This window comes from Halichoerus grypus, chromosome 3 (genome assembly GCF_964656455.1).
Source record: "Halichoerus grypus chromosome 3, mHalGry1.hap1.1, whole genome shotgun sequence".
NCBI lineage: Eukaryota > Metazoa > Chordata > Mammalia > Carnivora > Phocidae > Halichoerus > Halichoerus grypus.
Window position 1 is genome coordinate 156,964,279 of NC_135714.1, and position 144,179 is coordinate 157,108,457.

General features: G+C 39.1%; 1 protein-coding gene and 1 pseudogene across 4 annotated transcripts; one reads left to right on the plus strand and one right to left on the minus strand.

The window, feature by feature from the left end:
* Window positions 1–3,247: 3,247 nt before the first annotated feature.
* Window positions 3,248–87,896, minus strand: PPP2R2A (protein phosphatase 2 regulatory subunit Balpha). 4 transcript variants are annotated; one of them, XM_078069493.1, is made up of 11 exons: window positions 87,572–87,896; window positions 85,631–85,705; window positions 52,032–52,168; window positions 35,957–36,051; window positions 20,015–20,180; window positions 13,637–13,749; window positions 12,773–12,950; window positions 11,322–11,486; window positions 10,208–10,377; window positions 7,332–7,423; window positions 3,248–4,246 (listed from the first exon to the last, which is right to left on the minus strand). In XM_078069493.1, exons 3-11 carry the CDS (start codon window positions 52,045–52,047, stop codon window positions 3,967–3,969), a joined length of 1,275 nt encoding a protein of 424 aa, XP_077925619.1. In that variant the 5' UTR covers window positions 52,048–52,168; window positions 85,631–85,705; window positions 87,572–87,896; the 3' UTR covers window positions 3,248–3,966. The 4 variants fall into 4 exon arrangements, with proteins under 4 accessions (XP_077925619.1, XP_035962078.1, XP_077925617.1 ...); XM_036106185.2 differs by having other exon boundaries at window positions 35,957–36,054; XM_078069491.1 differs by lacking the exon at window positions 52,032–52,168.
* Window positions 63,804–65,006, plus strand: LOC118544407 (calcyclin-binding protein pseudogene; annotated as a pseudogene).
* Window positions 87,897–144,179: the final 56,283 nt, after the last annotated feature.

Below are 144,179 nucleotides of genomic sequence, written 5' to 3' on the forward strand. Positions count from 1 at the left end.
TTCGACATAAACCAACATGTAATTCCCGGTTTCCTTGTAAAAGAAAGCGAGCATGGCACGTAAGGATTCGGTTTTGCAAAGGGTGGGCAGACTGTGTAGGCTATGATTGACAGCTCAAAACTCTTTTTCTAATTTCCTTTTGGTTGCTTCCCCAGTTAAGATACGACCATGACAGACATCGTTAACCGACATGAGGGATCCCCCATCACTGGGCCCTCAATTGAGCACTCCTAGTATTCATGTTGAATACTGGTTTTATCTGGACACAAATACGCTTTGGACTTTCCCTTTATTTGGCTCCCAACTTAGTTTTTAATAATTAAGGTCTTACAGTTCAGGCGTAGAATTCTCCTGTTGATGTATTCTTAAAAATACCTGTTCAGGGCTTAACCATTGCCCCCTAGTGGGAAAGCCCTCAAATAACTTGTTGCTGTTCACACACTAGAGTGTAACTGTAGCTAGAATATTAAAAGAAACAAGTACTGTCTTTGCCCTGTATGCCAGTTTCTTTCTTTGCCAGGTTTCTCCTTTTGGAGGAATCTTGTAGTGCCTTCAGTATGATAGGTTCTGTGCTAAAGAGGAACTTTTCATATGTATTAACTTTAATCCCATAAGGTGGGCATTTCTTTGTTTTTATGTTTATTTAAGGTGGCCATTTCTTAATGCTTACACAGAGGTAAGTCACAGTGCTAATACCATTATGCAATAAAATGTCAAGGAGACAAAAAATTTATCATTATGCTTAAAAAAGTATCTTCAGCAGTTGAGAACATCCCAAGACCTTGCAAATTCACTAATCATTTGATACTACTACTAAAGAGTTAAAATGTTTTGGCCTCATATGCATTTTTATGAAATAAAGCAGGGTCAGGTTCTAAGGTTTTGGGGGAGAGATGTGTAAAAAACCTTTTTAGCCATGGTTAACATGCACACAAACACACACACACAACACAGCTTACCAACCAACTGAATAAAGAAGATACCCCATACAGTAGTGCTCTCAAATACTAAATAAATTGACTTGGTTCTCGATTACCTAGCATTCACCTTTTTTCTCTTTTCTTGGCTTGGTTTTGTTCTTCCAGAAGTGTACAGTACTACCTCCACTTGAATGTATATGTGATTAAAAAAAAAAATGCTGAAAGTGTTCCCTAAGAAGGTAATGATTTATATTCCACTAAAAATACTTGTCAGTACTGTTTAGGTTTCACATATAAATTTTCCAAGACTAAAAACCTATTACTTGAAATAAATCATGTTACACACCGGAAGAACCTGTTTTCATATTTCTCATTTTCTTTAGGAATATCTGTAACCAGAATCCTTCTCACACTGAAGGTTTAAAAAGATCCTCACTTAAAAATAAAATAAAAAAGACCCTCACAATTTGAAAGGAAAAAAACCCCTGCATGAATGTAGTATTTATTCCGAAAGACTAAGAGCTTCACAGAAGAAAGCTTAATATCCAGTAGTTAGTTGTTATATAAACTTGTGTTTACATAGTTAGAGATTTATAAAATAACTATTGCCCAGCCACTAAATAAAGATCAAAGGAGATTAATAGAGAGTATTTTCCTACTGTAATTAAAGAAAAAAAAAAAGGTTAAGACAGAAGGGACAGGGTATGAATGTAGGTGTCAAGAGAATAGAATACAAGCAATTTGACAAGACTAAGTTTATTCTAAGCAAAATTTTTATTAATAAAAAGATTAACCATGACCATATGAGATGAGTGGCTGGGCTTAGAATTTGCTACATCAAATAAATTAAAAATTGATACTTGAGAATATCATTACAATTTATAATAGCATTCCTTTATAGAGGCATTTTTAATTTTAGCAATGTTTCTCTTTAACATAAAAAACTAACCCTTAGTGTCATGGGTGAGAATCATTACAGCTACGGCTGAATCAAGAGAGAATTTCCAAGAGCTGTTTGGCGGTATTATCTCAAGACCTACACCCAAACTTTAGGGAAACAATCTTCCAAAAAGATCTGGAACACTGCCTGATCAGAGACAAGTATCAGTGTTTGATACTGTAGCAGGAGAATATCCCACTCCAAGTCAAGTGTGAAGAATAAATAACACAAATTAAGAATGCACCCAACACCCCCAAAATAAGTTAGTAAAAGTGCCATTAAGAATTATCAGACATATCATGTGTTTAAATACAAATTCAAATTTGTTAAGTCCAAAAGATACAGTAATTTTATTACATAAAATTTCTCCTGTGTGCTAAAAATGTTAACTTACAAGAACATAGTATTTGTATACGTGTAGAGGGAATTACGGTTCAATTGTCTAATCATTTTTCATTGATGAGAATAGAACAGTAGGTAGTGGACATAGAAGAAGCACTCAGAGTCCTCGAAACTTCAAGGTTGTCTATTACTGCTCAGCCAAAACACACTAACCATTCTCTAATAATATATATGCCTACTCGATTTATATTTTTAAAAATAAAGTCCATTTGTTTCTCCATTAAAGCTTCTGCAAGACTGACAAAGGTACACTCTACCTATTAAAAATAGGAGTACTCTTCATCTTTGGATAGGGAAATGTAATCATATACAGATTACTAAAATTTTCATTTGAGGCAGCTATTGGGAGTCCATGAAGCACTTTTTGAACACTGTACCTTTAAAGTTTGTCTTTAATATTAATACTTTGGAAAACCAAAAATAGAGGAAAAACATCTATGGCAAAGTACATTTCATTCAGATTTGAAAGCAGTAAAATACAAAAAAAAAATAGTGCAGTGTCAATTTTATCTCTGTAAATCACTTGATACTTTTATGTTTTATAATTGAATGACAAAAAAAAGTTTTAACCTGTTAAAAAAGTTTAAGTCTTTGACTTTAGTAAGGCAAAAATGAAATTAAGCACTGTAAAAAGACTTTAAAAATGAAGTTCTACAAATTTGGTTCCCATTTACAACAATTTCATTAACAGATGAGTTAAGTGTAGATACAATGTATCCAATACTCTTATAACCACAGTAAAAAAAAAAAGAAAATCTCTAGCAATTTATAGATTGTGAAATCCTTAGTAATACCAGTATATAATTCAAAACACGTTCATACAGAACCAAGACCTCTCCTTCTCCATGTAAAAGAACACTTGTTAAAGATAATTAACAAAAATACCAATTAAACAATGGAAACTCATTTCATTTCACTGCGCCCAAAAGTATGACACAAAATATTAGCTTGAAGAGGTAGATTAAAAAGAAAAAAGAAAACCAGATTCTCCATTCTTTGTCACTTTTATTCAGTAGTAGTATTTTTTTCCTTATTTTCGGTGCCAGACACGGCAAGGAGTGATTACAGCCAACTGTTGTTAAAACATTTGTTCGCAACATATACCCCCTTTACCACTGACCCCAAACTGACTCATTTCGTGTGCTTTCGTTCGTTCTTTTTTTTTAATATACCACCACCAAGACTGGGTGGAGGGGGCAAGGGTAAAAGAGATGAAGGGGAAGAGTCCAGGAGGCCAGAAGAGGAATGCTACAAGCCACAGTAAGAATGAGCTGTATTTAATTTAAAAAAGGGGGAGGGGTGTACCCCACAAATGATACAGTAATGAGGATACACAATTAAATCCCATAAGCATGACTGAAGGCTTTCACTGTGTTTGACGTCATCACAATGGAAGGCATAAAAAGTGGAGTAAATCAATGTTGATACAGTCCAATCTAGTCCATTAGGCAAGATGGTGCAAGAAGTCATTTAAATTAAAAGTGCCCTACCCTTACCTACATGGCTAGCAGACATGGAGAACACCACAGTGATGAATCCACAGAGATTTCTCCATGTAGCTATAAAAAATGTGTTGTCGAATGGCACATTGTCAAACACTGGAAAGGGGCGCCACAATGGACCTCTCTCTTTTTTAGGTACGAATGCTAGATTCAACTATCTCAACTAAGCAGGAAGTGGGCTCTTCTGCTGGGAATGCCAACCCTAATTCACTTTGTCTTGAAATATATACAGATTGTTTGTAGTAGCTACAGCAATGATATTTTCCTTGGGGTGCCAGGCTGTATGAAGAATTTTCTTGTTGAAGTCTAGGCTGTCAACACTGATTTCATCTTTCTTTCGCTTGCCACTTGCACAGACTTTGCGTGGCTTCAGAACCGTGCGAGGTTTGTTGTTTTCCCGTGACGCTTCTAGGGTTATGTCTCGCTTTGTGTTTCTGTCAAACATTCTGAAGAAATTATTGTAAGATCCAGTCATGACAACACTGCAAAAGTAAACAGAGGACGCAGTCAAATAAGTGAGCAAAAGTTAATTTCCAGCAAAACGATTCAGTGCTGAAACCTAGCCTATGCTATTACCGCATAGGAAATAGCTACTTCAAGCTGACACCAACCCAGGGACCAATTATTCAAATAAACTAGTACTAGTCTGGTACTAGTTAGTGGTAGTTAACTTGGATTTCTAGTAACTAGGAGATTTCTAGTCTCCTTTTCATGACTACCAAAACTATCACCAAAGTTGAAAGTATTCTCAAGAATAGCTTCTTAGTAGTAGTACTAAAATAACCTCTGCTGAATATATTTTTGCAACTACAGGCTTTGTGATTAACTAAATCTGTAGGTAGCTTCTTGAAATACCAACCAACCGTGGGATCACAGGTTCTAAAACCCTTCAAAATTCATGGTAAATAGCTGTTCATAAGAAACCAATGCTTTACTTTGTGATTTAAATTATAAACTATAGAATTTGTTCCTAGGATGTTGTCTGGTTGGGATAATGCTATCTCATGAATGCTTATAAGAAATCTCCTTCTGGGACGCCTGGGTGGCTCAGTAGGTTAAGCGCCTGCCTTCAGCTCAGGTCATGATCCCAGGCTCCTGGGATCAAGCCCCACATCGGGCTCTCTGCTCAGCGGGGAGCCCGCTTCTCCCTCTGCCTGCAGCTTCCCCTGCTTGTGTGTGCTCTCTCTCTCTCTCCCCCTCCGACAAATGAATAAAAAAAATTAAAAAAAAAAAAATCTCCTTCTGAGAATATTAAGAGAGTAGGATATAAATTTTTTCTTAACAGGAAATCATTTTACCTATAACATTAAATACATTTTAAGCACTTTTTGGGGGGAAAAATATTTTTAATAGTATCCGTCTAAAGGGTTGCCAAATTTTAACCCTACCCAGGGTAGCTCTGTCAGTTCAACTTTCCATCCGTCACTGCTCAACATTTGCTAAGTTTTAAGTACCCAATAAGCAAAACCTCACAAGTTTGAAACTGTTAATTTAGAAAGGGTCTGGTGCTATTCTTACTTACCATGTTCTTCCCACATGGTTTAAATAATTATTGTAAATAAGATTATAGAATATCAAGGAACTGTTTAAAGTAATACTTGAAAACGACTGAGTATTTACAAGTATCAAAGATATAGGTCATATATGAAATACAAATGATTACCATCTATTCAGTAATGTCAATTCCTCCAAAGGACACTTGACAACATTTTAATCAAACTCAAACTGGTGCATGTGCCTGAGGGTAATAAAACTGTATTTCTTTTAAAATGATTTTATGTAGTTTGGATTGGCATCCCCGTATTATTTGAATTTGTGAGGTTTCAATAATTAGGACACCTAGGTCTACGGCTATTTGTAAGTTTTAAAAGGTTTTCGTAGGTCAGCATTTCTGTGTTGTACCTGCCCAAAATGTATAACCTGAATCAAATTATGAGGAAACATTAGATAACACTCAAAGTAAGAAACCTCCTATGAAATCATTGGCCTGTTTTTCAAAAATGCCAGTCGCGGAAGACAAGGAAAGCATGAACTACCGTTCCAGATTAAAGGAGGACAAGATAGGACAACTAAATGTTACATATACTTTGGGACTGGATATTCGACTGGATTTTCTTCTTTGCTAGGAAGGACATGGCTGAGAGGGCTGGTGAAATTTTAATGGGCTCCAACGGGAACTGTTCTGCTTTAGATGACTGCGCTGTCATAATACAGGAGAGACTCTTATCTTTTAAGAAATACTCATTAAAAAGTTTAAGGGCAATGGGGCACCATGTTTGGAGTTTACTCCCAACTGGTTAACAAATAAAGCATGTGTGTCTATTTGTGTCTTTATAGAGACAGATATAAAGGAAAAGACTGACACAGCAAACAGTAACAGGAGAACCTGAGTATGGGCTAAATAAGACTGTGTCACTCTTAACAAATTTTCCCCCAGTTTGAAATTATTTCAAAACAAGTTTTCAAACGGTAAGGGAAATCAAGAATTTCTTTTTGATAATGGAACATAACTTAGAACTGCCAACAATGTTTCAGCAACGTGAGGAAGAGCTGGTGTAGCAGTGCATCAGATCCTAGTGTGTCAGTATCTTCTTTCTCTGTCTGCAAATTTCTCCTTTCTCTTCTTCCCTTTCCTTCTTCCTTCTTGATGCCTTAGTGTTAAGTAGTGGCATTCAAAAGTAAAGCTTGCTTGTTCTGAGGCTAGGCTTACTGTGACCAGCCTATTACTGGGTATCATGTTAGATTCAGATAAAAGTTAATATTAAAAATCACACCAAAGATAAATGATCCAAGTTCTAGCATCCTCTATAACACAGAACACCGTGATACTTGAATGTTATTAAGCTTCACTGATTGAACTACTGTTAAATAAAAAGTACCTCTTAATGACCTTGAAGGCAAGTTTAAGTAATTCCAACACTGTTTTCTTCTATTTTCTGTTCTATTGGAACACAATAAATGGTAAATAAATATTGATAAGAAAAACTGGAAGATTAAGACTTATTTCTCCTTGGAAATAATGGTACACATTTTCACCATACAATAAAAACAAATCATATACCGTGGCAAAATTGTGGATTATAAAACCCTAATTACTCATGGTAATATGGTTAAATTACATACGGTAATTACCACTTCTATGAGATATTAATGTGATATCTGGAAAAACTGGTGTTTAACATTCCAAATGAAATATCCACTGCCTAAATATTTCTCAAGTTTCCTAGATGAACCACCAAACTGAAATTTCACCATTTTAATTGTTGGCATGTCAAAAATGTCATTGATCTGGTTCAAAAAAGGGAAATATTTAAAGATATTTAAATCATAATTTAAGATATCTAGATTTTTTGGTGTATTTTCATAGTTACTAGTGAAACACAATGTTTAATTTTTATCTGCTATTACTACTACAAGATTATTGAATTTATTTCAAGTGAACGGGGGCAGGGAATGAAGTGAGGATTTGTAATTTATGTCAATCATACTAGGAGAAGTGAAATAGCACATTTCTTTCCTCTAATAAAAGGCACATTTGAATGAGAAGTTCAAATTAAAATCAATTACCTGTCAGATCCATTCCAACAACATTCAAATTTGTCAAATATGCAGTCATTTTCATACAGTGAACAAAGTTTACTTCTGAGGTATTCATGAACCTGGGTTTTAAATATAAATACATTATTATATATTATTATAGATATACTTATTTTCACCTGAGGATCTGCTAAGTGATATTACGAAAATATTTAAACAATTCATTTTTTTAAAAAGGAATATACAGACACAATACTCTGTAATCTTATTAAAACTCAACTCTCTTAGCAACAAATAATAAAGGCATTTTATCCTTTTCACAAACAAATGAGGTCCCTTCTATGAACACGCATTTTCCTACTGTAGGACAGAGAAAATACCCTTTGGGGCATGACACATGAACTCTTTATAAGCTGGACTAAAATATTTAGACTAAAATACATTTGAAAATGGTACAGATAGAGAATAATTAAAGACTATTATAGCAGTAGTTGAATATGTTAACACTTGGTTTTTTCAGTCCATTAATTGCTGATAAAAAAAATACTCAATATTATGTTTTACTTCCTTTTTAAATACCATTCTCTGGGCATAAATAATGGAAGCCTACATTATCATTAAAGTGCCTATGCTATGCACAGCATGGCTGTGCCCTGATTTGGTATTATAACTGACCCTTGAGCAGCTCGAGGATTAGGGGTGCTAATCCCCCTGCAGTCAAAAATGCGCATATAGGGGCCCCTGGGTGGCAGAGTCAGTTAAACCATCCCACTCTTGGTTTTGGCTAAGTTTGTGATTTCAGGGTCACGAGATCGAGCCCCATGTCAAGCTCCATGCTCAGGGTGGAGTCTGCTTCAGATTCTCTCCCCCTTTCCCTCTGCCCCTCCAGCTCGTGTTCTTGCCCTCTCTCAAATAAATGTATCTCAAAAAAATAATCCACATATAACTTTTGACTCCCCAAAACTTAACTACTAATAGTCTACTGTTGTCTGGGGAAGCCTTACTGATAACATAAAGTTAACATGTATTTTGTGTATGTAATATGTATTATATACTGTAGTCTGTAATAAAGTAGGCTAGAGGAAAGAAAATGTTATTCAGAAAATCACAAGGAAAATACATTTGCAGTACTCTATTCTTTTTATAGAACAAAATATCCATGTATAAAGTGGACCCACGCAGTTCAAACTATGCTCTTCAAAGATCAACTGTATATAATCAACGTATGCATCACTGAAAAAATTGTATCACTTGATATTCCTCACAGAATATCAAAATCTAATGAAAATGTACCTGTTTTTTGAAGTAGAATTCACTAGTATTTCACAAAGGGATAAGCCAAAAAATAAATAAATCTGGTATTTAAAAGGTATTCTAAGAAATAATGCATTTCAATATTAACACTGTTAAATTACAAAGCAGGAAAGGTCCAATACCAAATCAGGGGGGTTGTCTTGATCTACTAACCGTTGTTACTTAAAGAGAGCCTTAAAAAAGAATTAATGATAGAAAAGAGTAGGTACCTTCTAAATGCTTAGAATTCTCTATTCTTTATGAAACAACCTGAAGTCTTTTTAAGTGTCCACTTTAACTTTTAAGTATAATGGAATGATTCAGGCCATATCTATGTAACATTAAGTACAAATCTGTTAACACTGAGGAACTGTAACTCAGGTAGGGTCAGGACAGGAGGCAAAAAATTATTAAGATCAAAATACCCTTTAGTCACACATAGCTCAGCAAGATGCTTATATTAAACTCAACAGCTGAATCTGTATATATTGAGTATAAAATGTGACTCTACTCCGAATCACTAATCTAATTCAGCATAAGCAGAAAAACTGCAAGTTAAGTTAATGATAACAATTTGGCAAAGTTTTAGAATGCACATACAAGGGATTCTCACCAAACAATTTTAAGAGTATGAAGTTGAGATTCAAATCAATTATTCTCAATGGCAACCAGGGATGGTGGTGGTGTTGAGAAACACCAGGAGACAGATCACAATCTTGGAAGTTACACAAATGTAATTTGAAAACAAAGCAGTATGTATCTCTTTGCTTTTGTTTCAACATAGCATTTATTTTAAATTTTCAAATACCATTAAGGAAGAGTCTTAAGTAGTTTATGTTTGTCAAAGAGGATTAAAAGGTTTGAGAAACATCATTCTAATTTTATGGAAAACACACAACATAAGGAAGGTACCATTTATAAATTCTGTATTCTTAAAACCAGTGTTTAAGTGTTTTCTACACTGTAGTCTAGGGCTTACCCCAGGTTTCTGCTTGCCCCCCACCATGTCCCCAGCTGTGCATGTCTTTATTCTCTTCTCCAGAAGAAAGGGATAGGGGATCAATGGTAGTGGCTGGCTGACAAAAAGAGGACCCAGAACTAACATTCTACAATAGACAGCCAAACACCTAAAGCCGTCCGCTGGGCTTTCAAGCCCTTCTCCTTTAGCCTAAGACAACAGTTATCAGCCAAAAGGCAAAATGCCAGTCTATGGGCATGCCAAAGTTAAGCTCTAGTTCAACTACTCCTGCGCATACTCCAACCAGGACATCTCCACTAGGACTGGCCATTCTTCCCAATCCTCTTCCCCACCTAGACCTTATTACAGTACTCTTCCCTCCTCACTTTAAATGTAGACAGTGGTGCGGAAAAAAGTTGTCAATAATGAACCAAACTGGTAGTAAAATCACACTTTAACTGAATAGACAACACAACCTATAAAAGTATATATAAAATTAACATATGGAAAAGCAACATACTCATGGATCTCTGAAGGAAAAAGCCTAAGGGTCAACCATGCTGTATTGGGATTAACACATAGTACAAAATCCTTCTCTATAAAGACTTAGAAGTAAATAGGGTATATGCTAATTGAAAGAAAAAACTGCAAATACCTGGTATGTTTCCACAGGCCTGTTTTCCATATTTAAGTCCCAAATTTTGACTGACAAATAGTCTCTAGTCATCATATATCGACCACTATGGCTGAATTTTACATCAGAAATAGAGGAGATGATTTCAGAAAAAAAAGACCTGTTACTGGGATCTTCAGGTTCTTCAAACACTAAAAACAAGCAAAAAAAAAAAAAAAAAAAAAGGGCAATTTGTGTAATATTCTGGCTTGGACAAAGCACTTGCTGAGACAACCATTCACAAACTTCCTAAGAGTAAGCTACAGATGACAGGCTAGTGCAGAACCGAAAAAACATCTCTCTGACTATAAGAACATAACCTCCCCTTAAAGTTTCTTAAGGGGAATGACTTAACATTGACATTGAAGATACAAAAATATATACTCCCAGGGTCCTAGAGCTGATTTAGCAGAACCAGGAACAGCCAGGACTTCGGACTTCAAAGTGCACCAGGTCTGTAGGTTCTGCAGATACGTCCATGACTTTGCCCGTACTGTCACCGCAAGGGAACACACCATCCAAATTTATATCAGATTTTATTTTTTTTTTAGTGGCCAGATAAAACTGTTTTGGTAACAGGCATGTACCAATTTTCATGAGTTTTAAAAACACTCAACAACATGAAGACAATAATGCAACCCCTCAATTTTTTAACCCAGTGCTTTTAAACTTTTTTTAAACCAAGGAAATCTCTTCTCAGAAAAGTATTCCTAGAAAGCTCAAAACAGAAAGCAACAAGAGAGAGCAGGAGGAAAGGAGAAAAGGGAGGGAAGGAGGGTAGGAAAAAAACCAACACTCTACTTGAAAAAAGAGCTGGAGAGCCCAGCCCCAAGTTCCCCCAAAATAACATTCCATTTAAAAATATATCCACTGGGACATCGACAGACATGCTCCCAAGATAGCCTTTTATGTTCTTCCAGTAGAATAACCTACAATGCCTCATGTGGAGTCAGACAGCTTACCAAAGGGTACAGGAGGCCCTGGGCACACAGGTTTTCAGACTTGTAAACCTATGCAAATGTAGTCACCACATCTGATGCTAGTTTTCAAAAAAACAGAAAATGTTATCATTTGAAAAAAAAGACCGTACACTTACGTTTAGAATGCCTATCACAGAGGGCAGAGGCCCGCATGTCACATAACCGAATAGTTCCTTTACTGCTGCTGTACACAAACGTGTTGCAGCTGTTTGGATGGAATTCTGCTGCCGTAATCACCTCTGTTAGCTCTTCCATATTGGCAGGTTTGATATCCACAATATCTGGATAGCATTTTATTAAGGAATTTCCACTTAGAAAAAAGGGCAAATATAATTTTCTATTTCTCAAATATAGAATTCATTCATAAACTTAAGCACAAGTATTAATTCCGAATTGCATTCTACTCCTTATAGGAGTATAAATCCCAGCGGGATCAAAACTGCTAAAGATTGGGAAAAAATCTTAGAAGAAACCATGTTAGACTGTAGATGGGCCTCTTTTTCTGAGTATGATACAAATCCCAGAATATTATTAGTGTATATTCTAAACAAAACAAAGGTAAAAAACTTCAAGGCGGCAAAAAGGGGAACCTATTTGCACCACAAAGAAGTTGATTCACTTAATATAAAAAAAGGTGCTTTAAAAACAAACAAAAAACCCAGTAAGAATATATATAAATCCAATGAAAAAACTAGAAAAGAACAAAAAGAAATATAAATGGTTGGTAAATATTAGGACTTTTCACTAACTAGACTGGTAATGGTGGAGGGAAACAGGCTCTTTTATATGCTATGGGTAGAATATGAATTACAGTAGTGTTAGTTTTCAAATGATGTCTATTTAAAAATACATACAACATTAACACTAGCAGCAATAACTGCAAACATGTATCAAAACCTTTTAAAAAGATACCTGAAACAAATATATTTATAAACAATCTAGGATGTTTATATATACACACACACACATATACACTGTATGTATATAGTATATTGTGTTCGTCAGGTATGTCTGTATCACACACTGGTACATGTACAGAAAAATCTCAGAAGGATGATACAGACAATGAAAGTGGCATCTGGAGAATATTTCTACTGACTTCATACCACCATGCATCATGACTTGTATCAATTTCTTTTGCCAACCTTACTAAGAATATTTTTATAATTACATTTTTAATAAATAATACTCCACAAATTTGTTTTATAAAAAACTCAACCATTAAAAAAAATCTGTTCACAGGTGCATACTGTACCTACACTCATGGTATAGATTGTACTTAATATACATAGTATTACAGCAAAGTATTTAGTACTAAGTACTAAACTTACTATAATAGTACTTAAAATTCCAAGAATCCTATTTTTAAACCAATACATTATGCTCTTTATCAAAGAACTTCACCCACTGTTTAATCACTTAAACACAAAGAAAAAGTGGTATAAAGTAAGAAGCTACTTTCAAAGAGAAGAAATAAAAATACACGAAGGAGAGATGGAAAATAAATCTAGTATGGGCACAACATGCCTTCTTTACCAAACACCAAAAAAAGAAACCAAATGGATACTAAAACTCCTGTCTGTAATCTCCAGATGCCAAAGATTAATCCGTAAATCGTCTGCAGATAAATATGTTTCATAATCACTATTAATAGAAATTGAGTTGATGTGATATGTATGAGCATTGGCAAATATTCTTCGTGGACTGGCCTCAACCATCAGGTCCATGGGCCTAAAGACTGGCACCTGTCAATAAGACACATGAAAAACGGTCATTACAAAATGCTCACTATTTACAATGGCACTTAAGGTTTCAGTTCTTTATCCTAGTTTTTGAGGGAACACTATAATATTACACAGATTTAGCTTTATAAAGCAACTGATGTTGATCCTTAAAGTGTTGAAATGAGAAGAAAAATGAATTATTTGGTTAATTTACCTTCTTTTATAGATAGCAATACTATGAGAATTTGTTTTGCTTTCTAGTTCCAATCTTTTGCTGGAGACTCGCAAAGCTCAATGTTTCTGGTTTGAACTGGCTAAGAAGGAAATTAGCCCAGAGCATCTAATTCTTGGTATTTCTTAGCTGCAACTAGGATATCTGGTCCACTTCTACCTACTTCTTTATCTCCAAAGAAAATTAATCTTGATATGTATAAGAGCTGACATTCAAACCATGAGGGCAAAACAGAGTGTGGCATTGTATAAAACAGTCTTGCATTGGGTCCTGGGTCAGCCCCTGGCACAGAGAGACCTCTATGTGGGACATGGTTATTTAAAACGGGAGTTTTTAATGTCCTATCTGGTTATAAAATTGTTCTGGGGGGGGCAGATTATAGTTAATCCTATTCAAGTTCTGCTCAGGGTCTAGACTATCTAATATGAATACAGAACACTATCAGAATTACGATCATTTTTTCTTAAGTACTTACTCGTAGTGTAGTGACTGTAGTAGGATCTCTATACCTTCCATCTTCCTCTTTCAAGTTATACCCTTCTGGTCTTTTGTCCCTTTCACTGATTTTCCATAATTTTATTGTTTTATCTGGAGAGAAAAATGAAAAAAGTCCTCAAAAAAAGAATAATACTAATAGAAGTTTAAGGCATATTCAAACAAGCTATTTCGTATTTCACCTAAAAGGGTCCCAAGAATAAACTCTCTTATGTGACTTAATAAAAAACAAATTTCCCATTACCTGGAGAATAAAAACACATATACATAGAAATCACAAATTTATACATTAATGGCACTCAAAGTACCATTTTTTAAAAAGATTTTAATTTATTTGACAGAGAGCACGCGCGCGCAAGCAGGCAGAGCGGCAGGCAGAGGGAGAGGCAGAGAAACTGACATGGGGCTTGATCCCAGGACCCTGGGCAGAAGGGTCTTAAAGGCAGACGCTTAACAGACTGAGCCACCTAGGCGCCCCTCAAAATTAAAATCACGTCACAGCCAGGTCCTTGTCCTTTAAAAATAATTAAAATAATTAAAGCTGGAGAGGGGAAAAGGTGTGTGTGTGTAAGCACCCACATGTTTGTAAACACAAACACATACATATATATACTTAGTATTTTTAAAAAGAGAACAAACAAATACAGCTTATTATTTAGAATAAAAATGATAAAGGATTATCTATCTCCCTTGGTCCCACACTTCCTAGCAGATCCTACCAAAGACTCCACAAATTCCTTCATAGACTGGATGCCTCTGTTTAAATCTATCTTTCCCTGTTGTATTAGGGATTCAAGTCAAGTTGGTCAGGGTCTGAAAAAAAAAAATGACCAATTAAAAGCTATGTCCCCAAGTTCTTTAAGACAAAATTCCTAGGTTATCAAGAATATATTAAATAGTATTTTTTAAATGTTTTTAATAGTATTTTTTAAAGAAACACTTATTTTGGAGTACATTTAGACTTACAGTAAAGTTACAAAGATAGTCCAAAGTGTTTCCATTATACCCTTCATCCAATTCTTCTAATGTCAACATCTTATGCAACCATGGTGTATTTGTTAAAACTAAGACATTAACATTATACATTACTACTAACTCACTCCAGACTTTACTGAGAATCCACCAGGTTTTCTACTAACATCCCTTTTTGTTCCAGGATCCAAACAACACTGTATTTAGTTGTCAAGTTTCCCTAGTCCCTCTGACTTTACCAATTTCTCAGACTTTTCTTAGTTTTCATCATCCTGACAGTTCCGAGCAGCAGCAGTGAGGTATTGCAGAATGTCCCGACTGGGTATGTCTGCTGTTTTCTCATGATCAGACTGGGATCACTGGGTTTTAGAAGAATACCAGAGGTGAAGTGAAGGTATACATGGTACCAACATGACTTTCCCACTGGGGATGAAAGCTCTGTTCACTTGGTTAAGGCAGTATGTGCCAGGTTTCTCCACTGCAGTTATTAATTTCCCCCTTGCCATACTCTAGTCTTTGGAAATGAATCTCTAAAGTCCAGTCCACACTTAAAGGAAAAATTAAGTTACAGTCCCTATAAAGGAGAAGCATCCATCCATATATTTGAAATTCTCTAAGAAGCATCTCCACTCCCTGCTTATGTTTATTTAAATCATTACAGACTCATGCATGTTTATTTAATACTTTTGTTATAATCTTCAAATTGCATTCATATAAAAGTATCACATTCTTAATGGTCCTTTCATAAGCCAATGGGTATGATTTTAAAAAACAGTGCACAGAGGCACTTTCTAAAATGTTGTCACCCTTTCTAGGGACTCCTCTAGGCCTGCCACCTCTCTCTGCCTGGTGGTGAAGGGGGTGCTAGCCAACCCTGTGGATACCCTTTGCAAGGATGAAGTGTAAGCAGAAAAAAACTGCTAACTTTACTAACTTGTAATCTATTACTTTATCTAAACCCTAGTTAATCTTGTTTAGAGTTATCTTACAGTTAAATTATATGTGTTTTCTATGTGCTATGTCGAGGTAAAGATTTATATATTTTAGGATATTCTACTTGTCCCCAAATGTAATGAGTCAAGCCTAAACTCTTAATTTTGGGAGTAATTATCATCTAAAAATAAGGATGAAAAGTTTCCCCTAGCCCAATCCCCGCAACTGTCTTTATGGCCTGTCCAAATTCATCATCCTTACCAAAGATCCAGATAAAGAAATCACAATGTACTTATCAAACTTTTCAAATAAGATGTAATCAGTTTATGGTTCCTAATAGTGTTTTAAGAAGAAAATTATTATTTTTTTATATCATGAAAAACTGGGTAAATAGATTTTTAAAACATATTACACTTTAAAACACATTTTCTAAGTGATAAAATTTGTCACTTAAAGAGGTTAAAAAAATTTGGGCGCCTGGGTGGCTCAGTTGGTTAAGCGTCTGCCTTTGGCTCAGGTCATGATCCCAGGGTCCTGGGACTGAGTCCCACATCAGGCTCCTTGCTCAGCGGGGAGCCTGGCTTCTCCCTCTGCCCCTGCCCCCTGCCTGTGTGCTCTCAAATAAATAAAATCTTTAAAAAAAAAAAAAAAAAAAAGAGGTTTAAAAAAATTTAGTAACATAAACACAGGATAGAAAAGTACTATACAATTTCTGTGCAATGCTTGGGAACAGGGCAGGTCAGAAATAAAATATTTTAATAAGTATAACAAATTTTTTAAAAAAATCAAAATTCTTAAGCTCTGTAGTAGTGACTTTTTTAACTGTAGATTTTGGCCTACTGGAGGTATGTGACAATAACCAAACTCCACAGAACTGCATGCAGAATTATGGAAATATACATATTTTTCTATAAGGGGATTATTGGATTCCTCAAAGAAATGTGTCATTTCTAAAAGGTTAAGAACCACTGCTCTATGGTGTTTCCCTATACTGTCAATACTAACAAGTAAAGTGCGCCTGGATGGCTCAGTCGGTTAAGGGTCTGCCTGTGAATCAGGTCATGATGCCAGGGTCCTGGGATCAGGCCCTGAGTCAGGCTCCCTGCTCAGCAGGGAGTCTGCTTCTCCCTCTCCTTCAGCCCCTCCCCCCTGCTCATGCACACTCGCTCTCACTCTCTCTCTCTCAAATAAATAAAACCTTAAAAAAAAAAAAAAAATACTAACAAGTAAAGAGGGTTCCAGAAGTCCAAAAGTCCGTGTTCCTTTCACCATAAAAAGAGGACTGGGACAGGGAAGACCTTGCTAACAAGTTTCCTTTGTGGGAATGCAGCTTTATTATTAAAGATTCTTTTTTTTTTTTTTTTTAAAGATTTTATTTGACAGGGAGAGACACAGCGAAAGAAGGAACACAGGCAGGGGGAGTGGGAGAGGGAGAAGCAGGCTTCCTGCTGAGCAGAGAGCCCGATGCGGGGCTCGATCCCAGGACCCTGGGATCATGACCTGAGCTGAAGGCAGACGCTTAACGACTGAGCCACCCAGGCGCCCTATTATTAAAGATTCTTATAAACAAGCTGTTAAAACACAAGGCATTTACTAGTGAACTTTGTATTACTCATCTATTCAAGACCCACAGTCAACAGGTTAGAGGTGGACATTTGTGCAATGTGGAAGAGTTGAGAACTCAAAGAAAGCAAAAGGAGATGAACGAGAAAGAACAGTAACCAGAAGAAACATTAAATGAACTAAAGTTGTAAGATGGGCACTATGAAGTTATTTAAGTAAAACCAATTTGGGAAACACTGGACAGTTTATGATGACCATGGAAAGCCAATGCAAAGACAAAAGTAAGATTACTTTTGGTCAATCAAAGGTGGTATGTTTAGTCCTATTCTCCATCAATCTCCTACAGGATTTGAGTGAAAAGGCCTGTTACATGTAGGGGAGGAGGTATTATTGTGCTCAATCTCACAGAGACAACTATACCAAATAATACAAAATTATTACTTAGTTTTAAAAGATGTTGACATTCTCCCATGATTATTTTCTCTCTTTTTAAACAATAAAGCTTTCCAGATACGGCTTAAGTTTTAGTCCTTCCATCCTTTTCCCGTTCCACCACATCCAGACATAGCACTCTGTAAAATCCCCACACGTGTTTTATCCTTCCAAAGTGGGCTCTACTTTTTAGCACAAAAAAAGTACCACAGCCCCAAATAATTGTATTTTATTTAGTATTCATTAATGGTAACAGCAACAAAAGACAGAAGCCCTTTAAAATAATTTGTATTATTAATCAAGGACTTAAAATTTACATGGTAAACCTATTTGGGTGACACTGTTGTTTCCGTCTACAGAAAAATACTACATAGAGTCACATACCCGAGACCCAACCACTGGAATTCCCAGTGGTCTCTCCCTCCACTGAGCCTTTGTAGAGTTTACTGTCTAGAAAGGCTCATCTGGTTAAACACTGCCTTGCTTATTTCAAACCACAGAGAGCACGTGTGTAAACCTGCATGGAAGACACATGTGGGTATTAATGGAGAAGTGAAAGGTAATTAAGATTTAATCCATGAATGAATTGAAATGGGATTTGTTTCCGAACAACACGGAGAAGGAGAGGAAGCGGAAGTACCTGAAAAAACAACTGGCTATGAACTGAGAACTGCTGAAGTTGGGTGATAGGTACGTAGGGCTCCCTTATCCTAGTTCTGCCTTTATTTTAAACATTTCCCTTTATAAAAAGAAAAGTAACTTATCCCATACAAAGTGAACTGCCAAAATTATTAAGAACAAATATCCCAATACATGAATTATGTATGTCCCACCAACACACTTACTTGGGGCATTTATTTCCAAAAGTAGAAACCATATAAATGATAGAATTATATTATGATTTGATGTGAAAGAGCAGTATGTGAAGTGCTATTTGAAATAGCTCAGTTTACCATATAAATTAAAACTGAACCAAGATTAGAACCCAACATCTGACATGAATAAACACAGTTCCTCCATCTATAATGCTCTAAGTCATAAGCTTTAAATCATTTATTTTTCTTTTAATAAGGAGAAGAGAGGTGAATGCAGTTGATGTGAGAAGAGGGGGGGTAGAGGGTTTTGGTGGGCTGGCTGGGGAGAGCTTTGACAATCAGAAAAACGGGCACCTAAGAGGAAGCAAACATGTCTGGTGTCAGCTAGTGACACTCTTTTATGGAATGCACTTCTAAGAATTTGACAGAGTGGGTGATGAGGCCTAAATGGGATGAAAGGGGCACTTGACATTTTCCACCATGTCACCCCAGAAGTCTCCTGAGTTTACAATCAGCAAACGGTAAAGAATGGTAAGGTCTAGGTTCTAAAGTCTGATTTCATTAATAGTGCCTTATGCCAGTCTCAAGAAAGTTCTAATTCAAATATTTTACAGACTATGGCTAACCAGAACCTGGAAGTCCCCCTCAATCACTCTAGTGGTTCTCTTCAGACCCAAGCCCGAGGATAAACCAAGTCAAAACAATCCATGTGAAAAAAATTTAGAAGAACAAAAAAGAGGGTGCGTGTGTGGCTCAGGTCATGATCCCAGGGTCCTGGAACTGAGTCCCGCATCAGGCTCCCTGCTCCACAGGGAGCCTGCTTCTTCCTCTCCCTGTCTCTCATGAATAAATGAATAAAATCTTTAAAAAAAAAAAAAAAAAAAAGAAAGAAAGAAAGAAAAGAAATGTCCTTAAACTTGTCATAAAGCACTTTAAATTCTGGTAGTCATTACACAATTCTCTTATTTGGTAACTTCTCCTGAGCAGACAAAACAGTGTAAGAAGAAATCTCCCACCCATGAGGCTTGTTGGGAAGAAGGCAGAATGTTGACTCCAGTTTGTGTCCTTAGTGAACAAAGGATCAAGTAGAAAGAGTGCTCCCCGAGAAAGTATCCTGGAATGGAGACCATCCTTCGATGGAGTATTTTGTATTTACAGTTTGAGATACTCTTTGGAGAGTTTAGGCACACTTTAACGTTTATGAGAACTTACTACGCATACTAGAAATTATCACATTTACTACCCATAACAATATTATTACATAGATATTACCATCTCCAGTTTGCCAATGAGGAAAATTTGACTCAAGTGTTATAAACTGCTCAAGGCTACTAAGCCAAGAAGCGGGACAAGCGGTACCTGACCTAAATCCAATGGTAAGGTCCTTTTTTGGTTCACTACGACTGTGTATGTACCAAAAGAAAACTGACACCTGAGGACCTTTTTCATGGAATTTAAAAACTAAAAGAGAATAAAAAAGGGAACACATAAAAAAATTTACACATTCTCTATGGGGAAGACATATTTCCAAGTGTCTATTTGTAGAAATCTCTGAACACCTATTCCTCTTTGTAAAGGGGTAAGTATCCTACAGGATATATATAGATAGTGGGCATATAAAAGGAAAAAAATTTCACACTTACCATTGGTAGACAATAAAAACTGAGCAGCATTTTTCTGTGGTAACCACCTAATTTTGTTGATCTTTTCTTCTATTTCTAAACTTTTCAAGTAGTCAAACTCTGGTTCATGGCTCTGAAAGGTGCTGTAAACATTATATTCTCCTCTGCTATGAGACTGGATTTTGTTCTAAAATGGAAACAAAAATATTTGGACCATTGTTGAGAAATATTTCAAAAAACATGCAATCAATTCCAACAGACCTTGCAAAATTCTGGTTAATTACTTGCATCTTAAATACAATTATATTGTTTTTTATATTTAAGGCCTTCAAGGAATAAATAAAACAGCTCCCCCCAAAGAAGGGAAAATCTAAATAAAGCCCAATAACAATTAAGCCCAATTCAACAGGAAAAGTGACATTAAAATATGGATCAATTTGATTACTAATTTACCATTATATAATGGTAGAGGACTACTGGTAAAAAAAAAAAAAAATCTAAGCATCCTTAATGAGGGAGCTCACCCAAAAAGGCAAGATTAAATAAAATTAAAAATAAAAAGGGAAGATTAAATAAGACAAGCTTGTCAGAAAGAAACAGCTGGCCGCGGCTCACTTTCTTTCTCTGCCCACTTTAGGGTCAATCTTCAATCAGTTATTTAATATGATGTACTGGGGCGCTTGGGTGGCTTAGTCGTTAAGCGTCTGCCTTTGGCTCAGGTCATGATCCCAGAGTTCTGGGATCGAGCCCCGCATAGGGCTCCCTACTCAGCGGGAAGCCTGCTTCTTCCTCTCCCACTCCCCCTGCCTGTGTTCCCTCTCTTGCTGTCTGTCAAATAAATAAATAAAATATTTAAAAAATAATAATATATGTATTGTCCTCCTCCTTTCTCATGCCTGTCTCTAGGTCATTTCACTGCTGAAAAACTCTGATTTAAGAGCTCTCACCGACGTTATGGCATCATCTGACCACAACTTCCCACCCCAAGACCACTGTTACAGAGCTCTGTTACTCATTAAAGTCCACATTCAGCATTACCCAGCAAACATCATCCCACAAACCCATCAACAATTGCCTCTGCTCCTTAAGTTAGCCTTCTTATGAGCCTAGCACAAACTGATGATTTATTTCAGTATCAGTGTGAGTGAATATAGTTTAAACTACTGGATAGAAACTACTTGCGAACTTCTTCAGTTAACACTGATACCTTCAAAAAAGTGTGAATTACAACCATGAAAGAATTTCATCTTTTAAACCTATTATCACATAATTAAAAACCTTTCCATCAAAAACATTAAAAGTCTAGTTCAAAGAAGAACCTACAGGAAAATAGTTTATAAAGGAAAGATATTACTGATAGTCAACTATTTTATTTTTTAAATTTTTTAGATTATTGTTAGATAGTCAACTATTTTAAAGTAAAAGTGAATTTATCAAATGAAATGTTTAAGATTACCTGATTATAAGAATGACTCATTAGTAACTGTTCTCCATATGGAAAGAAAACCTTATTGAATCATCATCTTAAAAGCATGTTTTGGGTTGTTTTTTTTCCAGTAGCTTGACTATCTGGATTGTCACTCATGGTTCAGTTACATTTGAACCCTCTGATAGCAATATCAATTATTATTGAGTGAGTCTGCCAATATTAAGAATGCAGGGCATACCACAAAAGATAATCCACACTGGGGATTAGTATCCTGGTCTCATTACCATACTTTCACACCAAATCAAATAACCCTACCTTTAAATAAGTATATGCTAATATTTCTTTAAAAAGAAATTACATAAACCTTCTATGGAAAATTACTGTTTTAAAAGGTTTGTCATGTAGATGTTGGTGAGGATGCAGAGAAAGGGGAACCCTCCTACACTGCTGGTGGAAATGCAAGCTGGTGCAGCCACTCTGGAAAACAGTATGAGGTTCCTTAAAAAGTTGAAAATAGAGCTACCCTACGACCCAGCAATTGCACTACTGGGTATTTACCCCAAAGATACAAATGTAGTGATCCAAAAAGGCACTTGCACCCCAATGTTTATAGCAGCAATGTCCACAACAGCTAAACTATGGAAGATGTCCATCGACAGATGAATGGATAAAGATGTGGTGTGTGCACGCACACACGCACACGCACACACACACACAATATTATGCAGCCATCAAAAATTGAAGTCTTGCCATTTGCAACGACATGGATGGAACTAGAGGGTATTCTGCTAAGCGACATAAGTTGATCAGAGAAAGACAGTTATCTTATGATCTCACTGATACGTGGAATTTGAGAAACAAGGCAGAGGATCATAGCAGGAGAGGAAAAAATGAAACAAGACAAAACCGGAGAGGGAGACAAACCATAAGAGACTCTTAATCATAGGAAACAAAGTGAGGTTGCTGGAGTGGTGGGGGGTGGGAGGGATGGGGTGGCTGGTTGATGGACACTGGGGAGGGTATGTGCTGTGGTGAGCGCTGTGAATTGTGTAAGACTGATGAATCACAGACCTGTAGCCCTGAAATAAATAATACATTATGTGTTAATAAATACTTTCTTAACCCATCTATTTATATAATAAATATATATACATTTAAATAAAATATTTATATATTTAAAAATAAATAAAATAAATTTAGAAGTGCTTTATCCTCAACACATGTAATAGTGCCTGACATATAACAGGCATTCAATAAAAATTTTCTAAATGACCAAAAAGAATAAAGGGTGGTGCTGGTATGGTAAAGGAGGTTGGAATTAACCTGGTAATTAAGAGTATGGTGCAGAAATCAGAAGAAATGGGTTAGAGGTACACATAGTAAGACAAAATGATCTTGAAAACAAACTCTTAGTTAAAAAAAGTAGGAAACAGAATGAGATGTGAGATATAGTATTTTTCCTGTACACTGAAAATACAGTACACAAAATGAAATTACACATTTCAACAAACAAAATTCAAAAATATATAAAGGATACTATATCATGACACAGTAATGAAGCAAAGTAATGAAGACAGTGTGATAATGACATAGTATTGACAAATAAACCAATGGAATAGAATAAAAGGCCCAGAAATAGCCCTGAATTACAACAAAGTAGCACTGCTGAGCCAGGATGGTCTTATCATTAAATGGTTTTGGTCAATTTGCTATTGTATGTAAGAAAATGAACTTTGACCCCTACTACCTCAAACCACTCATATAAATCGATTCCAGGTGAATCAGAAATATAAATGTGAATGTTCAATAATCAGGTTCTAGGACAACACTGCCCTAGACAGCTTTCTGTAATGGTGGTAATAGTCTGTATCTGTGCTGTCCAATATGATAGCCACCAACCACATGTCGTTACTGAGCACCTGAAATGTGGCTACTGTGACTAAGGAAATGACCTTGAAATTTTATTTAATTTTAATTAATCAAAATTTAAATAGTCGCATGGAGCAAGTGACTACCAATACTGGACAAGCACACGTCTAAAAGATCTGGCACATATGTCTTCCTGGACCTTGGCGTAGAGAAGTATTTCTGATACAAGGCAGAAAAAGCAGTAAGCTCAAGGAAATCATTGATAAACTGTATTGTTATTCAATACAATACAGTTATTCTATTAATAACCTCTATTTGTCAAAATCCACCATTGAGGGAAGGGAAAAGGTAAGACACAGAGTGAAAAATTCTTCCAACAAATATACCTGACATCATATTTAAAAAGTGTAAAGAAAATCACAAATCAGGAAGAAAAATGACAGACAAACCAGCAGGAAACATACGCACTTCACAAAAGATAATATCCAAATGGCCAGTAAACACATAAAAAGATGCTAAATCTCAGTGTTAAAAAAGTACAAATTAAAATTACAATACACTCAAAACCTCCAGAATATTTGAAATTATAAAAAGACTGACAACAACAAAGCATTGGCAAAGATATGGAACAGCCAGAATTTTCATATATTGTTCATGAGAATAAAATTGGCAGAACCACTTTTTACTCTTCTGTCTACCCCATGACATAATAATTTTATGCGTGACTATGTGTACCAAAAAATACAATCAAGAATATTCATAGCTGCATTAATAGCCACAAACTGAAACAACCAAAATGTATACATCTACAACATAATGGACAAATTGCGGTATAGTAATACAAAAGAACATTATATAGCAATGTATGTGAGCAAATTATTTCTATACAAATGTAATACTCAGCAAAAAGGGCAGATACAACACTTACTGTCTGATTCTATTTATAAAAAGTTCTAAAACTATAGATCAAATTAAGTGTTAGAACACAGGCTTATCAATAGGCTTATAAGGGGAGGAAGGAGAAATCAGTGACTTGGAAATGAGAAGGGTTATGTTGGAAGGGTAGGAAGTTCTATTTCTTTTTTTTATTTAAAGATTTATGTATTTCTTTTAGAGAGAGAGCATGCACGTGTGAGTGGGTGGAGGGGCAGAGGGAGAGAGAATCTCCAGCAGACTCCCCACGGAGCGCAGAGCCCCACTCGGGTCTCAATCTCATGACCCATGAGATCATGACCTGAGCCAAAATGACAAGGCGGACACTTAACCGACTGAACCACCCAGGCGGCCCATCTATTTCTTGACCTAAATATCTTCTGTGTGATAATCTACTAATGCTTTGTGTGCTTTTTCGAGTCTATTTCAATAAAGTGTAAAAAAAAAAATATAGCACACAAAAGGTGCAGCCACTTTGAAAACAGTATTGGGGGGGGGGTCCTTGAAATAAAACTACCCTGTGATCCAGCAATTCTAATTCTGGGTATATATTTCAAAGAATTGAAAACAGGATCTCAAAGAGATTATTCACAATAGCCATGTGGTGGAAGCAAACTAAATGTCCACTGACGGATAAATGAATAAAGAAAATATGACATACAAACACACATGAATATTACTCAGCCTTAAAAAGGAACTCCTATCATATGCTACAACTTGGAGGAACCATGAGGAAATAATGCTAAGTCAAACAATCTAGTCAGAAAAAGACAAATGCTTCATGATTCCACTTATATGAGGTATTTAAGTAGCCAACTTCATTGAAACAGCAAATGAGAATGGTGGTTGCCAGGGCCTGGGAGGAGGAAGGGGGCAGGAAGTTGTTCAGTGGTTATAGAGTTTCAGTTACTCAGGGTTGGGGGAGGTGGTTTCTAGTGAACTGTATGGTGGCGATACTGTATCATAAACTTGGAAACTGTTGAGAAGTTCCATGTTATATGTTATTTTGCTATAGTTAAATAACAATACAGCACATAAAAACAAAATACATATTACAAGAATACACTGAAATGATTATTCATGTAGGGAGAGGTGAACAGGAGCAGGTGATGTACAATGTACGTGCGCCTGCATACCAGTGTGCACAGGTTCGTTTCCTTGAAGAGGGGACCTTGCTATGTTATGTCATGTACTCAAGTAGGCCTCTGAGGTTTAAGCAAACCAAAACAAAATAGAAAACAATAATAAAATCCAATGGTGTTAGAACCAACTAACCATTTGACAAGAGGACTGGAACTTCACTTCTTATACAAAAGTAAATTCCAGAAAAAACAATTAAATGCTTAAAAATAAGTAAAAGCAGCAAAATAACAGTACAATGGTGAATTTCTATGTATTCTGACAGTGAAAAAGAACTTTTCAGTATAAAGAACAAGAGCAAAGAGCAGAGAAAGGCTGACATCTAAGAAGTAAAATATTTAAATGTTAAAGAAAGTATACCAGTAAGAAAATTGTATCTTAAGATAGCACATTACGGTCTTTCATATACGTCCTTAAAAATCACTAGGAAAATGCATCTATTTGACCTGCAGCAGTTCCTGCATGCTGCTAAGGTTTTTATTACAGATGCAAGAAAAAAAGTGTCCTTGTCCTTTCTAATTGTGGCAGCCATGACTGAACGGGGGAATACGGGGTGGGGGGGGGGAAATCACTAGGAAAAATATTAACACCTTTCCTTGAAATATGGCAAAGGTCAAAAGTTGGCAATTTATATAAAAAATGGTGAGTAAATATGTATAACTGCTCATTATCATTAGTAATCAAAATCAAGGAATAACGTTTTGTCCTTAAACTGATGAGTAAAAAAAAATGTTTTAATGTTCCTCAAAATATGGACAAAGTCATATACTACTGGCAGAAGTATAAATGTATACAGCTTTTCTGCAGGATAATCTGTCAATACTTACTGAAAGCCTTAAAAAATATAAATACTCAACAATTCCACTTCAAAGTATAACCTAATGAAAAACAATGTATGCAAAGATGTATCAATAACTTAACGCATAAACAACCTCAATGTCCATCAAGTGAAATATGAAATACTATAGAGCCAATTACATTCAATGGCAGATCAATGTCTCTCAACCATATTAATTTATGCAAAATGCTTCCTGCTACCCATCCTCTGCAGTTCCCACAAGCTACATGTTTATTGAACTTTTGTCACTTAAGTTAGAAAAACAGACTGGATGTGTTCTTCCAACTATAAAGGCACTCCTTTCCATTTAATGGTTACAACAGTCTCATCACTTCCCTGAGAATGACATTAACCTGAGTAAACATCAACAGATATAAAAACTCAAAGTTATAGAATGACATGTTCAACACGATTCTTTCCCATTCTGCAAAACAGTAACAAAAACACCCAGAACACGCACAGACAAATTGGTCCTTACTCATGAGATGGGATGATTTGGATTTTTATCTTTTTCTTTGTGAAAATGATACAGTTTTCATATTTTCCATGATAAACATATTAAGAATAATGAAGAATTAAAAACAATCTTGGAGGGGCGCCTGTGTGGCTCATTGTTAAGCGTCTGCCTTCAGCTCAGGTCATGATCCCAGGGTCCTGGGATCGAGCCCCGCATTGGGGCTCTTCCACTCCCTGTTCCACTCCCCCTGCTTGTGTTCCCTCTCTCGCTGTGTCTCTCTCTGTCAAATAAATAAATAAAATCTTAAAAAAAAAAAAAAAACTTGGGAAAAAAGTCACCTGCTATTCCATTAACAGCTAATTCTAAATATAAATAACTGTACTGTGCTTTTACTAGCTTCCTTCTTTTTAAATGAAACTCTGAAAATGTAGGATTTCCTTTGTTCCTCGAACAATACATAAGTTTTAGAAAAAATTAAATGTATTTTAATCATCTCATATAAATGAGAATGGATATTTTTTAAACTTCCAAACAGAACACTACTAAAACTTAGTTACTGTTTAGTAATGCTCCTTTAATCTTATATTTTTAACAGGCAATCATTTGTTTTCTATTTCAAAGTAGTTTAAAGAGTTTGAGAGTCTTGTGAAAAGGACCATTCAGGGAAAGTGAGAGAAATGGTACAAAATCAATTCATATCTGATAACAAACCACTATCAATGTAAACAAGTGGAACTCTCTAAAATAAAGCAAAACAACACAATCAATGATGTAAAAAGAAAACAAAAAAGAAATTTCAAACATTTTCTGAACTGATCACAATGACAGTGGTAGAATACTTCAAGATTTTGCAGGAACTTACTAAATTACATTCAATAAGTTGTGTGTGCCCCTTCATTTAGTGCCTACTATATACTATACTAAGAAACATGCACTTTAGACAACTTATTAGACTGTTAGGGAGTTGGTTTCTCTAGGATATAAGATTCAGCAGATGGACCCCACTTGGCGTTAGATTTAAAAAAAAAAAAAAAAAGGAAGAAAGAAAAAATTCTACTAATTTTGTCTGTTTTTACCTCACAGGTTCATTAAATGCAATAATCCTCAGACCTCGATTTCTTCATGTGTTAAACAGAATTTGAGAATCAAATGAGTGGGTAATGCTGAAGTATCAGTTTTTCTTCCAGATAGGGACCAAGTCCGAGCAATCCACATTATGCCTTTTAGAGACAACATGATACAGCTAAACATACAATGGCCTGGAATTCAAGGAGCCTAAAGTCAAGTTTCTCAAACTGGGAAACCTGCAACACACTTCATTTTGACCAAGTTATTTACTCTGAAAAGAGCATAAAGAGATACATGAGAAAGAAACAACTTCAATAAATTTCAAAACCTGTCTATACAAGTCAATTACAATATGGGAAAAATGAGGGGTGCCTGGGTGGTTCAGTCAGTTAGGCGTCTGCCTTCAGCTCAGGTTATGATCCCAGGGTCCTGGGATCGAGTCCTGCATTGGGCTCCCTGCTCAGCAGAGAGCCTGCTTCTCCCTCTTCCTCTGCTGCTCCCCCCGCTTGTGCTCACTCTCTGTCAAATAAATAAAATCTAAAAAAAAAAAATGTTGTTTAATAAAGATGCATTTAAAACAATCATTGTGAAAAGATCTTCAATAAGGACGTTGGAATAACCTTCCTGTCAATCTGGGAGTGGGCAGGGGAAGTAGAGGAGGGGAAGATCTCTAAATCATATGAATTAGGGTAATAAACTTCAACCAGATAATGAATTGAAATGGGAACAAATGAAATATGAGTAAATGTCTAAGTAATTTAGAGGCAGGAAACCAACAACAAAAACAAACAAAAAAGTAAACAAAACTTAAACGCAGCCAATCTATAAAACTGCAAAACACGGCCTCATGAAAAAGCTTATATTCTCCTCACAACACATGGCCTATACGAATCAGTTTAACAAATACACCATCAGAAAAACAGGGCATAGAGCAAACAATTTTAAGAATTGCAAGTATTAAGAGGTTAGGTAAAACTAAAACCCAGTAAAAAATACCTTTTTAACTACCAATTTGTTGATTTTATTTCTTATCTCTATCGAGAAATTTTTGGTTGAACTATAAATTGGTAAAATTTACTAGAAGAGATTTGGTCAATATAAGACTAAAAATGTTCACAACCTTAGCTCCAGCTACTTAACTTCTATAAGGTTCTAAAGAAGTAAAAAGTACTCCAAAGATTCCACTACAAGAATGTTTTTATAGTGTCATTTATGACAGAAAATGAACAGAAAGCAAGAACTAAACACTCTAGGTGGTATCTAACAATAGACTACATTAAATTTCAGTACATGTCTGTAATGGAGTTTCATATAATCATTAAAGATGATTTAGAATCTTTGACAACGTGAAAGGTCTTTACATACGTTACGTGAGGAAAAAAAAAACATACCACCCTACATGTATTATAACCTCATTTTAGAAAGACAAAACTTTAGTAACACACCAAAAATGTTGTTTATGTTTGGTGGTTATAGGTACTTTCTTTGCCCCTTGACCATATTTCCTAAACTATCTACGATGAGTATGAGGACATTTTTTTTTTAAAGATTTTATTTATTTGAGAGAGCGAGAGCGAGCAAGAGAACAAGAGCAGTGGGGAGAGGGAGAAGCAGGCTCTCCGCTGAGCAGGGAGCCTGACTCGGGGCTTGATCCCAGAATCCCAGGATCATAACCCAAGCCAAAGGCAAACGTCCAACCGACTGAGCCACCCAGGCATCCCCACGACTTTTTAATTAGAGGGAAAAAATTACTTGTAAGAAAAATGCAATGAAGAATACGTATTGTATGAGGTTGAGGAGAAGATGGCAGAGGGAAGAAAAAGTAAATTCTAAAATTACTGGGTATTATTAGTTTCATAGATTTCGATCTGTTTTTTGTTGTTGGGATTTGGGGAAGACAATGTAAGAAATATGGTTAATTCAAATTTCTGGGCAACAGATAAAGTGAAAAAGTAATTTTACTTTAATATGTCAAAACATCCTTTCAAGATCTAATCTAGTGTAGTAAAATAACACTTAAAGGAATTCTACTTTGTCTAACAGTTGTTTAGTGACATTCATATATGCTCAGCAATCAGCAAAGGTACTTTAAATGATAATCCACTTTTGAAAAATATAATATTCTAAATGAGACAGAATCTCAAGTTAGTAGGTAGTTGATAAATGTGTGACAGCTGTTTGGATAGAAATGTGGACAACAGACAGCTGAACAAGAGAGGTGGCTGGATGAATTCATGAACAAACAGAAATGAGGTATTTAAACTCTCAATCCAAACTCTAATTTTTCCCTCCTTAAGCCTACCACAGAGAAGACATCATTCATTAATGGCTACTATTAAAAAGTCAAGATCCACTACTTTCCTCATTACTATAAAGTGATGAAAATGATTTTCCTGTGTGGTTTATACCACTTAGGCTCATTACTTAAGAGAAGTCAGATTTTCTTCATTTGTTAAAAACAATATTCAATGTTGTGGGTATTCTTCCCATTTATACAGAATTAGCTTTTACACACCTTTGCTAGATGTGTGATCTTAGAAAAGTTGATTATCTTCTCTAATCTCAATTTATAAATTGGTAATAAACTGAGCTACAGATAGGAAGTGTGCATACATCTTTACTATTTTGCTGTGAAGATTAAGTTAAGATTTAGCGACCTTGGCAGAGGGCCTGGCACAAAAACTACTGTTGCTATACTCAAGTCAGAATGGGAAAAGCCATGGGCAGGGAAATAGGACATGCTGATTCTAGAATAAGGGTTCACCTTACTAACTGTATGACTTTGGGTGAGTAAACCTATCGTCTGGGCCCCTAATCTCTTTACTGGTAAAAGGAGACTACATTACCAGAGATTGTTAAGTTGGGGCCCACATAATACCTATCCATGGATAGAACCCAGCAATTTTGTGAACTTAGATGTGGTGGAAGTATACATATTTTTCCCACTAATGTCCAGCTGAAATTCAACATTTCTTTCAATTATGGATAGAGGCGATAAACCATATTAGCAGCACCTGTGACTTTGTCACTTATAGAAATGACATGTTTTAAAATCATACCCCAGCTGCTGTCCACAAAAAAACACGTATTACTCAGTGTTTTAACTCTTAAAAACATTTTTCAATATAGTTTCCTTCTAATTCTATGTATTTTATACATTTAAAACATTCTGAGAAGTCCACAGAACTGATTAGGCTGCTGAAGAAATCCATGACACCAAAGGTTGAGAACCCTTGAAAAGCCCTATAAATTTCTGCACTTAATTTCTACGAATGCATCATAAACATACAAAGATTTCAATACAGGCAAAATAAATTCACAGTTAACTTTGGCAGAAGGTAGTAGTAGAAAGGACAGAGAAGGCTTCTAAAGTGCCTGTAATATCCCATTTCTTGATCCAAGGAAGAGTTACACAAGTGTGTTTGTTTTGTCAAAATTCATAGAACCATACACTTCTGATTCTGTGCATTTTTCTATGTATCATATGATCTTGGGAAAACTTTTAAATGTATTTTTAGATAATATAAACTTGAAGCTGTATTTTGGAGCTTTTATCATTATCCTGGTAGTGGAATGCAGGCAATTTCAATTTTGCATTTTCTATCAGGTGAAGTCCCCAAAGGACTTTAAAAAAAAAAAAAAAAAAAAAAAAAAAGGAAAAGTGGAATCTCAGGCCTCCAGACATTCTGATTTAGTGGTTCTGAGACACAGTCTAGGAATCTGCATTTGAATATATGTTCCCAGGTGATTCCAACATTTTGCACTCTGAAAAACACAAACTTAGAATCAAAGAGTAAATGAAAAATGAAGATAGTGAAAGCCTGGTAGCTTAGAAGAGAAATCTCATTTTATAGATACATTGATTTGGAAGTTACCACAGTGGTATTTTCTTGAACTCGTGTATTCTTTCTATAATATTCCTGACAGATGGGCATCCAGCTCTTACGCATTTATTTCCACATACAAAAGAAACTAATCGTTTCTTCTCATGCGAATCTCTAAATATCAAGACTCTACATCATCTCTTCTCCTGGCTATTACAGCCTCAGTCCCTTTGACCATTCCTCACTGACACTGCTAAATTTGCTGTTCTGATTGGTGCTCAGTAAATACCATGTTAAGTGAATGCTGCCACATCACCCTAGAACAGTGAGTGGGTTCTATTCCTTCACTTAAACATCAAAGTAAACTCCTTTGTATAGATACTGAATTCTGTAAAACAACATCTTGTTGATTTTGAGCCCCATTCTAGTCTTTCCAAATAATTTAAAAAGAAAATCCAATCATATTAAACCCATACCCATCTTTTGTGATAAGCACGCATTTCTAAGGTTTCTTCTATATCCTGTTAAGGAGTTTTAGGAATACCACATAAGAACAAAAAGAGAGAGGGGACGCCTGAGTGGCTCAGTCGTTAAGCATCTGCCTCCGGCTCAGGTCATGATCCCACGGTCCTGGGATCGAGCCCCACATCGAGCCCCACATCGGGCTCCCTGCTCAGTGGGAAGCCTGCTTCTCCCTCTCCCACTCCCCCTGCCTGTGTTCCCTCTCTTGCTGTCTCTCTCTCTCTGTCAAATAAATAAAATCTTTGGGAAAAAAAAAAAAAGAACAGAGAGAGAGAAAGAGGGGAGAAAATTACTAGCACTCCTAGAAAACAAAAAACAAAGGCTGTATAATAATCTAGGAAGAACTGAAAAAAAAAAAAAATCTCCCTTTTCACCTTTCTCCTTTAACTGTCCCTTTAAAAAACCACCCCCCAAACACTTAAACTTACCATGTACATCAGAAAGCCTCAAAGAAAACTGAAGTCTGAGCAGTCCAAAGTCAATAGGAACCAAGCTATTTCAACAACTGCTAACCACCTAATTTGAGCACCCATAAAAACAAAGCTCCCCTAAAAAATAGAGAACACCAACCACACCTAACAGTGGCTTGGAATCTCCCAAGAAAAACTTTATTTTCATTATCAAAAAAATACATCCCACCATCTACTTTGTTGTGAAAAGCTATTACATATAAGCTGTGACCTACTTTAGGACATGCTATAAACACTGGATTGGATATCAAAACACGATAGGTGGGATGCCTCATGGAAATCATCTTACCCTTGTGCCTCAATTTTCCTACATGACCTTATTCTATCAGGAGATTCTATCAAACAAAAAACTGTAAGAACATGTTAATTATGTTACAGGATCACCAGGCTGAAATATATTTGAACTGAATGAAGACCCTACCCTCTAAATGAATACCCAGTTTCCTTGGGGAAAAGAGGGACAGGCAGCAAGAGGTACCCAACAGGATGACAGGCAGGGGTCCTGACACATTTGAGGTTTAACAGAAGTGAGACAGAAAGGGGAGTTAAAGGTGTCAGTTTGATTTGCCAATTAAGTGAAGTTCTCACCCAGCGACAGGTGAAAAGATAAAGCCACAATAATGCAAATGCCACTGTTTTGCAAACAGAGCTAGCGCATCATCAGAGACTAAGAAATGCTCCACAGAGGCACCAGTGTGCCCTGAAATATATGAATAGCTGTGATTGTTAGAAGCTGGACTGAAATTTAGAAATAAAGTTCTAATTCCAGAGCTCTGATATTAAACTAAGCAATGTAACCTTCTGATACAACTTTTCCTGTGATTGTCTAAAAACTAGGAAAGGACCACCTTTAAGTTATCTTCCACTCTTCAAACTATAACCCTGTTTTACAGATACAATAGGTGTGAATTCATAAAAATCTAATCTAAATATATTAGGTACTAATATAAAGATGCCTCTCGATGTAAGCAACACATACATTATCAGTGACGTAAACTGTCCTAAAGACAGCTCTATACTAGAAGCTCCAGTATAAGATATGGCTTAAAAATGCGGAAAATAAATTAGGTAACAGGCACCAAATTAATATTAACAAGATCAAGTTTCAGAGGAGGAAATCAATCATTACATCATTATTTAATCTATCACTTAAAAATACTGATACACTAAGTAATTCTCAGAGGACACACTACCAATCTGAAGTTCCAGATAATGAATTGGTCTTTAACTCTTTTTTTAATTTTATTTTTATGTTATGTTAATCACCATACATTACATCATTAATTTTTGATGTAGTGTTCCATGATTCATTGTTTGCGTATAACACCCAGTGCTCCATTCAGTACGTGCCCTCTTTAATACCCATCACCAGGCTAACCCATCCCCCCACTCCCCTCCCCTCTAGAACCCTCAGTTTGTTTCTCAGAGTCCATAGTCTCAGTTTGTTTCTCAGAGTCCATAGTCTCTCATGGTTCGTCTTCGCCCTCCGATTTCTCCCCCTTCATCTGGGAAAAAATGGTCTTGAATTCTCAAATGCAGTTAAGAATGATAGATACCAATGGCCCTCCTCAAAAAGTCATTTTGCTAACTCCTCCTTGTAAGGGCATATATTTTAAATATAAGTACTTTAGAATCTTTGATAGCATTTCACAAAAGAAATATCTGCTTCAAATTTTTGGCCTTGTTTCCCAATACAAGTAAAATGTTCAAGCAGTTTCGGTAACTCTGTGTTAGACCTTTTATTTACATACTATTTATATACATATTTACATACTATTTATATACACCAATTTAAGGTATTACTGACAGCCTTCAACTATTACTGAGTACATTTATCGACACCCTACTACATTTACTGAAAACTCCAAACACCTTTCTTTAAAACAAAAGCAAAGTGTAGACAAGTTATTAACTTCCAGGAAAAAAAACACTCAAGGGCAGAAAATGCTTATGGGAATGCCAGCTCAAATTCTGAGTGACAAAATTAACATTCATATTTTGGTTATCTAACATGAAAGGCATTGAAGAATACTGAAAAGATGACATGTCGGAAGTTTTGGGTTCTAGTTGTTAGTTCTGCCACTAATCAAGTGATCTCTTAATATCTTGACTTTCTCATTTGTAAAGAAAGGGAAACTGTAATGATCTGTAAGGTTCCATTTCAACTCTTAAGTATTTCAAGATCCCTATGGTCAAGATTTTAGTTGCTTAAAAACAGGAACAGAAAACTGATTTTGCCCCCCACTTCCCACAAGAACAGTCTCTGACAAGAAAAGCTTGAGTCTTTCATATTGTCGTCCAACCAAAAAAAATAATAAATAAAAGGAGACATATTTAGTGTTTGTGCATCTTCTAATCAGACACTATTAATCATTTTTTTTTAAAATTAAATTACCTACCTCACTGGGGTGTTGTGAGGATTAATTCATTAGTGTTTGTAAAGCACTTTGAGATCCTCAGGTCAAAGGCGCTATAGAAGTGCAAAGTAGTAGTATTATTACTAGAGTCTTTGCTTATTTAAGGAACTTCACAATCCTTTAAAACCTAACTCTCTGTTATGATTTAGACATCTATTTGTAAACCCTTGCAATTTATGCACATTACTTTAACTCTTTTTGGATATATAGACAGGGACAGATGTTTCAAAACAAATGATTTTTTAAAAAGGTTTCAACTCTGATCTACAAATGGAGGGAAAGAGCAAGGGAAAATCTAGTGTGACAAATTTTGTTTAGTATAAAATTTTAGTGAGAAATCTTGTCAATTAGATTTAGAAGTGTGCCTAAGCTATACCCAAAACAAAACTCACTTTAATCTCAAGAGTCTGCAATGAGAAATTCCCTTCTTCAAAGAGAAAAGGAAACAATTGTCAAATCAACTCATTTTAAAAGGGGTACTGAGCTTGTAAATTATATTACATGGGTACACATGCAATTGTCATTTAAAACCGTTTTATTTAAACCACAGTAACAGTATTAGTATGAACTGATGTCAAAATAAGTGAGCAGCTTTTTCTTTAAACTAGCCTCCCACCCCCAATTACACAAAGCAAACTAGGCACTGAGAAGAGAACAAAAGCAATTTTGCTTTATGGAGTTTTTTAAGAGAAAAAAAGGGGGGGGGGGCAAGGCTTCAAAACCAGTTAAAATCTTGGATTAATTCCACCACTTCCCACTCCTCTCTCTAACCAAATCTTCTAACAATTAAAGCGCTGTGTTTTTAAATCAAAACCACACACACACACAAAGCTAAGAGAGGCAGAGCTATCTATCCACTGGATATTCTGCTTGAATAAACAGGTACTTCCTAAAAAAAAAAAAAAAAAAAAGCCAACATCCTCTGATGAAATACTTCAAGTGCAACAGAAGTTCTAGCCCCAAGAGCAACCTGAAATTTAAACTTTAAACACTTACCTCCTGCTCCTGTTGAAAGATGACGACTCTACCACCTTTATCTCCTGTTGCTAGTAATTCTCCAGAATGATTAAATTCTACTGTAGAAATTATATCTGCTGTATAATTGAAACAAAAACAAAGAAAAGATGATGTCAGTTCTTCTTTCCCAACTTACTAGTTTCAGAACTTAGCATGTTTTTCCTAACACGTTGGAAGCCTACAGATCAACCTGTCATCAGAAATAAGTAAATCTAAGATTCTTTCATGAATGTTTTGGTTCTCCAAAAAAACATTCTCTGCACAATAAATCAGTATGAGACTATTTTAATAACACAAGTAATAAATACTTAAATACTAGTGGTTTACTGGTATTTCACTAAAATGATGAATTTGTAATCCAACAATTTATGAAACATTTTGATAGCATCATTAAACATTAATAATTATGTTGCTAATTTTCTTTCTCATATACTTTTGATAAACTTCTTTATGCAAACCCAAAGGCAGCCTAGAAAATTAAAGCAGATATAACTGAAAAGGGGGGAAATTTTATTGATTTAATTTTATTGTTATGTTAATCACCATACATTACATCATTAGTTTTTGATGTAGTGTTCCATGATTCATTGTTTGTGCATAACACCCAGTGCTCCGTGCAGAACGTGCCCTCTTTAATACCCATCACCAGGCTAACCCATCCTCCCACCGTCCTACCCTCTAGAACCCTCAGTTTGTTTTTCAGAGTCCATTGTCTCTCACGGTTCGTCTCCCCCTCCGATTCCCCCCCTTCATTCTTCTGGGGGGAAATTTTAAATGTAAAAATGATTTCAGATGGAATTTTAACAGTAAAATTATTAATTCAAATTATGGCCTCTTAAACAAATGTCTGCAAACAGAACACACACACAGCAGAAATGCTTTGTGCTATGCACCTTCCATATGCACAGCTCTTCTCATGGCTCCCAAACACCACAAAGGCTACTAGAATTGGTCATGTTACACCCAAAGTCAGTGCTAATTTCACAATAAGATCAAGTAAGTTATAGGGGTTTTCACTTGCTTTTTGACACCAGAGCCATTTTTCTAAAGAAAAAAAATCTAAGTTACAGAATTAGGCATTAAGATAAACAACTACACTATAAAAATTACCACTGTTAACTAACAAGTTCTTCACTATAAAGTAGTATGCCAAATTAGGAAAGACTCTGTCATATGCACTTGAAATAAGTAAACTTTTCCTACAAGAGAAGGGTCATTTTCTGGTCTATATTAGCTCACTGTAAGAATTTAAGCATGTTGACTTGATATAATAAACAACACTATATACCTTAAATCTTTAAATTACTGACCAACATATCATTTTATAGTTTTTAGTGATTTTTTTCAAGACCAGTTTGATTTTGGAAAGCTTTCTTCGCTTTTTCCATTGTCTAGGTCCAAGACACTTTACTTTTTTGGAACACTCTGAGAATCTACTCAAAGTTACACATGCTGTGCCAGAAAACTGCATATGTTTTAAGTGTGTACAAAAATTTGCATATACCTTCAGATGGTATGGACAGCACCCCACTTCCAGGTTAAAAACCCAGAAGCCCCCCATGGTCAGTGGTATCAGGAGGAAAGAGTAAGTTTAGTGTCTGCATATGTAACATAAAGGTGTAAAACTGAATATATAAACATAATATTTAAAAGCCATTCTATTTTTTATTAAGTTTTTTATTTTACTTCCAGTATAGTTAACATACAGTGTTATATTAGTTTCAGGTGTACAATATAATGATTCAACAATTCTATATATTCAGTGCTCATCATGGTTAAGTGTACTCTTAATCCCCTTCACCTGTTTGACCCATCCCCCACCAACTTCCCCTAACATGCTTTTTAAATTTTATTTTATTATGTTATGTTAGTCACCATACATTACATCATTAGTTTTTGATGTAGTGTTTCATGACTCATTGTTTGCGTATAACACCCAGTGCTCCATTCAGTACGTGCCTCCCTTAATACCCATCACCGGTTTAACCCATCCCCCCACACCCTTCCCTCTAAAACCCTGTTTGTTTCTCAGAGTCCATAGTCTCTCATGGTTCGTCTCCCCCTCCGATTCCCCCCCTTCATTTTCCCCTTCCTACTTTTTTTTTTTTTTTTTAACATATAATGTATTATTTGTTTCAGAGGTACAGGTCTGTGATTCAACAGTCTTACACAATTCACAGAGCTCACCATAGCACATACCCTCCCCAGTGTCCATCACCCAATCACCCCATCCCTCCCACCCCCCACCACTCCAGCAACCCTCAGTTTGTTTCCTGAGATTAAGAATTCCTCGTATCGATGGACTCTGAAAAACAAACTGAGGGTTCTAGAGGGGAGGGGATTGGGAGGATGGGTTAGCCTGGTGATGGGTATTGAGGAGGGCACGTTCTGCATGGAGCACTGGGTGTTATGCACAAACAATGAATCATGGAACACTATATCTAAAACTAATGATGTAATGTACGGGGATTAACATAACAATAAAAAAATTAAAAAAAAAAAAAAAAGAATTCCTCGTATCAGTGAGATCATATGATGCTTGTCTTTCTCTGACTGACTTATTTTGCTTAGCATAATACCCTCTAGTTCCATCCACGTCGTTGCAAATGGCAAGATTTCCGGTTTTTTTTTTTGATGGCTGCATAATATTCCATTGTATATATATACACCACATCTTCTTTATCCATCCATCTATTTATGGACATCTTGGCTCTTTCCATAGTTTGGCTATTGTGGACACTGCTGCTATAAACACTGGGATGCATGTGCCCCTTCTGATCACTACATTTGTATCTTTGGGGTAAATACCCAGTAGTGCAATTTGACATGATTTATTTTAAACAAGTACCCTCAGTAAAAATTTTTTTCTTTTTCAACAAGAAAGTTTTTTACTTGAAGCATACTTCAGAATACATGCTTCTAAAAATATATATATAAAACATTCCATCCAAGAAAAACAGAATACACATTTTCTTCAAGTACACACAGAAGAATCCCCCAATTAAATCACATAAAAAGACATCTAACAAATATTACAAATTTAAGAAGACTGAAATCATACCAAGTATATTTTCCAATCACAATGGTACAAAACTAAAGATCAACAATAAAACAATGTTGGAAAAGCTACACTGTAAATATTATTTAATATGTAAGTATTAAACAACACACTACTGCAGAAGCAATGGGCCAAATAAGAAATCAAACATAAAAGCCATTCTACTGGGTGCTCTGTACTGTACTTACTTCTGTACTGAATATGTTAAAGGGTTAAAAACATACACAGCCCCTGCACTTAAAGTACATTAGAGTACAGTTTGAGACAAAAAGTAAGTAGAAACTAACAATATCAGACAGAATATATGGACTCACTGATTTGAAGGTTAGGTTCTAAAATTGGGAAATAAGGTAAAAATCATACATAATAAAATTATCTTTAAATTCAAGCCCCTCAGACAAACATAAATTCTTTCTGCTATCAGTCCAACTCAGCCAATTTCCCCTACTGCAAGGCTAGTTTATGGTTTCTTTCGCTAATGCATCAAATGAACTACTTAATTTGAATATAAAGTCATGCTACACCAAAAATATCCATGACCTCTAGGACTCTCAACTTGGTAAAATGCTCACACCTAACAGCAGATTCATTTTCCTGTTCATCCAATGAATAATAGGCAGGGTTGGCTCAGTATTTAAATTATTTCATCTTTTTCCCAGGTACAAACTGTTGCATTCACTTAAAGAAATGACAACTTGTTAAGTAGATAAGCTGTCATGGCTATAACTTAATAAGGGATAAGTCAATGATGATGGTATCACTAGGACTGACTAGCTTCCCTGCTGAGTAGTGAAAAGCAGGAGGGACAGGTATACTCCAAGATGGGCTCGATTTCCAACGGGGGAGAAGTCTTGATCTTCCTTAGGTGATCTGGACAGGAAAAAAATCTAGAGATGATTAAGTCAGAAAGGAGGTCATTATAGTAAAAGGGCTGAAGAGAGATGTGGGATGGGGATTGTGGTGATGGGGAGTGTACATCTATATAATTCTTAGAAGACAGAACAAGGATCAAGTAATAAAGCAGCCTTTATTACACTACCCTCCCCCCCACCCAGGTACTAAAGACAGTACTGATTGACGAAGCAATTTATAATGCAGTCACTGAACATGTGATGGGGAGGGGAAGCAAAGAGACGTGTGTGGGTCTGCGTCTGTGCGCATGTAAGAGAGAGAAGGTGAAGAGGGAAGAGGAGGGAGAGAAGAGAAAAAGACCAGTATTTTAGAGCAAGCTGCAACAAGAATAATAAGACATCTGTTCTTACATATGTTAACTAACTAGAATTTAAATAAAAATTTGAAAAAGAAAAAAAAAAAGACATCTGTTCTCACAATGGTCACTCATCCCAGGAATGGTTATTTTACAACAACTAGAATTCCAGAGTAAAGTTTATAAATGCTTAATACTGAACCACCTTTGCAGCAAGGGTACAAAATTTTAACAGGTACACTGGAGATAGGCTGAGGAATCCTAGAAACAACTAAGCAACTGGCCTAAGTATCTAGAGAGGCTGAATGTTAGGGAAGGGCAAGAACCAAAGATACCATACACTACGAAATCAACCCACTTTAAATCCTTTTGGAAGGAAGAGAAATAATGGGCGAAAGGTATACAACCTTCTCAATTTACAGATATTAAGATACTGCTGTTTGTTATTACTCATCTTGCCAAAAGCCAACGAACAAAGAGAAAACTTTAGAAATAGCCAACAAAACCACTGCTTAGCTGAATAGTGTAAAGCAACTGTATTTGGTGGAGGGGTGGGTGGATAGAATTGTGGCCTCCTTGCTGTGATTTTTATACTTCATGTATTTAATATAGCCATATTTCAGATAAGTAAATTATTTTCCTGGTTTACATGATGAAATTTAAATAGGCACTGTGTCAATGGCGTTCCTTTGTCCCCTCCCCCAAAACGAAAAGAGCTACCATGATTTCTGGATGCTCAACCATCTGTACAAGCGTAAGAACCATCAAATATACACAAGCACCTATTAAATCTCCAAGTCTGTGGATGATGCTTTTTAAGTTTTTTTGACTCGTGAAATGCCAAGATCTCACAGGGTCTCACTGAGAATATGACATATGAAAGGGAGAATAAAAGGAAGAAGAAAATCAAATGCTGCTTACAGAATCACAAAACATCCAGGAATCACTTATGAAGAACACTATGAAACCGAGCTTTGAACTGCACGTGCCACGGCATACTGGCACGCCAGGAATGGGTTATAAGTTTGACTGGATACTGCAAAGCACCCAAATCTGTTACCCTCCCATCATGAACAACCTATTTACCTCAGTGTGCCGTACTGAACGTAACTGCTTTCTAGGGGTACCATGATGGGCAAAAGGTGAGGAAGAAGCATGGCATGCTCCCATACCACACTATACCCCAGCAAGGTTGACCAAATACGGGGATCAGTTTTTGGAAAACTGTACTAAATCCACTTCTAGAAAACATATATCCTCCTAATGTTCCATACCATTTTTATTTTTATTTTTTTTAAATGTTTTATTTATTTATTCATGAGAGTCAGAGAGACAGAGAGAGAGACAGAGGCAGAGGCAGAGGGAGAAGCAGGCTCCCTGCCTAGGAGGGAGCCCGATGCGGGACTCAATCCCAGGACCCTGGGATCATGACCTGAGCCGAAGGCAGACGCTTAGCCATCTGAGCCACCCAGGCGCCCAATGTTCCATACCATTTTTTAAAAAATAGAGGTGATGACTGCAAAAAGTCCACAACAGTGCTGTTCAACAGAACTGCGTTAGAATGGAAGTGTCCTGTATCTGCACTAATACAGTCACCACAAGCCACACTTGGTTCCCACACTGAACAGGCTAAGTCTAAAACATTACAGGGTGGACACTGACTTCTACTGCAAAGCCAAGAATGCTGCACCGAAGATAATTTTGAACCTTTGAACAATGAGCTATGGGTAAAACAACTATCTTACAACACATGGACTGCTGCCCCAAGGAGCAGCAGGATGAAAATATAAATGTGTTTCATGAAAATTTAGATTCCTGGATACTAGTTTTAAAACAAACTATTAATGAAAACTTGAGAACACTTTACTTCTGAGATTAAAGTAACTATAACATACTTTTAAAAAGCAAAGACATTAACCTCACTGTTATGAGTCATACTACTAAACTCAAGGGATGGCCCATCAACTGGGCCATATTCTCCCAAACCAATAGCAACAAACAACAAAAATTAAAGAACAAAAACTTCCTCTTTTAAAGAAAAAAATAAGATATTTTCTATGGCCAATAAAAATGTTATTTCACAATGAAAAAACTGCCTGTTAATCCTATAAAAAGAACATTCTAATTTAGTTAATAAAAAGGACTCCCTTTCAACTGCCCTCCTGTGCACTAAGTCAACACACAGCAATTTTAGGCAGAGACTGAATTCCAAGCAACATAAAGACAGCACTTAAAGGCACAATCAAATTTTTAGTAAGAGAACTTAATATGCACTATGTTTTTGACCTTTACTGTTAAATCTTATATACTCTTAATAAAAACCAAGGATTTATAATGTAATATATAAAATGAAACTCACTTCTTCCAACGTTTTCCTTTCCTTCTAAACCATCAGTAGCCGGGTTTCATTCTAAGAAGGCTTGAAATAACTGCTTTCTTTTGGAGGCAGAGTGGTAGTTAGTTGGTGGTAACCATGACAACAGCAGTATTATTGGTCTGTTTTTATTTCACCAGACATAACATTTCCTTCTTGTTACCTATCTTCCCTATTTCTTAAGTGGTATAATAAACAGGGTACAGAAATATAACATTCTCAGCATAAAAATCAGACAAGGGAAAATTTATGGTATATATACATAGTAGTAATGAACAATAACTGCCACATATTAGGTGAGCAAACAATTATTAGCTCTGACATGTGGATGAAGGTGAGGATGAGGGTTAGGATTGGTCTTTTGCTTCTGGCCATGAGAGAAAACAAGACAGTCTGGATGCATCCTCTTGCTGGGAAGGACTAGAAAACGGGAACAAAATACTTTTCAAAATACTGTTGAACCCTTTAGCAAGAAAAAGAAATGGAATCGTGTATTTAACCCGCTTTACTTTTGGGCAGTACAGTCAGACAGGAAGAATTCAAATACAGACCAGCACTCTCACTTAGCTGTGGAGAGAGAAACTGGGGGTTAGAGAAAGCAGAATCAGCTGGAATTTGTGGCAGAGTATCAAAAGAAAGTTGGAGGGATTTACAGAGAGGACACTTAGGATCCTTAAATGAATACCGATCTGAGCATTCCATAAGGCCTAGGAAAGAACCACCAAAAAGCTTATGAGGGCTCAGAATTGTTAAGGACCCCTACCAGCTGAGGGGCGCCTGGGTGGCTCAGTTGTTAAGCGTCTGCCTTCGGCTCAGGTCATGATCCCAGGGGTCCTGGGATGGAGCCCTGCATTGGGCTCCCTGCTCTGCAGGAAGCCTGCTTCTCCCTCTCCGACTCCCTCTGCTTGTGTTCCCTCTCTCACTGTGTCTCTGTCAAATAAATAAATAAAATCTTAAAAAAAAAAAAGATCCCTACCAGCTGGAATAGAGAAACCTCATAATTAATGAGGCACCAGATAAAGTCTTCAGAAGAGTATCACCTTAGTAGTGGGACTAAATCAGAACTAAAGACTGAATTTGTCCTAACAAAGCTAAAAGTAAACTTTAAGAGAATCAAATTTACTTCAAGTAACGATGTGCTAGAATAAAATCCAACACTCAACAATGTAAATTCACAATGTTTGGCATCCAATCCAAAATCACCTGAATGTAAAGAAGTAGGTTATGTGACTCATAACGAGAAGAAAAATAAACCAATGGAACCAGAAATGACAAAAATGATGGAATTAATAAGGTCCCAGCAGACAAGAACCTTGAAACAGCTGTTGTAAATATGCCCCAGAACACAGAATTATGAACATGTTGAGAATACAAGAGAAAAAACAAAGAAGGAACACCTAGAAATGAAAAATATACTGGATGACATTAACAGATGAGATACTGCAGTAGAAAAGATCAAGAACTTGAAGGGCTAGCAATAGGGGAGGAAATAAAAAAAAAATGCAGGAGCAAAGCAGGAAAAAAGAACAAAGACCTGACTTGTAGGATACTAACAGGTATCTACCATATGGGTCACTGCAGTCCCAGAAAAAAAGGTGGGATATATATATATATATATATTTTAAAAAGACCAGTATGTAAACTTTCAAGCATGACGACACTGTATGTAGAATAACCACAAGAGATCAGTTATAAATGCAGACTTATACAGGTATATAATAGTGGTAACTCAAAAACCATCAATAGCCTGCACTGGTGATGTGACTTTGCAAAATCATGAAGAATCCTTTGTAAAATTCTAGTATTTCAGGGGTGCCTGGGTGGCACAGTCAGTTGAGTGTACAACTCTTGGTTTTGGCTCAGGTCATGATCTCAGGGACCTGGGACTGAGCCCTGCGTAAGGCTCCGTGCTTGGCACGGAGGCTGCTTGGGACTCTCTCTGCCCTTCCTCCCTGCTCACTCTTTCTAGAATAAATCTTTTTAAAAAATTCTAAAATTTCAAAGCAGAATCTTCCCCTGATTTACACAGTAAACCTCAGTATGTACATTAAACCCATGCAAAAAAATACTTGATAAATAAAAGAGTTATAGTTCAGGCTCAGAATAAGTAAGTTTTTTTCAGCATCATGAAGATTTGGCAGAATATTCTAAGTCATGCAGAGCAGGATGATTTTTTCTTGTTCAAGACTGTCCTGCAAACTATCAAATAGCTAACACACCTGGCCAATGCCTAGTAAATGCCAATAATGCCTCCAATCATCAGTTAAATTAAGTAAAAAAGAATTCAATAGGACAAGAGTTTATAATGTGTGTATTTGATAAAAAGTGTGGTAGAGATGTTAACAGTCATGAATCTTTAGACCCAGAGATTTTTACTATATATAATTCAGGGTTATTAGAAATAGAGGAATTGACAAAAATTTTAACTACAGTGTAAGACTGACATATGCTTCTCCATGCCTGACAGATTTAAAAAAGGGGACAGGGAAGAAGGGAGGGGGGAGGAGAAAGTATACACACTGGAAAGATACAATTGATACACACCTGCAGAGAACTTTATACCAATATAAAAAATTAGTATCTTCCAAAGAGTTATGCAATTTTTAAAAAACTCATCCATTGAGCCACAGACAGTCCCTTAAAGAATTCTAATTACAAATTTAAAGACCACATTCTCTAACCACAATAAAATTAGCTAAACATTAAGAACCACTGGTTCTAACTAACCACTTGGTAATCTTACAATTCTAAGGCAAAAGATAAAAACCAGTACTGCAATAAAAATATTTAAAAACATTTACAGGAAACTAAGTATATAAATATTTAAGACAGAATTGTTTTTGTAAAAAAACAATACAGTGATCACTTTAACCAACTTAAAAAAAACTGAAAGAATAAGAAAACGTGAAATCCCACCACTAAGAGATAACCACAGGTGACAGCTAAACAGTCTTTTAGCAAACTTGCACAAATTATAAAATATGTATATGATGTATTTATATACACTATGATTTCTGTAAAATCTGTAATGGAATTATAATAACTTTACTCTTTGTTTTAATCTCACAAACTGCTTTGTAAAAAAAGACAATCATCACTCTTAACCCCACTTCTGAAGAGAACCACTATTATTCTATCAGTGTATATCCCTCCAAAGTTTGTCCATGTATACCTTACATTCTCAGTGCAAAAAAATAAAATCTATTTGTATTAAGAAAGAATGTCTACATGGAGGCGCCTGGGTGGCTCAGTTGGTTAAGCAGCTGCCTTCAGCTCGGGTCATGATCCCGGGGTCCTGGGATCGAGCCCCGCGTCGAGCTCCCCGCTCGGCGGGAAGTCTGCTTCTCTCTCCCTCTGACTGCCACTCTGCCTACTTGTGCTATCTCTCTGTCAAATAAATAAAAACCTTTAAAAAAAAAAAAAAAAAAAAAAGAAAGAATGTCTACATTATATCACTGAGTTTAAAAAAATTACAAAGCATATTTGATCCTACTTGTGCGGCATAAATAAAACAATCAGAGCATTATGGAATCAGTTTCCAGAGCTCAGACAGGGAGTCCAGGTTAACACATCTATAGCCATTACTGTAACAGTAACCTGAAAACTCTGACAAAGATGAATCTCTACAAGGCAAAATAAGTAATGAGATACCACTACACACCATCTGAATGACTCAAATTTAAAAGAGAAAAAAGATGACAATGCCTAGTGCTAATTATGAGCAACAGGAACTCTCACATATAGCTGATGGGAATGGCACATCCACTTTGGGGGAAAAAAGTTTTGGCAGTTTCTTATAAAGTTAAAACACCACGTGACCTAAAAATCGTAATACTAGATACCCAAGTGAAACAAAAACCAATGGTCACATAAAATCTGGATGCAAATGTTCATAGCAGCTTTATTTGTAATCACCAAAAACCGGACACAACCCAAAATTGGGGAATAAACAGAATACAATATAGCCATACAATGAAATACCACTCAGCAATAAAAAGGAACTACTGATAAAAGCAGTAACGTGGATTAAACTCAAAATGCACTGTGCTAAGCTAAAGAAACCAGATCAAAGGTTACATACTATATAATTCCATTTATCTGACATTCTGGAAAAGGCACGACTAGAAGGACAGAAAACAGATCAGTGTTTGCTTAGAAGTTGGGTGGAGGTTGACTTACAAAGGGACGTGAAAACTTTTTGGAATGATGGAACTTCTTTTCATCTTGGGAGTGATTAAACGTCTGTATGGTTTTTTTTTAAGATTTTTATTTATTTGAGAGAGAGAGCGCGTGCACAAGGTGGAGGAGCAGAGGGAGAGGGAGTCTTAGACTCCGCACTGAGCCTGAGCCCGACATGGGGCTCAATCTTACCACCCTGAGATTACAACCTGTGCTGAAACCAAGAGTCAGATTCTCAAATGACTGTGCCACCCAGGCACCCCATCTGTATGTTTTTTTAAAAATCAAACTTTGAAGAACTGTATGCTAAAAAGGGTGAATTTCACTGTTTGCAAATTATATCATAAGAAAACAATATGAACCTTTGTCCTAAATATACCATCTTCCTTTCTAGTACCATAGCACTGGCCAAATTCTCTAGAAAGGCTGATGTTTTACATACAGCTTCCACATTTATACTTATGCCCACTCTTATGCTTCCTTCTTTAGCTTGGGTGTGTTGTCTGCCTTGCTTGAAATATCACCTTTCCTATCCCCATTCCCTTAGCCCTTCTGTATGTGGCCCACCAGGAAAAAAAAATTTGTATTAGGTTTTGGAGGGGTAGAAATACACCAGAGGGATAACATATATAGACGTAATAAAAGAAAAATGTGATTTTTACACAATAACTAAAGACAAGTGGACTAGGAAAAAATACTTGTATTTCCAAAAACAGCTAATACAACATGGTAAGACAATTCACAGAAGAGCAATACTGGTAAAATATAAGAAAATATCCACTCAAAATTAAATTAATTTTTAATTAAGACACCATTTCTTATCTATTAAACTAGAGGAAAAAATATAAATTGTTCTACCTACATTGTAGAGAGAAGTATATCTGGTTATTTTGGAAAACTATTTGATAATTTCAATCAACAGCCACAAAGCACTGATTCTCTTGGAATCAAGAGACTGGAATCAACGTTCCAGAAGTCATCCTATCAAAATAATCCAAAAATTTAAAAAAATGTATAAAGATGCTCACTAATGTCTTCCAGTTATCTAAAGTGTTAGAGAATATAAGGGAAACATCCGATGTTCTTATTCTGCCAATATCCTTTCATATTTTGCTCTAATTTTTCTTGAAATCCTCCTCCCTTTCCACTCTTTTCCCTTGGCCCTTCATTAACCATTAGGCAAGAAGAAGAAGGCACCTGGAGATGTAGTCTCAGCTGTACTATTAAGATATAATTCGACCTTGAGTAAGTCAATTATGAATTTCAAAATTTGCAAAGAAACAATGGACAGAGCATATATAACATGTATTCAGATACTTAACACATCTAGGGGACGAAGAAAACAGAATAATGGCAGGAGAAAAATAATGTGCTTCTTTCAGGCAACTTGGAATGTGGAAAATTAAAGACCTGAAAGGACGATACATCTGCAAATGCTGCGTAACTCCACCCATGACCATGGATCTCTGTTAGTCCACTAGTCCAGACCGCACTCTGACAAAAATGGATCTCAGATTTCTTTCTTTGTAACCTGGAATTCATCAGCCAACAGTGATTTAACACAAGTTACTTTCTGTAAGTTATATGCCAATCAATGGTGAAATCAGAACGGAACTGAGGCAATGAAGCATGATTCTGCTCTGCTCAACTCCCGCCACTGCTACAGCAGTAAACCATGGTACTAGAGATTCTATGTCACTGATCACTACTCACTCTCCTTTTATGAGATGGGGTCTTTCTCACTTTTAAAGTCACACACATAGAAGTCACAGGCTACTTAACCACAAGTGATAATGCATGTAACACATAACAGAGAAGTTCCCCATTTTTCAAGACACCTGAGAATGATTTTTCAAACATCACTGAACAAAAGCTACACAGCACAAAAGTTAACTAAGCTGAACCTCTGTTTTCCATAAATTAATTTTAGCATAATTTTAGATTTACATAAGAGTCACAAAGACAGTAATACAGACAGTTCCCGTACACCTTCAACCCAGGTATTTCCTTATTTGTTAGCATCTTACATTTGCTATGATTCATCTGTCACAACTGAAGAGCCAACACTGGAATATTAACTAAACTCCACACTTCATTCAGCTTTCACTCATTTTTCTCCAGTGTCCTTTATTAGTTCCAGGACCCCATCCAGGATCCCACATTACATTTAGTCCTCTTGTCTCTAGCTTCCTCTGGTCTGTGACAGTTTCTCAGACTTCTCTTGTTTTGGATGACCTTCACAGTTCTGAAGAGTACTGGCCAGGTACTTTACAGTATGTCCCTAAAGTTGAGACTGTTTTTCTCATGGCCACACTTGCTATTATGGCTTACTGGCAGGAAGATCACAGAGGTAAAATGTCATTCTTATCGTATCAGGCCAGGGTACATTTTAACAATATTACTTATTGATGACTGCCAGGTTTCTCCACTATAAAGTCATCCCCTCCCCCCATAAGGTAGGAAGTCATTAAGTCCAGCCCACATTTAAGGATTGGGGGTGTTAAGCTCCACCCCTTTGAGGAGGAGTATCTACATAAATTACTTGAAATTCTTCTGTTGGGGACATGTGTCTCCCCTCCCCCACTTATTTATTCGGTTATTTATCTATATGAACTCATATTTATTTATTTCATACTTTGGTTATAATCTTACTATGTCATTTATTGTGTTGTTCAAATTATTCCAGATTTGGTCATTGAGAGCCCTTTCAGGTTGGCTCCTGCATCCCTTTGTGGGATGCTCCCATCCTTCTGTTCTTTTGAGCACCTCAGGAACTTTTAAAAAATGTGTAACTTTCATACATCCTTAATATTACCACAAATTAAACATGACTTCTAACTTTTTCATTCTATAGTTACATACTAACTATGCAGGAGTTCTGAAGAGAAGAATAAACCAATTGAGAACAAAAGGAGTAAATACTGTAAAGGTCAGCAACGTAACTAAATTCTCATCCGTGGAGTATCTGACCAGGACTAAGATTTCTGTCCTGAAATAGATTTTTCATTTGATCAGCTGAGGTTCTAAAACTTAAATTGTATGTTAGCTTTCTTAGAAGTTTTAACATGCCTGCAATTTGGACTTCTGCATACTGATCTGTACTCATTGTTCTCTTTTCAGAAGTTGGGGAGGTGGGGGGTCAGAACACAGAGGGTATACTGATCACCTTTAGCTCTGCTAAAGTCAAGGACCTGCTGTCAGAACGTTCTGATAGCACAGAAATTCATTCTCATTTTGATCTGGTTTGCTTCAACACTCAGAGCTCCCATTAAGAAGCATGCTATTTTGTTTGAACACAACCTATCTTCATGATCTTTTCCCCTTTATTAGTTCAATATACCCTAATACAGCAAACACTGAATTTAGGATTGACCCCACATAGCTAATTAGAGTGTGATTAACCCAAATTTCTTCTCAAAGGTAACTAATTACTCCCCAAAGAAAATATTTTTCTGGATAATGCATCTATAAAATGCTAGTTTCTTGCTAGCTTCTTTCTTGCAGGCTAGCTTCAGGTTCAGTTATTTCCCATTATGATGCTCCTTTGTCACTGTTGACCTCTAGAGGGAGCTCAAAGTTTTTGTTACCTTTTCTCAAAGGTCAGTCCGCTCCTCCCAGAAATGTGGTATATTCAAGATTTCAGAACATTTTATTATGGCTTAAAAAGCAAGTTGAGTGTGTGCCATCCCTTTAGCAATCTCTTGCTCCTGTTAAGTAAGTAAGGTTTGACCCACTCACCGGCTCCTGGGGGAGTGGGCTCCAACCATTTCTTTCTGTTTCCCTTCTAGACTCTCCTCTCTTTCCCATTTGGCACTGACTAGGGCATATTACTATAGCCAGAGAGGCTGATCGGAGGATGGCTGTAAGAAGTAGGGGCAAATGCTTTCTTCTTGCTGACTCTTGTTACTTTCAGTGAAGCAGGCCAGTGTGTCTCTATCTTCCTCATGTCAGGGCATACACAGAATATAGTATTTGTATGGCACACTAGTATAAAAGATTAGGCTGTTCATGTCTGTTCAGTCAGAAACTCTAGTCAGCTAAGTAACCCCCTATCCAGCCCAGCAAGTATCCCCAGGAAAAAGGGATCATTATCTTAGCACACCTGTAATACATTCTTGGGGCCACATCAGTAAAAAACTTGTAGAGGAAATGATGAGAAGTCAGACTGGACATTTTTTCACTTCACCTGCCTATATGAACCCGAGGAAGTAACTAAGGCTTTTAAAGACTCAGTTTCCTCATCTTTAAATACCTATCTCACAGAGTTGCTTTGAGGGCTAACCAAGCAATAAATGTAAAGAAATGAGCATTGAATGTGGCACATAGTAGGCACATTGGTAAGCAGAAGATGTTAGCTGGGCTTTGCTGCGCAAAGAAACAAGCATTTACCGTATCTGTTTCTAGGCTATTGAGACCAACCTGGCTTAGGTAAAGTTCTCCAAATGGTCCGACAAAGCTCCCTGGAGCCTGAGGCTATGAGGCTAACTCCCAAACTACTAAGTGTTAAAGCTGCCCCGCTTTGCTGCTGCTTTGCATATACAGATACTTTCGACTTAAGATGGGGTTATAGCCCAATAAACCCATCGTAAATTGAAAATATCGTTAAGTTCAAATGCATTAAAATGCACCTAACCTGCCAAACATCATAGCTCAGCCCCACCTACCTTAAATGTGCTCAGAACACTTACATTAGCCTATAGTTGGCAAAATTATCTAATACAAAGCCTGTTTGATAATGAAGTGTTGAATAGCTCATGTAAGTTATTGAATAACTATCCTGACAGTGAAAAATAAATGGCTGTATGGGTACAGATTCATTGTTAAGTGCATTGGCTGTTTACCCTTGTGGTCACATGGCCAACTGGGAGTGAATATCATACCATGTATCGCTAGCCCAGGAAAAGATAAAAATTCAAAGTACAACATCTACTGAATGCACACAGCTTTCGTACCACCATAAAGTTGAAAAATCGTAAGTCAAACCATCATTAAGTCAGCAACCGTCTGTACACTCATGAAGCCTCAGGCTGAAGCAGGACTGGTCGTGGGTAAGATTCTGTACTCCTAGGTCTCTGGACCAAAATATCACTTTGATTAAACCATGATTTCCAATAATAAAGTAACTGCTAACAGCCTTTATAATAACCTTTTTCAACCTCTGACTCAGTGAACAGGAACATGTTATGTGATAGGCTCAACAAAGACCACTGGCTATTGATGCTCATACAGAACCTACATTGTAATGTTGCCATGAGTCAGGGTCCATAGGGTAATTTCCAGAGATGTGTTCTGGAACCAGTCTCCCTTCTTTTTAACTTGTTCCTGGATAATCTGATATCATGTTTGGATAAAATGGAATGGAACCATACCCTCCTGCAACAAAGAACAGAAAGATAAACAGTTGCTAATACATTTACTCTATAGGTGTGATCTTAACAAACAAGCCTTGGTGTATTGTTATATAATGTTAGAACGAAGAACTCAAAATTGACCATTCCAAACCTAAAGTAACTGGCTCATAATTCATTCCACAAAGCAAATCACCTCATTAAGTTGCCTTATCAAAATATAATGCATATAGTTTCCACGGAGATTATACAAAGTAGTACTGCACAAAGCTTATACATCTATGCATGCCTTAAGATATTTTTATAACCAGAATGGGCATCTGGTTATTATTATCTGCTTAAAATCTTTACAAACTAGGATTATTATGGCCATGCTTTACAAACCAGAAAGCCCTTCGTTGTCCAACTGTCCTGGCAAAGTCACCCCCAACTCTATTTTGTTTTGACAGGATTCCTCCCGCTCACCTACGAACCGCTCACCTACAAACCCCAGTACAAAAGAGCAACCTGTTTACAGAAAGAAGTTATGAGTTCATTAAGATATGTTACAGAAAGTTTTACAGACTTTACCCCAACAATAAAAGGGAGCCCACTGGGAAGTTTTAAATACCCGGAAGTATTAAATACAAGTAATCCAATTAGATGTGCCTTTAGATTACTCAGGCTGAAGTGAAGAAAACTGGGAACTGGGAGAATGGCAAAAGTAGAGAGAAATCTAGAGACAAATTCTGGTAAGCAATGACAGTGATCTGAGCCAGTATCCTACAGTAACAATATTAGCATAAGTAGCAAACATTTAAAATGCACTTACGGTATGTTAGGTATTTAACCCTCACAACAAACCTATAAAATTGGTCTTATTAATATTAACTATTTTATTAACTAAACCACAGAGGCAAAAAGAGGGGACAGAAATACAGAGATTTTAAAATACATCTATGAGGGGCGCCCGGGTGGCTCAGTCATTAAGCGTCTGCCTTCGGCTCAGGTCATGATCCCAGGGTCCTGGGATGGAGCCCCACATCAGGCTCCCTGCTCAGCGGGGAAACCTGCTTCTCCCTCTCCCACTCCCCTTGCTTGTGTTCCTGCTCTCGCTATGTCTCTCTGTCAAATAAATAAAATCTTTAAAAAATAAATAAAAAATAAAATAAAATACATCTATGAAGTATATAATGCAAGACTTGATCACTGATAAGGTGTGGAGAGCTAAAGATGAAAGCAAGAATAATAATGTCCAGTTTCTCATGGTGGTTGAATTACTTAATACCATTAATAGATTGATATTTGTCTTATATTAAGCATTATTTAACAAGCATCTAAATGGCAGATACAACTTTGGTTTAAAGAAAAAAGTTAACCTCCATTGGCTAAATAATATAGAAGATTATGTCATGAATGACAAAGCACCAAAAGCACCAAAATGCTCGACCAAAAGGAATATATCACATTCTATGACAAAAAAGGAAATTTAGGTCAGAAAATTCTTTTTGCCCATCTTTTCCCTTTTACCCTTTTTCTCAGCTCTGGCAGGTTAGTTTGCTCAAGGTGATACTCCTGACCTTCTTTTCAACTGTTATTTGCACTGCATTTCATTGTCTCCACCATACTTTTTAAATATTTGTAATCATGCTTATCCACTGATTTGAAATTTTCACAATATCGTTTTCAAAGATGCAATTTCTTTCATGAATCTCATTAAAAGAAAATTAAACATTAAAGGTTTTCTCCACTTACTTGAACTAAATGTTTATTCCTCTAATTCTGGAAGCTGGTATTATTCTTTAAATCTTGTGCACTTCTGTGGTTTTTGCTCATTTTTAGGAAAGTCATCCCTTCAACAATATTTTAATGAGCATCTATTACACGCTAGATACTCTGGGTCATGCTAGCATTTCTAGCTGCTAGGGATACAGGAGTTAAATAAGACAGACAAAAAACTCCCTGCCTTCAGGGAACATACATTCTAGTGTTGGGGGCATATTATAAACAAATATAAAACGTTTCAAGTAGTGTTAAGTACTATAAAAATAGGAAGACCAAAAAGAGAATGTAAGTAATGGCGGTGGGGCATTATTTCAGGTAGAGTGGTGAGAGAAAACCTCTCTGAGGATGTGACTTAAGCAGAGACAAAAATGAACAGAGAATTAGTCATCCAAACTTGTAAAGGAAAATATTCCAAGCAGGCAGCCTAAGTAGAAATGAGTTTGCTAAATTTGATAACACTAATACAGAATAAGGTGGTAGAGGAGATGGCTCATTTAGCAGAGGCCTGACCATATACAGCTTTGTAGGCCATGGTAGAAGGACTGTGGATTTGTTTGAAGAGTGGTAAGAAGCCATTGCAGGGCTTCTACCTTGTTTTAAAGTGATTACCTGTTGGGTGAATACAGGCAAAACTGGAAATGGAAAAAAAGGAGACTAGTTCCTGAATTACTGCAGTAGCACAGGCAAAGATGATGATGGTCTGAACTCAGGGGCAGCCACAGAGAGATGGATAAACTCAGAATATGTTCTGAAGATAGCACTGCCATATTTAAGCTGGTGGATAGAGGTGTCAAAGGATATATCCAAGGTTTTAGAACCAAGCCCAATGGAGGAAAGGCAGTTTCATTTACTGAGGAAAAAGACACACCAGGAGGAGCAGGTTTAGGCTAAGAAAGGAGCCAAGGGGCCCCTGGGTGGTGCAGTCCGCTGGGCATCTGACTCTTGGTTTCAGCTCAAGTCATCATGCTCTCAGGTTTTGAGATCAAGCCCTGTGTAAGGCTTTAGCTCAGCAAGGAGTCTGCTGGGGTTTCTCTCTCCTTCTCCCTCTGCCCCTCCCCACGCTTGCTCCTGTGCTCGCTCTCTCTAAATAAATAAATCTTATTTAAAAAAAAAAAAAAAAAAGAGTAGCCAAGAATTTCATTTTGACATCTTTGGGTATTGATTTCAACCACACATGTAAGTAGAAATGTCATACAGGCAAGCTAGATAGATTTGACAGCAGTTTAGGGAAGAAGAGGAGATATAAATTAAGGTATCATCAGCTAACAGAAGGCATTTAACACTAAATGTGATTTCCTAGTGAGTGATTACAGAAAACAAGAGGTCTGGCCTGACGACTGAGCCTTGAGGCTCTCCCACATTTAGCACTGAGGAGGAGGAGCCAGCTGGTAAAGGAGATTGCACAGGGAACTACTGGTAAGGTAGGAAGAGCTTTTCTGGAAGCCAGGCGAAGTGTTTCTAAAAGGAGACAGTGATGAACTGTGCCCAAAAAGTGCACAGAGATCAAACAAAGTGAGGGCTGAGAAGTAAGCTTGGATTTGGCGGCACAAAGATATTCTGTGTGATTTCAACAAAAGTGGTTTCAGTGGATTAAGTGTCCTTAAAATACAACCTGTTTTCTGTGGCTTTATTTAACAACTGTCAGAGGGAGAAGCAGCTCTGGAGTTAAGCTGTTGTAGGCTGAAATCACTGCTCTGACAGCCTGAAATCTAGTTTATGAAGGATATTCTCTTTAGATTTGCCATCAATGAAGATTTTCCCTTTTATAGATCTTAGGTTATTCTGAGAAACAGAGGGTTAAACAAACAGGACTCTGAAGCTGATTCATCATGCTTCTGAGTTGCTGACTTCCCAGTTGCCTGGATATACTGAGTAGGGTTTTTTCAAGAAAAGTACTTGAGTGACATACTTTTCGGTCATCACAAGCCTGAAAACTGCCATATTGTTATCCTGCCTATGTGAAGGCTAGTTTCACCAATTTAAGATGCTTAGGTTATAATAGCTTTTTCCTCGGGGTTTTCTAAATGCCACTCCACTATCTTTTAGCATGGTGCTATCCCAACAAAACTTTCTATTGTAATAGAAATATTCTATTCTGCACTGTCCAACATGGCAGCCACTACCCACACATAGTTATTTATTGAGCACTTAAACTGAGGAAATGAATTTATCGTATTTTTAACTAACTTAAATAGCTACATTGTTAAATACAGTTCTAGCATACAGAAAACAAATGAAATGCCTATCTGATACACCTTCCTTTTCAGGTAACCTTTTTCTTGTCTGGGTACTTGTACTATCTATTTCTATATCCTAAAATTTTAAAATCCACTGGGCTATTCCTAGGTATGGATCTCATTTATTTTGCTTGGTATGCACTTTAGTTATCTGTAGAAGAATAACATTAACAGACCCTACCACATATGGGGGTTGTAGAGAATTTCAAATGAGTTTCAAGGTGAAAAATGCTTGGCACCTAATAACTGTTCAATAAATGTTAGCTACATATTCTCTGAGCCCTTGTGATCTGTTCTCTCTAGGTCAAGATAATTTTTACTGTTTCTCTGACTTTATCTTTTATATGTTTGCTCTGATCTCTCACTCTGAACCTTTATTATACACTGGATCTATTCTTTGTTGTTTCTTATACTTGTGCCTATAGTTTCCATCTCAGTTTTTCCTCTGAATTATGGGACTATTTCTAAAGCCCTCTGCTACCTCTCCAAAAAGTCAACAGTTAAGAATCACAAATTTCACTTAAGAACTCCTTTCTGCTCTCTGATTCTTTTTCTTCAAATGTTCATGAGTCTCTTTGAGAACACTAGTTCTTCTTTAAACCACAACACTTTCTCTCATTTCTTGCAATAAGTCTGTATCATAGGCTATCACTTGCTCATAATGGTCATCTTCTTTTAGACTACTGAATCTGTGTCTAGCTTTTTGTATATTCAACTTTAAAGAGAAAGACCTATGTTTATATAACATCTGGGAATTGTGTTAGGTTCAATCAGAAAACATTCAGAGCGAAGTTCAAAACTTGGGGAGGGGGGGTGTATGTGTTCACATTGTTATTTCCTGTCTTAGTTCTCAATTGCTGCCTAACAAATTATCCCAAATTTAGCAGCTTAAAACAACAAACACGTATTTTTCTGTTTTTGTGGATAAGGAATCTGAGTGTGGCTTAGCTGGGGGATTCTAGCTCAGGGTCTTTCACAAGGCTTCAGTCTATGTGTCAGCCAGGGCCTCTGTCATCTCAAAACTTAATGGAGGTAGGATCTGCTTGCAGTCCAAGCTCATACTCATGACTGCTGGGAGGCATCACGTCTTCACTGGCTGTTGGCCAGAAACACCAGGTCCTTGCCTCATGAGCTCCACAGAGAAGTTCACAAAATTGGAGATTGTTTCTCTCAGAGCAAATGAGAGAGGACAGCCCACCATGAAAGCCAAAGCCTTTTTGTAACCTAACCTGAAAAGTTTTGCCGTTAAGTTAACCCATTCACTTTTGTCATACTTGGAGAAGTCACCCGGTCCAGCCACACTCAAGGGGAGGGGAATCAGACACAAGACATGAATACCAGGAGGCAGGGATCATTGGGGGCTATCTTAGAGGCTGCCTGCCACACTTCCTTGGTCACCAGAGGGACTCAACAATATGTAGTCAAGTAGCGGCAGTGCAGACCGAAGGCAGCTTTCAGAGCAGGAACTTTCAAAATTTTGTGCTTCATGGTTAGTCTCTCTTCCTGCAACCATGGGTAGCTAGCTGCTCTTCACTGATCATATTGCCCTTGGTAATAACCATTCTGAGTCATTTAGTTTCAATCCTTGCTTCAACGTACAAAATATCATACCAACCACCTACCCCACGGACAACCCTTAAATTCTAGCTCAAAATAGGTCTTTAGCCACACCCTTGGAGGGCTTCTCAACCACCAAGTTAACCAGAGAGAACTTCCCTCACTACATTTCTCATTTGTACCTTTTCCTGCCAAAATTCTTTTTAGTTTAGTTATGGCACCCTTCCAGGGTTTCCACGGAGACCGAACTCTCCCATTATCTTGTTGGTCATTTCAGTGTATGTTTGTCTATTTGTTTTAACATATGGGCTTAGATCATCATCTTCCACCGGAAGTCAACACAGCGATTTGTTTAAGTAAAGCACTTTACACATTCTTTAAAACACTCTGTTTTGATAAATATGACAGGAAATGCCTGTTGGTTTTCCTACCCATGAATTCATTTCTATTGTTGGGTAAAACAAAGATGTTTTAATCTACATCATCAATCCCCAGGATACATTCTACTACAGGAATTTAAGTAACTAAATTTTGATGATTTCCAAAAAACGCAATGTTACCAAACTTAGCATAGAAACACTTTAACAATATACTTATAATCTTAAAAGGAACCAGACATGCAGCTCTTCAGCAGCATGAACTAGTCACCCATGGTTGTAAAGAAGGTACCTAGCGCTGTGAAAAGAACCGAACATTTAATCAAAGACAAATCTTAAGTCAGAATACCAACAGCACTGTAACTCACAAACCAAAATATCCGTTTCTGAAAAAAAAAAAACCAAAAAACACAAAATATCCGTTTTTGGTTTAACAGTGAAAAAAATTTTTCCTACACTGTATTACTCCTCTACCCCACCCTCATTCCCCTTAAGATAATTTATTTGCCCCATTTTCTTAGAATACTAATAAATAGGGCAGGAGGAGAATCAACAAAAACTATATCAGATGTCAACAGATTTTCTCATGTGATGATATCTGGTACAGAGTGTATACTCTCTGGGATAAGCAGAATTCAGGTTTCTTGTCCTCTACTGATGAATACGTAGGAAACGGAATCAAGAAGGGACTTAACACAAACAACATTAAGCACAAATAACATACCACTGCACGGGACCTACCCTACACAAGCAGCCAACCTGCACAGACATGTAAGGCATGTCTGTGGGATAAACCCTGTATCTGAGCTCTCATCAGATTTCTAGGTGATATGATCTTAGTCAAAGAAAAGGGATTTTCAAACATTTTAGCACTTTATTTAAGGAATAAAATTACCTGTTATCTCAATGAAGTTGCAGGACACAAAATCGACACACAAAAATCAGGGGTGCTTCTAAACATTAGCAATGAACAATACCAAAACGAAATCATGTAAACAATTCATTTTACAAAAGCATCAAAAAGAATAAAATATTTAAGGGCGCCTGGGTGGCTCAGTTGGTTAAGCAACTGCCTTCGGCTCAGGTCATGATCCTGGAGTCCCGGGATCGAGTCCCGCATCGGGCTCCCTGCTTGGCAGGGAGTCTGCTTCTCCCTCTGACCCTCCTCCTTCTCATGCTGTCTCTCATTCTCTCTGTCTCTCAAATAAATAAATAAAATCGGGCGCCTGGGTGGCTCAGTTGGTTAAGCGACTGCCTTCGGCTCAGGTCATGATCCTGGAGTCCCTGGATCGAGTCCCGCATCGGGCTCCCTGCTCGGCGGGGAGTCTGCTTCTCCCTCTGACCCTCCCCCCTCTCATGTGTTCTCTCTCATTCTCTCTCTCTCAAATAAATGAATAAAATCTTTAAAAAATAAATAAATAAATAAATAAATAAATAAATAAATAAAATCTTTAAAAAAAAAAAGAATAAAATATTTAAGAATAAACTTAATCAACAAGGTGAGAGACATACACCGAAAACTACAGAACGTTGCGAAAAGAAATTTAAAAAAATAAATGGAAAGACATCCTCTGCTCATAAACTGGAAGACTTAATACTGTTAACATGTCAACACTACCCAAAGTGATCCACAGATTTAATGCAATCCCCATAAATATCCTGATATCCTGATGGCATTTTTTGCAGAAATAGAAAAATCTACCCTTTCATATGGAATCTGAAGTGACCTGAACAGCCAAAACAATTTGGGGGAGCGGGGGACATCAAAACACAAAGTTGGACATTTCACACTTCCCTATTTCAAATATTACAAAGCTACAATCATCAAAATAGTGTGGTACTGACAAAAACACAGACACACAGACCAATGAAATAGCGACCAGAGAGATAAACACTATTTCGCCTGTGGTCTCATGTGACCGCACATATGGTCAAATGCTTTTTGACGTCTTTTTAACACATGGTGCTAGGGAAACTGGATATCCACATGCAAAAGAATGAAGTTGCACCCTTACCTTACACTACCTACAAAACTTATAAAATGGATCAAAGACCTAAACATAAGACCTAAAACTTTTATAAGAAAATAGGGAAAAGGGCTCATGCCATTAGATTTGGCAATGATTTCTTGACTAGGATGCTAAGAAAAACAGGCCAAAGAAAAAAATAGATAAATTGAACACCATCAAAATTAAAACCTTTTTGAGCATCAAAGGACAAAACTGAAAAGGCAACTCATGGAATGAGAGAAAATATGTGCAAATCATGTATCTGATGAGGAATTATATCCAGAATATATAAAGAACTCCTACAACTCAATAGAAAAAAAAAAAAAAAATTAAACCAATTTAAAAATAGGCGAGAGACTTGAAAAAACATTTCTCTTAAGGAAGATATACAAAAAACATGTAAGAATATTTGTAACATAACCAGTCATGAAGGAAATATAATCAAAACCACACTGAAACACCACTTCACAGCTATTAGCATGACTATTATCAAAAACAAAACCAGAAAATAGTGTTGATGAGGATGTGAAGAAATTAAAACCCATGTACACTGCTGGTGAAAGGTAAAATAAAATGGAGCAGCCACTGTGGAACAATATGGTGATTTCTCAAAAAGTTAAACATAGAATCACCTTATGATTCAGCAATTACACTTCTGGATATATACCCAAATTTCAAAGCAAGGACTTGAACAGATATTGGAACACCACGTTAATAGCAGCATTATTCATGATAGCCAAAAGGTGAAAACAATCCATGGATCAACAGATGAATGGATAAACAAAGTGGTATTAAATACAATGGAGGAAGGAAATGGACACATTCTATAACATGGATAAGCTCTGAGCACTGTTATGGACTGAATGTTCTTTTTTCACCTTCCCCATTCTACATTTGTATCTTTTTTCTCTTACAATGAGAACCTCAGTTCCCCAATCTGTAGCTAACTTTTGACAGAATATGAAGGTGCAAATAACCTGGGTCTCTAATGAAATAAGCCCCGAATTCACGGTGAAATCCTAACCCTCCCCAGTGTGATATGAGGATGTGGGGCCTCTGGGAGGCAATTAGGTCATGAGGGTAGAGCCCTCATGAATGGGTTTAGTGCCATTCTAGAAACGATCCCAAAGAGCTCTCTCACCTCTTCTGCCATGTGAGGATGCAGTGAGAAGCCAGCCCCGGTCAGATACACAATCTGCCAGCGCCTTGACTGGGGGCTTTCCACAACTATGAGAAAAATTATTACGGCAGCCCGAACAGACTCAGACAAGGACATTATGCTATGTAAAATAAGCCAGTCTACAAGAGGACAAATACTATATAACTGCACTTTTATGAGGTACCTAAAGCAGTCAAATTCAGAGAGACAGAAACTAGGCTGGGAGTTGCCTGGAGCTGGGCAAGGGGAGAATGGGAAGTTACCGTTAAGTGGGTATGAAGTTTGTTTGTAAGATATAAAGTTTGGGGGATGGATGGCAGTGGTGGTTTGCACAATGTGCACATACTTAATGCCAATAAACTGTACACTGAAAGATGGTTACAACAGTAAATCTTATGTATATTTTATCACAATAAAAAATTATTTGTTATCTCCCATAAGAAATCCCAAGATAGGGCAATTAAATGCAGGGTTACTTAATTCAGTGGCTTATTTCATCAAAGATCCAGGTTCTTTTCATCTTCATATTTGGACAAAAGATAGCTACAGATTTGGGAACTGAGGTTTTTACTCTAGGAGAAAAAAGATACACAGAGTGGGGAAGGCAAAAAAGAACTCTGTAGTAGTGAATCGAAATTGGCAGATCAGGACAAACTAATATTTTACAAATTTCATCACAAATTATTTTAATTACATACGAAAGCAGGTAGAAGAGAAAACTCACGGCCACTCTTGTTTCATCCATAAAACCATCCCATATTATTTTGTGCATATCCCAGACACCTAATTATTTCACCCATGAATTTTTCAAAGGTATCTTTAAAAGACAGTACCATTTTTAAAATAACCAAACACCATTACACCTGGGAAAACAAAACAAAGCATAGTACTTCCTTAATATCAAATATCCAGTATACCACATACACTCAAATTTCTAATTCTTACGTAAAAAAAAATTTTTTAGCGGTCTGAATTACAATCCAATAAGGTTTTCAAACTACAATTGACTGATATATTTTTTAAGTTTTTTTCTCATCTATAGGTTCCCCTTCTATTTTTTTCTTGCAACTTATCTTTTGAAGAAACAAAGTACTGTCGTTCATCCTGTATGAACTCATAAATTAAAAACAAAACAGCAGAATCCTTTTAATTTCATAGCTCTGTCTAGGAAAACAAAATGACATTCCAGTAGTTAGGAACACACTTTGCACATAAAATGGTTTCTAAATACCATTCCCTACTAAAAGAACCCAAGACTTATGATTCCAAGTCTTGGGCAGAAAAATGACAATCTGAAACATCTCTTCTCAGAAAAATAGGGAGTGATCGAAGACTGACTGAGACATGTAAACGGGGCAAAGGAGGAACTTGATGGGTGTCTCTCATAGATCAAATTTAGGACAATATGAGCAACAAAAGGAACGGTGGCATTAACAGACTGGGTGACATTAATATATTAACACACAGAATAACCTAGGAGTCCACAATGATATCATAAAGGAGAGGAAGAGTTGGAAGATTAGGAAATCACCATTCTGCATCCACCAATGGAATAATGAACTGCCTCAGGCAAAGGCCATTAATGAATGCTTATTAATTACAAAGATGAAAAAAGTTTCTTTCTTGAGAGATGTGGCACATAAGTGATCGAACTAAGACTCATCAATAATGGGACAAATTTACATGATTTGATGCACCAGGAAGTATGCATTATGTTTTGCTAAAAATGTTTAACCTGGATTTTATTATGAGGAAACAGTTGGTGAAATCCAGAAAGTATGGTATTTTAGAAAACAAACTTTGACTCTTCAAAATTAACAGAATGCTTTGACTGAATCCTGGATTGGAAAAAAAAAAACTTTAAGGGTAGTTTTTGAGCCACTTGGGGAAGTTTAAATATGAACTGTGCAACAGAGAACATTTCTGAATTAATGTTAAATTTCTTGGGTATGATAATGTTATTGTGTTTGTGTAAGAGAATACTTAAGAGATTAATGCTAAGTTATTTAGGGATAAAGCATACGCTGTTTCCAACTTATTTTCAAAAGATTTGGGAACAGAAGTGCAGGTGTAAGTATAAGAGGAGAGAGAAAGCAAATGTGCCAAAATGTTTATAACTGGTGAATATAATTAAAGCACAGTTATGGGGCACCTGGGTGGCTCGGTTGGTAAGCGTCTGACTCTTTTAATTTTGGCTCAGGTCATGATCTCTGGGTGAGATTGGCTCAACGATCAGCAGGGAGTCTGCTTGACTTTAGATTCTTTCTCTCTCCCTTTCCCTCCCCACCCGTGCACGCTCTCTCTCTCTCTCTAAATTAAAAAAATACATCTTTATTTTTTTAACAAGATTTTAAAAATTTATTTATTTGAGAGAGAGAGTGCAATCACGACCGGGGGGGGGGGCGGGGGGGAGGGTAGAGGAAGAAGCTGACTCCCCTCTGAGCAGGGAAGCTGATGCAGGACTCCATCCCAGGACCATGGGATCGTGACCTGAGCCAAAGGCAGATGCCCAACCTAACTGAGCCACCCAGGCGCCCCAATAAATACATCTTAAAAAAAAAAAAGGCATTCTCGCCCCTGCGTGTCTGCAGCTCGGGCCTTGCCTAATCAGCCCGACCATGGCTTCAGCTTTGGAAGAGCTACAGAAAGATTTAGAAGAGGTGAAGGTGCTGCAGGAAAAAGCCACTAAAAAAAAGAGTACGTGATGCCCTTACAGCTGAAAAATCCAAGATTGAGACAGAAATCAAGAACAAGATGCAGCAGAAATCACAGAGAAAAGCAGAACTTCTTGACAGTGAAAAGCCAGCTGCTGTGGTTGCTCCCATTACAACAGGATATACAGTGAAAATCAGTAATTACGGATGGGATCAGTCAGATAAGTTTGTGAAAATCTACATTACCTTAAGTGGAGTTCATCAGGTCCCCACCGAGAATGTGCAGGTGCATTTCACAGAGAGGTCATTTGATCTTTTGGTAAAGAATCTAAATGGGAAGAGTTACTCCATGATTGTGAACAATCTCTTAAAACCCATCTCTGTGGAAGGCAGTTCAAAAAAAGTCAAGACAGATACAGTTCTTATCTTATGGAGAAAGAAAGCAGAAAACACACATTGGGACTACCTGACAGGTTGAAAAAGAATGCAAAGAGAAAGAAAAGCCCTCCTATGACACTGAAACAGATCCTAGTGAGGGATTGATGAATGTTCTAAAGAAAATTTATGAAGACGGAGATGATGACATGAAGCGAACCATTAATAAAGCCTGGGTGGAATCAAGAGAGAAGCAAGCCAAAGGAGACACAGAATTTTAAGACTTTAAAGTCATTTTGGGAACTGCGATGTGGAAATATTGATGTTTCCAATGAGGAAATGTTGGTGAGCTGCACAGATAAATTTGACAGATAACTGCTTACATAGCCTTCTTCTAAGTAAAGGCAGTGAATGCTCCCATTTCCTCCTGGAGGATTTATTTAAATAAAATATGCTTATTAAACACTTCCTCCAAAGATGGTTTCCTTAGTAATCTGGGCATTTTGTTCAAAAAAGGATAATATGGTATTCTTGTGTGAAATGTAAAAAAGCAAGTCTTGCCTAATGATGATGCCACATTGTGTGTATTTTTGTTCAGCTAAGATGTAGAAAACAAAAGTTGTTTTTGCCTATAAGTTCCTGATATTTGCCTATAAGTTCCTGATACCAGCTCCCACAATTATAAGAATAAGTAAAAATAAAACCTGAATTTTTGCATTAAAAAAAAAAAAGGCATTCTCTCTTCCTTGGGTTTCTTTTTAAAGCCTTGAAAAGCCTGTCATGGAACCACCCCCCGGCTTCTACCCCCAGCAAAGAGCTCTTTATTATTTCATTGTATAGATCTAATATTATCTGTCTGACCTCATTTCATATTTAGCTTGGTCCTAAAACCATGAATACACCTACAATGAGAGAGAAAAAAAAAAAATGTCAGACTGGACTTTTCCCACCTAACCAGCAGGAAAACCAAGATCTAAGCTGGCATGTTTCTCCCAAACCATCATTGAGACAGAAAATCTCCCCTACTCTAACTAGGCTATATAAGGGCACTGGTAATTGGGGAAAGATTCTTGCCTTTTAAAAAGGAGATGTAAGCCTATTCCATCCCCCATCAAACAAGACACAACCAAACCAAAGTTGAAGACTTTAACTGTTATTATTCTGTTACTAGAACCTACCCCATTCTGGATTAACCAACATTTTATCTGACAATGAAAGTTGCAGTAATATTTTTATTTTTTAATTTCCTGAAGAAAATATCTAATGTTAGGTATAGATGAGGTAGGAAGGAAAGAGCAATGCACTAAGGATCAAAGGCCTGAGTAAAAGTTCTAAAAATTACTAGTTATAGCAGAGACTAACTGTCCCTGCAAGTGGCCATGTCTCCCTTTTCTCCTCTTAATAAAAAAAGGTACCCTGGTACCCCTTTACTCCCCAGCAAAACCAGAGTTTTAAAGGAAATTAGAGGTTACATTTCTTGGGCTCTCCTAAGGCCATGTGACCAAATTCTGAACAATGGGATATGAGTGTAAAATTTCCATGTCACATCCTTAAAAAGAAGCTACTTGTCCTCCTTGCTTGTCTCCCTCCTGTGGGCTGAACACAGATGTGAGTCAGATCTGATCATGCAGACAAGAGCACACTAAACACCAAGACAGAAGAAACCTGGGATGCTGGAAAATCTCTAGCAAAAGCAGCTTATCCACTTTGGACTCCTCTCTACCACTGGAGAATTACATGAGTGAGAAATTAGCTAACTCTCAGAACCACTGTGTGGGTTTTTTTCAGCAGCTTGGCCCATAATAGCTTGTATGACTCTGGGTACTTCTTTGGGCCTCATTTTCCTGGTTTACCCAAAACTGGGAAGAATGGTATCAGTACTATAATTTCTTCTTTAGCTTAATGTATTTTTTTTTAAAAGGATGTACATTTAGTAAAATTAAAAATTGAAGTTTCAAATATTTTAAAATGGGATGACATGTGAAAACACCTTGTGCAGTTTACCTACCCTTTCAACAAATAATTACAAAATGCCCACTAAGTGCCAGATACTGTTATGCGCCTGAAACTATTCAAAATGCTAACAATAAAGTGGTAAAACAAAAGAAGTAAGAGTTCATTCCTTCATAGGTGAAACTTAAAATGTGAGAGGAAGCCTACAATAAGCAAGCAAACAATAAGTAAACAAGATTATCCCAAATAATAGCAAGGTTATTTGAAAAAGAGGGGAAAAAAGCAGGTAACACTGAGTTATGGTTGGGAGGGTAATCAGTTAGTTTACACAGGGCCACACAAAAAATCTAGGTGATATTACAGGTTAAAAAGGGCAAGTTCGAGGCCTTCAGCAAGAACAAGATGGTGTTTGCTCACGGACCACCAAGAAAGCCCCAGTGGCTTGGCGCTACTAGTGAGCAAAGGGGAGAAAGAGAAGATCAAAAGCAGGGAGAGGCAGTGTGCTATTAAGTGTACAGATGTTATATTACTAATATCAGGGGATGAGTGCTCCTCATGAAAATGCAGGGGAAAAACAATTACTCCCTCAATTCTACGTGTTGGTTTCAGGAACCCAAAAGAAAATTATGATCTTAGCTGCCCTGCAATCAATAAGTGACTATAATCATACTTATAAATGTCTTTACTTGGGGATAAATGTTTTAATTAATTAAAAGTGATTTTAGGAGTAGAAATAAAACTGAAACTCATTTGAATCCAATAAAGCTAACACTTTCTCTGATATTTTAAATATGTGAACAAATTTCACATATGCACTCAGTCAACAGATATTTCATGAGCACCTACTAGGTATGCCAGATACGGCCATGAGCACTTTATTAACATAAAGACCCACTCCTCGTTGAGTTTAATAAATCAGAATATATTTCAAAGTTTAAAAATGGTAGTAATAAATTTTTTAAAACCTCACTGCTTTTGGCTGATTCCTTAAAGGTGCCTAAACTTTAGGTTTTAAAAATCCAAGTTACTATCTTTTAATTTTTGTCATTATTGCTGTACTTGAGGGAAAGAATTCCACAACTTTCCAAAGCTTAGTATATTAAAAACAATAGTACCCAACCTTAGAATTTAATCAAAGAAAGCAATCTTCTACTTTTATATAGAAAAATAGAAATATGAATTCTGTGAATTCTCCCGTTTTTTTGGTAGACAAAGCGATTATCAAGTGTTTTGGAACACGAAGAAAACAGTACTAGAAACATTTTATTGATACACTTGTTAAACACAGAAATCCAAAACTCAGTTCTCTCTCCCCTCTCGATCCCACTAAAATGACAATAAATGAATAAAAACAGTTTAAGACAATAAGAACAAAGGAGCATGCAGGGAAAGAGCAGAAGGAAGACAACAACGAATGTGCTGGAAAATAGAAACCAGGTAACTTACAGAATAAAAGCATGTGGAAGGGGTTGCCAAGCAGAGGCAAGCAGACTCACCTGGCAGACCCTGTGAAAGGTCAGGAAAGAACAGTGAGGAATGGGGCTCAAAACATGGCTACTGGTTAAAACCTCTGTATAAGATGCAGGGAAACCCACTCTCAAGGAAGAACTACTTTACTTTCTGAAGTAGCTGGACCAGAGAAGAGAGTTTGAGCTATGGCTGATGATGAAGTCCCAAACTGAAAACAAGATTAAGTGGGAGGACACATACTAAACAATGAGCTGCTCAACGCTGAACGCACCACCCTGAGATCAAGACCTATTAGTTCCTCATTCTTAAATGCTATTGACAACCAAGTATCGCCAGACACTGCAGTATGCTGACACAAAAAAGAAACTCAAAAGAAATGGAATGCCAAGACCAGAAAATTTTTTTTAAAAAACTAATCTTCTCAAAAAGAAAGGTTGCTGAAAAACAAACAAAAGAGTTCTTAAAAACATAACTGGAAATGTAAAAATCGGTGAAAGAGTTGGAAACAAAACTGAAGAATTCTCCTAGAACATAGAACAAAATTGTAGAGGAGAAGAAAAAAATTGGAGGCTCTGTGCAAAAAGCCCAAATTCCATGTAATAGGAATTCTGGAAAGAACAAATAAAACAGAGAAGGAAAAAACTGAAGGAAATGAATCCACAAGTTGAAAGAGTCCAATGAGGACTAATTCAGCATCAAGGCACATCATCCAAATATGAAAAAAGAGTAAACAGAGTGGCATTATGCTTCTCAAATGCAACAATGGACACTAGCAGACAAAAGAAATGACTTCCAAATTTTGAGGAAAAATGATTTCCAATTACCAGCCAAACCTTGAAGTGGGCAAGTAGAATAAAGACATCTTTTCTGGGGCACCTGGGCAGCTCAGCTGGTTAAGCATCTGCCTTTGGCCCGGGTCATGATCCCAGGGTCCTGGGATCGAGCCCCACATCGGCTCCCTGCTCAGTGGAGAGCCTGCTTCTCCTCTAATAAATAAATAAAATCTTAAAAAAAAAAAAAAAAAAAAGACCTCTTTCCCAGGCAGGCAAGACCTCAAAAACTGTACCCACCCATGAAATCTTTCTCACGAAATACTGATGCTGTGCACTACTAAAATGAGGGAGCGAATCAAAAGAGGAAAAGACACAGGATCCAGGAATAAAGAGATCCAACACAGAAGAAGTAGAAAGAATTCCCATGATGGTGAAGTAAAAATAAGAATGAAGGAAAATCCAAGGACAACAGCTATGCAATAAACTTAGAAAAAAGCCAGGCCAGATTGAAGGATAGAGCTCAAGGCAAAAGTAAAACTGATAAGAATATTTGACGTACTTCAATATACTGACAGGAGATTTAGTTACCTGTCAGAAAAATCTAAGGATGATTTAGTGACAGAGTCACAGAAAACAAAGCAAATCACTTTAGACTGAAACATGATGGGAGAATTCCAGAAGGTGGGGTGTGTGTGTGCGTTATCGGATTCTTTTGACCATGTAGAAAATTATATTGAAAGGTGCACAAAGAAAACAGTGATGATAGATTAAAAGATGATAACAACTGAAAAACAAGGTAATTATTAACTCTAGAGAAAATAATGTCACAGCAGAAAGGATACAATCATAATTCAATACCTAGCAGCAGTGAACAATACACGGACATAGTAACGTCCACTTTCCTATAGTTTCCTATGGCAACTGTACCAATTACCAGAAATTTGTTGGTGGCTTAACAGTATACAGATTTATTCAAAGTTCTGGCAGCCAGAAGTCCAAAATCAGTTTCACTGGACTCAAGGGATCAGCTTGGCTAACTCCTTCCAGAGGCTCCAAGGAAGAATCTGGTTACTTTCTTAGTTTCAGGAGGCAACCTGCATTCCTCAGCTTATGACCCTTTCTCTGCATCATTCCAACCTCTTGCTTCTGGTATCACATCTACTACTTCCTCCTTAGATCTTACCTCCCTCTTTTCCTTGTAAGGATCCTTGTGATTACATTTAGGGCCTAGGATAATCCAAAATAATCTCTCTATGTCAAAATCCTTAATCACATCTTTGCTCCCTTTGCCATATAAAGTAAATTCACTTGTTCTGGGGATTAGGATGTGGATCTCTGAGGGGTAGTGGAGGACATTATTCAGTCTACCACAACCCTGAATGGTTTAAACAATAATAACAGTAGAGGCATCAACCTTCAGCTCAGGTCATGATCCCAGGGTCCTGAGATGGAGACCCACTTCACGTTCTCTGTTCAGCAGGGAGCCTGCTTCTCCCCCTCCCTCTGCCTGCCACTTGTGCTCTGTCAAATAAATAAATAAAATCTTAAAAAAAACAAACAATAACAGTACAGCAATACTGAGAAAATAGGAGAAGAGGAGCAGAACACAATTCAACTCTTAGCTACCATTTACATCTGAGGACATCTAAAATTGATTAACAGCTGTATGAACATACTGTTTAGAAATAGGAAAATAAATACCAGAAGAAACCAGCTGGAAGTCTGGGGGACTCAAGGGTGGTTACAGGTGAGGAAGACAGAAAACTGTCACTTTTCCTCATAAGCATTTTGAACTAAGATTAGGTGGTTGGGGAGGGAGAGAAATCCTCATCGGAGACCGAAAAGGTACCTCCGAGGCTAACGAAGCCAACAGAAAATCACAAAAATGAAAATTAAAAAGTTAATCATTTATACTTACTAAAAATCTGTATTAGTATTAGAGATTATAGAACAACCAATTTAGGAGTGAAGATTTTATTTCCTAAATTCATCTTTTTCACAGCACTAGGACAATCTATTTAAAAAGGCAAATTACTAGCAAAAGCAAACCTTTAAGAATACTGAGATATTGGTCTGAACTAAATTTGAAATACAAACACAAATTTAATCTAACAATTAGGGGTGGCTAACAAGTAGCACACTATGATGCAAGCTGCTCTTTTAACAGCTAGTACAAAGCTCCCCAGGAGGTGTTTATTCATTTATTGAACAAATGTTAAATGATGTGAGAACAGCACAATGAATCTATTCAGTTTGTCAGAAATGCTGAGTAAAAGAATTACGATACTACTCTACCTGTTTTCCCTTCCCCGAGAAAAGGCTATGAACTGCCTCTTCCCTCTAAGTGTAGACTGCAGACCAAGACAGCAGCAGTAGCAGCAACATGACCAACCCTGCAGCAAGTTAGAAAAGCAAAATCATACGTTCCGCCCCAGATCTACAAGCAGAATCATAATCTGCATTTTAACAAGATTTCAGGGAAATCCATAAGCATATAAAGCTTGAGAAGTATTGGTATCCAGCTAATACAATTCTTTTGACAAAATAAAACACAGCGCACTTCTGAATAAGGAATCAAAAAGAAAAATAAGGATGTTCATTGGTACAATAAAATGTCCTTTCTCTTCAGACTCCTGTAAAATTTTTTATGGGCTCTACATATATTCATCAGCCTACTCAAGGTCTGGTAAAGGATTCAGATCATCATAGAACATCAAAGAAACAGAACAGTGCCACCGAGGGGAGGAAGAACAGGGCTTTTTTTAAGAACCTCTGCAGTTCAGGGTCAACACTTCTAACGGGATTTTTCTGAGATCACACTTTCAGGTGCTCCCAAACTCCACACCTACCAGCTAGGGGAAAATGAAACCAGTAGTATGAAGAATGCTTTGGCTCTAGCACACATTGAAAGCCCCGCCACTAATGTAGAGTATCCAATCACAGGAAAGAACAAAACCATGGAGGGACTTGAGAACAGGAAAATGAAACAAAAAAAATTAAAGAACAAGCTTGAACTTTTACTGTAAATTAATCAAATAATAGTCAAAGTGCCAGACCCCAGCCTAACTCAAATTCTGCTGAAACTAATCTTCCTACTTCTGTCTTTGGATTCCCCAAACTCCTAACTCAACTAAGCTAAAGCTATATTCATTAATGCAACATGTACTTATTGAAAGTGCCTATAACCTGCCCCAAATCTCAAAAACAACTAGTTGATCTTGATTTGTGGACTCGAAAGGCATTTACTCTGTTAATTGTTAATCTGTTATTTCTGTTCATCATGCATTAAATAACTAAGTAACTGCACCAACTAAATTTTCTGAGCACTAAGTATACGCCAAAACTAAGCACTCATGTATATTTAATCCTTTAAATAACAATGCAAGTACTATTAATTATCCCCATTTGTAGATAAGAAAACTAACAACAGTTCTCAAATGTTTTTTTCTTACCCTCTGCCTTCCACTGCCTGTCAAAAACAAAATCACTTCATTAAAAAGACTTTCCCATCTACTCTAGACCCAAATTATTTCTTTGAGCTTCCATACAACTTTCCTCAGCTATGATGATGGGAGGGGGGAGAGGTTTAGCCATTACAAATGAATAAGAAAAGCACCCAAAAAGAGCAACAAAGGACATGAACAGAATCTACATACTTAAACATGTTCAAACAAGTTAAGTGGAAAAGATTTTACTGAATGGCAATATTGTGCTAGACACTGTCAACAGGTCAGGAAATAGGTACTCCTATTCATTGCTGGAGGAAGTGAAAACCCACACCAACTTTCTAAGGCAATTTAGTAATACATTCTTTAAGCCATAAAAAAAGGTCACATCTTTTGACCAATAACTCCACTTCTAGAAATATATCCTAAAGTAGTAAGATTCTCACAAGGATGTTCATAATAAATTTACAATAGCAAAAGCTATAAAAACTAAAATGCCCAAATTAAGTACAAAAGCCATTTATCTTCTTAGATGTTAACTGGGGGAAAAAAAGCACATGTAATGCTAGTTTTTAAAATATACATTCACAGCAGAAAAAGGACAGATCTAAGTCAAAATGTTAATAGATGTCATCTAAAAATGGTGAGATTATGTGTGGTTTTTTGTTGTTTACTTATGGTAGTTTTTTTTTTTTTTAAAGATTTTATTTATTTATTTGACAGAGAGAGACACAGCGAGAGAGGGAACACAAGCAGGGGGAGTGGGAGAGGGAGAAGCAGGCTTCCCGCTGAGCAGGGAGCCCGATGCGGGGCTTGATCCCAGGACCCTGGGATCATGACCTGAGCCGAAGGCAGACACTTAATGACTGAGCCACCCAGGCGCCCCTACTTATGGTAGTTCTAAAGTCAGAAAAACCAAGGCTCAACCTCTGGCTCCCCCTCTTACCACTGTGTGACCCTGATCAGGTTACTTTAATTCTTGATTTCCTTATCTACGAAATGAAAATAATAATACCACCTATCCTCAGAGGCTGGCTGTGAAGATTAAATGATAACACATGCAAAACACTTAACACTGATTGGCAGTTAGCTAAGTTAATTGAGCACTTATTTTTTTTAAATGATTTTTCATTTTAGAGAGAGCGTGCACATGCAAGCACAGGGGTGATGGGCAGAGGGAGAGGGAGTGAGAGTCTTAAAGCAGACTCCACCCTGAACCCAACGCAGGGCTCAATCCCACAATCCCAAGATCATGGCCCGAGCCAAAACCAAGAGTCTTGGATGCTTAACCAACTGTACCACCCAGGTGCCCAGCACTTACTTTTAAAATATATGTTTACGTTTATACTGAATTATTTTTCCTTAAGTAATAAAAACCCTTAATATTAACAGATTATCACATAACAAGAATTTAATGAAGCTGTATTGTCACCAACTTGAGCAGTGTAAAATTGTGACATTTTGGCATTTTACACAAGGTTAACAAAATTGCCAAGCAATATGGTCGAGAATTAGAGATGGTGGACACATGAACAAAAGGAGCTATGTATTTACTGAGTAACAAAGACTCAAAAGGAGAGAGGAAAAAAAAAAGACACATTAGGTCTTTAGGATCTAGCCTACTTTATGATGTCTATTAGTTCTAAATAATCACCGAAAAAAAGACCTAGTCACTTCAGACATCACATCAGGAACAATTAAGATTCAAATGGAGAAAACTTAAGATCTAGTTTAATGAAGGGGTATGACAAAGACTTCGGGTATCAATGAACCCAAACTGTTTGTTTGGTTTTTTTAAAGATTTTATTTATTTGACAGAGAGAGACACAGCGAGAGAGGGAACACAAGCAGGGGGAGTGGGAGAGGGAGAAGCAGTCTTCCCGCTGAGCAGAGAGCCCGATGTGGGGCTCGGACCCATGACCTGAGCCGAAGGCAGATGCTTAACGACTGAGCCATCCAGGCGCCCCCCCCAAATTGTTATTTTTAAAGATTTGGGTATCTTAGACATTATTACTTTACTTTTAGACATTACTTCATAACTTTGCTTAGCTTTAGAGTCTACTAATTGCACATCTAGATGCACATCCCAAACATGTACAACCTTCTCAGCAACTCTTCAGACTGAAGCTACAGAAATCACAGGACAGTTAAAAAGAAAAAGGTAGCTACTAAGGCAATTCATTAGATCCTAAGACAAGCCTATATACCTTGTCTATAATGGATCTCTGGAATATATTTTCCTACTTTCAAATCTAAAGTGATGAACACGCTCTGTTAAGTTAAAAACATGCAACTATGAAACACTTCTGAAACCCTGTGACAGTATCTCTAGGGACAGAGAACCTGGGAGAATGGGGTTAAGAGGGAGACATACTTCCATTCTATACCTCTTGCACCGTTTGGATTTACCATCTGTATGTGTAACCTAAAAAGTTTATTTACATTATTCATTTGTCAAATTCACTGTACAATTCAGCACTCATTACTATATTCACAGAACTGTGTAACCATCACTATCTAATTCCAGAATATTTTCATCACCCCCTTAGAGAAATGCAGTACCCAATGGCAGTCACATCCTTCACTGGTCCCATCAACCACAAATCTACTTTATCTTGATAGATTTCCCTCTTCTGGGTATTTCATATAAACAGAATCATATAATATGTGGTCTTTTGTGCCCAACTTCTTCAACTTAGCGTGTTTTCCAAGTTCATCCATGTTGCAGCACGTAACATCATTTCATTCCTTTCTATGGCTGCATAATATTCCATTGTACAGATACACCACCTTTTCTTATGCATCATCAATTAACAGAGATTTGGTCTGTTTCCACTTTTTGGCTATTATAAGTAATGTTGCTATAAACATTCATGTCTGATGGACACATGTTTCAATTCTCTAAAGTATATACCTAGGAAAAGAATTGTTGGGTTGTATGGTTAAATCCTTATTTAACTTTTTAAGGAACTGCCAAACTGATCAAATGAAGGCATGAAACACACAGGATAGAGGGAAGAGAGAAAAAGGCTTGTTTACACACTACCACATTTACCTGGAGAGATCTCCAGTAATATTCATTAGTATATTCAACTCACAAGCATTTAAAACCACTGAAGGACATAGTTATGAAGTTAGAAAAACTTGAGATACATGTGATTCTTTCATTTAATTCCAAGAACAACCAAGTATTTGTACTACAGCACCATCTCAATACCAAAAAGCATGTCAACTCAGAAAAGGGAAAATAATTTATTATTCACATTCCAACATTACCTATAAATTTTTTACATAGGATTAGCCAAGAATCTCCCAGTAATGTGAACAGGTTAATACCACAAGCCAGAAAATGTTATAGAAAAGACTTATTGTAATAAAATTGACGTTCTTAATATACCTAAATTGAAGGATATATACACCTACATCCCTCACATTCTCCACAGCACTCGGAACTCAACATATTCTTGTTGACTTGTGGATGAGTAACTGGCGCTCTACCCTTTCCCTATGCGAACCAGAGATTTAGATTTTTAATCAAATAGTATTTTTAAAAACTGAACCACAGAGAAGCAATGTGGAAGCCTAAAAGGCAAACAGAATAGTTTTACTAACTCATAATCTTAGGTTAACAGTGCTCAACTTTGAGTATCAGTGTCCTTGTGTACAAAATGATAATAATGTCTATCTCAAAGGCTACTGCAAGAAATACAACCGTGATCATTCCTTACTTACAATTTTATTACAAAGAAATATGATGCAGTTGCCAAATTTTCCTAGTATGCTGAATATTTTGCTTAATTAATGAAATAACATACCGGCTGTCCTACTGTTAATATAAGGAGGTTTATGATAATGAAATGTGATTTACAAAATCCATGGGATTTTCTGTTTTTAAACCAGAAACTGCAAAACAAATGAGCTAAAACTCCGGTCAAAAATTTAGATTTTTGCTTAATCCTATCGTGGAAGAGCCTACAAAATAAAGTAATCCAGTTCTAGTTTTCAAACTGTTAATCTGGGGTAAAAAGATTTTTCACACAGCAGTACCAATCTGTATTCTTTAATATCTTCTGTCTAGGGCTCTCTCTGTCCACCTCCAATCATTTAAAGGAAGTACTTCTGCTGTTCCTTCCCACAGAACCCCAGCTATATATAAAAAGACTAGAAGCACACACTAGCTAAAAGGTGGAAGCAACCTAAATGTCCATCAATGTATGAATGAATAAACAAAATGCGGTATATACATACAATGGAATATCATTCAGCCTTAAAAGGGGAGGAAATCTTGTCACATGCTACAACATGGATGAACCCTGAGGACATGAAGTAAGCCAGTCACAAAAAGGCAAATACCATTATGATTCAATTTGTGGGATGTATCTAAGGTAGTCAAATTCACAGAAACAGAAAGCAAAATGGTGGATACCAGGGGCGGAGAGAAGAATGGGGAACTGCTAAACAGGTCCAGTTTCAGTTTTGCAATATGAAAAAAATCTAGAGATAAGTTTCACAACAACGTGAAGTGTACACTTACAAATGGTTAACATGGTACACTTTGTTACATGTTTTTAATAATAAAAATGCATTAAAAGATTTTTTTTATTTTATAAGCTAAAAAATATTTTGCTTGAAGAACTGGTTCTGCTGCTAGAAAAAAATTAATTCTCCTTTTATATCAAGGGAGAAAAAAAGACTAGGAGCAATCCCTTCTCAACTACCAATTCCCATAATAACCATTTTTGCACGCTGCATCCCTAAAGAATTTGACAAGAATTATTTATTGCCTTTCTCTCCTGAAATAGAGCTTTCCCAATCTCTTAGCCAATAAGAATGTATTAAAGATTCCTCTTAGGCTATCTTAGAAACACATCTATTCCATACCCATAAGTCTCTTACCTTGTGATAAGCTGGAAAAGATAGAGACAGAGACAAAAAGGTTCTATTTCCATTTTGACACAAAGGAGACCTGACACTCTAGAATGTCAAGTTCTGAAAGTTAACATTTTTCCAGGTCTTTAGAAAATTTAAAAATTTTTCTCACCAATCCCTTTTATCTACTTTGGGTTCTCGCTTAATACAGGCTAACTAAAGAAATTTATATTCTTTCTGAATGAAATACAAAACAAGCAACTGGTTCAAAACCCAATATATTCCTCTAATATTTTTACCCATGGTTAAAGAGACAAGTTTTTAATTAAAAAAAAAAAAAGGCAATATTTTAAAGCTGGCAAGTCACAGAGAAGATTCATCCCTCTAATATCATAGCAGAAAAAATAAGTACTAAAAGGATTCCTAAGAAAACAAATAACCCTCTTAACAGTCTAAAAGCTATTATTTCCATATAAAATATCGACTCTTCCAAATTTCAGTAGGCATATAACCATAGGCAAAACTTTAGGTTAAAGCAGAGGTTCTTAAGTAGGGTCATTGGTCCATGAACCCCCTTGAACTGTATAAAAGAGGTCATTCAAAGAATTCAGAAGAGAAAATCTCAGTTGATACTGGAACATTCAGAGAGGAAATCAACCAAAAGAAACTAAAAATTACAAAAGTACAACCTCTGGTAATAGTGGCTTATAGAACAGCATTCCATCATGATTTGCCAAGGATTCCACACATGACACGGGCAAAGACCTGGGTGACATTTTTATCAACTACTGCTAAAATTAACTAAACATATGTTATAAAAAATAAGTTCTTTTTTAACAAACCCAGCATTTAAACATGGATTGGGAAATTGGTGCAGCTAGTTTTAAAAGGCCTACGTACTTTGAGAAACGTTTTCTAAAGGGTAGAAAAACAGCCACAAAAATACTGAAAATACTAAGCAATGAATGGTTGATACTGCATTCTTAGAATGGGAACTTCAGCAACTGTTTTAAAATAGAATTACGCTGTACTTTAAAGTAAAATTTAGGGGTGCATGGCTGGCTCGGTAGGAAGAGCATGCGACTCTTGATCTTAGGGTTGTGAGTTTGAGCCCCCATTGAGTGTAGAGACTACTAAAAAATAAACTTAAAAAAAATAAAGTAAAACTTAAAACACTGTTCTCTCTCCCTCTCCTCCCTATGGTAATTAATAGAGTTGGGATGTAGAAAGTTACCATGTCAATTTTATGCCTTTCTTCCAAGAAAAACACACATCAAACTGCCACATGTTGGGCTCAAAGTAAAACAATGCCAAGGTCACCAACTCATTTCTAATAACCCCGGCAGCAACCCAGAAATGGCACCATACCGGGCTCTGAGGAAGTCAGTAATCCTACATTAAGTATTAATGTTAACTGGACCTGAGCAGATAGTGGGAAAAGCCCTAAAAAACTTTTAAAGTATTTTGGCAAATATGTACTGGTATGTAATCTTTGCAAGGGAGGTAAGTTTAAAAATAGGTATTTTAAAATCCTAAAGGTATCCTTCCTTCACCAAGATCACCAGATGAAAGAGCTTAAGGCAGATCTAATTTGGTATCTAAAGAACAGCGAGGGAGTAGGCTGAAACAATATCAAGTCACAGGAAAGCTTTTATAGGAAAGCTTTAGACACTCATGCACAAAAGCTGCATACTGCTCTGATCACTTATCTTGTGGTCTGTGAGACTCTTTCAAAGCATTAATACAGTGAAACCTATTAACAGACTAAACCAACGGCTGTCAAATATTTCTGGGATGGCAGGATTTCTTTACACTTAAAATCTGAGGACCCCAAAAGGCCTTTCAAATTTTAAAATATTTATCAATTTAAAAATATTAATGATAAAACCTACACATTAACAAAAAAAGATGAAAAATGACTTTATTTTCCCACAAAAAATTAGCGAAAAGAATCGCACTGTTTTACATTGCTGCAAATCTCTTTAACGTGTGGCTTAATAGAAGATGCCTAGATTCTCTTGACTGCGTCTGCATTCAACACACTACACTGTGTTGTGGTGGTAAGATATGCGAAGAAAACACCCTCATTCAGGGATGTGGTTGAAAAGGGAGGAGTATTTTAGTAAGCCTTTCATGTAGTTACGGATATCCCTTTGACACTACACCAAAACTGGACAAGTGGTCATTTCTTATCAGTCGTCTGTTACATTAAAATCCGATGCTGTACCTTGCACTTTTACTTATGCATTTTTTTTTTTTAATATTTTATTTATTTATTTGACAGAGAGAGACACAGTGAGAGAGGGAACACAAGCAGGGTGAGCGGGAGAAGGAGAAGCAGGCTTCCCGCTGAGCAAGGAGCCCGATGTGGGGCTCGATCCCAGGACCCTGGGATCATGACCTGAGCCGAAGGCAGACGCTTAACGACTGAGCCACCCAGGTGCCCCTACTTATGCATTTTTTAACATCACAGGCATTGGACAGTTGTAAAACACTGACTTAGAGTCATCCAAAATTCAGAGCTTCCAAATGTTGACACATTTCATTACATTACATCAAAAAATTGCAATCATTAATATTACTGGTCTCATCTGAAAAATCTTTACGTATTGGGAAGTTATCCAACTCAGGATGGCATCTACATGTTTTCCAAAATTCTCACTTTTGCTTGAAAGCTCAAATTTTATCATGGGCAACAAGTATTTTCCACTGAGGCAACAAATTCACTGCTAATTTGAGAAAATGTCTGCCAAATATCCAAGTCTAAATAACCATCATTTATTCGTCAGTAGTTCTTTCTAACAAAATAATGTTCCATGAAAAGGAGCAGCTAACTAGATGAGCTTAAAACCCAAATAAGTGCACCAATGCTTTTCCTCCAGACAGCATGTTCTCTGGTCTGTAGCAGAAGTGCTTTGGTGTGCCTCTCATTTTGTCACTCAGAATGTTTAACAGACATGTACTCAAGATCAAGATTTAATAAAGTTAGTTTTTACTGCTTCATCGAAAACATTCCTATGTAAAATTGGCATTTCCAAACTGCTGGTACATGGTGAAGATTTCCATGACTACTGGGACCATTTGGTGCCACGGCCTGGATTCACTCTAAGACACTAGCAGCTTTACCCATATTACTTTTGTACCATTGCTGCAAATGTCAACACTGTCAAAAAGGCAAATATATTATAATGCAAATAGTTTTGACTTCACAGACCTTTCGAAAGAGTTGAGGGGGTCACCAGACCACACTCTAAAATAGCTGTTTTGATAATGGTTATGGACCCTCTCTGACCAGAAAAATGTACGTATGTACAAATATACACAATACATTTTTTTATTTTTTTTGAGAGAGCGTGCACGCACGTGCGCACACGGGTAGAAGGAGACGGAGGGAGAAGCAGACTCCTCACTGCACAGGGAGCCCAATGCAGGCAGACTCTGGGATCATGACCTAAGCCGCAGGCAGACGCCCAACTGACTGAGCCACCCAGGCGCCCCCAAACCATTAAATTTTGTGTGATATCCCAAAAATTGTTTTTCACAGTTTTATTTAGGGAATATTTAGACTCTACTACTTAATTTTTTCCTCCCAAGAACGAGTCCATAGGTCTAAATCCTACCAGAAATAAACAGAAAGCAAAGTGTTGACAGATGCCATGCATATGGATCCAAGTTTCATAAAAACAAGGCTTCATGTAATAAAATCATATCCTAAAATAATTTCCTATTAAAAAAACTAAGATTGTCAAATATGGAGAGAAGATATACTTGTATTAAAATATTATAAATCTAAAATTATTACTTAATAGTCCACAATATTAACTATTAAATAATGAAAATTTACAAAAAATAAAAATAATTAACTATCTTTTTTAACCAAAAATTACACACTTCAGATTATCCACATGTATTTGAATTTTTAATATTTAATATTTCCACAAGTAAAATTTAAGCAAATAACAGATTACCAGGTATTGCTACCACAAAAAAATCACTAGGAAAAATTCCTTACTGTTTCACTTTAAAATGATGACCTTGGTTTTCTAGTTTGTTAAATCCAGACTTTAAAAACAAAATCAGTAATTTTTCTACTACTATATACGAAGGACTGGGAAGGGATCAAGCGATGTATAAATGGGTTACACTGGCCATGGGTTGATGATGTTGGGTGATGGGGGTTCAATATATACTATTCCATACACTTTCCGTAATGTTCAAAATCTCCCATAACAAAGTGTTTTTTAAAAAACGCAAATACAAAAAAAAAATAAAAATAAAAAAGCACAAATACAGAAAGAACCAGGCAAATTAAAAATTGGGCAATTACTAGCTTCAGGACAAATGAAGGGATGCACAAGAAACACTGCAGTCTTGGTTCGGCAGTGAACATCTGCATGGTCATAACAATGTAAGCACTGACTTCTAATTTAACCATACCATGTGTATGGTTAAATTGGGGTATGGGGGTGATAAACTGGGGTATGGGGTGATAATATTAACAGCTTAATCTTCATCTACTAGAGAGGAAAGTCAAGGAAATGTCCAAAATGGATGAGAAATAGAAGTTATCATTTTATTCACAAAAAATTAACAGGAAATACAGTTGGAAGAGTTCAATATAATCGCCTTTAGAAGGATTAAGGAGTGGATAAAGGTAGGGATTGCCAGTTTTCACTCTAAACCCTTTTTAGTACAGTACTGATTTAAAAACATATAGACACAGACACACACACACTTTTTTTGGGTGAAATCTAACAAATATAGAAAATCAAAAATCAAAAGAGAAATGTCCAGGATAATCAGTTAATCACTAAAACCACCACCCAGTCAAAACACTATCTCCATGAGCCCCGCCCCCCCCCTCAAGAACAACTCCCTTCCATTACTTAAAAGTAACCATCACATACTGGCTTTTATAGCAATTATTTTGTAGCTATTCTTCAGTTTTACCAGTTTAGTATGTGTCTCTAAGGCTATGGTTTAGTTTTGAATGTTTTTTAAACTTTGTATTAATGGAATCAAAGAATATGTATAAAACGTACATACCATCTCTTCACTTTGGCTGAGGAGAAATTCTTAATAAATACCCCAGTTTTCTCATCCTCCCAACTCTTCCTTACTTGCCATAAACATTCCAACAAAAACAGCTAAACCCTTAAAACACTCTATGTGCCAGGCTTCTGTTTTATGCATATTAACTCATTTAATCACCAAAACAACAGCGTAAGGAAGATTTTATTGTGATCTTCACTTTAGAGAGGAAAACAGGCACAAAGAAGTGAATTAATTTGCCCAAGATTACCCAGCTAGCAGAGGACTGAGTAGGATTCAAACTATGTAGCCTAGCACCAGTGTCTGTGCTACCTACTATCTCATGAGCAAGTTGTCAATAAAGGAAATTTTTCAAGTATAGAATATGATAAAATGTTATTACCATTACCATGAAGATTAAAAGGAAAACTGCAGGATATGAGACTGTCTGAGTGATAAAGAGATTTTAGTACCTCACCCTTCTCCCAGACAAGTAGCTATACAAAGATAAACCACTTAAAAGTGCCTGAAGAGACCTGTGCATAATAGAATAAGTATCCCAGTAAGAGCCTACATCGGCCAAAGATCAATCACAGTATTTGGTCAAACATCAAAATTCTTAGTTCTGCAATGCACTTAATAACAAATTCTGAGCCTTGATTAAGTCCAATAAAGACTTCTTTCTAAATTAAGGCCCGCAAAGAGCCCGGTATCTCACACAACTCAACTTACCAGTAGTAATAATGTTGGGCTGTTTCTTTTCTAAAACATCTTTGAGAAGTAACAAGATTAGAGTACAAGGAACAACAGAAATCATCTAATCCAGTCCTGTCATCTTAAGGCTAAGCTTACTGGAACCCAGAGAAGCACTTATTCCAAGTGACATACAATCGTTTGTCACCAGGATAAAAACCCAAGGTCTCCTACCTTCTTTCTATTACACAGCTGTAGAACATCAATCCAGTTATAAAGCCTGCCAAATAAATACATCCATGATTTCCAGAGTATATCGCAATCATCTTTTCAACAGATCTCTTTCCCCTTCATGAAAAACCTCATAACAGTAACATTCACATTCCTTCATTCAACAAATACTCAACACTTACTGTGTGCCAGGCATTGTTCTAAGCATAGTAGTTTGTATAGGATGTTCTGCATAGAGCACTAAGATGCATTAGTCCTGCACAGCATTAACAGCAGAGCTTTAGGGTAAATTACAAATAAAAAGTGCTATAAAGAAAGATTTTTAAGATATTTCCAAAAAAGGAGGATAAGTAAAAGAGTTACAGACATGACTTGAAGAATTTTAAACTGCGGGAGGAGTGTAAGGCATTCTAAGGTGGGAACAGCAAAAAACAAAGACCCAAGAGTAAGACTGTACAAGACCTGTTTGAAGAACAGCATCCATTTAGCTGGATCATAAACCATATTAGCAGATGAACTTAGAGAATAGGGGGCATACTGGTGAAAGGTCTCACATTCTAGGCTGAAATATCTGGATGTAATTCATAATCCTAGGGAAGCAGTGACCACCGAAGATTTCTGATGAACATAAAATTGGGACAGCATTTAAGATTAACTTAAAAGCAAAACAGAGAAGCAGCAGGGAATCGTTTAGGAAGTTACTGCAACGTGGATGAAAGATACTGAGATCCTGAACTAAGGTGAAATTGGTCATGGAAAGAAGACTAAAGCATTACAAAAGTAACAATGGTATGCCATGACAGCTAACTGCATGTAGGAGGGGAAAGAATTAATTTAGAGCTTTTGATGGGAAAGAACTTGCAATGCATCATTAACAGAAAACAGGCAAGCTAAACTAAAGATTTAGCTAGATGTAACCTGTTTAAAGAAAATGTATTAATCTTATTTGAGAAAAGCAAATCTTCCCTTAGTAACATAAACATAATAGACTATGACATGCAAACTACAGTATGCAAAAAAAAAAACCCAAATTAAAGGAGTATAATTTGAAAATTAGGTGCTTTCTATACTTACTACACTAGCATAAACATAGGTACTAGATCTAAAGTCATGTTTTTATTAAAATATACATACCAAGCCTCAGCATGTTAAGATGCTAGGAATGCACTGTATGTTAAGGTACGATCTAACAACCTCAAAAGAAAATTATTTAATCAATCAGTAGCAAAATGTAGCTACTAAGTATTAGCAGAAGAGAACTACAACTGATCCCATCATACATATCACCAACTATCATTTGATTCAGTTAGGTAAGTCTAGAACCATCAATTTCTTCTAATTAAATAAAGCCCATGTGGTCTCTCTGCCTACTGTTTAACAAGTACACTATGAGCTCCTTCAGGGCAGGGTTTATGTTCCATATACCTTGCAGCCCCAGTGCTCAACATTTATGAAGCCCCTCAACAGATCTTTGATATAAAAAATAAATGGAAATCAATCTAGGAATAGTTTTCAAGTATACAGCAGTCTCATCACGAATGATCCAATATTTGAGTGGCTACTATTCAACAGGTAATGGAATTACAAAATAAGTAACATATGAGTCCACCCTTGAACTTAGAAGATTTCTCTCAAGTCAACCACCACAAGCTTCACCAGAAAACCCTGATTTGCACTATTTGTGTGACCATCAGTGAGTCTCTTAACTAAGACTTCTGGTTTCTCATCTGAAAAACATGAGGATTCAATAGAAAAGAAATGTGATAGTGCTCTATGAAGTATCACAGGTACAATGTATGCCAGTTGGCTCCCCAAAGAACACACCAAACTATTCAGACACTTCACTAAGAATGACACTAACAAGGCAAATCCAAGCGTTTGACTGGCTCAACACAAGTCTATCATCCTACCATCTCCTGAAGAAATCCTCAAAACAAACAGTACTGCAGAGAGTAGGTCAGAAATAGGATCTCAATATGAGGACAATACAATCTAGAGAAGGAGGATTTATAAACTTTAGACAATTTTTTTGAAATTAAAAGTACATTTAATTCATTTGAGTTGTTGGAAAATTCCTACTATAATTCAAGACAATACGATTAAAATTCAAACTTCAAATAATATTTCTGAACAATGAAATGATACAACTACTTTATGGGAAATAATGCCTCCACCACCTAAGACCATCTCAAATGAGTGCAAAATTAATGTTTCAAAACTTAAAAGTTTTTGAAATACATTAATAACTTTGGGAGAAGAATTAGTGCTTCAACTGATCAAACTCAGCTTCTAACTGCGCAAGAATAAGCTCCCCAGAAGCCATGCTATATATCCATAGCATTGTTGTTTTCTTATCCACCTAAATTAATCTTTGTAAAGACAGTAACATTTATCATTTGAGCCAGCATTTCTTCACAGAATGTCAATCAACACCACACACTGAGAGTAGGCAAGTTAAACACTAAAAATCTTACCTAAAAAATGAAAGTCATTCAAAAATGTTTCTGAGGTAAATGTTAATGCCTATTTTAACACAATTATCTAAAAATGATGAATAACACAAAAATGCATCACCATTTATTTGTACATGAAATTTAGAGTCAGGAAACCTTTACGATATGAACCTTAGATTTTTCTTGTGACAGTTTTATATACATCATCATCTAATGCTCCTTTCACTTAATAGATAAAAAATGATACAAGGTATTAAAAATAAAAGACTGAAGACTATTTTCCAGAAAAGTGACTTTTAAAACTGTTCCTCCATTGTTAGACAATAAACTCAGTATGCTCTTAAACTGTAACAGACCTAGCTGCAAGGAAATCCTTCAGTAATCAAGACTCTGAAGATTCCATATTCAAATTTTGCATTATTAAATGCTTTCTTACCTTCTGCTACATCATCATCTACTGCTCCTTTCACCTGAGAAAAACACCACTGAATATCGTTCCCTCCTCCAGCTCCTGGAAAAAGAAAACATACCAATTAAAACTGAGTTCTGTTCATGTTTACTCTCGTAAACACAGAGATGGTATCCATGGTTGGCATGATACTAATAGCCTAGTACTGCCCACACATACAACCACCAGCCCAGAGCACTAATTTGGAAGGTTCGTCTCCAATAGTTGGCACTACATTTAAAAAAAAACAGAGAGATTCCAGGTATTAAATATTTAAAGGCTATGTACTATCATTAACATTGGATATGTGTTCCAAACTTCCATTTCCCCTTCTCCTAAAATACAGTAAAAGCCTCACAGTCACGCAAGACCTACCAGAGAAAAGTAAATACCAAAAGTTAGACAGTTTTCCTTTAAGTTTACAAAAGCCTGCAGAAGGGTTAATAAGGAAAAACTACCATAAAACATGGAACGAAGAGAAAACTTCAGGAACATTACTGCCTGGGTGAGGAGTAATGATTCATATGAACCCAATCACCAAAGCGCACACACAGCAAACACAACACTCACCACCCATTTCTTTGCATTTCATTACCAACAAATCACTGGCTCCAGACAGGAAAAGAAACCGAAATAAATGCTGGTGAAGAGACTGTCAGAGGAAGCTTGTTTTGCCTCCCTGCACCTTATCCCTCAGAATCCAAAGGACCTTGCAAACAATTTCGCTAGTTTGTCATCATCTTGTACAAAACAATTTTAATTTCACCTAATTATTCAATAAGGCCAAAGAGCAACTTGTTTACAGCAAAATGTAAGTCAATCCAACACGTTAACTTTTTTAAAGGTTTAATTATTTAAAGGTTATTATCTTTTGGAAATATTGGAAAAAGCATGGAAAATTGGTTTAGTTCCTGAATGTTTCTATTTCACTTCCAAGCACTGTGGAGGAAATGTCCTGTGTATCTATGGAGGAAGATACTGAATCAAGATCTAGAATTGGTTCTATTAGTAGAACGAAGACATTCAGCAACATCAAAATGTATAAAAATCATCCTCAAAGCAATTACCTTTCTCTTCCTTCACCTTCATTCTTGCTAAATATTCCAAGCTGGTTTTCTCTATGCATCCTTCGCCAACCCCCCCCCCCCCAAGCTTTTACCTAAATCTCTCTCCCCTTGGCTATTTATATCACTGAACTCCACAACTATTTTAACTAACTCCATGAAACCCTTTTGGGAAAAGGACATCTGCACAAAAACTAACATACAAAACGCAAAGTTTAAATTACATTTTTCATGCAACTTGGTGTATTAAAGGCCTTGCACTCTTTGGACACGAAGGGTAAGAAACGAAAGGGAACTAGTTCAAGACAAAAAATTCAGGGGTATGGTCTCAAAAATATACGTACCCACAGTGGGGGGAAAAATACACATAGGTCCCCATTGTATTTTAACTTGTAAAGCACTCTTCCTTCTCAGTACAAAATACATTAATATAAACACCCAAGAAAGCTTGCAGCAAGGGAAAAAATAGGAATTATATGAAGGAAAAACCCTAAAAAAAGCCCCGGGGGCGGGGGAGAAAGCGGGGGGACCGGAGGTTACACCGGGCTCCTAAGCAGTAGGGACAAATCTGCACTCGCCCCCACCCCGCCCCACCCACGCCTTACCCCTCGGCTCGCCAGCCCATACCCCACCCCCACCCATGCCAAGGTTCCAGCCCTCATTTTAAAAGCCATTTCGGTATCACAGCGACCCCTCGCCTCACCAGAACCCTCCCCACCCCCACCCCACCCCACTTGACCAATTCCCTGAAATCCAAGGGGCGCCCCGTGGCTCTACAAGAGGCACAGGCGGTCGCTAGGGGGTGATGGAGGGAGAAGGAAGGAAGCGGTGCCTTGTCAGTGGACGAGGGTGATTTCTCCTTTACCTGCCATGTTGCGCTGCAAATGGTGACCCTGCTGGGTTCCTCGGGGTCTCTGCTTCCTGAACTCACCCCCCTCACCTGGGGATGGGGGGGTAGAGAGGGCGGATGGCGGCGGATGGCACCTGTGGGGGGGAGAGGGCGGGGGTCGGGGGAGAAGGAAGGAGGGGCGGGCAGATCAGCCAGCAGGATGGTGGATTTCACTCTGGGGCTTCCCCGCTCTCGCTCTTTCTCCAGCAGCGGCGGCGGCAGCTACGACAGCGACGGCGGCGGCAGCGGCAGGGGCAGGCGACTCCACTTTCAAAATGGCGCCGGCTGGCCTGGCCAGTGACGTCACCCGGAGGCGGAGCGGCCTGGCCGGGGCGGAGGGGCGGGGCGGGGCGGGGCGGGGCGGAGCGAGGACCGGGGCGGAGACCAGAGGGGGAGGGGCGGGGAGGGGCCGGCCCGGCTCCGGGCCCCCGCCCCTTCCTCCCCCGCCCCGCGCGCTGCGTCCCCGGCGGCCCGGCCTGCGCCGCGCCCTATGTCGCGCGCGGCTGGTCTGAGGTCTTTCTGTGCCTTCCGTCCCCGGCCCAGTCCGCGGTCCTGTGCACATCACAGTGTCCCAAAGGACGGCCCAGTCCGCGGTCCTGTGCACATCACAGTGTCCCAAACCCTCGCGCCTGTGCCTGGACTCCGGGGCGGGCTCAGCCGTGCAGTTACCGTGCTCGCTCGCGGGGATTCGTGGGATCCTGTGTCTTGGAGCATACCGTGTTTCTACTTAAAATAGTGACTCTGTGGCCAATGAAATAAAGGACGGAGGGTGCAGACTTGGCGGCTCGGCCAAGGGGAAAGTTCGCGGGCCTGAGAAGGACGCAGCTGGCGTGGTTCCATGTGGGTGAATTAAATACCTTCTCATGGGCCCCGGGAACTGAGACGAGAGTCCTTGGCGACTGAAAGCAGTTGAGGGTTTTCTGAACAGAAAACTGAGTTTGCTCGTAGCAGACATGGCCGAAAAAAGTGGCCCAGGTCGGTCCAGCTGAAAGAGTGGAAGCGGTGGTTAAGGAAAGAGCTGGGCTCTGAAGCCAGGCTGACAAATGCTGACGCCATGCATGGGATGAGGGTAACAATCCTACCTCACAGGATTGTTTCAAAGATTAAATGACTTAATTGATGTACGTGATAAATGTTTGCTGCCGTTATTATTAGATTGGTGTTGAAAGCATCTTCAACAGAGTTAAGAGGTATCAAGAAAAAACAAAACAAAACAGGAAACACCATCATCCAAGAGGGTTAGTGTATGTACTTCATTGAAAGACGCATCAATGATGCAGTCGCTATATACTACTGGACACTTTACGTATCTGAATCCCCACAACACTCCTAGGAGACAGATATCCACATTTTGCATATGACAAATACCTGTAAAAATATCCAGAATTTGACCTTAAGGCTGAAAGGAGTGATCAGACATTCAGAGACTAAGGGGAAGTTTACAATTATTTACATCTCCTCTCCATATCTCCACTTTCTACTTTGTTCTTGATTTCTAGAACAGTTCAACTGTAAAACAAGTTTCAAAATGTCTCCACACAGAAAAACTGCACCATTGGATTATTATTCCTCCATTTCTATCTTAGTATTTCTCACTTAACCAATGAAGAAACCAAACCTAAAAATCCACCCTATATCTGTCATCTTCCAGCTACCGGTACAAAACATTAACGCACTGTGTGCTGTATTTACTTCTATTTTGGTTGATTTCATAAATGTGTTTCTGTGCCTATGCCTTTACTACTCGTTTTCCTTTTGATTTTCTGTGCCATTGTTTAATAATTCAATCCTGGACTCTCTAGTGAACCTTAATCAGTACTGAGAGAGAGAATAAGCCATTAAACTAGAGGACTGGCACCCCTATACATTAAGTCATTTTCCTGTTTTATGCTTCAGTTTTTGCTAGGTGTAAGATTTGTATCTTCACGCTTACTGAAAAATGATTTGATCTACATGAATGATTCGTTCTTAGAAGCCAATAAAGCTTGCCTAGAAACTGGGATAATTATAACAGAAGTTCATATAGCACTCTGTGCTAGGTGCTGTTCTAAAGAACATTGTACAAACTCTTGAGGGTACTACATGCCTATGGGACAAGCTGAGATGGGTCTAATAATCAAGGATCGATGACCCTAAGCAGTTATTTCAGCAGGCCACAAACTGCCTCCCTTTCTTCGGAATGGCCCTTAAGGAGAGAAGCCAGAATACCTAGTAGCCCAAAGATGAGGGCTACTCTTGTTGGTCTCTCCTTCCTTATCTTATATTCTCTCTTCCATCTTCTGTACTACGGCCCTGTCCCTACCATTTCATGGAAACGTCTTCTGTCAAGGTCATTAATGATCTCCGTGTAACCAAATCCAATTGTCACTTCTTTGGTTTTCTTTTTCTCGACTTCCCAACAGTATTTGAAACCACTCACCACCCCATGCTTTTTGAGACCCTTTTTTGCTTGTTACATGATTGGTTTACCCCCAGTCTTTCTAGACACCCCTTTTAGTTTCCTTTGCTGGATCCTCCTCCCAGACCACCCTTTAAATATTAGGGAGATATGTCTCCCTGGCCTCCACCCTGCACGTGCTTCTCTATCCCAGGCAACCTCATTTAGTATTTACAGATGTAAATACCATGTATATACCAGTCACTGCCAAATCTAGATCTCCAGCCGTCCTCACCCTGGAACTGCAGACACATACCCCTACCTGCCTGCTTGACATTTCTACAGATGTCCAGTAAGCATATCAAACAAGCACTACCAGAACATAAGTCTTGATTCCATGTCTGCTCCATACCTTGGCTGATGCTGGTTTTTCCCTGAAATGTCATCATCCCCTCAAACCACCCCTGCCTCAACAGTCCCACATGCCCATCTCTCTTTCCTTCCTCAGCTAGTAAAACTCTTCCTGGTTCTTTAAAAACCAATTTGGATGTAACTGCCTTCAGAAAACTTTCTCTGATATTTTCCCTCATTCCCTATCTCCCTTAAGCTGGGTTGGGCGCACTTCTGAAATATTCTCATAAAATCTAATGTACTTCACTCTTACTAATCATGTTAAAATTATCTAAATCTGTGTCTGTTACTAGACAGAGTTCTTTGAGGAAGGAAGTATGTCTTATTCATCTCCATATCACCAGCCACATAATTTGTTGGATTAAAGGATGAATGAATAAATCTCTCTGGCTTGGGGAGAAAACCACTGAAGTACTGTCTCCTTAGAGCTTACCCTATCATAAATGTTTTCACTTACCCTTCTTAACCCTGGAAAAAAAAGAGGCATTTTACAAATTATCTTGGTCATTCTGATCTACATCTATTAGGCATAGTTAGTTAAATATGTAAGTTGCTTAGAGATAGATTCATCCCAATTATTTCCAACTGCTCCTTTGTCTCAGAATACATATTATCCAAGAGAATCCCATAGGACATCATTCCTCATCCACATGATCCACACGCCTTCATGCAAACATTTTTGTCATTAAGCCCCTAGCCAGAACTTCAACACTTGACCATGTGTAAGATGCATAAAATAATAGTTCCCCGCAGAACTGAGTTCAGCCTAGACACACCAAGAGGAAAACTCGAGGTTTTCCTGATGAGCTCCTGGAGAATCTACAAGTCCCGGAGGTGTTTTGCTTCCAATCTAAGCTAAGAGGTACTAAGGGCACCTACAATCTCACCAGCAGAATGGAGCTAATGGGACTCAACAGTGGGGTTTTGCAAGCCTACTTTTTAAAACGTTTCATATAAGGAGGGGAGAATCACTTGAAAGTTGTTGTTTCCTTGGAGTGAAGATGAATACAAACCTTCCTCCACACTAACTGAGAAGTGGCACTGTCTAGATGCTTCTCTCCTCTAGGCAGTTAGAATTAGGGGTATCTAAAAAAGACCATGAACTCAAGGGTAAAAGGAGAGGTCCTTGATTAAAAAAATGATACAATTTAAAATTTTGGCAAACTCACTACAGCCATGCTTTCTAACATGGAACAAGTTCAAGGGCTTCATAGGGAAAATTATAAGCAGATGTCAGCTTCTTACATCCTTTCTTAATATCTACAAATTTAGCCTACAAAGCAGTTTTCCAAAGCCCCTCAGAGTCTAGACTATATTGACAATTCACGCCACAATGTTCAAGGTATAGAACGCACTATCAAATCACTAAAATATCCTACACTAGCAGGTGTTTAAAAAAAAACAATAGTGAATCTACCAAGAGGATTATTATGTAGTCAAATGTTTGTAAAAACAGAGGAAATTGCTTATGCTTTAGGAACAGGATACAAAATACAAATACAATATGATCATAAGTATGTACAACAAACATACACAAAATACATGGAGCTGAAAAAGACAGGAAGGAAACGTACCAAGGTGTTCACAGAAATGTCTCTAGGCGATGGCACAATGGTAATTTTTTCTTCTTTGACATTTGTGTTTCTCCCAATTGTCTATAATCAATGAATATTAAGGGAAAGAATAAACTTTAGCTTGGACGTTCTTTAAAAGTCCATTCTAATGCTGGTATTAGAGCCTGATGACAAAATCTATGTCATAGATATTCCATATTAAAGTAAAAGTTGTAGTCCATTATAACTGTATTCACAGATGTGATTTAATCCATGGTTTTACCATAAAACAGAGAAATATTTTCTTTTGTTCTTTTAACAGTGTGCATATTTAAAGATGAAGAAAAGATTAGTAAATTCTTGCCATTACCTTGAGTTTGTAAATTGTAACCAAAAATCTTATTTTATGCCTTCATTGGAGATACAGTCTATAGATATATAAGCTGAATATCTTTTCTTTTTTTTTTTTTAAAGATTTTATTTATTTATTTGACAGAGAGACACAGTGAGAGAGGGAACACAAGCAGGGGGAGTGGGAGAGGGAGAAGCAGGCTTCCCCCTGAACAGGGAGCCCGATGCGGGGCTCGATCCCAGGACCCTGAGCCGAAGGCAGACGCTTAACAACTAAGCCACCTAGGCACCCCTGAATATCTTTTCGATATAAAATGCAAACTTTGTGAAATTAAACGTTATCTCCGAAATTTATTTTCAGTATTGCTTATTAAATGATTATAAATACTCTGCAATGTGGACAAACTATTATCCAAACAGCTTATTTGTATACAAATATATACAAATGTATACAAATGTATATAGGTATAAGTCTACTTCCATGCTGTAGATTTTTTAGGAGGCATTTGAGTTTAGCTATGACACTGGCATTTGTTTTATGCCTAAGTGAGAGAAACATATAGGCTCAAGGTTGGAAGGAACTTTAGGGACTAACTAGCTCAACTCTCATGATGGATGAACTCCCTATTCAACACGCCTTCCAGTGTTCATTCAGCCTTTGCTTAAAAACTTCCAACTAATCAAGAACTAAGATCTCTTCTGATTTTAGACAGCTATAATCACTAAATAATTCTTCCCTATATTTTATAGAAATGCACTTCATTGCAACTTCATTCTACAGATCCTGGCTCGCCCTTCTGGGACATCTTTAACATGAATATGAAGGTCATTGGAATATTAGACTATAACCACATCTCCCAAATTTTCTCTTCTCCATAATCATCACCTCAGCTTCCTTAAAGCTTCCTTCCTTGATCCAGCTTTGATCTATGTATCAAGGCATTATCTCAGTCAATAACCTCTGCATATAGTCCAGTTTTTCCAAATGCCTCATATAATCACGCCCAGGGCTAAATACAACAATTCAGGCTCAACAATTACACATCTGTTACCTGCTCTCATCTGAAAACCATGTTTCCCTTAATGTAGTCAAGAGTCCCTTGGATTTGACAATCATGGATTGTGATCTGGACCCTTTTCCATGCTTAGCTGTCAACACACAGCTCCCTAATCTTCTTCCCTAATGGCTCATTTTTCAGATTGATACATAATCTCTGGACCATAGTAGGAACTTGATATATTTGAATAAACAAATACAAGGTCTTATTCTCTGCTATTGTTTCCTTCGTAATCGAAATTTTATTGATTATAATTTGATGAACGGTTCATAGAAATTATGAAAAATGTATAGAGAAAATCTAAAAAGCCTCTCAATTCTTTCTAGAGAATTATTCCAGTGACTTTTAGCTTAAAATTTGGTATCAAAGTGTTTTTTAAAAGAGAATTGCAAATCTATTAAGGCATCGATAAGTTCTTACATCTAAAGTCCCCTGAGTTCACAATTATCAGTTACACTACATGCTCAAGAATTTATACATTGCACATTAGCAGATTTTTTTTTTTAAGATTTTATTTATTTATTTGAGAGAGAGTGAGAGTGAGAGAGCACAAGCAGGGGGAGCAGCAGAGGGAGAGGGAGAAGCAGGCTCCCTGCTGAGCAGGGACCCCAATGTGGAATTCGATCACAGGACCCTGGGATCATGACCTGAGCCAAAGGCAAATGCTTAACCAATTGAGCTATCCAGGGGCCCCCACATTAGCATATTATTAAGAAAAAGTAGTCTACAACAACCAAAGACATTACAGGTAGTTCATATGTCTGACAGAAGATTTTAGGTCCCAACTCCAAAGATTCTGATTTAGTAGGTCCTTTAAGAAGCTTCCAACCATATGATCCAGCTATCCCATTTCTGGATATACATATCCAAAGGAAATGAAATTAATACCTCAAAGAGGTATCTGTGTTCCCATGTTTATTGCAGCATTACTCACAATATCCAAGATATAGAAACAACCTGAGTGTCTGTCAGTGGAAGAGTTGATAAAGAAAATGTGACAGGGCGCCTGGGTGGCTCAGATGGTTAAGCATCTGCCTTCGGCTCAGGTCATGAACCAGGGTCCTGGGATCGAGTCCCGTATCAGGCTCCCTGCTCCTTGGGAGCCTGCTTCTCCCTCTGCCTCTCTCTCTCTGTCTCTCATGAATAAATAAATAAAATCTTTAAAAAAAAAAAAAGAAAAGAAAATGTGACATATATATATATGCCGGGGTATTATTTAACCTGAAAAAAGAAGGAGATCCTGCCATTTGCAGCAATACAGATGCACCTGGAGGACATGCTAAGTGAAATAAGCCTGACACAGAAAGACAATACTGCATGATTTCACTTATATATAAGGCTAAAGTCGAACTCATAGAGGCAGGGAGTAGAATGGTGGTTGCCAGGGGCAGAGGGGAGGGAGAAATGGGGAGATATTGGTCAAAGGGTACAAAGTTGCAGTTATGTAGGATGAATAAGTTCTAGAGATCTATGTACAGCATGATAACTGTGGTTAACAATAGTGTATTATATACTGGAAATTTGCTAAGACAGATTTCAGGTGCTCTCACCATGCACACAAACACACACGCACACACACAAAGCAGTAACTGTGAGGAGATGGATATGCTAATTAGCTTGATTAGTAATCATTTTATATATGTATATTAAAACATCATGTTTTAGGGACACCTGGTAGGCTCAGTCAGTAAAGCATGTGACTCTGGATCTCAGGGTCATGAGTTCAAACCCCACATTGGGCACGGAGCCTACTTAATAAAATAAAACATCATGTTTTACATTTTAAATAAATTAGCAAGCAAGCTTCTACGTGAATCTGATATACAGTCAAATTTGAGAATCACTGATTTAGCATACCCACACATTTGACTGACATGCTATAAAGTGTCTGATTGAAGTCATTAATAACAAATATTGAGGGATGGGATACTTACTGCATACCCACAGAGCAGTGTTTTTCAATCTATTGTCCACGAAATATTAAGTACTCTGTGGAGGAAAAAAGGATTCTACAGTCAAAAAGGTTGGGGAACATTAGGTATAAAAAGGTTCTTTACTATGTAATTTTAAAAAAGATTTTATTTATTTATTTTAGAGACAGGGAGATTGCATGTATGTGGAAGGAGGGGCAGAGGGAGAGAAAGAAGCAAAGGCCCCGCTGAGTGCGTAGTCTGCTGAGGGACTCCATCCCAGGACCCTGAGATCTTGACCTGACCTGAAGTCAGATGCTTAACCGACTGAGCCACCCAGGCACTCCATTACTATGTAATTTTTAAGTGTACATCATGAATATGCTGCAAATGAGATCTAACATGAAGCATTCCCCCAAACTTATGGGACAGAAAACATTGAGCCATAAGCCAGCATTATTTGAGCATAATCACTCTCTAGTTAAGTATTAACTTGAATGGAGAATAAACCCACATTTCTCTATATTTTTTTCATAAATAAAAAAAAAAATTCACTGCTATTCCTTTCTCTTTTTATCTTTCCCTAAAGATGCTCTGATGTTCTTTCACTCATAGGCAACGGTGTGCTGAAGCCACCTCATATTGTCTCTCAAGAGCTGGTTGTTAAATTTTTAAGCATTTTGCAAGCTGGTTGTTAAAAAAACAGACATTATTAAAAATTATATACTAACAAATTATTTATATTATAAACAAAGATAATACACACTCAGATCTCATTACTTCCTAATTATTTTACCATTTTACTATTTTCTATGCTTTTGGAGTTATTTACATCTATTGCATCTGTATGGTAGAGTTGGTCATGATGGGAATATTTATACCTCAGAAAACAGCAAATGCTAGAAATTAGCCCACCCCCTGACACCCCTTAAAACCCTTCCTGCCCCCACCAGAAAGCTGGTGGTTCGACATTTATTAGCACATCACCACCCATAGGTTCAGTGCTTCCACATAAGTCACAAGTAAATCTTTTTTTTAATTGAGATGGCGAAACAGTGATGTTAGAATATGTGTAGTCATGACTGATGACCAGCCAACCAACATCAAAAGAAATCTCTACTTACAAATAAAGGCTGTTTTTCAGCTGCAATAAAGATCAATTTGGACATGCTAGAAGCTGTTCTTTATTCGTTTCTAACTATACTGTCAGTTAGTATCACTCCTGTATTCCTTCCCAGAAGTTGGTGTACAACTTTGCCCCAATGTGTGATAATGCACTTTTGGGCTTAAGTCGTTGTTTCTGTGCTTCAACCTCATTTTGGACATCCATTATATTAGGTTTATTGTATCCTGCCATTGCCCACTCCCTACTCATTTCTAGCTCAGGGCATCCTGTGGCAGGTCATGAGAAACCTTTCAGTGCTAATAGTTCTTCCAAGCCTCCTGGCTGGACATCCTGCACCGTCCTTCATTATTTCTCTGGACTCATTGACAACAGTGATGAAACAGTACTTCCATGAGTCCTCATTACACACATTTTCTTCCTTACATACATTCTTAGCCATGGAACATTCAACCCAAAATACCGAATCCTTTGACGTGTTTCCACCAGACCTTCTATTCATCAGTTTTGCACTAACTATTCAGATAAGCTTTTAGGTCTGAATACATTCAGGAACCTAGGGGGCCTCTAATATTGATTACAGGATCTTGTTCTACCATATCCAAGGCCAGTCCATGTTGCTTCTAGGCCCCTCAGAGCAACAAAGAATACAATTGTCACTTAACCGTTACTCAAAAAATAGCCTTTGATATTGACACACGCTTCACAATGTCTTACCTCCACAATAGCACTTCTGAATTCGAAGCCTGGCCCAACGGTGAGTCTGCCTGGAATCCTGGAAAGTCTGCCCGGAACGTGGGAGAAAGTGTATGCAGGTCTTCCTGGGTTCACCTTCCAAATTTTTGAGTGAGCCACAGGTCTGCTCATTTCAGTTTTTACCATAATTCAGGTTTCACTTCTCATGTTATTATGCGTGACAAGATCAGGATAGTTTTCTGCATTGGGACAATACATTAGCTTTATTTGTCATGCCTGTTATCTCACAGAGACCTTTATTGAGAGAAATGAGAATGCTGGGGTTCCAAGATATTAAGGCATTTGTTATTAAATGCTGGTAGCTTGCTTGAGGTCACCCAGCTAGTCTGTGGAGAATCTGGGAGCTAGGAGCCAGTTTTTGGCTCTCAAACCATTTGATCTAATGCCCTTTCCATTATCCCACCAAACTACTGTTTATCTCAGTCATGTCCCTTGGCCCAGAGCACTTATAGAAGATAGGTTCTCAAACGCATTTTGAAAACAATCAAACCATAACTGGCTGAGTAAAAATTCCCTTGGGGGTAAAACACATAAACCAGTCTCTGAAGCCCCCAAATGTGGCCTGGTATGACTGTACCCCTCATCCTTGGACAGACTCCTACCCCCCCAAGAAAGGTTATGTATGCTTCCACAAACACTTGAAGACAGCTTTGGAGAAAATTGAAAGCTTAATGAATCAAATCCGGCTTATACTTAATAGACCTGCAAAAACCTCTCTGACATGGTATGTTGGTAGCTTTGCAATAAAAATTTAAATTTAATAACTTCTTAATTTGGAAGGCAATAAAGCTACAACAGAAGTTAAACTTCAAAATTGCTTTCAGCGAGGGAAATTAGATAAGACACCACTCTGCAAATGCTATTTGAAGCACCCACCTCCACGATTTAACCTCCTCCACCACAGTGAAGTTCACCATCCCCACCAAGTTGCAGAAGGAAAAGGTGTGATTCTTTGGAAGGTCACATGAGAATGCTATTGAGTGTCCCACCTATGTTCCCTGCCAGAGTCGTTTCCAACCTAAGAAGACTTCCCTCCAGCACAGGTACCCACCTCCACAATTGAGCCTCTCTTATCACTGTAGGCTTCATAGCTCCAAGTAAATCATCCAAGGGAAAGTACAGCTGTGTCTGAAAGAGGTTAATAAAAATCAAGACAACATGATCAGATAGTGACAGTTCCATTGAAGTTGGAAGATAGTTCCTCAGCTAAAATCCTGACCTATCCAGGAATAAATGGGCTTAAGCTACTTCCATATAGCAAAAGTCTACGTAACAGCAAACTGAGGGGTGCCAGTGGTTGGTAAGCCACTAAGAATTAAGACAATTGAATTAACCAGCTGCTATGTTAAGAAATCTGAAAATGAGACCACAACAGCTGGTTGGACATTGGCGTATTGATGATTGACATCTATGTATTTAATAAGGATTATATAAACTTGACTGAGTCCTACTCCTGATTGGTCCCAAGGTTGATCAGAAATGGAGTCCGAAAAAGCTATGTTAGGTTTTATAACAAGAATTCACTCTATACCAGTACAGAATGATTACAAAGGGGTTTACCAAGTATCTCAGAGTCTGGTAACTACCTTGGGCCCTTTTAGAAAAAAAAGACAGATGGTGCAGCAGACATATATAATTAGCCATTTGGAAACAGCATTACTCTCACATAAGGAAATGCACTCTGTTCTTGGAAGGTCCCCAAAGAGTAAATTTTTAACAGGCTAACATAAGAGCAACACCTACAGAAAACTGACTAGAGGCGCCATTGCCATCACTGACCCATACGTCATGGCAGATATTTAAACCCAGCCCTAGGGGCACCTGGGTGGCTCAGTTGGTTAAGCGTCTGACTCTTGGTTTCTGCTCAGGTCATGATCTCATGGGTCATGATCTCAGAGTTGTGAGATCGAGCCCCATGTGGGGCTGTGCTGAGCATGGAGCCTGCCTAAGATTCTCTCTCTCTCCTTCTGCCCCTCTCCTGCTCACATGTGTACACACCCTCTCTCAAAACAAAAACAAACAAACAAACAAAAACCCAGCAAACTTTTCTTTTGATTGACAGCTCAGTGTTCTCAACTGGAAGAGCTGGGAGATGAGTTGGAGGTCATTGAAAAGCTGATAAAACCACTTTCTTTTTTTTTTTAAAGACTTTTTTTTTTTTAAGATTTTATTTATTTATTTGACAGAGAGAGAGACAGCGAGAGAGGGAACACAAGCAGGGGGAGTGTGAGAGGGAGAAGCAGGCTTCCCGAGGAACAGGTAGCCCAATGCGGGGCTCGATCCCAGGACCCTGGGATCATGACCTGAGCCGAAGGCAGACGCTTAACGACTGAGCCACCCAGGCGCCCCATAAAACCACTTTCCAATAGGATTACTGATGGCACAATTATCAATAAGATGACAGACACTGCAAAATAAGATAGATGACAAATGAGTTTTAGAAAGAAAAGAAACCTAGGTTTGCCTGTTGTCCCCTTTTACTCTCAAAAGTGTCTAGGTTTAGGGGCACACGGGTGGTTCAGTCGGTTAAGTATCCAACTCTTGATTTTGGCTCAAGTCATGATCTCAGGGTGGTGCGACTGAGCCCCAAGTTGGGCTCTGCGCTCAGTGGGGAATCTGCTTGAGATTCTCTCTCTCCCTTTTCATCTGCCCCTCCCTCCCTGCTTGCGTGCATGCTCTCTCTCTTTCTCTAAAATAAATAAATAAAATCTTTTTAAAAAAAAAGTCTAGGTGTGATCACCTTCCCAGCCATGGAAGATGAGAGAACTCTTTGTATTCAGGAGGCCTGGGCCCATGCCTGACCCACCCACTACCAGCTGAGACTTCAGGCAGGGACATCACCAACCTGGGTTGCTTTCTCATCTATAAAATGAAAGAAATAGCACTCGAGTATCTTAGTGGACCCTTCTAGCTCTAAAATTATGACTTTGTAGGAACTTTTTTTTTTCTGCCTACTTAATCCCACCTACTCAGTCTTCACCTTACTCTTCACCTCTTCTGATGAAAGGAGGATCACTTCTTAGATGTTTCTGCCTTATCTCTGGACTTCTTCACTCATGCAGATTTAACTGAGTCATCTACCTCTTCAAAATCAGCTTCAAGAATTTTTTTTTTGGCCACCACCTCCTCTTTGTCTTCTGTTCTTTCAGTAAAGCATATCCATGAGATTGGATGGAGTTTAATAATCCAGGCTGTCTTTTGTTTTCTTCTGCTTCTTGTTTTCCCCATCATAACCTCTGAGTCAAATGAAATCTTTCTTAAGTGATAGCTGAACAATACATTTCTCAGTGACATCCTAAATAATGAGGTGAAAGACAATTATTAGCTTAGAGAGGAAATTGTTATACCCCACACAGAAAAGACAGTGAAAGTGTCACAGAAAGACACAGACGACAGAGGAGTTTGCAGGGGCTGGAATGCCCATACTAACAGAATTAATCTTTTAAATATGGAGAGGCAGAAAAACAGGGTTTCTCAACCTCAGTTTAACATCCGAATTATCTGGGAGCTTGAAATACTATTGATCCCTTGCTCCAACCCTCCAGAAATTCGGATTTCATTGATCTGGGGTATGGCTTTGGGCACACATTAGGATTTTTAAATATTCTACATATGATTCTAACATACGGCCAAGGCAGAGAACCATTGCAAGAAGAGAGGTTAAAAATAAAGGCAAAAATAACTGGATCTCAAGTTTCACCTTATGAAGGTATGGCCCTAGAACTTGGAATATTAAAGTCACCATGGAGATGGGCCTCAGAGAATTTTGGAAAGAAGATCCATTCCAGAACTTTCTTTTTCTATTTCTCCTATGTCTATAGCAGGGGAATTCCAACTTGGGGTGAATGAATCCCATGATATAGCATGAAAAATATTCCATGCATATATGCATGTGCTCTGTTCTAAGCAGAGGGTCCACAATTTTTGTCAGATTTTTAAAGAGGCCCATGGCCCAAAATATTAAGAACCACTGATTTGTTGGTGGGGGAAAGGTCATATGGAATGATTCATACTAAATAGTAAAAGTCCTTATGTTGGTAGAATACAGGTCCTTTACGATTATTCCCTGTGCTCTTGGTTAAACAAGTATCACTCACAATCAAGTGTTGTCTTTTTATGAGACCTTACAGCCGGATGAAATGGGGTGAATACCACCTGTTCTGTCCAACAACTAGCAGCAAATGCTTTGGAAAAATGTCACTGGTGCAAAGCAAGTGTGGCTTTTCATCCTCCTTCCCATTATTACTGAGCTAGAAATGCAAGGTCACGATAATACAGTGGGATGTATGAGGATGACGATACTATAGTTGAGGGAACTGGAGTATGATGCAATAAAATGTGATCTCTTTCCATTTATTTACAAAGAGTTTCCACTCACTTAAAAGTTGCTGCTGAGACTGTGACATTTCTCCCAACTGCTCACCGGAGACATGTTTTTGAAGAAAACAGAAGGGTGACTCCAAACCTTGCAGATGACATGCAGGCTACTTTGGTTTTACATGGAAGAGTCATCCCCGGTCTTCTTCATCCCTCTGCAGAAAGTCTGAGAGTACAGTCATGAAACACATGCCATCATACCCCCCCCATCAGCTGACACTCATTAAATGATTCCATGCTCGATACAAGTCCTACTGGTTACCAGAGGAGCTACTTCCTCCAGGTCACGCTTGGAGATGGGCTTTACAGCTTTGGATCTCAAAGGAAGAAGAATTTGCATGCCCTTCAATGTGAGCTTCTGGTCCTTCCAGAGAAATCAACTCTGAGGCCAAATCCAAGATGTTGATGACCTCCATTTTGTCACTCCAACTCCTAAAAATTAATGGAAAGTGCTATGGTATTTGTGCATGTTTCTTTCATGTTTTTTTTTTAGTCAGCCAAAACTTTGCAGTTTGGAATTTCCCTGTTAAATCCTGAACTTTCTTGTGCAACTCAATGGCATGCACTTGCTGGGCCAGTGACTCACCAATTCTGACCAAGCAGACCTCTCCCCAGTACCTCTGTGGACAGCAGTGTTGCGGGATATGTTCTCCCCTGTCACCACACAGAATATCCTGGGGGACTGTGCAACCATATTACTGACCTTGTTTGCCTGTGTGACCAGAAGTCACATAGTGACAGAAACAAAGCACAGGGGATCAGGAAGGCAGACATGTGACACCCTTACCATCCTGGAAGTGCTGAACATGTTTCTGTGTCAGAAACATGATAGAACTGTCAAAAGTTGACTGAACGGCCTATATGTTGTGAAATGTCACAGGCTTTTTTTGTTTTGTTTTTCAGTGACAATGTCATCGCAAAATTTTTCATCAAAATAGAAAAAGGAAACAAAGAATACCTATAAACACACTGGTGTAATTCAACAGATGACCACAGCACCTTCACTGTCCCATCCTCACTTGGCTGGTAAGAGATGCTGAATCTCTAGAAGTTTCCCTTGGACTCTTTTCCCAGTTACTTGGCTTCTTAGCAAATGCCGGGCTACTGAATGGGAGGGAACTTGATGCAGTTAAAATAGACCTGCTTCCCTCCTCCACCCCAGGCTCCTCATCCCCCACCTGTACCCTTATATAACAGTTGAAGACCAAATCTTTGACCTGGGAGAGAGAGAAAAACTATTTATGGGGGCGTAGAAGTGACCTTTTGTCATTTGATTAGCATGCTTCAAATGCGAAGAGGACTGAGGGGCCAGCCTGTGAGCATCAATCTAAAAGGTGCATTCAACCATCACAGAAGCAAAGTTGAACAATCCCAGCCAAGAGAGAACACCTAATCGGTGAAATGTAGATTGGGCCTGCCATACCAAAGTAGAGTGTGTCCTTGAAGAAATACAAACCCCTGGGCTGCCTGGGTGGCCCAGTTGGTTAAGCATCTGACTCTTGATTTCGGCTCAGGTCATGATCTCAGGACTGTGGGATCGAGCCCCATGTCAGGCTCCGTGCTCAGCGCTATGTCTGCTTGTCCCTCTCCCTTCCCCCGGCCCTTCCCCCTGCTTGTGTGTGCAGGCAAGCGCCTGCTCTCTCTCTCTCTCTCTTCTCAATCAATCAATCAATCAATCAATAAAATCTTATTTAAAAAAATACAAAACCCTTCTTGTTTTTGTACCCCTAGTAACTTTAGCATTTTATGACATATGCACTTAAGGCTCAGGTTAAATAAAATCGTACTTTATTCAGAGCCTGCCCCAATCCGGAAAGCAACCAGCTGGTGGTTGCCTGAGTAATGGATGGCATTGTGTTGTTTACCTGAAACAACTTATTTTAAGTTTGAAACTGTGCTATCTGCCTCTTAAGAAGTTGGCCGGTTCAGAAAAAAAAAAAATACACGTCAAAAATCTCTTATTTTGAACAGAAAGAGGTATGCAATATATATTTATTTCTTTAAAAAAATGTGTTCCTGTCTAACTTCTCTAAACACATGATAAAAAAAATCTCAGTTTAAAGGGTGCATGATTACTACTCGCCTGAGGCACACTTTGTTTAAATCAAGCTCTATATATTCACCTTATATCAGCCCTGTAAACTCCTCTGATGATCTGCAGGCTTTTGAAACAGTCGAAGTGATATACCAAATCATACTACGTGAGAATTGTTAGAAATATCTAATGGTGAGGCCTACGTTTTGTCCTGCACCAGAATCATCTGGAAAAATTTCCTCTTTTTTTTTTTTTTTTTAAGCTACAAAGCTAGCTCAGAACTTTTGAATCATTCAGGATTGGAGTCCAGGAAGGGAATCTGTATCTTTTAAAATCCCAATGCAATTCTGCTGTGGGCCATTGGAGAACCAGGATTTGAGAACGGCTCATTTAGTCCACTGACCCCAGTGAACCAACCTCACACCGATGAAGAATGTGCAGCCCAGGAAGGTCCCAAGGCAATCACTCAACACATGTGTATGGAGGGCCTGCAATGTGCCAGACACTATTCCAGCTGCAGAGGCTATATTAGCAAATAGAATAGGCAAAAATCCACTAGTTCAAGGGCTAGTTCAAAGCAACTGATGAAACAGTTATTATGTACCTATGATGTACTTTGTTAAGCTAAGTTCTGGAAATACAAAGATAAAAGCAGCATTGTCCCTGCCTTCAAGGAGCTTATGGACTAGTGAGAGATGAGTATGGAACCAGGTAATTACAACATGGTAAGAAAAATCCTCGGTAGTAGAGATACACACCAGGCAAGACAAAAACAGTAGTGGGAACAGGGAGGTCTAGAGGCCATTTCTTTTGCCTGCGCTGCGTTTAACTTCACTGTCTATTTTTATGTAGTTTTATTATTCTGTTAGTACAGCATTTAGTTAGTCATTTGGGAGCTGCTAATAAGATGTTCGCCTGGAATGCTGATTTATGTTTTTGGCGTGACTGAGGGAATGAGGCCTATATGATTCAACTACAATATAACTGCATAAAATTAAATGCTAAGCTGGTAAGGTACTGATAAAAAGTACCATTAAGGGGTAGGCAAATAGTAGCGTGGGTTGGACTGGTGGGGGTGTGGGTGGGTGTCTAAGATGGGCGGGGTAGGGAAATGAGCTTTTTTACATATTTACAACCCTCTAAGCACTTCACACCTGCTACTTTGTTAAATCCTCATTGGAGCCTTCAAGGCAGTTATTATTACCAACCCACCCCCTCCTGTTGTAGAGGAAGATAGGGAAGTTCAGAGAGGCTGTGTAACTTGCCCAAGGTCACACAGCGCAAATTCAGTCCTCAAGGACTACCTACCTTAGGATTTTCCTACTTCACCCCCAGGGGACCTGCACTGCATTCACGAGGTGCAGGGGCAGGACTGAGACCCCTTTTCTGGTGGAACAAAACTGTAAGTGCTACCCTGGGCGCTTGATTATTCACTGGATGGTGCACTAGAAAGGAACGTGAAACACGCAGGGTTACCCTGAACCTCTAAGCGCGGAACCCGCCTGGGCGTTCTAGTCCTCACCCGGGGTTCCTTGGGCCAGAAGAAAGCATTGTTTGAGGAACCAGGCGCCCGCGATGGATGGCCGGGGTGAGATAAGATTGCTGACGACTGCTGAGAAGCTGCTGCAGGGGCCTGCTCCATTCAAGCAGGAAAATGTGTCACTTCCTCTAGGCTCCTAGATCATTTCTCCGCGGGGGAGGCGGGGGAGGGACCCGCGCCTCGAAAGAATTTAGAATGGGTCCGGGCGGGGTGAGCGGAAGGCCAGTCCGAGTGGAAGGGTAGGCTTTAACCGGCTCTGGCTACACCCTTTTTAAAAGCCCCAGCATATTTTTACTTCTTGGCTCATTCTCAGCCTACCCTCCTGTGTCCTCATTCTTTTTTTAATTCAGTGCTGGAATCTCAGCACATTTACTCCTCCCCCACCTCCTTCTCCTGTGCAAAATCTCGCTCCTCAATCTTTGCTGCATCTATTTTTCTGCAAAGCTGAAGCATTCAGAGCGGGCTGAATGCTTTTTCCCCTCGACACAGCCCCACCCAATAGAAATGTACACACACACACACACACACACACACACACACACGCACACACGGCACCGAGCGCCTGCTTCCCACAGAATAGTTATTTGAAAGAGTCCTGGCTTCGCTCTCGGCCACACTCAGTTATTTCTCTCTTACTGTCTCATTGGAAAAGTCATGGAAGGAAAGGGAAAAGTGGGGTTAATGCTAAACCAGTTTGAGTTTGTAATGGAGCGACAGTACAGACGGTCCCCGGCTTACAGTGGTTCGACTTAACATTTTTCCACCGTATGATGCTGCGAAAGCAACGCGTATTCAGTAGAAACCGTACTTTGAGTTTTGAATTTGGATCTTTTCCCGGGCTAGCAACGTGCCCCACGATCGTGTCTTGCGATGCGGCGCGGTGGCCGCGAGCGGTAGCTCCCAGTCCGCCATGCCATTGAGAGGGTGAACGACTGACAGACTTCCAACCGCTCTGTACCCAGAGAGCCGCTCAGTTTTTCATTTTCAGTACAGTGTTCAATTACATGAGATCATCAACACTCTATTATCAAACAGGCTTTGCCTGAGATGATTTTGCCCAACTCTAGGCTAATGTCAGTCAGCGTTCTGAGCACGTTTAAGGTCAACTAGGCTGAACCCTGATGGTCAGTCCGTTAGGAGCATCAAAGGCATTTCGACTTCACGGTATTTTCAATGCATGATGGGTTTACCCGGACATAACTCCATCGTCAGTGGAGGAAGATCTGCATTTTAGAAATGGAAGAGCTTATTGTGTTTTTCTTTCTGCAGATGAGAAAACTGGGCCTCACAGAGATGGGATGACTTACTCCAAGCCTCACAGCTGGTCAGGAGCAGAACCCAGACTCGGCTTGAGTGCCCTCTGGGGTTTTGGCACTGTTGCTACCGAATGGGCCAGAGGTGGCTTCCTCCTGAGCTGTTCCCAGCGCCCACAGCTCTTCTTCGTTCTGTAATTCACTATGGGTGCATAATTGCACCACTAGGGCTTGTGTGGGCATTTAAGGATCTTCTTTAACCGCACCTTCAATCACTTCTCTCCTCAAACATCCCTGAAAGCCGGGCTTGCTGGCTCCGATGCATGGTGAGTTTCACCAGCAGTGACTCCACTAACCTCTCCCGCTCTGAAGCCACCTAGATTTTGGCAACCACCAGTTTCCCTATTTGCCTTGTTCCTTATTTGGAAGCAGCTGAGCTTTCCCCAAAACATGTTGGGACAGTTCTAATTGGCAAGGTGTGTGTCAACACTTCCAAACTCACCAGCCAGCTTACATTGTTCACCTCTCAGAGTGGTTCCAGGGGAGAAGCCGGTTCCTTTCCCAGCTCTTGCTCGATGCCACACACACCCAACCCACGGGATCAGAAGGGCTTGTGCAGGGAGAATTTCCTGTTCTGCTGACTCATCTCCTGCAATGAGATGGAAGGCAAGCTTATATTTTCTTTTCCAGCTTTTAAAGGCAAATGGGAGTCTTCTGAGTTGAGACCTCTTTGAGATGAGATCAAGTACAGGCAACGCCTGGCCCATAACACTAAATAAATGAGAATCGAGTGCATCTATGATGGCCCAAATAGCCGACTCGGAGTGGTGGGCACTGTGGTGGGATAGGGCACAAGGCTGGCTCTGTCTGGGTGCAACACAGCTAAGGGGTTGTGAGCTTTCAGTTTGGAGGGAGGCTGTTGGCCAGGAGGATGGTTTGAAGGGGGCATGCCCGGATTTCACTTGCCACGGGGTAACAATGCAGCAATCAGACTTAATATCCCATATGCTTTCTGACGGAGAACAAAGGCATTCCACTTCTGGCCAAACCTAAATCGAGGGAAGGATGATTCAACTCAGTGTAGGGAACAGCAGGAAATCCGTCAATAGCATTTACATTTGGGAGGCAATCAAGCCAGATTTTTGCCAAGATTGGAATTAAGAGAAAAAAGGGATTTGGATAAGATTTGTTCATTTCAATGTATGTACATTTTACCTTAAAACATATATAGAGATATAGATATATAAAATAATGGAGTAGGAGGTGGGAGTGATAGTACATGAGAGTCCATTATAATATTCTATTTATTTTATAAATGCTTGAATTTTTCGTAATAAAAACATTTTAAACACTTGGATCCTATTTTTGGCTCTAATTTACAATGTTTCCTTTATGATCTTTATTTCTATACTTCAAAATCTTCATCTGTAGTATAGGGATACCTGAATGCATCACTTCTTGGTTCACGGATGTTTGGAGTATTTGTGAAATCATGTTTTGGGAAATACTTTGTAAATTATAATGTTCTATTGAAATGTGGTGATTACTTTATCATAATAAAGATAATATACGCACATAATAAAAAAAATTCAAGCCATACAAAAGGTATGACACGAGAGTTTCCCTCTCCCAGCACTCTCCTCCAGAAGCAATTACTCTTACAGAAATTCTATAGGTATGAAATTTCATATGTTCATGTAAGTAACTTGAAACTTCTAGGCCAAGAGGTCTCAGACTTTAGGAGAGATTGGCTAAGGTGCAGCTCAGAACTCCACCTTTCCAACCAGCCATTTAAGGACATAAGAATCCCCTGAAGATCTTGTTGAAATGCAGATTATAGTCAGTATGTCAGGGGTGGGACCTGAGACTCTACATTCTGACCCGCTCCCACATGCTGCTGGTCCAGGACCACACTTGGACTATCAAGGCTCTGTAAATTTCTGCTCTGCCTGGAAAACTCCTTAGGTTTATTTCAAACACTTGCAGTGAAGGTGAAACACTTAGAATTTAAGAAGCAATATTGAGAAATGCCCTGAAATAGACAAACGTCCCTTCTAAAACCAATCAGAGCTGCATCGCTCTGGTCCTGAGCACCAGTGAACAGCCCCTTGAGGAGGGCATGTTCTTATAGGATCATTTCTTCTCGGCTCTAGAATCTAGAGCAAAAATAAAATCCTCGGTGCCACCCACACACCTGGTGCCTCCCAGGTGTCAAATCACATTTTTGTATTGACGTATACCCCCCCAATTTTATCACTTCACTGCCTTTTGTCGATGACAACTGATCTCAAAAGATCTTTTAAGCTTTTAGTCTCAGCTTTTTGTGGACTAAAGTTGAACTAACAGGTAAGGTTTTTACAAATTTGTATTGGGCCCTTTGCAAGGAGGGAAGAGGGTCATTTGGCATACATATTAACTATAGAGTTTTGGGAAATATTACAAACAGCACCTTTTTTTAATATTTGGAAGAACACTTATGAAGTAGTCCAAATTACACCACAGTGGCATAAAAATTTTTTTGAGCTGAAGACATTTGAGAATCAACATATGCAGAAAGAAGCTTTGTCTGACTGCTCCCCCCACCCTGCCCCCCAGACACACACTTATCTGACTAAAAGCAGAAACTCTTCGGAATGAGACTGTCATAATTCCCCTCTTCTGGGCAGTTTCACTCCCAGGAAAGATACCTAGGATGAAATGATCATAAATCCCCTCTCCAGGGAAGTTTCTTGCCCCAAAGAAGATAAAGAAGACCACTCACACTTGCATAAACAAACATTATCACAAACTATCTTATCTCCCTTTTTTTTTTCTGCTAAAAGCCCATTTGTTTTTCCCAAAGAAACCATTTGTTCTTCCCATAGGAGCTTTTTCCTACCCCTTCCTTTTCCCCTGTTAAGTTAGGTGTGTAAATCTTTAGTTTTAGTTGTTGAGCTGAATCGCTTTCTTTGTGAGCTCCCAAATACCTATGTAAATAAACAATATCTTTTCTCTCTCGCCCATCTGGCTTTTGGCAATTTAATTCACAGGCCCCAAGTACCAAACCCAAGAGGGTAGAGGAAAGGTTTTTCCTCTGCGACCCCTATATGATTCATATATGATGGAAAACTCTTGATGGAGAACATGTATTACTTCATTTCTATTTAAAATTTTTTCTTAAATTATGATGAAATGCGTATAACATAAAATGTACCATCATAATCAATTTTACGAGCATAATTCAGTATTCTTAAGTGTATTCACATCATGGTGCAACCAATCTCCAGAACATTTTCATCTTGCAAAACGGAAACTCTGTATCCATTAAGCAACCACTTCCCATTCTCCCCTCCCCCCAGCCTCTGACTACCACCGTTCTACTTTCTGTGTCTGTTGACTACTCTAGATACCTCGTATGAGTGGAATCATACAGTATTTGCCTTTTTGTGACTGGCTTATTTCACTTAGCATCATGTTCTCAAGGTTTATCCATCTATATGAATTTTTTAAACAAAATGAATGTTCATTCATAGAGATATTCCAGAGTCACTGTTCCATGAAGCTTCTTATTGTCAGATTTTATTTTCGTGGGGATAAGTCTTGAGCTTCCGTGTGTGTGTGTGCGCACGCGCGTGGCCTGTGCCTGTGTGCATTTGCACATGTGCACACTTTGTGCCTGTCTGTCTGGCTTGTTCTATTTTTCTAGTCAAGGCTGGTGCCTCACCATCTGAAAGGCTTTAAGTGATTCGTGTCATTTTACCTCACACTATTCCTGTTAAGTCATGAAGCCAAAATAAATAGACATTTCAGGAACAGTAAGTCGTTGGTCGAAAGTCAGATTCCAGGGCTGTTTTGTTTATGGTTCAGTTGGCTCTAGCATTGTTCTAGGGGAGATAAGTCTGGGTTGTAAGCCCTGACTGGGTCAGCTTTCTGGTGGTGTGTGTCCTAGGGTGACAGCACCCATCTAGCACCCACCACCCTCTTGATTCATAAAGGGGGTACATAATCACAGGAGGGCTATCTATAAAATTAGTCAAGGCTGTGTCCTGTGGGCTTTGGGACAGTGGCATCATCTCTACAATTAAGGACACATTCATGTCCCTGGCTTCCTCCCAAATATCCTTCAATTCCTGCCAGAAGGGGCTGAGAAAAATGAGGCTCCATCTTCCTGGAAATGGTTTTATTTTTATCACTTTGAATGCTAATCCTCTGAGGCGGCAAGGCCAGAGGTCCCCCAGAGGGGACTGTAGTGGAGGGTGGTGAGAGAGGAGGGAACCCGAATCCCAGCCCTGGCACTGCCACTCATGTCCCCGATAGAAACCCACGGGGACATGCTGGACACATGGTAAACGCTCAACAATGACCTACTATGAGTGAATTTTCCCACGTGACCTTGGACAAACCAGTTAACCTCCCCAGTCTTCCATTTTCTTTCTGTCAGATCAGATGAAATAACGGGGTGGAATGAGCTGTTTTTCCTCTCAGCTTGAGTATTCTTTGATTTGAGAAAGAACTTTCTAAATTTAACTGTTATCACTTCTATGTCAGCATGTTCAGGGTAGGGATAAATTCCAAGAGAACAGTTTTAAGAATTTATCTTCCCCGAGAAATAAAATTGTTTTTCTCCTTAAGGTAACACTTTGGTGTTGAGGGTTGGGTGGGGAAGAGGAGCAGAATTTTGGAGATGAATTATCAGCCTAGCGTAAGCGTCTAGAGATGATTGCTTATCACTGCCTCAGGTCATCATTTGGGATATCAGGAATATCTTGTTAAGAAAGACAGATAGACGTTCTATTTTTTTTTTTTTTTTTTTGAAAGATGTTCTATTTCGGGATGCCTGGGTGGCTCAGTCGGTTGGGCATCTGCGTTCAGCTTGGGTTGTGATCCCAGAGTCCTGGGATCGAGTCCCGCGTCATGCTCCTTGCTCAGCGACGAGCCTGCTTCTCCCTCTGCTTGCCGCTCCCCCAGTTTGTGCTCTCTCTCTCCCTCCCCCCCGACAAATAAATAAATAAAATCTTTAAAAAAAAAATTTGTTTTAAAAGGAAGATGTTCTACTCTAAAACTCTCCAAAAGAGAGGAATCAATAATCAAACTATCCAAATTACCCAATGAGGATAATATATGATTACATGCATCTGGAAAGACCACCGTGACTTTTACAGCTTATTATTTTTTTTAAGATTTTATTTATTTATTTGACAGAGAGACAGAGAGATAGCACAAGTAGGCAGAGCGGCAGGCAGAGGGAGAGGGAGAAGCAGGCTCTCCGCTGAGCAGGGAGCCCGACGCGGGGCTCGATCCCAGGACCCTGAGATCATGACCTGAGCCGAAGGCAGACGCTTAACGACTGAGCCACCCAGGCACCCACTTTTACAGCTTATTAAATATATCAGTTATGCAGGATTTTGATCAATTTGTGCTTAAAGCAATTTGCTTTTGAAGCAAAAAAAAAAAAAAAAAGCAGAGCAAAGCAAAAATGAGGAAATCTGTGATAGGCAAAGTTTTCTAGCTCTTTCTGTGAAGTGCTGGGTAATTTCCCACTCCTGCTGACATCTAACAGGACAATGAGACAGCCTGCTGTGGTCGTATTTTACAGGACTATTTTCAATATAGGCAGGTTCGGTATAAAATGAAAGTATAGTAGTAGTGTTGCTCAAAGTAATGTTATTTCACCCCTGGAAAAGAGTGTGTACTTGTTACCAAACCCTAAGGAAGATACAATGAAGCTGGGAGTAAAGCCACTTGGGAGCCCTGATTTGAGCACTATCGTTTTCTGCCTAATTATCAAGTGATTTCATTATTTAAAAGCTACCGAAGGAGGCACAGAATCTTGTTGGACAGCCACTTGGCACAGAGCACACATCTGGGGGAGGGAGTCGGTGACTGGGAGACTGGAGTTGGGGTTGAGAAATAGAATATACTTTTTATACTTGAATTTTCAAACCCGTGTGCATATAGCACATTTTCCATTTTCACAAGTACATCATTACTCAAGCTGTCAGGATAAACTTTGGCCTAAACACATGGACCAAACTGTCAACAGGCTAACATGTTATAAAGCATAACAAAGTTGTATAGAATAAAAGTTGAAAAAGGCATCATGGCATGGTGAAAACAATATTAGAATAGCAGTCAAGAGGGACGCTACTCCTGTCTAGTTTGCTCATCTCGACAGGTGATTTCTCTTTTTTGGTTCCCAAATGCTCCACGGGATAAGAGGGGGTTCATCATCTAGGTCAGTGGTGCTTAATCCTGGGTCTAGTAGAAAAATGGCTTTAAAAAATGGTGTTGTTTGGATCCCACTCCTTCCTCATAGATTCTGACTTAATTGATCTGAAGACGCTGGCCTATCAGTGATTCTCAACTTTTTGTTTTCATTATTTCTCTCCTGAGATCCTTTTTAAAGATATATTTTCCTAATTGCCCTCTCCCATAAAAAATTGACCACCACCAGATATACCATAGATCCGTTCCATGTGCCGTATGTATGTCTGTATTTTATGCATAAAAAGAGTCAGGTGCTTTTTTGCTCCTGTTGCAAATTCATGATCTAGATGAACTTTGAGGTCCCTTATAAGTTTAAGAATTATATAACTTTCTAAATTTAACTTATCTGAAATGATGGAAGCAAGAAATGAGAGAGAGGATATGCCACCCTGCATATTCCAACATCATCTCTGACATCCAGGGGTACAACAGCTGAATGCTGTCCATGCCCTGTTGGGTTAGACCAGCCTTGGTCATTCCAGACATTACACTCAGTGAAGGGAGCAGACAGAGGGGCAATTTCAAACAAATATCGAGAAGATCCATCCCCGCTTGTGGGAAGGTTGCTGATTACTAGAGCTGGGTGTGGTGGGTGGGACTGCCACACAGGAGTGATCTGCCAACTTGGGAAGTGGTCGAACACAAGCCAGATGCAAAAACAAATCCCAGAATTTGCTGGGAGTTTGAACTAAATTACCTTGAAGAGCCCTTTTAAACACAATTCTATGCCGACGCAAGCGCGAGTCATTGGAATGAATGATAAAGCAATCTCCCCGCCCCTGGACTTCCATGGCAGGTGGATGTGTGTGAGGTGGTACTAGCCGCCTCCCCTTGTACTTAGTGTCATTTATAAACATGTGTATGGTCCCCTCACTAATAAAAGGGGCTTAAGAAACGTGCCGCGGACGCCCATTTAAGAAGCAAGACAAAAACCAGCAATAGTACTCAAAGAATCTGGAATGACTTCCAGTAAAATGTTTTAAATTAAGTCCTTTCATTCTGAGAGAACCTATTACATGCAGGCTGGACCCCCCCCCCCCAAGAGCGTTTGTTTGCTTTCACAACAACACAAGACTCAGAAAAACCTAAAAGTTCTAGACATGGATTTGTAGAATACAGAGTCCTAATTTGAAAAATCAGGCTTGATGTGAGGTGCTTACAATGCCATCATTTGTGGACATTGATCCTGAATGCTGGGGTTTCCTTCCCCTCTGGCTAGAGAGTAGCTCTACGTTCCTTATCTCACTTTCATGTGAATGTACCGGTGAACACATTTTTGCTCTAAAGTTGAAGATTCAGGGTCAAAGGAGAGAGTGAGAAGTAGAAGGGAGATGTCAACCTAAAAAATAAAAAGTAGCAAGCAAACAACGATAATAATACATTTGGAAACCCAGGGTGGCTTGTGTGCCCTCAAGGGTCTTACAATACAGTTGGTAAATCAGATCATTTTTATGAAAAGCTAAGTGGTAATATAAGGTATTATTAAATAGGAAGTACAGATAATGAGGAATTTAGAGGTGGGAGTGTTCCCTGAGATCTGGTGTCAGAGACATTGAGGAATGATGGGGGTGGAAATATCTGCATATATATAAGGCAGGAATAAAAGCTAGCTGGAGATTGAAAAGGAACAAAGTAAATTAATTGGGTTGAACTATTCAAGAGAAGTTTAGAAGTTTCTTCTCTTAAGTCTGGTCCTTCAAGCTCCTGCTTCTGGAGCTGTTCCTCTGCCTAATAGTACAAGTCCAGAAGAAGATGATGTGGTGTCTGCACAAAGGTACCTGGGCACCTTTGATGGCCTCCAGATGCAGATGGAAAGAACTCCAATGCTCAAAATGAGAGTCATTAGCAACTTGGTGGTGGGCAAAATCCAGGACATGTAGCCAGTCTTGGGGCTAAATGTGAGTGGGCAATTGGATGCATCTCTTCTAACACTGATGTATGCACTTCACTGTGAAGGGTCCATTGTTCACTTGGCCAGCACAATGATGGGGAAGCCAGTAGGGACAAAACATCATGTGTCACCTATGGAATCAAGAATTGATTGACATGGTGTGGAAGGATACTGACTATGCCATCCAGAAGGCGTTCAAGTATGGAGTGATGTGACCCCCTGAAATTCAGACAGATGAGACGGGGTGAGGCTGACATTATGATATATTTCACACAATGAGTTCATAGGGACTCCAATCCTTTTGATGGCATCACCCATGCTTCTGGACCCTGAGCTGGTATTGGAGGAGACTTGCATTTTGATGAGGCTGAAATCTAGATTAAATACACCAAAGGCATAAACTTGTTTCTCCTTGTTGTTCATGAGCCTAGCCATTCCAAAGATCCAAAGGCTATCACATTCTCCCTCTACACTTATGTTGACTTCAACAGATTTTTGCCTCTCTAAGGATGACATCTGTGACGTTCAGTCTTTCTGAGGAGAGTCGTAGAAGCACCAATCTATGTCACATCCTTACACTATGGAACCAGCCACCTGTGGCCCCAGTTTGAATGTTGATACTATCACCACAACTGGAGGAAAAATCTCTTTCTTTAAAGGTGGTGTTTTTGGTGGAAGCTTCCCAAGCTATCAAGCCCCTTATGAAACTGGAGCCAGGAGTCAAGTTTTTCTTTATAAAGATGACAAGTACTGATTAATCAGTGATTTCAGACCACAGCCAAACTATCCCAAGAGCACACATTGCCTGGGCTTCCCTGACTCTGGAAAAGATTGCTGCTGCTGTTTTTAATCCACTAATCTACAAGCCCTTTCTCTTTGTGCATAAAAAATATGGGAGGTGAGGTGAGAGGAGACCATCTGTGGACCTTGGTTATTCCACCTTGATTACTGAGAGATTTCCAGGAATTGGACCTGCTCCAAAGGATACAACTGTTTCTTCCAAGGATGTAATCAACTTGAATCTGACAAGCCATCCAACCACATCACCAAAGGTGGGAAGCAATAGTGGGTTTGGTTGTTGGGAATGGTGTAACTAATGCTGTGCATCAATTTACTTCATCTTATTACATTTTTACTGCATGTGGGCTTTGTGCCTAATGTGCCTTTATGTAGTGGTATCTTCAAATAATAAGGTAATATCTATATAGAGACCATAGATTAATAATTATGAAAAATATGAAATTTTCATAACATTTTTCAATTTTGAAAACCCCTCCAGGATATAGTCTCTTCATTTGCAATTTTTCCTGTTAAGTTTGAAAATAGAGACCATCAAAGGCCAAGAGGATACCTTTTGGAGAAAACTAAGTAAGTTAGTTCTTAAGAGCTTTTGGACAGAGAAATTATAATTATCCCTCTCTGACTTGTCAAAAATTAAGGAGTGATGTTTCAATGACCATTACATTTTTCAACAAGGGCATCATTTTAATTAAGATTAATTACAGAGAGGCGACCGGCTGGCTCAGTCAGAAGAGCATGTGACTCTTCATCTCGGGGTTGTGAGTTTGGGCCCCACGTTGGGTGTAGAGATTAGTTAAATAATAATAACAATAATAATAATAGTAAATACAGAACACATCTTGGAACTGAAGAAAAGTGGCAATTGTGTAAACTATTTAATCTAATTTTATTATTTTTCAGGACTGACTCTCTTAATGTTACATATAAAGTATACATAAATTAAAACTTTGAAAGAAAAAACACCCCACTGGATCAGTGTTCTGTTTGGATCCCCTAATCTTGTCAACATCCCCCCGGCTTTGACCTCTTTGGATTCCCAGTTTGCCTCTTATAGCCTCAGCCCCCCAATGGCCAGCTTTGGCCTTTTCTGGCAGACAGCTCCCAGTGAGGTTCTCCCAGGACACACCTCCACGACCGTCTCCCCTGTGAGGCAGTGGCAGGAAGCAACTGGATTTTGGCCTTGTGGGTAGGTTAAGACTTAAGCAGGTGTGGTGATCACAGTAGGGCATTTCATGCAGGGGCCATGATCTAAAGAAGATGCAGAATGGAAAATGCGGAAGGCGTTTGGGGGGCTCTCTGTTGGTCAGCTCACCTGGAACAGATGGTTTGCCGCAGGGAACACTGAAGTAAGACTGGAGCTCAGAGTTCTACCAATGGAAACTTCTAGATGCCAAGCCGAGGACTGAACTCAAGGCCCTTAAGGCCCAAAGGTACAACAGAATTGATTCTCAACCTCTAGGTACTGTAAAGAAATAAAACTCTGGGGGAGGGAAAGGAGGGTGAACTGTTGACATCCAGGTCCCCTTCCTACTTGCTGAATCATTTTGCCCAGTTTTGTAGTCAGACCCTTTGGGAAGGAAAGGAGCATAAATCTGGTATGTTTAATCAGTTCTCCTAATGTGGGTGGCAAACCCACATGTCACCAAGTTTATATAATCATAGACTCTTAGGGAGAGAAAGGGCCTTAAAGTCCTTATATACCACACCTCATCCATTGTTTAAAATCCTGCAACATCAACAGCAGGGCATGGGGCCTAGACTTGAACCAGTGCTGGCTAGCTCCTGACTTCTCAGAGCAAACTTTACCTTCATCCATCTCGGCTAGTTCAGCCTCCCCTGGGTCACACAGAGTACCGCTGATCCCTTTCCCACACAGGTCCCCCCCCATGGTTCTCTTCCCTTCCCCCTTGCCTTCCTAATTTGAGCATCCCCAGGTGTCCTTGCAATTTCTTTCTTTATAAAGAATAATGTTTTATGGGTAAAGACTAAAGAAAACATTTATATAGTTTTTTTTTTTTTTAAGTTTTGTGAGCTGTAATATACATACCTTAAAATCCACCCCTGGTCATTTCAAATATTCCCTTGTGCCAATTGCACAATTTGCACAATTAATCCCCATTCCCACCCTCAGCTCTAGGCAACCTCTGATCTGCTTTCCATCTCTGTAATTTTGGGGGTTTTTAAGAGTTGCTTTTTATATAAAATTTCTTTTTCTATCAGCCATCTGAGAGCCCATGAAACAGTTATGTATTATAGAGCATTCCTTTAAGATAGCCTTAAAAAATTTTTTTTGCCTATAGATGCAGATAGAGTTAATAAGAATTCATGAATGATTGTTCCAGGATGGGTTATTATATAATTTATCTTCCTAATCATTAAAGAGTCATCCAAATAGTACAACCAGAAGCTCTCCCAAAATTTCCCCTGGAGCTATGGTCCAAATATAGAGTACTGAATGGCCTATTGATCCACCCAGCATGGCACTTCCTAAGGTTTTGATGCCTTGCCTGGGGTCATGGGATGAGGTGGCGATGGAGTGCCATGAGCCCTGGCTCTGCTCTCCATGTTCATCTCGCAGACCCTCCATGCTCCAGCCTGCCATTGTTTGCACCCTCCAGCCTGCAAGGAACACCTTGCCTCCTCTCCCCCGACCCGAATCCAACCCACTCTTTGAGATCCAGCCCAGGTCTCTGATGTCTTCACTGACCACACACTCCAAGACCGTGCTGTGCTCCAATACCACATATTTCAGCTGCTCATGACATCATCTATAACCATAAACGGCTTGGGAGTCTGACCTCGTCATTAAACCTCCCTCACAGTTCCCACAGTGTTAGACAAATGTCTAACTTGGCCCCTGTCCTGACACTTGGCCCCTGCCCCCCGGCCCCTGATTTCTCCCTCCTTTGAGCCCCTCTAGGTCTTTGAACTTCTGCCTTATTTCATCGCCTATGAGTGCTTCATTATATTGCCAGTGTCCTGTGGGCAGTCGCTCACTCATCTTCAAGTTCTCCTTTGGGGCCTGACAGAGTGCCTTGTACATAATAATAACAGTAAAATACCAACCACCCACATTTGCATATTGCTTTGCAGTTTGGGAAGTGCTTTTATATCTCTCTGCGATTTGACCCCATGCAATCCCGTGATCAAGCTGGATTATTATACTCCTTTTACAGACAAGAAGTCTGTGCCCAGGGTCCTGGCTTCTAAGATATTCTGATGCAAAGTGCCAGCACTCTGCTACCCCACCCTACAGCTCAATAAATCTTTGTTGAATTGATTTAATGCTACTTGGTTGGCTGCGGCGATATGGATGAGGGTACAAGAAGTAAGGAGCAGGGTTGGGTTGTTCTTTGTTGTAGCTTTTGTTGCTGTGCAGGTATTCATTATATATTAATCCATTTATTCATTCAACAGACAAGTATATGGGGCCAACTACGGTCCAGTGCCAGGCACTGGTTAAGCACTGGGGATGCACATGAACTTGCCCTCAGGTTGCTCGCTGTGTTAGGAGGGAGACACACAAGTAAACCCAAAATGGAAATATAAAACTACATCGTGTTAGGACTGTGGGAACCTAGATGGGGCCCTGAAGTCAGCTTGGGGATGTCAGTGAGGGTTTCTCAGCAAAGTTGTCTCCTGAACTGAGTCTTGAAAGGCAGGCAGGAGTTAGCCAGCGTTTTGAGGGAGAGCAAAGAACGTCCCAGCTCGATGAACGACAAGCCTGCATAGTGTGGGAAGGCAGGGTGGGCGGTGGGGGTCTGATTTGCTCCAGGTCAAATACAAGTTTTAGCAGAGTAGGAAGTAGTGTAGTCCAGTGGCTAAAAGCTTCCATGTCGGATGCACCTCAATTTTATTTATTTTTATTTTACTTAAAAAAACTTTTACTTATTTTTTTAAGATTGTATTTTTAAGTAATCTCTACACCCAGCATGGGGCTCAAACTTACAGACTTGAGATCAAGAGTTGCATGCTCTTCTGACTGAGTCAGCCAGGTGCCCCAGCTGCACCTCAATTTTAATCCCTCCTCTGTCATTGATTAGCCGGGTGACTATGAACAAGCCACCTAAGTTCTTTCTTAGAATCTTAGTCTCCTTATCTATGACATAGATAAACGTCCTCTCTCGCAGACTGTTGTGAGGAATGTGAGCGAGACCAAAGGTGAGGCACTTAGCCCAGTGACTGGCACACTGGGAGCCCCCAACAAATGAGAGAAGACAAGCTTCCTCAGGGGATCGGCGTCGTCCTTTGTGGCATCACTAAGAGATGGAATCAGCAGGACAGGCTGGGCGTGCCGACCACGACCTTCCCTCGTGCTTCCTCGGAGAAATATTGCTCCCCCACCTCACAGGGCAGAAGCATCGTGCCCACCTCTGCCTGGAAGAGCCCACGGTAGCAGAGAGAGAGGGAGGGGAGGGGAGAGAGAGAACCAAAGCTCAAGACGCACAGGCCGACGCACCGAACTGAGATCCAAGTATAACACTGAGAGTAAGGACACAAGAAGTGGGCAATTTTAGGGGGAGAAAAAACATCTATAAAATTCAAAAGCAAAATGTTCCTCTTCCACTGAGTTTTGGGGAAGTTTTCATTAAGTCTCTCCTTCAACAAGAACATTGGCGCCACAGTTGCAGAGTTTGGGACCTCCGCTCCCCTCGTGCTTTTTTCTCCCGGATGGTTTATTATTCCCAGTTTGCAAAACACTGTCACATATAGTGCCTCATTTAAATCTCACAACAAGCCATGGCGTTAGGCTGTCATGACAATGAGCACGCTTCATTTCACAGGTGAAGAAACAGAAAGCCAACTGCTCTGAGCTGAAGTGGACAGAGATCATCCCCATGTAGAGCTTCCTATAAAAATATCCCCCAGCTACGTACACCAAACAGAGCACATAGGCCAGGTTCCTACACAGAGAAAACTCTTTGAATCAGAACAAGGAAGGCCAGAAGCAAGCAAGCACGTTCCTAGCTATCACTGCTGAGTTTATGGCTCTTTTTTTTTTTTTTTTTTGCTTCCTTGAGTTTATGGCTCTTGAAACACATCTGCTACCAAAGGGCTGCAGGAGGGTAAACACATTAGTGCAGGAAGTACCGGGAGATCACTGAGGCCAGCACTCGACCACAAGTACGTGAGCTTGAAAAGCCTGTCTTGGTCAGAAAGACTGAAAGGTAGATCCACTTGGGCTGGTCTTCAATGTGCTTTCTTGGCTTTAGTTTATATCTGTTAAAATGGTTTTTTTCCAGATTTATGGAGATGCAGCCGACATGTAACATTGTGTAAGTTGAAGGTGGAGGGTGGGATGGCTTGACACACATACGCACTGCAAAATGTTTACCTCAGTAAGGTTAGCGCCTGACATAATTACCATTTTGTTGTTACGGTAGGAACAGCAAAGATCTACACTTAACAGCAAATTTCAAATATACAATACAAAATATTTTTAAAAGGATAATTTATGGCTTAAGCAGTTTAGGAGATGCCCTGTGTTATGGTCCTAGAGACACGCTGTAGAACAATCTGCCACCCGCAGGTAAAATGGGAGCTTCGTAGATATCCACAGTGTTTCTATTTCTGTGGCCCTCACTCGGTGTGATATTCAGTGCCTTCTAAAGCACCTGACATGTTTGTCTCATATAATCCTCACCCTAAACTTAGGAGGTGAGAATTTTTATCTCCATTTCCAGATAAGGAAACTGAGGCCCAGAGAGGCTGTGACTTCTCCCATGTCACAGAATGCATGTGTGGCAGCAACAGGATTCAAAACCAGGTCTGTTTTTCAAAGCCAGGACCCGGGTACCTTCTCCTCCATTCATTCTCTCTCTCAAGGAATTTAGCTCTTGATTAGAAACTTTGTGTTACTCTTTTATTGTTCTTTGGTTTTCCTGCCTTGCGTTCCACCTGTGCTGCCCCACGGAGCATAATGATTAATTTTTAAAAATAGGACCAACTTTTATTGAGGAGGCAGTACGGCAACCACTGTGCTAGGTACATTTTATGTGGTAATCTAGGAGATGGCTATTGTTTGTATCCTTTATCTGTTTGCCTCGATCATTGTAAGCAATCCCGAATGAAACAGAAGTACATCAAGAACAAGTAGAAGCCAATCATTTCCACTTTCTTCCCCCAAAGTAACCATTTTTAATAGATTTGTGGGTATTCTCTCAGATGCGTTCCTTAGCACTTAAAAATATGTGTTGAGGACAGGTACAAATGTACCAGGGTATTCCCATTTACAGATGAGGACAGAGGTTCAAAGAGGTTGAGCAACTGCCCAAGATGGAACTGTAGGCAAGTGACAGAGCCGGGATCACAAGCCAGGTCTTCAAATGCCTGGCCCACGGCTCAACCCATCACCTCTCCCACCAACCTGAGGTCTCAGCCCAAGAGCCACATGGAACGTCGCTCCGGGACCAATAGCTGGCTTAACTCGATCACACAGTACATGCTATCAGATCAACTGCTTAGGATTCCTTGTGGACTTTGGTTTGTCTATTTGAGAAAAGAAGGTAAACATGCCTTCACCCTACTTCGACCGCAGGGGTGCTGAGAGAATGGAGTAAATAATGTCTGCAGCACACGCCCGAGCTCCTAGGAAGGAGGCTCTACTTGGAGGCAGAGGGGATGGGGTGGGAACACACCGTGCTCTCACGAAGACATGCCTCTGCAGCTTCCTTTGGAGAGGTGCAGCCCTTGTTCCAGGGTTTCTTTCCAGCTGACTCATCCTGTGACCTTGAGAAAGTTCTTGGTCTCTCTGCACCTTTGTGTCACACTCCGCTGTAAACCAGGGCTAATAATACTTCCTACCTTGATAGGAAATGAACACACAAGTCCATAGCGTGTTCCTACCTCCCTGCGACCAAGTGCAGGCACGAGGCGGGTGAGGTGACTGGGTGACCATCTGTCTCATTTTAGACAAAGGGACCTGTGGAAAAAGAGAACATATTTCAGCAGAAATGCGTTTCTCCAAGGAAACTGACTGTTTCTTAGAACCTTGCCTTTGTGAAATTTTTACCTCATGCCTTTGTTAAAAAGCTTTGCTTTTCCTGAAATGTCCTCCCCCATCTCTTCTTGTGAAATTGTACCTGTCATTCAATGCCCTGCCGAAATGCCACATTTCCATGATGCTTGCCTCTGTTCTTTCAACTAAACACCGTATCTCTTCCCTCTGGATCCCCTGAACAGTGTTTGTCTTCTCTTAACCTCGGATTTTGCCAGGAATTTCAGGGATTTTTTTAATACAAATCTCATTCTCCTATATTAAAGGTAAGAATAATACCGTATTTCTCTAACTTCTTAAACTACTAACACAGCTTCTTGCCCATAGTAGTTGCCTAATAATCAATAAGCAACAATTAATTGCTGAATGAATAAATGAAATGATGGAATTTTTGTAGAGGAAAAGTTGGAAGTCGTGGTGAAGTTCTGGTGAAGACGGACACCATGGAATACCAAAGAATTTTTGCTGATCAGCATTGACCTGTTAAATTCACGGCTGTCGATGGACCCATCAATCCATTGATCCTTTGAACACATGCTACCTGAGCATCTCCTAGTGCAGGATGCTGTGAGAGATTCTTCAGTAAAGAATTCTGCAGGTCCTGCGTACTTGTGGGCCCTTGCCAGTCTCATGTTAGCTCTAGTTTCTGGGCAGAGTTAAGGAGCTGTGTTTGTGCCAAGGCACCTGGGTTCTAATCTTGCTTCTGATCCCTGTTAGCTGTGTAACCTTGAGAAAGGCATCTCATAAATCTCAGTTTCAACTTATGTATAAAGTTAAATTGATAAAGAGGGGATAATACCATAGTGCTTGTTTTGTCTGACTCCCAAAGGTATTGGAGGCAAGTTGCAATGGTAGGGTGAAAGTATTTTGCCTTCCTTAAGAGCACTATGAAAGACATACACACATGTATTTTATATATATATGTATACAATATATGTATATAATATGTAAGTACATATAGATTTTTAAATTAAGGGATGCAATGCATCATATATATCCAACAAATTTAATTTAATTTAATCTTTTAAAGATTATTTACTTATTTGACAGAGAGAGAGAGAGGGAGAGAGAGAACACAAGCAGGGGGAGTGGGAGAAGGAGAAGCAGGCTCCCTGCCCGATGTGGGGCTCAATCCCAGGACCCTAGGATCATGACCTGAGCTGAAGGCAATCGCTTAATGACTGAGCCACCCAGATGCCCCAATCCAACAAATTTTAAACGGTGCCATGAGAGACCTTAGAAAAACTCAGTAGGTTCAATTTGTGATACACACTTATGGAACAACACATGGCAATTATTTGTTATAGATTTTTATAGCAAAAGCTAAAAAACATTGAAAAAGCAAAATTCTAAATTTCACTAGAAAACACCCATGATACGGTTCTATGACATGACCTCTGTTGTTGTCATTATACACACACCATGTTGCATACTTGCAATCAATGCGTATATTATAGTTGGTGTTCCAGTTATATTTTTAAGATTATTTCAAACAGACCTTTCCATATTTACAATTTTAATGGCGGTATTATTTATCTACTATCAGAATCGATTTAATTATTTCCTAATTGTTGGTCATTTGAGTAATTTTCAGTTTTTCATTATTACACACGGCCTATTTTTAATCACATACAGATTCCTACCCGCCACCTAACACATTCTTGGCTTGGCTCCCTCTACAGTCAGTTGATATATACCCAAGAAATGCCAACTCATTTTATTATTAGCCCAAGCAAAACAGAATTAGGAAGGAACCACCAATGTTTTATTTTAAAAATTAGATTGTGCATTTCCAAGATGATTTGTGAACCATTTCCTTTGGGCGAAGGGAGATCTGGACCATTTGCACCACAGTTTCCATTCATGAGGGAAGAGGAGTGATGACCTTCTATATGCCAGGGGATTTATACATTTATCGAATATTTATTGGGAATCTCTGAGGTATCAGGAACTGTTTTCAGCTGAGGACAAAAGGTTTAATCCTTACCTTCAGGGAGTAAAGGACCAAGGCCAGCAAACAGGCAATGATAAAGTAATGTGACAAACGCTGCTGGAGTAGTAAATTCAGGGTCCACACAAGGCAGCAAAAGATTAATGCCAGTCTGGTGGGGTGCTCTGGGGAGAAGTGTCACGGAAACTGAGGCCTGAGGACCAGTGGGCATTAACCTGGAGAGGAGTCGTCCAAGCATGGGAAACAATGTTTACAGAGCCAAATGAGACAGAGGATTTTTTTTTTTTTTTTTAGAGAGTACTAAGATATAATCGAAGTAGACGGTTTGAATTGGGGTATAGATGGAGATGAGGATGGAAAGGTAGGCTGTAACCAGATTAGGAAGGGCCTTGTAAATCCCATTAAACAACTTGGATTTAAAAATATCTGGGGTTAGTACAGCTACTTTAGGAAACAGCTTGGCAGTTTCTTAAAAAGTTAAATATAAAAAAGTTAAATATGACCCAGCAATTTCACTCATGTCTGGCCAAGAGAAACAAAAATGTATATCCATGGAAAGACTTGTATGTGAATGTTCATAGCAGCATTATTCATAATAGTCCAAAGGTGGAAACAACGTAAATGCCCATCAGCTGATGAACAGATAAACAAAGGTGGACAAGGCATATGATGGAATATTATTCAGCCATAAAAAAGGAACAAAGTGCTGATGCTCATACAGCATGGATGAACCTGGAAAACGTGATGCTAAGTGAAAGGAGTCAGTCATAAAAGACCACGTATTGTGTGATTTCCATTTATATAAAATGTCAGACTAGGCGAATTTATAGAGACAGAAAGTCGATCATTGATTGCCAGGGACTAGAGGGAATTGGGGAGAAATAGGGAGTGACTGCTAATGGGTATGGGGTTTCCTTTTAGGTGATGAAGATATTCAAAAATTGATTGTGTTGATGGTTGTGCAGTTCTGTTAATATACTAAGACCAAGGAACTATATAGACTTTAAATGGGTAAATTGTATGATATGTGAATTTTATCTCAATGAAGCTGTTAAAAAAATCTGGAGGCATACGGCTATAGATACTATAACATATATTATATACAAGATTGGCTTTCAGCCCCCTTCCAGCAAACTCAAACATGAAATATAGCAATATTTCTTGAGTCAAGGGCCCAAGGTCAGTTTCTCCCATTGGCTTGTTATATAGCCAGTATTTGAATAACTTCAAGGACCATATTTTTTTTAAGCTTAAATTAGGACCTGTCTTCTGTCAAGGGTTGGATATGATGCAGTGAAAAGAAATATTTGAATGCCAGACTAGCTTAAAATGTAGCCTATATACCCGTAATGGGTATCCCTCTCGATAGCACACACCAGGAAGTGGTCTGGTTCAGCGGACAGACAGACAGGCAGACAGACAAGGCAGCACTCGCCACTTACTTGCTGTGGGCTCTTAGCAAGTTCTCGGATTCTCAGATTTCTCCTCTGAAAAATGAGAATAATTGAATACATTTTCCATGTGGTAGATTACAGATAAAACCCGTGTAAAACGCCTGGCCGGGCGCAGGGTAGGATCTCAATAAATAGTAGTTGTCATTATTAATATGACGATCTTATGTTTTTAAAAAGAGATTTTATAGAGTGCCAGAAAGCCAATGTTCTGATTCTCTGTTTTTTGTACTCTCTTCTAGTTCCTAGATCTGTTCTAGCTACATAAATCAATCTTGCTTCTTGGTAAATGTTATTTTAGACTAAGTATATTTTAAGTTTGTTCCCTTAATGAATTGCATGATTTTAAACTGACAGCTCTTTGATCTAATTTGCTGGCAGATTATGCAAGAAATAAATATTTTATTGAAATGCAAAAGCTAGTCAGTTTTTGCACCCCTTTTCTCCCCACCCCTGTGTGTGGGGAGTGAGGAGGGGTAGTAGGCACAGAAGTGGGTGCGGTTTTGTTTCTGACTCAGATCCAGATGGCATGGATCTGAAAGATCTCATGTATGGCTTGATCTTGGCCCCCATGCTCTCTTCCACCTGTTTCTGCACTGTCAGCAACTTCTCTTCCCTGTAGTGAATCTTGACCTTCTCTATCCTCTTCTCCTCTGAGGTGTCCATCACCCTCTGGGGTTTTCAAATGGCCCAAGAAGGCGAGCTGAATCCAGGCAGACGATGTAAGGGCAGAGGGGAGTAGTTAGGGTTTCCTCCAGCCTGGAGCAGGGAGGCAGGCAGGTGGGGGAGGGTCTGACACTCCCGCTGAGGGCCCCAGGAGGACTTGGCTGGCTTGGCGGCATTCCTTTTGTCTTTTCTCCAAAAGATGCTCCTGGGAGCCAACCAGAAAGCTTTCTGTGTTCATTTTGCATCCGGGGAACAAACACACAGCTTTGGCAAGGGAACATCAGACCTATAATAATAATTCAGATCTCTGACATTAAAGTGCAAAAAACATTTTCCATGACAGCTTAAAATTAATCACCACCACTTGCTGTGAGAGATCCCTCTCCTTTATGCAGTGCCAGCTTTGGGACAACTGTTCAGGCAGCCGCAGGGCTTCCAGCGAAAGAGGGTGAAGTCTGCACAGAGAATTGGCAAGCGGATTTTCTCCCTTCTCTTTTGTCCTGGGGAGGATGTGTTTTCCGCTAAGAGAGTAAGACCGGGCTGGTAATTGATCACAGAGAACAAGCCACAATTGACTCTTCTGGGTGGGATTATAAATGCATCTGGAGCTCTTAGTGACACTGATAAACCACCAGAGACGCCCGCTTTGCAGCCGAATGTTCCGGAAATTGTTCCTATGGTCTTTGAACTCATGTCAAGGGAAAAGAAAGGCGTCTATGCATATCACTTCCTTTATCCTGCTGATGAAAATTAATAATCAAACAAATTCTACCTTGACAAGGTCAAAGTAGAATTTGTTCAACGGATACTTATTTACTATTTAAAAAAATGTTTTAATTCATTCCTGCTGATTGTAAAAGTTGAAATTGTTTTGGAGGGTAAACAGTGAGCATGAAAATTAGTTCTCTTTCTCCTAATTTCTTAGTCCCATTCTGTAGAGGTTACCACTCTAAAGTTTGCTGTATATTCTTCAGGAAACTTGTTCTTGTGCATACAAGCCTATGTGTGTATGTGTGTATATATTTGCACTACACACGGTTTTTTTTCATTTAACAATATATATTGGACACCTTTTCTTACCAGTGCCCAGAGAGCTACTTCATAGTTTTTGGGTTTTTTTTAAAGATTTTATTTATTTATTTGACAGAGAGAGACACAGAGAGAGAGGGAACACAAGCAGGGGGAGTGGGAGGGAGGAGCAGGCTTCCCGCTGAACAGGGAGCCCGATGCGGGGCTCGATGCGGGGCTTGATCCCAGGACCCTGGGATCACGACCCGAACCGAGGGCAGACGCTTAACAACCGAGCCACCCAAGCACTCCTACTTCATAGTTTTTAATGTTACATAGTGTTCCTTGGTGTGCGAGCGAATTATTTATTTAACTGGCCCTCTGATTTGGACGTTTGAGGTGTTTTTTGTTTCTTTGTTTGTTTTCTTGGTTTGTTACTATGAACAATACCACAAACCTCATTTTTGGAGATTAATCTGTTTACATTTGTGCAAGTTTGTTTGTTAAATAAATTCCTAGAAGTGGAATATTTAGGTCAAAAGCTACGTGCAATTTAATTGGTGAAAGATTGTGAGGTTGCTCTCCAACCAGCCTAGAAACATAGACGAAAAGCTCTCTCTGTGCTCAGCATTGTACTGGGTGCTAGGGATAAAAGGTCACAGTCCTTTTCCTTGACAAGCTCACAGGAGACATATAGCCAATAAATTATTATAATGTAATGTGGGAAGCACCATAATCAGGGTTTTATGACACTCATCACTTTCCTGTGTTAGCCACTCATTTTATTCCCTCCCTGTGAATTCTAAAAGAGATTTTTTGAAGTGTTTTTCATTCCAAAGTAAATTTTTGGACTGTGATACATTTCCCAGGTTAAAAAAAGAAAAAACAAAAATAAGAAGTCAAGGTGGGATTGGCAGGGACTTCACCGATGAGGTCCAATCAATATTTTAAGAGGCTCCCAGGCCCAAACACTCCTGTGCCGGTTACACCATTTGATCTTTGTGACGTTATGATTATTCCAATTTTACTGAAGAAGAAGCTGTGGTCAGAGGTAGGGAAGGAATTTGCTCAAAGCCGTACTATGAATGAATGGTGTAGTTTGGTTTGGAATCTGGGTCCCTTTGATGGTGAACCCAGGGCCCTTTCTACAGAGCAGCTTGGCCACGCCACCAGTGAGTCACGCTGTCCCTGAGGATTTATACCATGGCCTTCACCACAACCTCGAGTTTACTGAGCAGAGGCAGAGTGCCAAGAATAGAGAAAAACAAGTAGGAGGAAGACCCACTACTTGCTCTTGGAAAGCAGACTGCTTAACGGGGAAGCAGGTCTCCAACTAAATATATATGAACCATATGCCAGTCATCCTGACTGACGTCATTCCAGACCAAGGCCGTGGCCCCGAGGAGAGGCTGATTCTCTGGAGTTAAGAACATGGCTTGTTTGAAGGAGCAGAGGGTGATTTGGGAGGAGAGGGGGAGCATGGAGCTGACAGAACAGCATGCTCAAGGCATGGGGAAGGCCAGTGTGGTTAGGTAGCTGGAGTTTGAAGGGCATGGGACTTATGTAGGAGATAGGCAGGGAGGCTAGGCTGTGGGCATATTACAGAGATGTTCAAGGCCACATCCCCAAGTCTGAACTTTCTTTGTCAAGTATGAAAGTGTTTTTGAACAGGAAAATGAATCTGTGTTGCAGAAGAGTGAAAGCCAACAGTAAGCAGGGAAAATTGGACTAGGGCATGATTGGAGACAGGCAATCAGTTACGGGGCACTGTGGCAGTCTGCACAGAATTCCGCCTGGCTAAGGGAGATGGCCACAGAGGATGCACGGACCGGGAAGGGTTTGAGCTGTGGTGGAGCTGGACCCTGCATGATCTGATCAAGTCATAAGGTTTGTTGAAGGGAGGAGGGAGAAAATGAGAGATTTCTAGCCCAGACGGAGTGGTTAGGCTATTAATGGAGATGGGAGCTCTTGAGGGGTGAAGATTAGGAGTTCAGCTTTGGTGTGTGGAGCTTGAAACCAGGTGGGACAAACATGTGGGAGGTCTAGAAGGCAGCTGGAAAATATAGTCTGGAGTTTGGGAGAACACCAGAGCCAGAGATGCAGATTTAAATCATCTCTGGAGATTATAGTTAACGCTAAGGGAGATTGTTTGGAAGAAGAGAACCGAGAAGCAGATCAATGGAGAAGGCCTAAATTTAAGCAATAATTAGGGAAAGAAACTAGGGAAAACAACTGAGAAATAAGAGGGGTAGGTGAGGATGCAGGTAGCATGGAAACCAAGGGAAAGAATTTTAAGAAACAGTGGTCAAAAGTTGGTGTATTATAGAAAATTTGACAAGACATGAGTTGAATGTCACTAATTAATATGTTGAGTGTCATACTTCGGAAATTTTGAGATAATGAGTCTACTGGAGTGGAAAGTGAAGTACACTGGAAGCAAATTTGCAAGTGGGTGGAAGAAGGAGGGAGAGGTGACTTAGGTTAACTCTTTCCGAAGGGACAGTGGGAGTAGAGCTGAGGTTCTCTAAACCACTTCTGCCCCTTCGTTATGACTGGCTCAGAAATTAGGGCAGGAATAGAATATATATCTGAGAATTTAGCTCCAAGGACTTAAGTCCAAGGTATAGAGCCCAAAGCCTATGGGCATGCTTCTCCTTTACTCCAACAGTGTTTCAAAGCATTTCTAATGGGAGGCAACTGAGTCAGAATCTAGCAAGCCAAGTACAACTTGAGGGGAGAGTCTGGGGCAGCTGGTTCTCAGAGTCCAGCTGGGAGGTCATGATCATCCTGGACCAACAGGCCTTTCTGTAAGAGAGTGGACCCACCAGCATGCTGGAGTTATCAGTGAACACTCAAGGCTCTGGAAAAAAGAACCATCAAGAGTAAGATAGAGAGAAGGGACAAAACAGAAGCCCCCTTTGTAGGAACTGGGCCAGGGATGTGGGAGAGAGACGATAGTGGAGAGCTTGACTGTGGATCCAGTTGGCAGCAAAAGAGCCTCTAGGGACACACAAGAACATCTTGACCTGGGCAAAGGGTGACAATCTATAACCATAGAGGAGGATTTACTGTCAAGCCAATGAATCTGAAGCCTTGGGCCCCTCTCACTTGCTTAGTCCCCTTCCAAGACCCTGTTGGGGGGCCTGGGAATGTGTGGACAGGGAATTACACGTTAATAAAACTTTCAAAATTAAAACATTTTAGCCCCAGTTCACTAGGGCTGCTGTCCGGGGCCTTGGTCTTGCTCTCTGTCACATTTCCCCTTATGATGGTGGTGTTGGGATAGCCATGGGCATTTTGGGGACCCAGTTAAGGGGAGATTGATTTGTGAGTTTAATCTGGGCTTAATGGAATAGATTTATATGGTTCACCGTCGCTTCCACTTCTACTCAGTTACTGCTGGCCATCAGGTGTGGTGACCTGAAGGTGCGGGGTAAGAAGACTTATCAGGGTACAGATGTATCCCACCATACCCAGCCCCAGAAGCAGGAGGAGAGTGGAAGAGAAACAAGCCTTGAAATGTAGAGTCAAAAGTAAGTATGTGGAAAATTCTTCCAAATTCTACAGCTCATACGAAAGGAATCTGATAAAGATTAAATTTAATGACAGCTCTAGAAATTGGAACTATCAATAATAAAAAAAATGTCAAAGGACCATGTTAGAAAAAAAGAGGGCTTTATTTTTCTATTCTCTCTATAAATTATATCACAAAATCACTTTCAGATCAAGAAATGATCAAAGATGATGCGGTAAAAAATATAGGAAAAATGTATTATAGAGGGATATTAGGCAGCAAATTGACAGAAACATTCTATTACTCTCTCTGGATTTTTTTGGTCAGCTTTTCTAGAGGTATCAGCTTTTAAAAATTGCTATTTGTTGTGATGTATTTTCTCATTTTGATTGAATTTTTACTTTCATATCTAATTTTAATTTTAACCTTTTTCAGTGAAAGTAGGCCTCCTAAGTTGCACAAGCTTAAGACTTTATAAAACCTGGATCTGCCCTGCTTTGATCTTGCGTATTTATGGTACCAGAAGTATTATTGGATGTGAAAGGATCTTTGTGTGTCTAAATAAGGAAGAAAATCTGAATATGCAAATATGTGGTCTCTATTCTACCGTAACCTCTTTACTCGATACCACAGAGAGGCAGATCCATGAGTCATCCTGCATAGTAATGAAGCCGACTGAGAATGAATTCTAAACACTTTAACAGGCAAATTTTTTGGAGGAAAGGTGTACTTAGCACAAGTGCACGATAAATATTTGCTGATTTGAGGAAAGATGGTATGTAAATATACAGTCTCTCTTGTAAAAAGATAGGAATTTTTTTTTTTTTAAATCTAAGGGAAGCTAGTAGCTGGCAAATATAATCATCATAGTTCCTACTGACCTTCACTTTCCTTCTCATCATCTAGCCCCTTCTCCTCTAATTAGCCAGTATCCTCTAGGGTAAAATGTGGACCCGGACAATGGGGCAGAAGAGATTACAACCTGCATTCATTCATCAAACTTTTATTGAATATCTACTGAAGCTAGCGTGGTCTGGTCAGCAGCTTGGATGTGCAAATATGATCACCTCTCTTCTCTTTTTCCAATTAATCATGCAAGATCCCACGCCCAACTTCACAGGAAGTACATCTTCTCCCTCTTGAGGTATCTCTGATTTGTCCGAGAGCATCAGATCAGTCCAAAATGCTAGGCTAGTCCTGGTTCTGCCAGCAGGGAGAACAGTAGCTAAATCAGTGTACTGCTAACATTGCTTATGTTATGCCTCGCTGTTGCTGTTAAAGCTGGTCCCACTCCTAACTGTGGATGCTCATGCATTATGCTGATGATGCATTACTTGTCCAGACCCCCCATCAGTGGTAGTGGTGCCTCAACTTTGGACTCCAAGTTTAGAACTCTTTTAATTAACACTGACATACTTAGGCATTACTCTAAAGCAGGACCCTGTTGCCAAGGAGGTTCACTTCATAGCATTAACTACCCTTCTAGGAAGCTCTCCCCCAGCTCAGATTCCCCTCCCTGTGGCAGTCCACCTCTGAGGTTTCCCTGCCAGCGTCAACCTCATTGGACAGTTTCTAATAATGTTGGACTCCGATAAGAAAAGAATTGGGGTCTCAATCCATTTGCTTGCCCCCCAAAGAACCCTTAGATGCTTTGTGGATTCATTCATTTCATCTCCTCTTACCCGCCTCCAAACAAGAGCAACCACCAAACAGCTTTGCAGACTGAGGGGCATTCAGTGGAGTTGAGTCCTCCACTCAGCCCACTGATTGGCAGCCTGTCACAAATATAAAAACGCTAGGTTCTGAATCCCGGGTGCCCCATTACATACTATGGCTCAGGCTTTAGAGTTCAAGATAAAAGACACAATTTGGCTTTCAGGGAGCACACAGACTATAAATAAATAGTTTTGATGAAGTGTAATACTTGAATATGCAGCTCGCAAAGTGTACATGGGGTGCTAGGGAACCACAAAGGAGGGGCGTTTAAATTAACCAGGACAAGCAACAATCTGAGCGACAGACAAACAGACAGCCACCGTCTGTTCTGAGCTCCCAACTGTCCCTCCTCTCCAAGGCTAGCCCATTATCTTTGATCAAATACATGTACCCCTCTGCTCATTTCCTGGATGCTTTCTAGCGGTAGAGGGGTCTCCCCAGGGCTGGGACTAAGATGAAGCAAATTTTAAGTGTTTACCAAAAGCTTAGTAATTGAGATTTTATATATTTTTAAAATAATGATAAATTATGGCCTATAGGCCAACTGCTTGGTTTTAAAAATAGAGTTTTAGGAATGCCTGGGTGGCTCAGTCGTTAAGCGTCTGCCTTCGGCTCAAGTCATGATCCCAGGGTCCTGGGATCAAGTCCCGCATCAGGCTCCCTGCTCAGCAGGGAGCCTGCTTCTCCCTCTGCCTCTGCCTACCCCTTCCCCTGTTTGTGTGCATGGTCTCTCTCTCTGACAAATAAATAAATAAAATCTTTAAAAAAAAAAACAGAGTTTTATTGGAACCAACATCAAGATTAGGGTAAGGTGAGTGAGGCAGGATCATGAAAGTACAGGCTTGGATCTTGTTTTCATTTAAAATTGTGATATTTTGTCCATCATGGATTTTTACATTAATTTTGACTTTTTAACATCTTAGGACATTATTTATCTTGATTTCTGAGGTTTTGGTGCCCCTATAAATTATGTGCCCTGATGGAGGGGGGTGGGCGGGGGATGGGCTAGATGGCTGATGGGTATTAAGGAGTGCACTTGTGATGAGTACTAGGTGTTATATGTAAGTGATGAATCACTAAATTCTACTCCTGAGACCAGTATTACACTACATGTTAACTAACTAGAATTTATGTAAAAATATGAAAAAAAAAAAAAAAAAAAAGAAAAACCACATGAACTAAATGCCCTTCAGTGAGTGAATGGATAAACACACTCTGGTTCTTCCATACAATGGAATAGTATTTAGAAATAAAAAGGAACAAACTATTGATATACAAAAAAATTATGTGCCCTGGGCAAATGCCTCACTTGCCTCATTCACCCTAGTCTTGGCCCTGAGTCCATTCCCACCAGCCTTTCAGATGGATTTCATCATGTCTGCATCATCAGTTAAACATGGCTGAGATGGCTGTCGTAGTATGGAATTAGAAGGTATGGTAGGTTCTACAAATGAAAAGAACAGCTTCCTAGGAGAGAAAATATTAGGTGACTTCTCTGGATTTGACAGTTTGGGAAGACCTCTCTGAAGAAATGGCATTTAAAATAATTCCAAATTTTAAGAAAAATTATAACAATGGCACAAAACTCTAATATACCCTTTACCCAGATTTGACAACTTCTTTTGTGTATATTTTTAAATAAAATACTTATTTTAATAGTTATAATATTTATTAATAGTTAATAAAGTTTGTCAGCTTTGAGGAATGTTCTTTTTTTGTTTACTTTTTTCAGTAATCTCTATGCTCAATGTGGGGCTTGAACTTATGGCCCCGAGATCAAGAGTCACATGTTCTTCTGACTGAGCCAGCCAGGTGACCCAAGGAATGTGTTTTGACTCCCCATTATTACAGATGTAGAAATCACTAAAAATCACTAAACTTATTCTACCTCTCACCTACTTTCTCTTTTCCTTTACCAATTTTTGTTAATTACATGGTTTGTGCATCAACAGGACACATAATTTTACATCCTTTCCAATTATTCTAATGTGTAGAATTATTTTATTTATTGATATTTTTTAATATAGTTTTTAAGATTTTATTTATTTATTTGAGAGAGAGCACGAGCAGGGGGAAGGGCAGAGGCGGAAGGGCAGAGGGAGAAGCAGACTCCCCGTTGAGCAGGGAGCCCGACCTGGGGCTCAGTCCCAGGACTCAGGGATCATGACCTGAGCGGAAGGCAGATGCTCAACCTACTGGGCCACCCAGGCGCTCCATGACTTGACCATTTTTTTTTGACATATTCACCAACTTTTAACATATTGCCACATGTGCTTTCTCTCTTTCTATTCTTCCCTTCCTCCCTGGAAGATTAAGGAAAAAGAGGTGATAAACAATGATTTGGAGTCTCTGAAAAAATGAGAGAAGATGGGATTAAAGACCCACTTGGAGGAACTGGGTTCTGGGAAAAGGGACTCTTCTTTGCAAGAAGAGAGAAAAAAAAAAAAAACGGATGTAGTTGCCTGGTGACTTACATGCTCTAAATTAGGCGTAGGGCAAGGCTAGTGCTATGAACTGATTGTGTCCCCCTGTCCAAATTCCTAAATTTGAAGCTTAATCACCGCTGTGACAGTATTTGGAGGTGGAGCCTTTGGGAGATAATTGGCTCATGAAGGCGGAGCCCTCCTAATGGGATTGGTGTCCTTAGAGGAAGAGACTTGAAAGCTTGCTTCCTCTCTCTTTCTCCACGATGTGAGGACATAGCCAGGAGGCGGTGGTCTACAAACCAGAAAAAGGGCTCTGCCCCGACACAGAATCTGCCAGTGCCTCGACCTTAGACCTCCAGCCTCCAGAACTTTGAGAAATAAATGTTTGTTGTTTAAGTCAACCAGACTATGGTATTTTTGCTACTGCAGCCTGAACGAAGATAATTACTAGCTGAGGGTGAAGGAAGATGTGGAGAAGATATGAAATTGTTTCTGTGGTGAGGAGGGTAAAACTCACATCCGAAAAACATTGTAACCTGACTGAGTGGATCCTGAATGCCCATTCGATGTCAGTGATCAAGAATTTAAAGGATCACCGATGTGCCAAGTTGGATGACTTTTCTCCCACCCCCTAAGGCACCAGTGTAAGTTGAAACAAAGCAAATTGCTGGACTTGGCCAGCACTGGAGTGTGACAGGAGAAGGACAGTGCTGGGGAGGTGAGAGGATTTGAGAGAGTGAATGTCATGCCCAACGGGACATGGCATCTGAACGGGGCATTTCCTCCACCCCCACTAGATTTCTTCTGCTAGACCACCTGATATTATGAACCAGTGATTAGAGGCCAGATTAACCACAGTCTGGAGCAAGAATTCCTTTTGCAAATTTATGGTCTGGAGGAGGAGTACTCTGAGAGAAAAAGGCTTCCCTGACAACAGAAATATTTAATAGGGATTTCTCTCCCTTTTGAGCTTTTCGAGGATGTTTATATTCATATTTGGAATAAAAATAAGATGATTCCATTTCTCATAAGCATATAATTGTTTATGTCTTTTTTTAAAAAAGCTTGGAATAGTTCCCAAAGATGATATTGTTCATCTTTATCTACTACTGAGTGAAGAATGTGAGTTGGTAATTTTAAAGTGGGGAAATTGAGCATTGAGATAACTTGCCTGATGTTACCAAGCAAAGCAGTTACAGAGATGGAAAAAGAACACAGACACTCGGCTTTCTAGTTTCTATTTACCAGCTTGTGTTTCCATGGAGAAAAATTCGGAGAACTCCAATCAAACAGACGCTGAGCCCACATTCTATTCCTAAAGATACGTGTGGACCAGGTTCATCAAGGCTTGCAAAGCTTTTGGAGAGCTAGGAATGATTTTGGTGGGGGCATGAAAGACAAGATAATTTTAGTTCAATTTTGGGAAGCATCCCATCCCACCTTGTGAGAAACTGAATTGGGTGTCAGTTTGGGGCTCACTCAATGCAGGTTTTCCTAACACCATGTCAGCCCAACGGGCATGCCCTGCCCCTGCAATCACCCCTTTTTACTCACTCTGCCCTCTCTTTCTTCTCCACTGTGCAAACTTGACCTAGCTCCTCCCATAAGAGGCCCTCTTCCAAAGAGCTGTTCCCTGAAACTTTGCCATAGTGATCCCTCCCTGTAAGTGTTGTACTGAATTGACCCCATGTTTATGCTTATTATTAAGGGGCACACATCTGTTCTTCTCCGAGGCCATAGAGTCCACTTAGTGGGATGCTAAGAAATGCTTAACAGTCAGCTCTTAATTTTTTTTTTTTTTTTGATAAAAAGCCCTGATTTGTAAGGTTTGCCAGTTTCCATGGTGTAAATACTCCCATCATGACTGATTGCAAGCTACAGACATGACAACACTGAACACTGAGTTGGGAAGGAATGCACGTGATCGGTTCGAGTGAGCCGGCACAGCTTGGCTTCGGCATATCAGTGGCGTATTAGAGACACACTATATATTCTTCAGATTTTCTTGGACTCCCTCATCTCTTGGATCCACAGTTGCTCTCTCCACCTTAGCTGCCACCACCGTCTCAACGTGGGCTCTGTGGGTTTATCGACTGAAATGAGCAAGATGCCTACCCTGAGCACCCTCTTTAAAACTGATAATCTTAGTTCACTTTACATTCCCTTTCCCCGTGCCCCCTTCTGGCTGTTCCATAGCATCCCCTTATATATTGTATAATTTACTCATTAGATTTATTGGTTTTTATCTGCTTCTTCCAAATAGAATGTTCTCAGGAGGGCAGGGATTTTTTTTTTTTTTTAAGTTTTTGTTTTGTTTTGTTTTGTTTTGTTTTTAATGATGTACTCCAAATCCTTCGAACAGAGGTGGCATTGAATGAGAGGCTATGGATTCTATTCTCTCACTCCCCACCAAGCCCCTAGGATGGTCCAGATCACTTGGACTAAATAAATCCTTGCGGCTTGACTGACTTCTGAGAAGTTGAAGAGCGAGTCCTTGACAGCGAAAGTGGAAACAGACAGTTTTTATCAGACCCTGAAACTGCTCTCACCGAACAAGCACACAATTCTTCAGCAGGGGAAATCAAGTGCCTTCTCGGAATCGGAGAGCTTGGCAAACAGTTCTTATTCACAGTGTGATTAAAGCATTATCTGAACCCTCCCCCTCCCCCAAGAACAGGAGAAAGAATTCATTAAGGTCTCGTCAATTTAAATTTGTTTTCAGGAAGCAAAAATCAATCTGTCATCCTTAAAACTCACTTGGGCTTGCACACTGAATGGTTCAATCCTGCAGAACTCACCTGCTGCTAAACGGATTAGATCCCATCATGGGGAATGCTGACTTGGGTTCACACAGCCCCAGCAGAATATCTGAGGGCAGGCCTGGCTTGAAAGAGGAGGGCCAATCATCCTGTGGCTGAAAGGCATGGAAGCTGATGGATACCCTGAGAATGGAGGAATGATTTTTCTTTTTAGGTTGTGATATTTGTTCTGATGCATTGGTGCATTGGTTTATTGATGCATTGATTTATTGGTGATCTCCCGCTTGCTTAGTGGCTCAACATGCCAGTAGGGAAAAAAAGGATAATGATCCCAGTTTTACAGATGAGGAAAGTAAAACTCAGATTGAAGCTCTATAGTGCTTATATCTACATAATAACCTCATTGTAAGTTAGAGTTGCTGGCCACTGTCTCAGCTTTGGGCCACACTGAAAGACCCTTCGTCTTCTTCCTTTTCCCTCTCTTCCCCCATCTTCTCTCTACGGGCTACCAGCTTGCTTCTTAGCCTCTCCATCACTATTTCTAAGAATAACGGAGTTATGGGGAGTAGCTATTGTTGCAGAGAGCTTGTGATCTGTTCTCAGGCTTCCAACTTCTTGGTGTGAGTTCGCTATAGCCCTTAGTCAACCAACAGTTTAAGTAGGATATTTCTATAGTGTATTCAAATTATGTAGGATTGGGATGGGTTTAGGACATGCAATGGAAGGAGGGAAAAGCAGTTCTGAATTGCTGGTAAGGAGAAATTTAAGAGCAAATGAACTAAACACTTTTTCTATTATAGAAAGCTCAGGATAGAAGTACGAACTAGATTTGAATTCACAATTTACCTACTGCATATTCTTGGGAAAGTTACTTAACTTCTCTGAAACATAGTTTCCCCATCTATAAGAAGAGGGAAATAATAGGTACCTCCACAGTTGTTGTAAAGAGAAAATGAAATAAAAATATGGAAAGCTCCTGGCATCTATTAAATGTTTAAAAGCACTTAGTTTCTTTTGCCTCAGATTGTTGTATTTGCTTTAATATAAATCCCCAAATTCCTAACTTTTCCATCATAAATGCTCCATAATTTGTTGGAGAAGAACTTAATTCAGAGAAGGAAAAGGTCCTGTAGAGATCTCTGAATGATAATGATGTAGTGTGTTTATAATTGGGAAGCAATGTGCCACTCTAGGAATTCTATGTGCAATTCTTCCAGCATCTAAAGGGTGGGGGACACTGAGGCCTCCAGTGAGAAGTGATGAGACAATGCTATTCAAGGAGTCTAAGGAGCTCCAACTCTGTGTCTTGATTGACCAGTTCTATGCTCTTCCATTCTTGCCCTCAATGGTTGGTAATTCCCTGACCCTGGGTATTCTGAGAACCACTGTCAGCAAGTTTTGGGGTGCCTCTAGTGGGGATGAGAAGAAGAAGAGGGGAAAAAAGAGAGAGAGTGAACCTGAGGGAGGAAAGAGAGCAAAGCAATAACTCCAAAAAGGAAAGAGTCAGAATTGGTACCATGTGGCAATTTGAGTTTACACAACACTTTCATATACATTATTTGAGCTTCCCAGCAATCCAGGAGAAAGGTATTATTGTCCCCATTTTTTAGATGCATAAGTGGCTTTACCAAGATCTCATAGCTAGTAAATGGCATGAGACTTAAACTCAGCTCTCCAATTTCCCATGTGGACCCTCCATTGTACCTATGTTGTTATGGAGAGGTTGGAAAGGGCCACCCATACTGGCGTGAGAGTCATCAACAGTGTCACAGGCCATTCAGGATAAAGGACAGCTCTTCATTTGTTGACCATATATGCATTCAACTATTATGTGGTGATCTTTATGATATAAGTTGGGGAGAAAATAAACAGCTAGTTACAACAGTATAATTGTAACTTTGGAGAGTGTACATGGTTCTAGGAGAGTAAATTGGGAGCTATACTTAATCTAGTTTGGGGACAGTCAGCTAAAGTTCCTGGAGGAGATGTCATCCAAGAGCTAAAGGACCAGCACGAGATGGTCGGCAAGGTGAGGAGGTTTTGGAAGAATATGCTAGAGGCTAGAGAAAGCAGAGAAGCTGAAACTAGTGTGAGCTTGAGAGTTCACTCTAGAAAGGAAAGCAAAATTCATACAATAACTGGCTTTGTAATCCAATTAAGAGCATTGGACTTTAGCCTGAGGGCAATGCAAAGGCCTCAGGGAAATTACAAGATTTGATGCACATCTTGGACTGATTGCTCTGGCTGTAGTGTGAAGGATGGATCGGCCAGGGGCAGGACTGGAGGCAGAGAGACCAGGTGGGAGGCTTTGCGGTAATCCAGGGAAGAGACATTGTGGCATGCCACTGGGGATGGAAGAAGTGGACTGATTAGAAAGGGAGTAATAAATTAGAAGAGCCAGAACTTGGTGATGGCTTGGCTATGGGGAGCAGGGGCGGGGGAGATAAAGGCCCCATTTGCTGAGTGACGGAATGCTGGAGGAGGAGCAGACTTCTCTGAGGGAGGCCCAGGGAGATCCACTCAGGTTGAGATGGGATCATACCAGATAATGCTTAGTCCACACTTACCACGGGCCATGGGTTGTACATGTATTGTCTTATTTAATCCTCATAGCATTCACATTTCTGAGCCATATTATTACCACATACCAGGCACCATGCAAAGAACTTTACATGAATTGACTTATTCACAGTTACCTTATGAGTTGAGCGATTATTATCCCCTATTTTACAGTTGAGGAGACTGAGGTTCAGAGGGACTGAGTGATTTATTCCAAGCCTCACACCCACAAAGTGCCATAGTTAACACCAGAACCAGTTTACAGCAGAGCCCTTGCTAGTAACCACGTATTATCCTGCTTCCCCGTGGAGTGTTCGAGACCTATGAGGTGTCCCAGAGAATATGTCTCGTGGGTAGTTGGAGTCCCAAAATTGAAGCTCAGGCAAGAAATATGAGTTGGGAATACAGACTTGTGGTTTATCAGCCTACAGATGGTATTTAAAGCCATGGAAGTGAATAGCTATGCAGGTTAAAAAGACAAAAAGGCTATGGGAAAAACTCGAGGAACCCCAGTGTTCATAGGCCCGTGGAAATGGAGCCTGCCTGCAGTGGCTGGAAAGTGGGAAGACATGGAAACCTAGGGAGGGGAACCTTTTTAGGGCAGTATGGCCGCATGTGTCAATGCTGTGACAACCTTGAAGAAGATGAGGAGGTGAGCAAATGACGTCAGCACCATGGAGGTGACCTTAGCGAGAGCCATTTTAGTGGATGGCTGAGTGTGTTCCAGAAGTAAGAAGAAGTAAGGAATGGAGAAGGTGAGCATAAATCACTCTGTCCCCCTTTGAAAAACTTTTTTAAGTATGAAGAGTAACAACAGGTTAACCTGAAGAGGGTTGGCCTAGAAGGGGAAAGTTTTTCTGTAAGATGGGGAGATTTGAGCATGTGTAAATGCTGATGGGAAGGAGTCTAGACAGGAAGCTGAAGACACAGGGAGGACAGATTAGAGGAACCATGAGGTTTCTGAACTGTGGGTGGTTTCTGACCCAGAGTTCAGGTCCTTCTCTTTTTAAAGACATATCCCTTGAGTGTCTACTCCATAGAGGGTTGGGTCTCAGAGGTACCTCTTCATAACTCCTATTGTGACTGAGGGGGAAGGGGGCTGTGTGGGAAGATTTCTGAGTGGGGGGGGTGGACGAGGAGGAGCACTACAGGGTCTGGGGAGGAGGGAAGGTGCTGCATCTGATTCATGGAGTTGAGGGACGTTTGGGGGCAATGGGGAAGGAAGGAAATAGCCACTCTGGTGACTGGGGAAACAGAAGAGCTGTGTTGTGTTGAGGGCCTGCTGACCGTAGGATGCCATGGAATAGCACCCGTTTGCTCGGGTATGGTGATCACCTCCAGTGGCACCCAACTGTCTTGGGATGGCATCAGGTGGACGCTTGGTTTGAACCATGCTTTCATCCCCCTTCCTTTAGGTGGAAGCAATAAGAGGATAATAGGACAAAATAATGAGGATATTGGCAAGAAACTAGGTGAACTGATGGACCAAATGGGATCTAGAATATATGTGGAAGGAAATGAAAATCAAATGGGCCTGAGAAATTAGAATCTACAAATTGGCACTCCCTTCAAAAAGCAGAACCTAATTCGCCTCTCCTTGAGCATGGGCTGAACCAAAATGCTTCCCACCTAACATTTGGGAAAAAGCAGAAGGTGCTAGGTTATAAACGACAAATGTGGGGCGCCTGGGTGGCTCAGTCGGTTGTGTCTGCCTTCGGCTCAGGTCCTGATTCCCGGGTCCTGAGATCGAGCCCCATGTTGGGCTCCCTGCTCAGTGAGGAGTCTGCTTGTCCCTCTCCCACTGCCTCTCCCTTCCCCCACTTGTGTGCATGCTCTCTCTCTCTCTCTCAAATAAATAAATCAAATCTTAAAAAAAAAAAGTTGGATGCCTGGATGACTCAGTTGGTTAAGCATCTGCCTTCAGCTCAGGTCATGATCCCAGGGTCCTGGGATGGAGTCCCTCATCGGGCTCCTTGCTCTGTGGGAGGCCTGCTTCTCCCTCTGACTGCTGCTCCCACTGCTTGTGCTCTCGCTCTCTCTCTCTTTCTGACAAATAAATAAAATATTTAACAAAAAAAAAAGAAGAAGAAAGTCACTGTGGCTTCCTGCTTGCTCTCTCTTGGATGGCTTGCTCTGGGGAACTTAGTTGGCATGTCTTGAGTCTTCATGGTGAGGAACTGAGGCAGACCCCTGGCAACAACCAACGTGAACTTGCCAGGTGTGTGAGTGAACGACCTTGGAAGGAAGCACACGCCTCCAGCTCTGTCAGATATCTGGGCCACAACCTCCCAAGAGAATTTGAGCCAGAACCCCCCAGCTAAGCAGCTCTTGGATTCCAGACTCTCAGAAACTGTGTAAATCAATAAAGTTTTATTGTTTTAAGTGACTAAGTTTGGGGGTAATCGGTTTTGCCACAGTAGATAACAATAAAGGCCCTGAAAAATACCAGAATGGGAAATGATGGTAGAATATTGGAATTCCAGATTTCAGAGGTTGAACAGTGGTGGGTTCATGGCAATAGCCGTCTGAAGTTGGGCTAGGAGTGATGGACACTGAGTGAGAATTCCAAGAAACTGAGATGTTGGCCAGGTTACGTCAATAGGCAGTGAAATTACCCAAATCAAGGCAGAAGTTGGTTTAAAGAAAAAGCCTGTGAGCTGCGGGCTAGGTCTTGAACGAACAGGGATAATTAGGATGTGGGCACACGAAGTCCATGAGTGGGGGCAGATGGCACACACAGGAATTTTACACAGGAGCGAAGGAATAAGGATTTGAGAGTAACACAAGCTAGAGAGAGGGACCGCATCTGTCTCTGGATTACAGGTCCCCATGGTGTGGCGAGATGAGCAGTCGCACTTAGGACTAATTTGGAGATGGCTAGGTTTTACTAAAAGCCCAAAGCTGGGAATCCACTCAGGCAAGAGGCCAAGAGTGTAAATGTAGGTAAATATGTTAATGGTGATGTGGGAATGCTGGCTGGCACAATGAGTGGTTTGGAAAGAAAGGGAGCTGAGGGTGTGTGTGTGTGTGTGTGTGTGTGTGTGTGTGCGTGTGTGTGTGTAGGACTGGGGGAGGAAGTGTGGTAGTAAATTAAAGCTGAAGCACATCAAAGAAGATCCAGGCGAGGTTAATTGACTGGCTCGTGAGTTTTCCAGGATACCCCTCCAGTTCCTTACAGAAGCACTAATTCAATTTATCAGTGGTGCATGCCTATAATATGCGCATTACTGGAGTCTCACAAACACAGAGGCCCTGCATGCTGGACACGGCATTCGGGTCACACTCGTTCGGAGACACTAAGATTATTTTCTCAGCTAAGATTAAACTAGAAGTTTATTTTGCTCATAGAAAATACGGCTCTTGGAAAAGTACAATTTATCCTTCACATTGTTTGAAAGAATATAGCTAGAAAAAGACCTCTAAAGGCAATTTTTTTTTTTTTTTTAAATTCTAGACAGGTAGGTAATGGGTATTGGTTGCTACTTGGTTGGTGTCTTTTTTGTTGTTGTTGTTGGTTGAAGAGGTTATTTTTTAAATTTCTTGTTGCGGGCGCCTGGGTGGCTCAGATGGTTAAGCGTCTGCCTTCGGCTCAGGTCATGATCTCAGGGTCCTGGGATCGAGTCCCGCATCGGGCTCCCCGCTCCTTGGGAGCCTGCTTCTCCCTCTGCCTCTCTCTCTCTCTCATGAATAAATAAATAAAATCTTAAAAAAAAAAAAATTTCTTGTTGCAAAAAATGAAAAAAACACACACCCATATTTTCTATTCCTGAGGGTATCCTACAGAAAATAATTCAGTGTTTGGGACTTACTCAGGTTTTGTAGAACAAGTAAATGTTGCTTCAGTATACAAATAGA

Bases quoted from the DNA above. Each gene is read 5' to 3' on its own strand.
- PPP2R2A (XM_036106184.2), bottom strand. The intron at 20,181-35,956 runs GTAAGTGTTTAA...TTTCCATTTTAG, and splicing joins TCTTTCAACAGGAGCAGGAG to AACAAAATCCAGTCTCATAG. The intron at 13,750-20,014 runs GTAAGTGTGAAA...TTTTCTCTCCAG, and splicing joins GTTTTTATTGTCTACCAATG to ATAAAACAATAAAATTATGG.